Source organism: Topomyia yanbarensis, chromosome 3 (assembly GCF_030247195.1).
Source record: "Topomyia yanbarensis strain Yona2022 chromosome 3, ASM3024719v1, whole genome shotgun sequence".
NCBI classification, from domain to species: domain Eukaryota; kingdom Metazoa; phylum Arthropoda; class Insecta; order Diptera; family Culicidae; genus Topomyia; species Topomyia yanbarensis.
This window is the reverse complement of record NC_080672.1, coordinates 8637068-8781246: the sequence shown is the minus strand read 5'-3', so window position 1 is coordinate 8781246 and position 144179 is coordinate 8637068. Positions and strand designations below refer to the sequence as shown.

General features: G+C 37.8%; 7 protein-coding genes across 11 annotated transcripts; 2 read left to right on the top strand and 5 right to left on the bottom strand.

Annotated features, from left to right (window-relative positions):
- Window positions 1-2064: 2064 nt before the first annotated feature.
- LOC131690690 (peroxiredoxin 1) lies at window positions 2065-4457 on the bottom strand. Its single transcript, XM_058976619.1, has 2 exons — window positions 4246-4457; window positions 2065-2980 (listed from the first exon to the last, which is right to left on the bottom strand). Exon 2 carries the CDS (start codon window positions 2961-2963, stop codon window positions 2373-2375), a length of 591 nt encoding a protein of 196 aa, XP_058832602.1. The 5' UTR covers window positions 2964-2980; window positions 4246-4457; the 3' UTR covers window positions 2065-2372.
- An 8135-nt stretch (window positions 4458-12592) lies between these two features.
- LOC131691987 (1,5-anhydro-D-fructose reductase) lies at window positions 12593-14025 on the top strand. The gene is made up of 3 exons (XM_058978806.1): window positions 12593-12816; window positions 13018-13185; window positions 13248-14025. The coding sequence occupies exons 1-3, from the start codon at window positions 12700-12702 to the stop codon at window positions 13974-13976; spliced, it is 1014 nt and encodes a 337-aa protein (XP_058834789.1). The 5' UTR covers window positions 12593-12699; the 3' UTR covers window positions 13977-14025.
- Window positions 14026-33953: 19928 nt separating this feature from the next.
- On the bottom strand, window positions 33954-35148 carry LOC131690149 (1,5-anhydro-D-fructose reductase-like). The gene is made up of 3 exons (XM_058975698.1): window positions 35034-35148; window positions 34795-34962; window positions 33954-34740 (listed from the first exon to the last, which is right to left on the bottom strand). Exons 1-3 carry the CDS (start codon window positions 35106-35108, stop codon window positions 34021-34023), a joined length of 963 nt encoding a protein of 320 aa, XP_058831681.1. The 5' UTR covers window positions 35109-35148; the 3' UTR covers window positions 33954-34020.
- A 16148-nt stretch (window positions 35149-51296) lies between these two features.
- LOC131690648 (aldo-keto reductase family 1 member B1-like) lies at window positions 51297-54598 on the bottom strand. Of its 2 annotated transcripts, XR_009305604.1 has the most exons (6): window positions 54343-54598; window positions 52743-52885; window positions 52192-52681; window positions 51915-52123; window positions 51754-51847; window positions 51297-51534 (listed from the first exon to the last, which is right to left on the bottom strand). XR_009305604.1 is itself a non-coding variant. In XM_058976579.1 (5 exons), exons 1-5 carry the CDS (start codon window positions 54415-54417, stop codon window positions 51489-51491), a joined length of 963 nt encoding a protein of 320 aa, XP_058832562.1. In that variant the 5' UTR covers window positions 54418-54585; the 3' UTR covers window positions 51297-51488. The 2 variants fall into 2 exon arrangements, 1 of the variants encoding a protein (XP_058832562.1); XM_058976579.1 differs by lacking the exon at window positions 51754-51847 and having other exon boundaries at window positions 54343-54585.
- Window positions 54599-62011: 7413 nt separating this feature from the next.
- LOC131691505 (aldo-keto reductase family 1 member B1-like) lies at window positions 62012-63515 on the top strand. Its single transcript, XM_058977983.1, has 3 exons — window positions 62012-62321; window positions 62387-62529; window positions 62591-63515. The coding sequence occupies exons 1-3, from the start codon at window positions 62247-62249 to the stop codon at window positions 63327-63329; spliced, it is 957 nt and encodes a 318-aa protein (XP_058833966.1). The 5' UTR covers window positions 62012-62246; the 3' UTR covers window positions 63330-63515.
- A 678-nt stretch (window positions 63516-64193) lies between these two features.
- LOC131692601 (1,5-anhydro-D-fructose reductase-like) lies at window positions 64194-65470 on the bottom strand. The gene is made up of 4 exons (XM_058979752.1): window positions 65328-65470; window positions 65093-65260; window positions 64509-65033; window positions 64194-64449 (listed from the first exon to the last, which is right to left on the bottom strand). The coding sequence occupies exons 1-4, from the start codon at window positions 65406-65408 to the stop codon at window positions 64261-64263; spliced, it is 963 nt and encodes a 320-aa protein (XP_058835735.1). The 5' UTR covers window positions 65409-65470; the 3' UTR covers window positions 64194-64260.
- Window positions 65471-74954: 9484 nt separating this feature from the next.
- Window positions 74955-124791, bottom strand: LOC131694003 (putative leucine-rich repeat-containing protein DDB_G0290503). 4 transcript variants are annotated; one of them, XM_058982332.1, is made up of 11 exons: window positions 124674-124788; window positions 112165-114414; window positions 95719-95870; window positions 92754-93301; window positions 92516-92700; window positions 92220-92457; window positions 91997-92162; window positions 91799-91942; window positions 91610-91709; window positions 76438-76581; window positions 74955-76244 (listed from the first exon to the last, which is right to left on the bottom strand). In XM_058982332.1, the coding sequence occupies exons 2-11, from the start codon at window positions 114234-114236 to the stop codon at window positions 75305-75307; spliced, it is 4689 nt and encodes a 1562-aa protein (XP_058838315.1). In that variant the 5' UTR covers window positions 114237-114414; window positions 124674-124788; the 3' UTR covers window positions 74955-75304. The 4 variants fall into 4 exon arrangements, with proteins under 4 accessions (XP_058838315.1, XP_058838316.1, XP_058838317.1 ...); XM_058982333.1 differs by having other exon boundaries at window positions 124631-124748; XM_058982334.1 differs by lacking the exon at window positions 76438-76581 and having other exon boundaries at window positions 124674-124789.
- Window positions 124792-144179: the final 19388 nt, after the last annotated feature.

Sequence of the window (144179 nt, the reverse complement as noted above, 5' to 3'; positions counted from 1 at the left end):
TCTGAACTAACTCTATTCTGGCACACTATTTCGCCTTTTCCAACACTAAGTGTGCTTTAATGATCTGTATAGAACTATGAAACCGTAAAGAATATGTTTTGTATGCGAATATAGAACATATCCAAAGCCATTAAATAATGGTTCGTGGTCTCTTGGGTATATTCCTTGCCCCTAACCTAACCACTTCCCCAATCCTTCCCATCAGGGAAATCATGAAAGACGATTCATTGCAAGGCGCAAATCTCCGATCAACATGGGGAACGTATTATTTGAGCTAGACGCTACTGATTCCTGAGTATCCGCAAATTGAAAAACTCGTAACTATGGCAGTTTTACCCGATTTGGATACCGTGGAATAAGAAGCTGTCTGGCACGCTATCTGTGGATGTGTCAATATGAGTCAACCGCAGACTAATAGAAACCACGGACTCACGAATTTTTCCATGGCTGAAGAGGTACTAACTCATACCGAACTAGACGGCTTAGGTTTAAAAGGGCCCAGCAGTAATACAAGCCTTGGGGCCCGACACAGCTCTCGACGGCTCTGCAGATGGCTATAAAAATCCGTTAACATACAAAAGCTCGTGCCCCGCGCGTTGGTACAAACCTGATCACATACGTGAATATGCGACCTTTCATGCACACATACGTCCGCGATCTTGCAAACATAAAAACACTCTGGTATTTAACTCAGGTCTCTAGCGTGAAGATAGAAAGACTTGTTTCCACGGGATCGTGAAGTCTTCACACGTTCAAATCTGAACCTTACATTTAATGTCACAATCAAACCCAATCGGCCATCAGCAGTGTTTTAGTGAACCGAGAACCAACTTCTACAGCTCCAGTTGGACCACCATAAAAAATCGAGCATTTTCGAAAAAAAAATTGCAATGAACTTCCGGGTTTAATATGCTAAAAAAAGATATTTCGGACTTATTTCGTCCATAAAGCCTCGAATCAGTCTTATCATGCCGAACGAAATTTAACATACAGTGTCGGATTCGGATGAAATGAAGTCGAAACGCATTGGTCTGAATAGAACGGCTTTTCTTGCAGAATATCGCGCTCGACTAGGTGTTAATCCGGCGCTTGCTTAATCCTGTCACTAAGTTAGTGTCAGATTCTGACGAGACTAAGCTGAAACGAAAATTCCATAACTAATAAATTTATTGTTTATTCTACTTTAGTTGAAAAATGTTATTTCTAGGCAGTAATTTCGTGCTATTTATGAACTTTTGGCATTGTTTTTCTGGAGAGTTATTTTCTGAATATTGCTTGCTAGGGAAAAATTCGAGGATAAAATCGGCATTTTAGTTTCTGGTGAAAATTGTACAACCCTAGTCTTTATAGAAAGCATTGTCATTGCCAAGTCTATCTGGAAAAGAGCAGATCAAACTAATAGAAATCAGTTGAAAAGAATTGATGAACCAACAATGGGAACGAGCTATATGATGCAACTCAATGTAAGAGCTCCAACACTTATGCAAGAAAACTGAATATTTAGCCACCCCAATGAACACCTCAACGTGAATCAGATCATGAATAAAAAGTGCATCGTCATTGCGGAACATTCCTTTGACGCTTATCAGTTTTATGATCCACGCAACCAGACGTGACCGTTCAGCTGTTGTACCGCGATAAGATAATTGTCATCATTTTGGGGCCAGTAACTCAAATGTCTAACTGCTTGCGTCAGCTGATTCAGGGAAGTTCACGATCTTACCACAATCATGTACGAAACACGTGCCTTTGGTTGCCAATCTCGAAACGTGCGGAATCGCAGCTACATTTCTTATCGGACTCTCTCATAGACTCATAATCATTTGTGGTGGTTCGTCGGTTGTGAATTTACTGTGACGTCTCAGACGATAACATCACTGACGCGACTGAAGGATTTTCCGTTCCGTTTCACCTACTGAACTTTGAGGGCACGAACTGCAGAAATAACAGAATAGAAGGAATAGACGAAAATGACTACCTGCCTGAGGTATTTGCAGAGACACCAATTAGAGTGGTAGATAATTGTTTATGACAAGGATGAATAAAAGTCGATTAACTTAGTAATTAGGGTGTGGTAAAACAATACTTCTTTTTATTGCTCACTTTCTTCTCTTCGGTAGGGTTGCTAGAGGACAAACAAAACAACAATGTGTCACAAATAAGATAATGCTAGCTCCTGGCTATTCGGGAATCTCTTTTAGAGAGCATCCTTTCTTCTACTGGATGGGTATAAATAATGCTTATTCACGCATACTATTATATACGGAGGAACATGGTACGAAGTTATTAGTGTCGGGTCTTGTTCATTTAGTGATTAGTATTATCTCTAGCTTCTTAAAGATACGATAATTATGTTGAATACCCCGGCCCCTCTAGTTAGCGGCGTTGAAGTATTCCTTAGATTTCTTTGGATCAGCAACCATCGTCTTGGAACCGGGCTTCCAGTTGGCCGGGCAGACCTCACCGTGCTCGTCAGTATACTGAAATGCCTGAACCAGACGAATGGTTTCGTCTACGCTGCGTCCCACGGGCAAATCGTTGACAGTTACCTGACGAAGGTTCTGCTTGCCATCGATAATGAACAGTCCACGGAATGGGATACCGCTTTCCTCCTGCAGTACTCCATAGTCGCGCGAGATTTTCATCGATTTGTCCGCCAGCAGCGGAATTCCAAGTTCACCCAGACCGCCCTGCTTGCGAGGGGTGTTAATCCAGGCCAGATGGGTGAAGTGACTGTCGGTAGAGACACCGATAACCTCGCAACCCAGCTTGTGAAATTCATCCACCCGATCGGAGAAGGCAATAATCTCGGTCGGGCACACGAAGGTGAAGTCCAGTGGATAGAAGAAGATGACCAGGTACTTGCCGGCGTAGTCTTCCAGCTTGATCTCCTTGAAAGCACCGTTGACAACGGCGGTACCGGCGAATTTGGGCGCTGGTTTCTGGAGCTCCGGAACTGGCATGTTGAGATTCGTTTAAACTGTTTGAAATGAAATGGATAAAACTTTGCGTTAAAACTTACAGATCTTTGTGTAGATTAGATAATATATTGATCAGTTTAAATTGTCGGACCAATGCCATCCATTTGAAAGGTCACAACCGGAAAACCGAACCCTACTTAGAAGGTAAATATTCGAATGAATTGCATAACTTAAGCTTGCCTCACGTGATTCATGTGAAAGGCAGCAACATCTAAAACGACCCCATCCCAACTCAGTCCAATCCTAAGAAACGTGAGTACAGGTAGAAAAAGACACAATTCGAAGACTAAAACCGGTTTCTATCCAAGTAACCGCTGATCATATTCTGCCCTCAGCGAAACGCGTGCGTACCGTGTTAGTTCAAAACTCGACCATCAGTGGATTTTTCTAGAAGTAATTGTGGCCTGTCCGAGTTCTGAATCATAACGGTAACAGCTGCTACCCACTGTGACTTACGAATTGCATGACTGGACTTTGATTACGAATACCGGTACAATGATAATGAAAACCAATTAATTGGTCGTTTTGCCTCCTTGTTCTTTCTTCTTCGCTTAGCTCCAGTACCTCGTGTATGTACCGCGCACCTCGTGGTTGGTGTTTAATATTCTCGCGATTAACCATTCTACTGTTCCGACCTGTTCACAAGCTGAGGAAAGGAGGTTGTGTTTTCCTTTTCACTTTTAGCCGGTTTTCATCTGTTTTCGCCGGTAGGTGAACCATATTAAGTAGCCTTGAACCGTGTGAATTATGCTAGTTGCATTTCTCATGTGATATATCGTGAATCATCATTCTACTAACGAAAAATAAGTAATTTTTCTAGAAAAATCGACGCGTTGCTTATAGCTAAGTAGCGTGCAGAGGAATCTAAGCTGACGTACGTATTATATCTGTAGCACAAACAAAATGGCAACGATCGCTAGCAAGCGATGCCACTCAGTGTAAAGTTGAAATAATTACCACTTCCCCCTATTTATGCACGTCAAATAACTACATAACGACGAGCATAAGAGGACAAAATAAATAAAAGTAGAAACGTCTCGACAAAGAGGAAACATCTTCGAAGAATAAAAATTGCCTTCTTCTGTTCTCAGCAACCATTGATTGGCATATTGAAGTGTATACTCCATAGCAACTATTGTCCGGCACTATCAAAGAAACAAAGCAAGCACCAAACTAAAAATCAATTGAAGTAGCCTCTGTACATGATATAACATAATTCGGTGACTATCGTTAGGAAAAATTGCCGTTAAAATTGACAAATTACCTGCTTCCTGTTGTCCTAAAATTGAAGAATGCACTGGGCGTGAATTGATTCGCAATGAACGTTTTGGGAGGATGCCGGCTTGTTACAGCACAGATTTTTAGCACGAATCACAAAACTTCAAATAGAACTGTAACGAAAAAAAGACACTTGCGAACCCTAGCAGATGACGAAAGGTACTGACTGGTTGGATTGGAGCACGAAAGCTGCCCGAACAGTCTCGCGCAAGCGATTGAAATCCAAAATAGGCTAGTGTGTTGGCGCGCGGCACGTGAAGCACGAGCGGATAGCGTGTTTGGACGAGCGCGGGAAAAGGGTTCGCATTCACGTACACAAAGCAATCGCGTTTGATGATTCGGGAACAGCTAGCACCAGTTATAGCATCGTACACGCTAACTGGAGGTTCTGATTGAATTGGGTTTAATTTCTTAAACATTGACGAGAATTTAACCATGAGCCGAACCGGATAGAATATAACAATAGTAGGCATTTGCTCCATAATCAGTCATAAGGGCACCGCACACGAGGCGTTAGTAATGTCATTACTGAGCAGTAATGTCACTTTTAATGAACGTGTAAGGCGAGTAATGATGGAATTCCCATACAATTCCAGTAATGACACTACTTAGTAATAACACTTTTATTGCACGTGTAAGGGCCCCTATAGAACAACACACTGTTTGACGCAGAGTTTTTTTCAGTAGATTTACAATAATATATGTAACAACTTAATTTATTATCCCTCAAAAATGATACAGAAAATCTATCTATCTATCTATCTAATTTCTAAACTACAAATCCGATCTTGATGGAATTTGGCATACGTTTTCCTTCCCCCAAGGAGATGTTCATGGCATGATTTTGGGAGGGTGCGGGGGTTAACCTGTGCCTTTAGGGGAGGGGGGGGGGGGGGTAGCGATATAAAGAATTGAATATATCTCCATATAGTGAAGTCGAGACGTGGGAATGCACTGCTGGTTGGTTTTGATTTCGACCATGCTTTTGATAGGGTAGAGTACAACTTCCTGGTAAGCACCATGGCAAAAATGAATTTTAATCCTGATCTGGTTAACCTTCTAATGTACTGTACAAACAACAGTTTTTCAAGGGCGCTTATTAATGGCAAACTGGGAAATGAAATAAAAATAGAGAGATCGGTACGACAAGGGGATCCACTATCAATGCTTTTGTTTGTAATCTATTTGCAACCATTGCTTGATAAACTGCACAGAGAATTTCCACAGTAAATTCATATAAATTTCAATGTATACAAAGTCCCATTCTCAGCAGAAAAAATATATTTTCAGATTCCTCCGGGTCTTGGGCGAAAATGACACATTATGAACAAGGAGGTGTGGAAAGATGAAGTCCAAATTTATTCGATAATCTTATACCTTTTCAAGATGTTCATTAATGTCGCCTTTTATCATGCCTTTTTCATTTCTTTTCTCGCTCTAGGAGATAGCTAATGTAAACTAGAATGACCCTTCTTTCTGATCCTATCCTGGCTGGCAAAATACAATTAGCTTGAGTTCAAAGCTTTATATTTGAATGAACTAATGTAAACAGTTCGAGTCATTGTAATATACGACGGATTTTATTGCAATTTTGGGTTGAGAATCCTGTTTGTCCTTATCAACATAAAAAGAAAGATGATTGAAAGAGAAATAAGCCCTTCGAGTTTTGGATCCATGTTTGTTATCTTTTGGGGTAGATTCATTTCATCAGAATTTATAGATGCAGAGTTTTGCTTGTCCTCAAATTTTATTTCCAAATCGAACACACTTCACACAATCTTAGAAAAAAGAACAAAACCAAATTTCATAATTTCCTTTAAGAAGAAATTCCGGAGTCGTTACTCATTGAACATTGATCAATAAAGAAAACGAACAAACAAATATCAGGCTGGACCATACATTCAGTAAATTCTCAAAGTAATACAAGTCTGTTTATTGAAGATTTCCCTCATAATATGGGATAAGAGCAACGACAACATATCAACAAGACAGAGTTGTCAGTTCAGTTCAGAATCTGGAGACATTAACAGCAACACGTCTCTCGTGTAAAGGTCATACTTTCTATATCTACTTTTATATTGAGATCGCTATCTTCCTACAATAAACAAAACCTTTATTTCTCATTTACTATTGCCATTTTTGTTCAATGTACAGCGATTCCCAAAAGTTAACAAACTTGAACATAAATCTCATCGAATTATTTTTCTATCATTCATGAAACTGTCAATCAGGATTCTCAATCGAAATAAAGTCAAATGACTGAATATCTAATCGAGTTGATGAAATATAAAGTTAAAATTTAGGCCAAATATATCCCACAAGATGCTAACGAGCAAAAAGCTTGATTCAAGATTATTTTAAGCATACTCGAGAATAAGTGAAGAAATAAAAAAGAAGAAACAAATACATCTGTGACAGAAAACTAGGAGTGGGTAATGTCCGGGACATAACCGCGGTGTTGACGTAGGACTAAACTTGGGCATATCATATGACATTCATGGATAATTTGAGCCAATGCACTTTTTGAATGAATGTTTACTGGAAATTTCATGTCGAATGAGATTGCCACATTCACTGATTTTCTAGGACTTGCAAAAACCTTCGGGTTTGTAGATTAATTTGATAAACATTTGCTTATATGAATCACTGGTACATGTACAGAAGAATTGAACATGCCATAATAACTCAATCCAAGTTATTAGGGCATGTTCAGGAGCGTTTTATTTTATATAGGAGTTTCAAAGTAGACCTGGAACTGAAACATTCACATCCCCAGCAGAGCGTTTTGTTTTATTATTTCGAACAGTTTTGTTTCAAAATTTAAAACTATTATACGACGCCGTTCTATTTGTTGCTGATTATAAAACACGTTTAGAACTGTGCTTTAAATACATGCAAAGTTTTCAGCACAGACACTTAGGCCCGATAGACTGGGGGAAAATAAATTTGAATGCAGTAACGCTGAAGGCATGGCGAGACATGAATTTTAAACTGAATAGAACACCCGCTAAAACTGCTGCTGGGGACAGAAAGTTCCAGTTTTAGAATTTTCAGTTTTATATTATAGAACTGTCAAAATTTTAAATCTAAAACTGAAACACTCCTGAACATGCTCTTAAATGGAACTTTTTAATTCAATTCTTTCTCTATTATGTTTTCATCCTAAAAAGAACGGTTTGCAAATAACTATTGTTGGTGATACCAGACGAGAATCCTTTCTAACGATTCGAACCTTGCCCGAATTCGCTTCTGCTGCGTACATACACGAACATTCCCCTTTCGCAGCTCACATCGAATGAGCATTGTATATCGCAATGCGATCTCTTTTATAAACTTCTTAGTGCAGATGGAAGTCCATCCTTTTGTGCGACAAATGGAAATATTTTCATCATTCTTTTTGGTGTGGCTTTCGCTTAGTAGCAGGGTTGCCACATTCACTAATGTTCTTGAAAGATTTGCAAAAACCACCAATCAAAGCAGGCTAATTAATGCTTCTACAAAATCAATCAAAATTTACGGTAAAATCTACGGAATCTACAACACAATTGTTTTAATTATTTCCCAACGAATCGCGCAAAAATCTGTTTGTTCCGTACAGCACAGCGCAAATAATTGACGTTGGAAAACAAATCGGCAACTTCAGCTGCCAAACACTTAGAAACGATCGAAGCATTTTTCCGTCAATGTCACTTTTCTGACTCAAATTTTTGTAGGTATTTTCTTGCTTCCGTCCAATTGGTCAGTTTATTAGTTTTATCGTACATTTTTCGGATATTATTATACAAATAACTAGCCCGATAAGAGGGAAGTTATTTTCCAAAGCACGAAATGGAAATTTCAATTGTAATTCTTCTGAGAACGATTTTGTGGTCCTAATAAGAACCGTTTGTTGTGAATATTATTTCGCCGTTTCCCGCTCGGCATGATGATTATTCGCTTGGTATGGATAGCGCACAGATTGGTATCTTCCAACAAACTAACCAGGCAGGCCTCGCTAGCTTCTTAGAGGGCCATTACGGCTGAGCTCCGGAAGAGTAGATCGGTTTTGAAATGCTGTGCAATCTCACAGACCAGGCACTGGAAGAGCAGCTTGCGAATTAGTAACTCTGTCCACTTCTGAGAGCGATGAATTTCACGCAGGGCGACGACAGTTCTTGGTTGGCAACGATAAGGCAGTAGCTATGATTTGGTTGGTGGTTAAAATGCAGCTTCTCGTTGAACAGCACACGTACGTGTTTTCTGCTCTGTGGCTTAGACACGTCTGGCTTTAAGAAAAACTGTGACACCCATATTTATAGGTTCTAGCATTAATGTTGATTCGCATTAAAAGTAGTTTTTGGACTTTTTAAACAAGTTTTACATAGCAAAAAAGGTATCAATAGCAAGCGTTGAACGTTTTCCTTTCGATTTATGAAACAATATTAGTAATTCCTTTAGTAGGAGAAAAGTTATTAAGGTTCAAAGTGTACGTAACGCATCCGTTTTGAAAATTTTGAAATAACACCCCGTATAGTAAAGAAAGACGTAAGTCCTACGTCAAAAAAACAATTTCATTTTGCTGCATCACCCAGCATCTTTCAAAACAGTCTTAATTTTGTTCAAATTTTATCTACTCTTCTCTCTCCTTGCTCCTAAAATATCATTGGTGCGCATAAAACGGTGGAATCTGGAATTATATTTTTTCCGCTTAAAGGTGGGACTTTGCTAGCATTCAGGTTCTTCTGAGCACACTGTTAAAATAAGGCAATCCATTTTTTTACAAATGAAAATGTTTTTGGAATAAAGCTTCTTTACCAATAGGCCCCGTGCGAATCTAGAAACTTTGATAAAAAATTAATTGCTTTCTCTGGCGATTTTAGATCGCGATGTAGTTTTCTACAAAGTTGTACACAATGAAATTGTCCATCAGATTCTCACTTTTGGTAATATTTGAATGTCTAAAATACTACCTAGGGGCAAAAATGCGAAACAGTTTCATTGAAAAACCTAAGTTTTCAAGCAAAAAAAAACTTTAAAATAAAAAGTTGTTCTGGAGCCCCCGACAGAATATTTTAATTTTACTTTCAAATGAAAGAGAAAATTGTTCTACCAAACACACCGTGTCGGATTTGTTTCTGGGGCAAGAATAAACACCCAGAAAACTAAAGACATAAGGATCGGTTTGATAAACTTGACACCACAAAATGAGTGGTTGCAGATACATAATACGGTTTTACGAGGGTTACAAACGTGTATGTGGATGAACAACGTCCGAAATCTGAATATCGTACAAAAAGTCGTTTTGATAAATACCTACATAACATCGAAGCTATTACACAGCATCTGTAATTCCACTTCCAAACAAGCATAGTGGAAAGTTTATCTCGAGAATTGGATAATTTCTATGGTATGGGAAAAGATGGACCAGGATAGCTTTCGAAACGCTGATACTTCCTAAAGACAGAGGAGGGTTAAATTTACATTCACCACCGATCAAAGCCAAATCTTTGCTGACAAATCGAATGATACAAATCGCTTCAGATCTCCCTTTTCTTTGGAGTTTCTTAGAACACAAAATGTACTGGCTATACCCCGGAAATACGAACACATTCGAACAGTGGTGAAAATCTCCTTTTCTAACTGATGAAATCGTAAAAACGCCTACACTGAAAAAAATCCAAACGTTAATTCTATTTGCTTCAAACCGCTTAAAATTCATATGAAGAAGAAATGCTATTGTTATCACGCGCACACATACCTTCAATGTGTCAACTGTATAAACTATGTATGCACACACATAAGGGGCCATGCACAAATGACGTAGCTTTTTTCGGTGATTTTCGACCCCTCCCTCCCCTCTTGTAGCATTTTGTCACAAAATTCTTACGTCCCCCTTCTAAATAACGTAGCATTTTCTAAGACCGCAACTCTGCCGACTGATGAAAAAATTAAATTTTTTTCGCATAATTCTTTCCAATATATGCCTTTACAAAATTTTTGACGGCTTTTATCAAAATTTTTGCCATAACATAAAATTGCATACAAAATGAATCCATTTCATGATAAAAATTGTGTTGATAGGTTTGTTTTGAATTTTATGTCATGGAACATGAAGAGAAGTTCTCTCAGTTCACAATCCTGCAGTTGCTACATTTTTGACTCTAAAAAGCGAACGTTCATCTATGTTACTAAACTTTGTTAGGTGGAATCAGAAAAGAAAATTTAATTCAGCAACTAAGCTAAGTCTACTAGTTATGAAGATAAACCTTTCTTGGTTGTCTCCTGTAAAGTTTCTTTTTGGCGGTGAATACGTATCTCATAAATTTGCAACAGCATACAAATAAAATTTAGGTTTTTTGGAGAGCTTGCAACACCGCGAATCGAAAAACTTACTACATGAAAAATCGCATAATTGTGTGAATTTACATTTATTACTCTTAAGAATAGAGAAATATTGAATTATTTAGTCAATAGGTATTGATGCCCTTCAAAAAAAATAAACTTAATGATACGTCGCACAACTACTAACCCTATCCTCCCCTTCGTCACACTTCGTCACAAAATCGGTATATCCCCCCTACCCCCTTAAATGCTACGTCATTTATGCATGGCCCCTAAGTTATATGTGCATATTGTTATAGAGGGGGGTTTTATGTGTCTAATAGTTATGAAATGTGAATGTAAGATTAATATTTCTTGTAAATACACACATTAGGTTTATGTGCCAGCAAATAGTGTCTATATGCCTACGTTAATTGCAAAAATCTATGTGTAAAATCAATAGGCATAACGTTTACTTTTTTTGAGTGTAGCTCCTGTATAATATACTGCGGCTTCCTAAAACAACTGAAGGAACCGAAAATAGTGAGGGAGAATTCACTACGCGACTGGTAGAAAGTATTTAAACACATCCACTCCAAGCTGCTATAATCGGATCAACGATCTGCGTGGTATTCAGTTGTTCATCGCAAAATAATTACCAACGAGCTACTCTACAAAATGAATAGACGAGCCGACGCCGACTGCAGTATTTGTCCTGATCAAACGGATAGCATCAAGCATCACCTTCTTCAATGTAGCTATCTGGGTATACCAACGGAACGTCTTCGTAGCGATTGATCGACGGCTAATGCAACTACAACCTGAGGATTGGATCTACCCAGTTCTCCAACACCAATCCAGACGGACACGCCAGCTGATACTGAAGCAATTCTCCCAGATGTTATGCTACATGACCAGTATACCAACGAACCAAAAAACAGTAGAAGGATATAAATTTTATTTACAATGTAACTAAATAAGTAATAATACTGTATCGATTTTGTTGGCTATTTTCGGCAAATTTGAGACTAAGAGAAACGAAAGCAATGAAATTGAAAGACGGATAGGTATTCTAGAGCGAATCAGTTATAAACTTAGAACGGAAAACTAGAACTAGGCAGGCTCATATGGGCATGATCGAAAGGAAATGTGAAGAATTCTTTGCCTTCTGCAGAGTAGGAGTTGGGCGTTTCACCCAAGTCTACCGCATGGTCTATGGTAGAACATAACTCATCATCATGTTTTACCGCCGACGCCGGCAAAAAATTCTTCACAAATCCTCGCCTAGAACGACCATGCGATCATTCTTCTCCCTTTCTGCTAACATCAAGCCGTGACGTATGCATTCAATCGACACCAAGCTATCGGTGTCGCACCGATTCTATTGTGATTGAACTACTTATTTATTTTTTCGTTCCATATGAGCCTGCCTAGTTCTAGTTTTCCGTTCTAAGTTTATAACTGATTCGCTCTAGAATACCTACCCGTCTTTCAATTTCATTGCTTTCGTTTCTCTTAGTCTCAAATTTGCCGAAAATAGCCAACAAAATCGATACAGTAGAACCTTGCGGCAATTAAAACATAGTAACATATAAACTAGTTGGTAAAAAATAGATAAAAATTCGATTTCTGCTAGCTGAGCTGTGTCATTAATTGCTATCAGCCATCCGTGTGTGCAATAAGTAATAACTAATAACTAACTATAATAACTAAAACTGTTATTGAAAGCAAGAAAATATTGTTGCTGTAATAAAACAATGTTTTCAGACCAATAAGTTTGTTGTTTGAAGTAATCCACAATAAATGATTGGATTCAATAACACATATTTTTATTTAAATATGCCTACTTTTTTTACGCGTAAAATTATATAAGAGAAAATTAGTGTCCGTACACAGTAGAGACGCATCGAAAAAATGTGAATATTGCTTTAATCGAAGAAAATGAAGAGAATTGTAGCTGGTGCTAACAGTCCGTAGACCAACCGAATGAAGCGTTCTCATCTCACCACTACAATCAACACATTTCCATTTTATTCGCGCTTCGAGCAGATAGGTAGTTGCAATTAGAATTAAAACAATTTGCTTTGACTCACGGTGTACATCGTTTCGAGGTCCTGTTAGAACTTTTCATTTCCATTGTATGATATTTCGAAGCATCTTTTCGAAAGTAGTATCAAGAACCATGTCATCGAAAGTGCCGACGGTAAAACTCAACAACGGACAAGAAATCCCGGTTCTGGGTCTTGGAACATGGCTTGTAAGTATCATTGTTTTTTTGGGAAACAAACACAAATCAAGCTTTCCGGCGTTGGGGCTGAGACATACAAGCGTGTGAAATGGCACACTGCAAGAGTCCCACTCTGCTCATACGAGCAACAATAGCATAGTGTACTGGGTACATGATGTGATAGCTATAATTACCGCGTTCTTTATGTTGCCCTTTTTTATCTATTTCTAGTCCAAAGAAGGAGAAGGTATTGAAGCGATCAAAGCAGCCATCGATGCGGGCTATCGTCATATCGACACTGCCTATTTTTATCAGAATGAGAAAGAAGTTGGGGAGGCGATTCGCATCAAGATCGAAGAAGGCGTCGTTAAACGCGAGGATATGTTCGTGACGACCAAGGTAGCAGCTACTTATTCGGTTATTATTCAAATTCAGGTTTTTAGACGAGTTTTTGTTTTCAGCTTTGGAGCACTTATCATCACCCTGACCACGTGGAGCAGGCTTTCCAGAAGTCGTTGGAAAATTTGAATGTCGAATATATTGATCTTTACTTGATGCATTTGCCCATCGGGTATAAATTTGTCGATTGGGACCCGAAAAACTTGATGCCGTATGACGCCGACGAAAAATTGCAGTTCTCCGACGTGGACTACATTGATACTTGGAAGGCTATGGAGAAATTGATGAAGAGTGGAAAAGTCAAGAGTCTTGGCGTTTCCAACTTTAACAGCGAGCAAATCACACGTTTACTGGCCGAATGTGAGATTAAACCGGTTACTAACCAGGTTGAGTGCAATCCAAGCCTAAACCAGAAAAAGCTGACCGAGTTCTGTAAGGATTTGGACATTACAATCACGGCATACAGTCCTCTTGGACGCCCGAATTATTACGAGAAAGACCCGGATAATATGCCCAAACCTGCGCTGGACGATCCGAAGGTGGTGGAGATTGGCAAAAAGTATGGTAAAACATCCGGACAGGTCATTTTGAGATACCTGGTTGACATTGGTGTTATTCCAATTCCGAAGTCTTCTAATCCCGAGCGTATCAAGCAGAATATTGATATTTTTGATTTTAAACTGACGGACGAGGAGATCCAGGTGATGGATGGATTCAATACTGGGCAGCGCACGGTACCGTTCAACCTCTGTACCGATCACAAGTATTTCCCGTTCAAGATTGAATTCTAAACTGTAATTTATACTGATTTTATAAACTAATAAAGATCTTTGTTTAAAATTATAGCGTTGTGATTGATGTAACTCATTGATGATGAAAAATGAACATTCAATGTCTTGGTTATAATCGCAAGTCAGTCCCATGTGGATAGGAAATCCCGTACAACATGAGACTGACGCGATAATGGTCAGTGTACTGATCCCGTTGGTGTTTTGTTTGTACATAAACGACCCCTGATTGTTTTTTGCTGGATCTTAACGATAATACATATTTTTTAGTATTACAACTGTAAAGCAATTCATCGTTCATACTTCGAAATTTGATCGCTATAAGGCGGAGTCAGCAATTTCGTGACCTTATCTGATTGTATGCGCAAGCTTTGGAACGAATTGGTAGTACTAGCATACGTACAGTACATTATCCACTAAACTCGTTTTACCACCAAGCGACAGTGACGAGTTGGGATTATGGGCACTAATTGATGCAAAACTTATGTAAATGGGTACAACGTTACTCGGATTTACCGGTCTAGAAGTTATGGAGTATCATGGTTTCCTCGCCCAAATTGGTCATTTTTGATGGTTTAGGAAGCTCCGAGAGAAGTGGCTAAGTTCCTGAGGTAATATTACATAACTACTTCAGAATTTTTTATATCAAGTTCATCTTAAGTAAATGGTACAGTATGGCTGCTTCTGAAAGTCATTCCGATCCGATTTTCGGTTTCGGAGTTACGAGTTTGTGGGTGAAGCTACCCGCGAAATTTCTAAATAATTCGAAACACCGAAACGAATATTAAATTATTTGGAATTACAGGTCTAGAACGATGATGGCTAATTGAAGTTTCGGAGAAAATGGTTGTATGAAATTGGACACGTCTTATATAAAGACCTTTTAAAACGGTTTCTTTCACCATCGCTTGATTTCATTAGTATATTTTGGCTAAACATTGGCTATCTGACGACGATTGCTTTTACTGTCTTGTATAACATGTATCGTAATAGATGAGATGATACCTAATTCAATATTTCTTAGAATAACTTGCAACTATTATAAAATCACGATAATAATGTATGTAAATTACATATTAATTTGTTCTCCTTTGAATGTATGAATAATACAACAATATGCACACATGATTCAAGGAGCGAGCTTATCTCTCTAGACTGAAATTAAATTTTATTTGGTTCGAAGTGCCTATTCCGGAGATTCGGGTCACCATGATAATGTATTAATTCAAAACCCATTGAAACATGCTTAATGATGCATTTGAGATCTAGATTATTGTTGACAAAAAATCCTTTGGGATGCATCTACCCAAAAAAAATTGACGAAAGGTTTATAAAAGGGTTATCCACTATTACAATATTCATCTTGCTCCCCAACGAAATGAAAGTCGACACGTTTGTGTTGGATACATACGACCTTCAGACACTCAATAAAATATTCCAAAGAAAGTGGCTGTGTAACTTACCACCTCACCTTATCATTTCTTCAGAGACATTTCTTTGTTCAACGATGAGGGTGCACCCCATTAGACATAATTACGTTAGGCATACGGACGTTAGGCATACGTACGTTAGGCATAATGGACGTTAGGCATAAAGGCGTTTGGCATAATATACGTTAGGCATAATGGACGTTAGGCATAATGGACGATTGGCATAATGGACGTTAGGCATAAATTATCATATTGAAGTATCCTTTAAGAAAATAACTTTTTGGTGGTGACAGCCTCGGGTGGTAAGAGCGCAAATGTTTAAAAATTTTTGAATTACTTTGAAAGCTGACAAAACTAGATCAACATTTTATTCTATTGTATATACCTCAAGAAAGCTTCACTCAAATAAAAGATGCAGAACGAATGAACATCGATTGAACGAATAAACAAATTGCACATCTCTAAAATAGGCTAAATACTCTTGTTTAAAATCAGTCTATTTTGTATGAATGAAACACATCAACCCCCCATGTTGTTTGTAAACAAAAACGTTTTTAAGCTTCTAAAACTTTTGATTTAGGCAGAATTTACTCACAAAAACAAGGAAGACCAGTAACTGGGACTATTGGAACTTAGAACTGAAGTTATTGCTATTAGTCTGATATAACTCTGCTGCAGCAGTACCACCAGAGATATTGACAGTTAACGTTGATAAATGAAATTTTGGATATATCTACATTATTTTCCATTATTATTGAAAACTGCTAAAGCGTATCTTCGACAATCTTTTCTCAGCATATAGAATATAGAAAATTTTCTAGGAGAATTGTTCTTAGCACCGGAAGGTAAATATTGAGCAGCTTCCAGCACTGCGAAAGAAGCATCTTTCAAAGCGATCTTTTCGTGTTTCTTGAACCCTGTGAACGCTAGAAAAAAGTTGGACATGTAAGGCTTAACTTAGATTAGTTGTTCATGCATGCATGGTGTAATTGTCCAAGAAGAAAATATATAACCTAGAAGAACAGCTCATGAAAGAAAGAATGATGCAATTTACTAATTCATTCAACGAATATACGAATATTGCTGGTTCTAAATTGATTATCTCCCATATTCTTAAGCACAGTGGCTGTATTCTCGAGGCCATCACAAATAGAAGTACGGAAACTCTTTGATGTGAGAGAGAGTTTATTCCTGGACTGTGAAGAGTTACCGAAACGAAAAAGGTATCGTCACAAACGTAGAATCCGCAGCCTAATGTGGATCCTGTACATAACACTGCCAGTTTCCATTAGATCCAAACTTTATTGTCTATTCATTATTTTTTCCCATTTTTTTTGTTAACAACTTATTGGGTCAACTTGTTAAATGTTTTAACGGCATTTAATTAGCAAGGGACTGGAAGGTGAAGTATATTTTTTCAATATTAAGAGCCTTAGTACTCAAGATAGATCAAGGAGTTGAAGGAAGAAAGTTTAAAAAAGCGTGGAAAAGGTCATATGAGCAAGCTTAGAGTTTCCCGGCGACTTAACTCTTTTTCTGCTACCGCAGGAGTCAGGATCTTTTGGCATTAGAAATGCGAATCACCTGAGTCTGCGGTATGCCCGGACGAGCGTAAAGTAACTTTGTATTTCATGCTGTCGGAACCGATCTTCAATTCCTTGCTCTCCCTTGAGTACTATGGCTCTTAATATTGAAAAATATACTTCACCTTCCAGTCCCTTGCCAATTAAATGCCGTTACAACAGTCTGTTCATTATTTTGCTTTTTTTTTAAATATTTGGATGCGGTTATATTGGTAATACATCTAAAAGGCTAAGAATTTGCTTGTATCAAAACTGAAGGGATGTTTTCTTCATCTCGTCTACAGAAAAATAGAAAAAAAGCTCTACACTTGTAAGGGTTAAATATCTCGCATGGTATTTTTCATTTTGGAGTCTCTCGTTAGAGTTATGCGAAGGTATGGTATAGCAATGCGTCATTTTTTCCTAACCTAAAAAAACAAACGAAATCTCTAAAGAAAGCCTTGCGATTATTTTTATATTTTTGTGAATTATGCCTATCGTCCATTGTACCTAACGTACATTATACCAATCGTCCATTATGCCTAACGTCCATTATGCCTAACGTATGTATGCCTAACGTTCTTATGCCTAACGTATTTATGCCAAACGTCGCGCATCCCAACGATGATGACATTGATAGGCATGAGAGAAGTAAATGATCTCCAAGATGCAGTAAGCGAGGAGACAAATGTTGCTCCACCGTGAACGAAAGGTCTCCGCGCGCATTAGAATGTTGCGTGCCTGATATCCCTTTCAGTTTTGGATTCAGCGATTTGATGTCTTAGAAACTTTTATTTTGTGTGACAAAATGATTTTATTAGCTGAAATGGTTTTAGAATAGTTCTGAAATGTTTTTCTAATATTTTCACGATAGCGACCTTCTAGATTATGCAGGCCCGTGCGCAAGGGGAGGGTTTTGGGGGTTCAAACCCCTCCCATGAGGGTTTCGATTTACTTTAAAAAACTGATGAACTTCCAGTTCATAAAATAAATATACTGCAATCCGTTTTACACATAAAATGTCATTGAGCTCAGTCACTCTAGAAACAAATCGGTGAAAAAACAAGGAAGAAACCCTGCGAGGGTGGCTGGAAAGGGATGTATGTCAAGTTGGTCGGCTTCTCTGATGGATCGATACACGTTTCGAGAGGTTTCGATATTAGCAACAGTTGTGAGTAGACCAGTTCCACAGCAGATGTCGGTCAGCGGGCTACAACTAAGGAAGAAAAACACGAGGTTGGAGAAAATCGTGATATCGTTATCTGAAGAAATCTCACCGCCGATGATCACTCCACTGGAGTGGCTGACGGCTAAGTGGATCGTGCAAACGGGCATCGGTATTAGGTGAAATACCGCCGCCGAGGAACTCTCAGATAGCAGATAAATAGGAACGAGTAGCGTCAAGAAGGATAAGAAACCCTGCGAAGGTACTTGTGAAGAGATATAAATCATGGTCGACATCTCCGGATCGGTTTGTGTCTCGCCAGGTCGCAGCAGACCAGAGCAGGTCAGATAAATCTAGAATGTTGGACAGCGAGTAAAGAAAAGCAGCTATAGACAAAAACATGAACGATTAACACAAAACAAAAAAAGTAAGAGCACAATCCCTACTGAAGTAGTACATAACGCGATTGCCCCAGACGGATGAGGATTGCGAGATACAAGAGATTTAGGTTTAGTCAGCAGGCTTAACTACTACAAACCAATCCGAATCTGCTACGAGCCAGCAGGCAGCGGTGCCTGTTGATGATTCTTCTCCATAACAAACATTTACTCAATCTGTTGGGCTAAGACTCGGCTCTCCAGGCCTAGGGAAAAATCTTCAATGTTTGAGGATTTCTATATCTTCCTTTTAAAAGAAACGTAAAAAAATTGAATTGAGAATTTTCTGCGCACGGGCCTGAGCTTATGTGAATTGCTGAACTGTTCGATTCGCACTGTTCGCACTGACTGATTTATCGTATCGTATCGGAGTACTTCTTGGTACAGTGATTGCAGCTGTGTTTACCCCCATCTCGATCATACAACACAATGTCATGGCTGGTCCAATTTTTACGCAGTTTTTAATTGGCATTTGTGCAGGCCCACACGAATGAGAAAAATCGCACTACGAGCCGTTCGTTTGCCATTCACATAAAAAGCTTTCTTCATCTGTGAAGCATTGTGTTTGCTTTGAGAATGAAGCATAGCAACCTGGTACCGCGATGACATGTGAGTCAAAGCTGTAACAGCAATTGAATTTGACTCATTTGCCTTTTTGTTCTATCCCTTGCCAAGCGCTCCTCCGCCGAATCTTGGTTTGCATTGGGCATTTGGTCATTTTATAACCGATAATCGTTGAATTTTTGCATTTGCTGCTAGCAGAATTATTAAAACATCTCTGAAATAAAACTGTTGCAAAGATAGTACAATGTTTAAAAAATCTTTGCCAAGCTAAATCATAAGGAGAAATTCATGGGGCAACTGCCTTGGGGCCCGTGTCAATTTTGGGGGCCCACATTTTTAATTGAAAATAAAAGATGTGGGTAGAGATTAAACACAATGAAGATAATCATACGAAAAAAAACAATGCTTAATTGTAATATTATATTTATTTGCCTCATCGAAAAAGCGAAGCGAATTGAAAAAAAACCTTGAAGCTTGAACTAATTTTGTGAATACTGCTAACTTTTTGATATGTTTCTTTAGTTAAAATAAAGGGTATAGTCATATTCTCTAAAAAGATGTTTTTGATGAGCACAATATTACTAGATTGAATGCTCAAAAATATATGGCTACAAAATATATTTTGTTACAATGTAGTACATCAAGAGAAATAGGGCCCATTAGCATAAAACTAATTGAGTGTTTGATTTAAATTAAAGGATTTGATTTAATCAATAAATAAATTTCTTTTTTTTTCAAATAACATATGCTTTTTTACACAAAAAAATTATCAATGTTTTAATTCATTTTCAATCGAGGAAATTATCTAGTCTAGTCTAGTCTAGTCTACACATATACAGCCAATACATGTAGGGATCCTGGAAAATTGCAGAAGTTCGTCCACAATTTTTCTTGTCATTATTAATGTTTGTGGCATATATTGAATATGACACAAGCATTAAAGCGGCCAGGCCAACTGTGCAGCGTACAAAATAAAGATGATTCAAAATTATACTGCAATCAAATTATTCATTCAATGAATAATAAAATCAACGGATTATTTTGAACCTTGAATAAGGAAGAAACGTGGACAACCGTACACAACCGTTTCAATTTGATGGGGGTTTGATAAATCGTTGGGAGTGGCTTTGCTAAGAAAGTTAATGTCACTCCTTTGGTCCTAGGTTCCTGAGATGGGACAGAAGCATTAAGCCCTGTCCTGGCTAATGAGCCAGGGTTATAGCGCCCTTACTCGCTCTCTGAAACAATAGAGAAAATTTGCGAAATCGGTTAATTAGTAGTAATATAAACAAAAAACGCATAAAAATACAAACCAACAGACAACTCACCGTCGACAAAAATCCATAAGGACTTCTATGTCCTGATAGGCAGTGCAGGATCATGAAAACAGAAACCTTCCACATTCGTTGAACATTGACGGAAAACTCAAATAACTTTACGTATATTTCACAATAGGCCAAACCTATACTAAAAATCGACTAAGAAGTCATTGCTATTTCTAGTTGGCTCAAAATAACAATAGTGATTCCTCAAACAAACACACAAACACGAAGGATAAAAACGATAAGAAACCATAACCAGTAACGTTAGGAAAATCCTCCGGAACTTCCCAAAACCGCGGCGAACGACTTGGGACTGTGTACCACATTAAATATATTGAATACAGTCATAGTAGTACTTACTGGTTATTTCGGTGGCACGGCATCCTGCCCATAAACAACTTACAGTATGTTGCGGAATCATCCTTACACCAACTCTAGCTCATAACAAATCATCTGGAGCACCGCGTGTAGGTCTTCTTTCGCCGGCCAGTCCTCAGAAAAACCACGATATTCCTCGGTGTAGATGAAAGGTTATCCTCGAACAACCAATTCATCTCTTTTCACGATTCCAGTAATCAACTCCTAGCCAACCGCAATGGACCCAGCAGCTGGTACTGAATTTGGCATACATCCTTCCACAGGAATATGGTTAACAGGTGGATTTCTCTGATTCATAGTTTTTCATAAATCTTTCCGGAGGAGGTACGCAGGATGTATTGAGTGCCTCTTGCTTCTTTGCTTGCTTTGACGTAAAGGTTAGGTTCCGCTGCGATGGCAATATTGATTGAAAGGTGGATCGTGAAGGGATTGTGGGAAAAGGGTTGTTCGTTTCCTTGTGAATCCTTGATGGCACGTAATAGCAGGGTTTGCTGGTCAATGATGTCTCCCGTATTAAGGTAATGGGGAAGGGTTTGGCTGAGCGCGGGACTCCAGAGCTTGGGGGAGTGTCTAGGTCCATGTTAAAATGTTGTCTTGATTTCCACTCGGGAATGTGGCCTCCGAGTGGAAAAGGGATGTTCTGGTCTGCGAACGGGTAAAAAGTTCGAAATCCTTTCAAGTGTTTCTGGAGATGATTCCGTTGCGGAAAGACGTAGTCCGGATCTTGTAAGATGATTCTTCTTGAGAAATCGTCGAGGAAATTCTCTTGCGGAAGAATAGTTTGAGAATTTTCACTAGTGTTGCTACGTACTAAACTGGATACAGTTTGTTTGTAACCAAGGAGGTTACGGCGACGAGCCATGTCGTTAGGAAAATTTTCTTCAACAAACCTTCGCTTCTCGTATTTTCGGTGGGAACGTTGGAATACACGAAAAGCACTCTTTATCACCAACATGTCCCAATTCTTCATGAAAAAATGTGTTTTTGGGAATTATACAGCAATCTTCACCAATATAATGAATATTTCTGTTAGTCGAAAAAAAAACTCCTATAACCTCAGTTCCCAATTGCGAAACTAAATTTTACAGTTCTCTTTGATAATTCCCGGAATACAATTTCATGTTCCACATTCACATATCTGTGATCACTTCCCAATTTTTGAGTTCTAATTTATGTTGACGATCCTAAGTTCCCAATTACAATTGATTAATTCGCAGGTTCCAGTTCTATGTTCCCAATTACGAGTTCTTGAACCTCAATATCAGGTTATCAGGTTACAAAAATTCAGTTTTCAGTTCCCTGTTTCCAACTTTTAATTCCCAATTTTCAGGTTCTAATTCCCATTTTTCAATTTCCGGGTCCAGATTTGATACTCCCATTCCTCAATTTTTATTTTCCGATTCGTAGTTCCCAAACCCAGTTCCCAATTCTTAATTTAAAATTTCCAGTTTCTATTCCACATTCCCAATTTACAGTTCTCTATTCACTGATCCCAGATCCCTCCCCAATTCCTTGATCTCATTTTCCTATTCTTAATTCCCAATTTCTGGTTATAAATTCCCAAATCTCGACTTATAATTCCTCGTTTTCATTTCACAGCTCCCAACCATCATTCCCCAAAGGTAATTCCTAATTCCCAGCACCAAAATTTTCATTTCCTATTCCCAAACAACGATAAGAAATACCCGATTCACTGCTCCTATCTCCCAATTGTTTATCCCCAATTCCCAATTTAGTTCTCAAAAACCTGTCGCAATTTCAAATTCTAACTCCTTAATCTAGTGCTCCCCTTCCAGTTCCCAAATCCTACTTCATTCTCAGTCTCCAGTGCCCGGTTCCCAATTTCCAGAACCAGTTCCTAATTTTCAAATCATTGAATAAAATATCATGCACCCTACTCCCAATTCTGACTACTAAAATTCCACTTTTTAATTTCCGCTCCCCCATTTCTTGTACCCAAAGCACAACTCCTATTCCCAGTTTCCAATTCCCTGTTCTCAGTTTACATTTCCAAACTCTCATGTTCTGATTCCAAATTCCCATAGCTCAATTTTCAATGTCAGTTTCTAATTTCCTGTATTCAATTTCTAGTTCCCAGTTTTCAATTTACTGTTACTAACTATAATTTCCAAAAGTAACCTGCCATTTTTCTAATTCCCATTACCTAAACATCAATTTCCGATTCTCAGCTCCCAATTCTCAATTCCAATTTAGTTCTCAATAATCGGGTCACAATTCATAATTCCAAAATCCCAGCTCTAAATCCTCAATGCAGTTTCCAGTGCCCAGTTCCCAATTGGTGTCCAAATCACAATTTTCAAATCCAATGTTTCAGTTCTCAATCGTTATTAAAAATTCCCACTAACCTAATCCCAGTTCCCAATTCTGGCTTTCCTATTTCCAGTACCCAATTCACAGATTCCAGTTACAAGCTTCCAGATCCAAAGATACAATTTACAATTCCCATTTCACATTATCGATTTCCGAACTCTCGTTCCCATGCCTAATTTCGAATTCCTAATTCACGTTTCACCAATTCCAATTCCATATTCCCAATTCTTTATTTCTTATTTTTTTATTTCTTCATTTCTCATTTCATAATTTCTTAATTTCCTTATTTCGCGGTTTTCTTATTTCTTTATTCCTTTATTTCTTCACTTCTTTATTTCTTCTTTTTTTATTTTATTACTTGTGCGAAAGGCGGACGTACGACCATTTTGTTTTCAGTAATGAGAGATGGCGTCCGGCCACGGGCCTCTTACAATCTATTACTGCGTCTATCACCTACGTTTCGAAGATCTATGCCATCGTCTTCAAGGCCAAAAAACACTAACAATATTATCTGTGTCAAGTTGGTATGAACATTTCAATGGCACACGCAACGCACTAATCTACAACTGAAGGTCCTCGTGCACAACACTGGCAGACTAAGCAAGCATTCAAATATCAAATGGTTAGTGTTTTTGCCCTGAATATGAAGTCATAGACCTTCGAAACGTAGGTAGACTCAATAAAATATTACTGTAAGAATCCCGTGACCAAACGCCATCTCTCATTATTTTCTTTATTTCTTCGTATATTTCTTTACTTCTTCATTTACCTATTTCCTTATATCTTGATTTTTTTATTTCATTTTTTTTTTCTTATTTTCATAATTTTTTATTTCTTTGTTTATTTCTCTATTTCCTTTTTTCTTTCTTGATTCCTTTATTCCTCCATTTATTCATTTTTTTGCTTCTTCACTTCAATACTTCTTTAAATTTATTTCTTAGTTCCTTTTTTGTTTCAATAGTTCTTTATTTCTTTATTTTATCTTTAATTATTTAGCCTGATGCTTTCATTTCATTATTATTTTCATATTTATTTCGTTAATACTTAATTTTCCTATTACTTAATTTCCTTATCTTCTTATTTCTGTATATTCTTTTTTATTATTTCCTTACTTTCTCATTTCTTTATTTTTATTTCTTTATTTCTTCATTTTTTATTTCACCATTTCTTCATCTTCCTATTTTCTCATTTTTACATTTCTTTATGGCTTTGTGTCTTTATTTTTAATATCGTAAATTTGGCATCTCTTCATTTTTTCATTTTCTTATTTCATTGCTTTTTTTACCTCTTTACTTCCTTATTTCTTCATTTCTCTATTTCTTTATGTCATTATTTCTTTATTTTTTTGTTTCTTCATTTCATAAATTTTTCGTTTCTTCATTTCATTTTATTTTCTTATTTTTTTAAATTTTAATTTTATTGATTTTATTATTTCTTTGTCTCCATATTTTAACCTCTTTAATTATTTTTTCTTTATTATATAATTTCTTTATGGCTTTATTTCTTTGTTTTCATATGCCGATATTTCTTTATATTTTATTTCTTTTTTTCTTGCTTCTTATTTTTTTATTTCATACTTCGTATTTCTTATTTCATGCCATACTTTTATGCTCAATAGATTATTGTCCTTCGACGTTTTCATAGTGTACCCAGAATATATACCATCTGTATTTTCAGAAATGTGAGATATCAATGATATTAATATTCACTTTTCACGGCAAGGTTAACCTCCAAGTGTTATTCTATTCGCATTTTACATTAAACCTCACGGTACGTCGTCGCAGCGAGAATTGAAAATGTAACAAACAATAAATTACGAAACCTATTGTATCAAGATCAGCTCAGGAACTCAGCACCGTACAAATATTCAAACGATTATCCAACAAGCATCTTGTCAAAGCGAACAAATTGTTCACGATTATCGACATGCCAGCTAGCCCAACCCAACCATTACACGAAGCGCCTGTTCAAACCCGCCGAACGACAGTCGGCATTTTCGGTGCGTGACCAGGAACAATCTCATCAGTACTCTAATGTCCAAATCGTGTAACATTTCCTGCTACACATCGGTACGTACTCGGTAGCAAAAACCACCCATAACTTGGGGCATGTTGAGTCAGAAAATTCTTGGTAGTGACTCATTGTGAACGAATCCACGCAATCGTGCAGTGACCCGACATAGAAGGAGGGTCGTTGGACATTGAACTTCGCGAGCATATGGATCCTTATATATACGCCTTTCTATCAGGGTGGCCAGATAGAATTCCTTAATATCGGTAGGGTTACTAAAAGTTTATCGGTAGTTATCGGCCAGGTTGTTGTCCCAAAAACGTAGTATTGACATAGAATTGTAAAATACTGACAACACAGATCTCAGACCAAATCCAACCCAAAAAATGAATGTTCAGTAGGATGTGTCCAAAATCAATAAAAATCGGTAGTTTTCGGTAGGAATAACAAAATATCGGTAGTTTTGCCTTGGTCGTCTGTAAATCGGTAGGGAAGACCAAAATCGGTAGGAATACCGATAAATCGGTAGATCTGGCCACCCTGCTTTCTATTCCCGTTAAAAAAGAAACGGTGCCGAATTATTTGATGAGGAAAACAAAACATTTTGCTCTGCAAAAACCAGTTGAAGTTAGGTATTTCGTGAGGCAATCAAACCAAAATCCATTGGCGATACATTGCATCTGTGGTTGTAAATCCGCTGCCAGAAGTCTTAATTACTCTTTGAAATCAAATAAAATCCTGAATCAATTCCTTTCACTTTTGAAATGCGATTTTTATCCAATCAAATCAAAGTAAGCGGTGCAAAACTCAATCGAAACAAACCGAGCAACGTTTATGAAAAAAACTGATTGAATCGGTTCCATCCACAAGTACTCGCACACTACACAACTAAAATCTTACCACAAAACTCCATTTAATTAACTAATAGCTCGATGCGGTCGGTCGAGGCTGCTGAACTTTACCCTCTGTGACGTTCGATCTTCGCTTCCTGCTTGTGTCAGATGATGTTTTGAAACTTCGAGACGAAGCTAGCAGCAGCAGCTACAACAGCCTATATACTGTTTCTCATTTTCAATCGAGGAAATTATTTAATTAAATTGGAATTTTTGGATGCATCAACCAAAATATCCTTAAATATCAAATTCGCAAGGTTTGCTGTCAAAATCTTTCGAAAATCAACATAATTATTGTTTATTTTAAACAAATCTGTGAGTGAAGCAAAAACATGCTATAATTGCTTAAAAATGACTGAAATTGTTAACCCTTCCATGCCCATGTTGTTTATAAACAACAACGTTTTCAAACAGCCACAACTTTCGATTTGAGGAAGATTTGCTAACAGAAACACGGAAAGTTAATAACAATTGCCGTGCCGTGGGTATTGCACTAATAGTCATAATTATTAACTGCAGTACAGAAGTTATTTTAATTAGTCTGATTTTATTTCACTGGAGCAAAGCTGTCAGGGACAGTTTTAGTTAACGGTGAAAGTTGAAATTTTGATATAACTGCGTTATCTTGAAACAATACTGAAAACTGTTGAAATTCATCAATTCAGACTGTCTTGAACGTCTTTTCCATACTGTCAATTGTATGTATTTCAGGAGGATAGTAATGAGCTTAGACCTGTGCGCCGCCGCGCCACGCCGCCGCCGGTAAATTTTAACAAACGCCGACGCCGAAAGGTAGACCGGCGGCGCACCGCCGACGCTTTTTTCCCACGCCGACAAGACAATTCGCGAACTCGACAATCGTTGGCTCATAATTTTAACCACAAATCTAGAAACATTGTCTATGGTCCGAATATACGACGTTAACTGATTCATGATTAATCACATATTGATGTTTATTTGGTATTAGTGGTTGTGAATAAGATCACAAAATTAACAAAGTCTTGATATTTTCTCGCAAATCATTACACGACACTCGGAATACAATTCATGGATCCATTCTTGCTTCGTCAACTGGTTATGATTGCGAGCATATAAGTTACAATTCACCATTCGTGCGCGTGGAAATGTCCACAAATTAAAAAAAAAACACTTCCACTTTCAAGATATAAGTAATGAAATTTACGATAATGTGCCTGATCTTAATCTTTGCACGTAATCAATTTCACTGGAATACAGTGTATTATTCATCGATTTTTTAACCGATTCATGATTCCTAGTATGCTAGACACGATTACCCGTCGAGCTCGTGAAACTGTTCATGATATAGTACATGAAGTAATTAATTTTCCACATAATCTTAATATACTTACGAAAACAATTTCAAGAAACTCAGACTATTATTCATGGATTAATCGCTCTGCTCTTTGGTTTTGAAATTTCTATGTGAGATATTGTGTACAAATGCTAGCAACCAGTCTCATAGGCGCGAGCATTAGATACAAGGAAACTACCAGGACCTGTAACCCTGTTATTCTTTTGTTAAGATTCAGTGTAATGTTCGGAATTAAATGAAACTGCGCTAAGCATCAAAAATACATTACTTAGCCACAATTCAAGTCCGTGAAATAATTAAGAAAACTATAAGACACGTGACTCTGTGTACAAAATCCGACGATAAACTCAAGACTAAAATATCACGTTAACACGAAGAGAATTTACGAAAATCGTTGCACATCATTCAATTCTTGACTTTTTTAGTCAATAAAGTTTAATACAAATCAATGTATCATCAAGTTATGAACTAAAATCATAAAAATATTAAGCATATTCAGACACAACCATCTACTAAACATTTGAGTATAATGCCATCTTTTTTGCGTGAACTAGTTTTTTGAAAACACAAAAATTATTTTCAATGCGAGGTTTACTTATCATTGATTGAATCGTGACTTATTTTAAAAAAAATTTCTCGAAGAATAGTTGGACAGAATGATCTTGACTTTTCGCGACGCTGGTGCACTGATGTGGCGATGCAGAGGGTAAGATTTCTGGTCTCAAAAATAATTCATCGTGTGATTTAGCCCCACTCAGGAAAGATTTTCAGTGTCAGTTGCATCTACCCGGTATCACAGACAAAAAAAAACGTAACACAAGATGAATTTTCATCACTCGTAGAAAAAACGGTCGTTTAAAATTACAAAAAATTACTGGCTGTGGTCCACTAGGAGGTTGATAACTCTATTATCTTTCTCCGGACAAAACCAGCCTAGAGGCCGCGTGGCATCCGGCGGGTTTGAAGTATGTCAGTTATGGAAATAACTGTCAAATTCATTCGCAAAGGTGGCCGCGTCACTTATGAGGAGGCAAAGAGCTTTAGACCGATCAGTCTGACCTCCTTCCTTCTCAAATCAGTGGAACGTTTAATCGACCACTACATTCGGGATGGTAGCTTGGGCGAGCACCCGCTGCATGCAATGCAACATGCATATCAGCGGGGGAAGTCTACTATCACCCTGTTACACAATTGTGTCTACAACGTCGAAAAAGCTTTTTCACATAGTTTAGGAGTTTTTCTCGATATTGAAGGTGCTTTTGACAACGTGTCTTTCGAATTCATTTTGGAAGCAGCACGAGATCATGGAGTACCTTCATATATCACGAACTGGATACACGCAATGCTTAGCAACCGACATCTGTGCTCATCGTTAAGACAAGTAGAGATGAGGAAACTGAGTGTCTGCGGATGTCCTCAAGGTGGTGTGCTTTCACCACTTCTATGGAACCTTGTCGCCGATAGCTTGTTGAGAAAACTAAATGAGCTTGGGTTTCCGACGTATGGTTTCGCCGATGGTTATCATATAATGATCACCGGTATTTGCATTAACATACTTTTTGATTTGATGCAACAAGCCTTATGTGTTGTTGAGCGGTGGTGTCTTCATGTTGGACTATCAGTTAATCCAAATAAAACCTCAATGGTGCTTTTCACGCAACGAAGGATTACAACCGGACCTCGTCCATTGCAGTTTTTTGACTCTGAAATTATTGTCGAAGATCAAGTTAAGTACGTTGGGGTAATTCTCGACTCAAAACTTAATTGGACAGCTCACATCGATTTCAGGATCAAGAAAGCTTGCATGGCCTTTGGCCAATGTAGACGGGCTTTCGGCAAATCTTTGGGACTCAAACCCAAGTACATTCAGTGGATCTACACAACAATTGTTAGACCCATATTGGCATACGGGTGCCTTGTTTGGTAGCAGAAGGGAGAAGTCATGACAATCCAATCAAAGTTAAACCATCTTCAGAGGATGGTCTTGATGGCGATGACTGGTGCGTTCTCGACAACACCTACTGCTGCTCTCGATGCACTCTTGAACATAAAACCACTACATGTGTTTCTGAAACAAGAAGCACTTTCTTGTGCATACCGTCTTAAGGTTACTGGGCTCTGGAACAGTAACCCAATAGATCGTGTAACTAGCCACACAAGACTGTGGCCCCAAATGGTTACTTGGGATGAATATACACTTGTTCCCAGTGACCTTACACTCACATGTAGTTTTCCTTCTAAAACTTTCAATGTGAGAATTCCTCTTCGTGAGGAATGGCTGTTTGGCTGGATGGAGCGACAACTTGAAGAATACGTAGTTTGTTACACGGACGGTTCTTTGTTGGAGGGCCGAGCCGGTGCTGGTGTCTATTGTCATGAGATGAGATTAAACCAATCTCATTCGCTTGATAGATACTGTACCGTATTCCAAGCAGAAATCTTTGCGATTCTGTGTGGCGTACAATCCGCACTTCAACAGGGAATTTGCGGTAAAAGAATCTATTTTTGCTCTGACAGTCAGGCTGCCCTGAAAGCACTTAGTTCGGCAGATTCGAGATCGAAATTAGTAATCGCATGTCGAACTCAAATCGAAGAACTTAGCATTTCAAATGCTATCTACCTTCTATGGGTACCCGGTCATTCCGGTATTACTGGAAATGAATGGGCGGGCGAATTGGCTAGAGCTGGCGCTGCGACTGATTTCGTTGGTCCAGAACCAGTTCTACCACTGTCAATAAGTTGGATAAAGCACAAGATTCGCTCTTGGGCTGCATTCGAACATGCCAACCATTGGCGTAGCTTGCAAACTTGCGTTCAGACAAAGGCTTTTCTGCCGGATGTGAGTCCGCAAATGTCCAGAAATTTGTTGCATTTTTCCAAGCACAACTGCAGTATTCTGGTCAGGGCCCTGACTGGACATTGCAAACTCAATTATCACATGGCTACTATTCAGCGCGTTGAGTATTATTCATGTGATCTTTGTGAATCCGATTACGGAACATCATATCATTTGATATGCAATTGCCCTGTATTAATGCAATTGCGCATCCGGATTTTTGGTTCTCCATACATAGATGAACCTATGTACAGAGAGCTGAAATTTAAGGATATGCTTTTGTTCCTAACCCAGTGTGGTAAAGAGCTATAGTTTTTTAGCCGCATTTGAATGACAATATCTCTTCGGGGTTGTTGTCGTTTTGTTATCTCAATATCCCCTCGGGGGTGTTGATATATCCGCTCACTGTTTGAGTAGAGGTTCTGAATCCCTCCGGGGGATGGAAGTTTTATTCCTGCTGTTGTAGCACCTGCAGATCGTTCAGCATCACTCCGGGGGTGCAGAATGCTCTGTTTTAATTGTTCTGTGTCGTTGTTTTTCTTACCCCTAACCTTACCACTTCCCCAATCCTTCCCATCAGGAAAATGATGAAAAGACGATTCTTGGCAAGGCACAAATCTCCGATCAACATGGGGAACGTGCCATTTGAGCCAGACGCTACTGATTCCTGATTCCTGATCTACCCGGTATCACAGACAAAAAAGACGTAACACAAGATGAATTTTCATCACTCGTAGAAAAAACGGTCGTTTAAAAAAATGGTGTTAGTGAGGAGATTTTGACACAGAGCTAAATGCGTTACTTAGTTTCCGCACCCACCCAAAAACGTCTTTTTAATCTCATGCATCAAGTCGTGGAATTATTATGAATGATAGTAACTGTATATTTAGGTTTCGTTATGGTGTAGATCTGGATGACTCCAGCACATCGAGCATACTTTGCACTCTAGATAGAAGCAAATCTTAAGTTGAAAGAAAATGTGGTGCCACGGAATCGTATGCGTTATTTTGTACTAACAAGAAGCAAAAGTAAATGCCAACCAGGAAAATGAAGTAAAAGGTCCTTACATGACCATTAAAAGTGACATTTCTGCGCAGTAATGCCATTAGTAACCCGATATCTGTGGGATTCTTAAAGAGCGACGGTAAAGAAGACTAAAATGAAACAAAAAACAATGAAACGACAACAAGAATTAATTTCCTCAAACAAAACAAAAACTATTTTACCGTTTTAATTTCCCAAACATAGAACAATAAATAATTATTATGGGTTATTGAAATACAGTCGTTACTCTGCATTCTGTAAATTTGTCCATTGTAATCATTATTTCATGCGAAGTCGTAGTATGCGACATCGACAATTATTCTATTTCGTTCTTAAAATTTTGCAACTGTAAAAATAGTCCCGCCATTCATTTATTCTTGCATTTGGCAAGCAGGGTGGGCCCTTGTGACGCATCAGCGAAATTAAATGCATTTCTTTCCATCAAAATAGAAATTCATAATGCATTTTGCGTTGCGAGTAAGACGTCAAAACCCTACAAAAAACCAGCCCTACATTCAACAAAACATCTAACAAAGTGGATCAGCGTAGGACGATTGTTAAACAATCTTTTCTGCGAAGGAGTACAAAGTTGTTGCAAAAATGGAAATTAAATGCATTTTTTCTAATTTGAAGCAAATTTGTAATACATTCTGAAAGTGATCTGCCCCTAGGTGGGCACTATTGGAGCTTCAGTTGAAAAAAAATTACTTGATATGATTGCGAGAATTCCATTTTGTGCAATGTGTTCAACAGATGTCGCTAGTACATCGTGAGCGATGATTTTTTTTAGAATTTTCTTCAAGATGGTAACGTCTGTTTGTATGTGCTGCGAAGTCTGTTACCAATTTGGGAAAGGAATTTTACTGCGGCGTCAATATTCGTCACGCCGAAACACGCCGGCGCGCCGCCGCCGATAGGGTCCAACGGCGTGACGCCGCCAACGCCGCCGCCGGCCAAATATGTCGCTTACGCCGCCGCCGATTAAAAATGCATCGGCGCACACCTCTAAATGAGCATCGGAAGGCAAAACTTGAGCAACTTCTAGCACTGCGAGAAAAGTTACAATCCTGACCATAACAGGTTTTTTTTGTGTTACCTCAAGAGAAATGTTGAAGGTAAATTTGCCCCTTCTGTATTAAAATCATAACAGCATTCATAAGAGAAAAATCCTTGGCTGTTACTGTTTTCTATCGCGTCAGCGTAAAGCGAACGACAAAAACAGTTACTTTTATTTTTTGTGCATTGTTTGAAGAAACAAAGAATCGTTTATTCTCCTCATGGGAATCGATCAACATAAATGATCAGCAGCAGCAAAATATGGCGCTCCGTGTAAATACTGTGCTCGTTGACATTAGGTCTAGTCATATTAGCTCGAGTATTCATGGTGTGGAGCAATTTGCGACGATGAAAATGTAAGGTAATAGCGCTCGAATCGAAATCCCCCTGGAAAAATCGAGGCACGGCTTCATTCTCTAGCATCGCATAGGTGCAATGTTGCCTTTGAGAAGTTAATGTCGCAGTTCTGAGAAGTTAGATACATCAACAAACTACTATTCAGACATCCTTAATGATGTTTTTGTTGTAAGAATGCAGTTGGACCCATTCCTTCCTACGTGACCCTGGAAAAATGAAACACAATGCGGTACAAGCGGTTCTGATGGACAACCACACTTTTATTTATTTTTGTTTTTTTCATCTATCAATTTAGTCCTGGGGACCCGGCGTGGTTCTCGACGGCCCTGCATCTAACACGAGTAAAGGAGGATGTTTTTGTTTCGAACTCGTCAGTAGTTATCGTCGTATCAGAATCCAACACTAACTTAATGATATGAGAGAAATATTTTAACTAACGAGAAATGATTGAAAACAATCCTATGCTACATTAAAAAATTTCGATTTTTCACTTTATTTTGCTGATATATCAAGTTATTTCAAATAAACTAAAAAATTAATTATATCGATGATTTTAGTTTTTTATCAATAGTTTTTAGGATCGAAAAATAACAATCATAATCGATAATCAGCCATGACGAGCCTCGTTTGCTTATGCAAGCTAAATACGCACATGTAAGGTGTGATTAGTCACGTTTGAAAGCATAAAGAACAAAAAGGTGTTCTCCGTCAGCCGAGTGCTAAATCGAAGCGGAACAAATTTCTTGTTGGATTTTTTCGGTATATTATTCTACGAATTTGAAGGCGAAAGCGAAGCAACCACTGAAAGGATCTTCGATCCTCTTGTATTTTGTCATATTCCTGGTTTCCTTACTTGCGTCCGAGACACATGGCGTTACGCCAATCAAGCGATTTTTCACGGCCTGCTTTGTGTCTCCGATTGCTTTTCCCTTTGACGAGGGTTCGACCGATCGAGCTAGAAAGGACACGCTGAGTTCGGGATGCTTCGGAACCACATTCAGCAGCAGCTGGACAGTCGGTACTGAATCAATAGTCATTTGGGAAGGTACAATAGGTGAAAATTTGTGAGAATCAACTTCGCTACGGTGCAGTGTATTTTCGGAAAACTGAACAAGATCAATTTCTGTACGCTTAATTTTTCGGATGTTCGCTACGCGATTTCGATAAGGCCACTTATAAGGTCATGTTTTGGTTGTTAGATGGATGAAATCGATTTTTCTGGTTGATCAAATCGAAAAATAAACAACATAATTGGGATCATATTTAAAGTTAATTCCACATATATTTTATTTTTGATAATGATGACATGAGGTTGAAAATTTATTCATTTTAGTATTCAATTTTGAACGGATAATATTTATGACTTTCAGCGAGGGTGAACGGAACGGTGCGTTTCTCATTGTTGAACTCATCCATCACTTTGATCTCTGCTTCGGTCAATTTGAAATCGAAAATGTTGATATTTTGACGAAGACGCTCCAGATTGGCCGACTTCGGAACTGGAATCGTTCCCAAATCTACCAAGTATCTCAAAATAACTTGACCAGGAGTTTTACAGTATTTTTTGGCAATCTCAGCAACCCGTGCATCGTCCAACGCTGGCTTTGGGACATTTTTGGGATCTTTTTCGTAGTAATACGGACGTCCCAAAGGGCTATAGGCAGTTATCGTAACGTCTAACTTTTTACAAAATTCTGTTAATTTTCGCTGATTTAAACCTGGGTTGCATTCCACTTGATTCGTGACCGGTTTCACTTTGCACTCTTTAACGATCCGTTCCACTTGCTCACTGTTAAAATTAGAAACACCAATGCTTCGGACCTTGCCCCCACTCAATAGCTTTTCCATCGCACGCCAGGTGTCTACATAGTCTACTTCCGTGAATTCTGGAACAGATGCAGCATCCGGATTCTCCGGTTCCCAAGAGACAAACTTGTAACTCATGGGAGAATGCATCAAATACAGATCAATATAACCGATGTCCAAATTAGCGAGAGAACGGTTGAACGCCTCCGCAATCTTTTCCGGATCATGATAACCATTCCAGAGCTAAACAAAAATTATCCATTTAATGTTTCGCTGAAAAACACTAACAGAACGTACCTTGGTAGTGACGAACATATCCTCTCGTTTGATTACACCTTCCGCAATCTTTTCGCGGATAGCCTGACCGACCTCTTTTTCGTTGCGGTACAAGTAGGCGGTGTCAATGTGTCGATAACCGGCGTCGATGGCTGCTTTGACAGCTGCGATTCCCTCGCCCTCGAGAGACTTGAAATAAATACAATTTGTAGTTCCAGGAGTTGTTTTCAGTGTTTATGCAGATAAAAAGAAAGACTCACCAACCATGTACCAAGACCCAAGATTGGCATTTTGTTGCCATCATTCAGCGTGACTGTCGGTGCAAGAGAGGCCATTTCCAGCAGATTGTCGCAGTAGGACTGATAGAACTGGACTAATGCTTGACTGTTGAATAGCAATTGTTATATATTTATTTATACACTAATTGTGTGATAAGCGCACACCGGTAATATACTATCTATACCTAGTGATAATGAATCGCATATTCGTTTTAAGGAGTTATGCGGATTTAGAATTTTCGGAGGAAGTCAAGGTATTTTTTAAATTTCATTTGCGTGACGTTCATTTATTTAGGCATAAGAAAACAATTGTTATGATGGAGTTAGTACACATTAGGGTGGGACAAAAAATAGATTCCAGCTCCGAGCAACTTTTTAGGTACCATTTGGGTCCTAGAACAACTGTGCAAATTCTTAGCTCGATCGGTGAAACTATATTTTTGCGCCCACTGTTTAAAGTTTACATGGGATTTTGTATGGGAAAATTAACTTTTACAAAATAATTCCTCCAGGAGTCGCTTATTACTTCCTAAAAATAAATCGTTATGTGGCTTGTATAGGAAATTTAACAAAGAAAAAAAGTCTCGAAAACCACGAAACGATCTGATGCTTGAGAAAAAAGTTATTAAGCAGAAACCGATTGATAGTCTGAGGATTGCTAAAATATTCATTTTTTCTAACACCACTGCTGTTGGTTGTCCAATTATACTCAATTTTGTTTTAATCCTCTCTTAACGTATCTAAATCGTTTATCTATATTATTTGGCCACTTCGCAAGGTTTGGATGGATAAATTGAGGCTTATTTTGTACATAATAAGAGAAAGTTGAACATTTTGTATATAATAAAACCGTCAGAAGCAGTGATGCTATGAAAAGTGAAATTTTCATCAATCTTCAGGGCATCAATCGGTTTTTGCTTAATAACTTTTTTCACAAGCATCAGATCGTTTTGCAGTCTTCTAGACTTTGTTTCCTTGACAAATTTCCTATAAAAATCAGACATCTGTTTATTTTTAGGAGATAACGGGTGACTCTTGGAAGAATTAATTTTCAAAAGACAATTTTCCAATACGAAATCCCATGTAAACTTTAAACCGTGGGCGCAAAAATATAGTTTCACCGATCGAGCTAAAAATTTGCAGAGTTGTTCTGGGAGATAAATGGGACCCTAAAAGTTACTCGGAGCCAAATTTTATTTTTTTCATATAACCATGTCCCACTCTAGTACACATACTTCGAGCGCCTTTTACGCAAAACTGTGCTTTGGAAGTCATCGTGTACGATTCATCGGAAATGGTTGAGCCGATCGGTCTAACATTTTTACACTAGTTTTAGAACTAGCTTTTTAGTGATTGATCGAAAATTTTCCTTGCCGATAAATTAACATGTTAAGACCAACATTTTATTGCAAATCGAAATGTATGCGTCTTTTTTAATAAAAAAAATTAAAGGGTTGTGTACAGGACACGACCACGGTGACATTAAAAATGTAGCTTTTTTCAAGAGCGTGCAAATGTATTTTATCTATCACACATATCGACTCAAGTTCTTGCTCACTCGCCTGTTTTTTATGTTACAATTTGCTATATACCCTCCCCATTAAAACATAATTTATTGAAGGTCTTTTAACGGTGATCTATTAATTAATCAAGTATCTCACTAGGTGATTGGCATTATATGGCTAATCCATCTAGTAAAAATAGGCTGGTCTGTCCAGAAAATATATTTAAAAGAAAAGATCCATATTTAGAACCGTGACGAGGAAGCCCACGCCCAGCAACGGAAATATACAGATTCTTCATGAAATATGAAATTTCATTTTCCATTTAAATTTTCAATAATGTATTAATGAACTTAAGTAAACAATCTTAAGGTTAAGTATTTCTTGATCGATTAGTGGTGAAAAAAAAGAAATTATTTGATAAATTACATTGTTATGCAACGTTCGCACTACCAGTTAAAACGGGTTTTATGCTATCTTGGTGACATTTTCTCTTGTTGCTAATTATTAAAACGTGTTATAACTCTGTAGTGTAAACATTGTATTATTAAACCAATTCTGCAGCGTTTTATGTTATATAGGTGTTTTATGTGGTAATAGGACTGACATAATTATATCTTCAGTACAGCGGTTTGTTGCATAATTTCAAACAGATATATTTTAAAATTTAAATTAGTATACCTAACCGTTCAATTTGTTGTATACTTTAAAACGCAATTAGAACTGTGTTTTAACTATATAGGGCAGGACAGATACTCTGACTGGATAAACTGGGAAAACAATTTTAAGTCCAGTAACGATTAAGACATGGCTTGAATTTGAATTGAAAAAGAACACCCGCCTAAACTGCTGCTGGGACGGTAAGTTCTGTTTTGAAATTTTCCGTTGTGTACAGTACGAAACAAAAGTGTTTGAAATTAGAAAACAAAAAGTTCTGCTGGGAATGTGATTGTTTCTGATGCAATTACACTCAGGTTTTTTTTACGCAGGGGATACAGGCCGTGCAAATGAAAACCGCCTAAATTTAAAAAAAAACGCGTAAATGAAAATCGCGGAAATTTCAAAATTCGCGTAAAAAATACCGCGTAATAAAACCTGAGTGTACTCCCCTATATAAAATACTACGCTGCTGAACAGTGCAATAACTACAGAAGCACGTTGTCAGATGCCTTACTGATAAAAAACTAGGAGTGGGTAATGTCCGGGACGTAAGCGCGGTGTTGACGTAGGACTAAACTTGGGCATATCATATGACATTCATGGATAATTTGAGCCAATGCACTTTTTGAATGAATGTTTACTGGAAATTTCATGTCGAATGAGATTGCCACATTCACTGATTTTCTAGGACTTGCAAAAACCTTCGGGTTTGTAGATTAATTTGATAAACGTTTGCTTGTATGAATCACTGGTAAATGTACACAAGAATTGACAGGCGCAAACTTATTAAATGGAACTTTCTAATTCAATTCTTTCTCCATTATGTTTTCATCCTAAAAAGAACGGTTTGTAGATAACTATGTTTGGTGATACCAGACGAGAATCCTTGCTAACGATTCGAACCTTGCCCGAATTTGCTTCTGCTGCGTACATACACGAACATTCCCCTTTCGCAGCTCACATCGAATGAGCATTGTATGTCGGAATGCGATCTCTTTTATAAACTTCTTAGTGCAGATGGTAGTCCATCCCTTTGTGCGACAAATGAAAATATTTTCATCATTCGTTTTGGCGTGGCATTCGCTTAGTAGCAGGGTTGCCATGTGTCATTGATAAAGTACAGCAGACTTGACAGGCGCAAACTCAATCCAAGTTATTAAAAGGAGCTTTCTAAATAAATTCTTTCTCCATTATATTTTCATCCTAATAAGAACGGTTTGCAGATAACTATTTTTGGTGATACCAGACGAGTACATACACCAGATGCGTACATACACGAACATTCCCCTTTCGTAGCTCACATCGAATGAGCATTGTATGTCGGAATGCGATCTCTTTTATAAACTTCTTAGTGCAGATGGTAGTCCATCCCTTTGTGCGACAAATGAAAATATTTTCATCATTCGTTTTGGCGTGGCATTCGCTTAGTAGCAGGGTTGCCACATTCACTAATGTTCTAGAAAGATTTGCATTGTAGATTAATTCGATAAACATTGGTTTATATGTGTCATTGATAAAGTACAGCAGACTTGACAGGCGCAAACTCAATCCAAGTTATTAAAAGGAGCTTTCTAAATAAATTCTTTCTCCATTATATTTTCATCCTAATAAGAACGGTTTGCAGATAACTATTTTTGGTGATACCAGACGATTACATACACCAGATGCGTACATACACGAACATTCCCCTTTCGTAGCTCACATCGAATGAGCATTGTATGTCGGAATGCGATCTCTTTTATAAACTTCTTAGTGCAGATGGTAGTCCATCCCTTTGTGCGACAAATGAAAATATTTTCATCATTCTTTTTGGCGTGGCATTCGCTTAGTAGCAGGGTTTCCACATTCACTAATGTTCTAGAAAGATTTGCAAAAACCTACGGGTTTGTAGATTAATTCGATAAACATTGGTTTATGTGTCACTGCTAAAGTACAGCAGACTTGACAGGCGCACACTCAATGCAAGTTATTAAATGGAACTTTCTAATTCAATTCTTTCTCCATTATGTTTTCATCCTAAAAAACTGTGACACCCATATTTATAGGTTTTAGCATTAATGTTGATTCGCATTAAAAGTAGTTTTTGAACTTTTTAAACAAGTTTTACATAGCAAACAAGGTATCAATAGCAAGCGTTGAACGTTTTCCTTTCGATTTATGAAACAAAATTAGTAATTCCTTGAGTAGGAGAAAAGTTATTAGAGTTCAAAGTGTACGTAACGCATCCGTTTTGAAAATTTTGAAATGACACCCAGTATAGTAAAGAAAGACGTAAGTCCTACGTCAAAATATGAAACATATGAAAACCAATAGGCTCTTTACCCTAGGTAGCTACAATGCGCCGTAAACATGGATTAACAAGTTACAACGCACACGCATGCATAAAAATAAATATATTTTATTCAAACGCAACACTCTTAAGCAGCACACACCGTATTGAATTAAATCCAAACCACCCCGCCCACCCACTTTGCAAATCATTCTGTGACACCGTGCTGGTACCCGAAAAATCCGCACACGGCCACCGCTGCCGAAAATGCATAGCGTCTACCGCTTAGTGTAGTGCCTAGACACTGCAGCCATGATCTTACCCGTTCGACATAAGAACAAAAACTGATTCAAACGGGTACGCGTCACCTCTATTTATAAACTAACCGTATATGGTTTAGTCACATAGGTGCGAGTGTGTGCAAATGCCAACGTTGCCGAAAATCGATAGCGCTTATTGCATCGCCCGGAGACGATGTTGTTCGTATGAGACAAGAGCAACAACTGATTTAAACGGACATGCGTCGCTTCTATTTATGACTTTTCGTCTTTCATTGAGTCACTAAGCTGCCCTCTTTTGACGGCTGTGTCTGAGAAATCTGCCTCACGAATGGTAATTTTCCCGTTTTTCGTGAACTTTTTAATTTTACCAATTTCCAAAAGTCTACTTTTATTGGGGAGATATTAAATTATTACCAATATTTAAGTTAGGTGTTTCTGAATCGGTTGGTGTATGAATGATTAAAATCCATCTAGTAATATCGGAGTTATAAGCGTGCAAACCTTACATAGTTTCGTTACATGGGAGATAGTTTAGATTTTAGAATGACACCTAGCCCCAGATAGTGGAGTAAGACATTTTTAATGTCAAAAATATTTTGCTTATTCCATTGCACAATTGCGAGATCACATTGCATTATCAAAATCTTTTTTTGTTTTTATGTTATGGATGATCTAATCTAGATGTTCGAATTTTCGGAGGTGTGATGTATATAAAACTTGTTTAAAAAAACGTTGCTGTTGAATTCTTGAAAATACTCTTTTTTCGTCCTCACGACTACGTATAACCCCTTAATATGTATGATACGATATACACTATCAGGTATTGTGTCATTTTTACGAAGGTGCATATATACAGTGAAAATTGAGAAGCACTAACGAGTTTGCATTTTATTGACTTTCTTCAAGCAAATATTTTTATTGGAATTGGGTTAGGTCCATGAAAGAACATTGTTTGTCATATTTTTCAAACTCATCGCGGTTCTTAGGTCAATATTATATTACCTATGTGTGGAACTGACTTCCAACTAACGATTTGGCAACGTTTATGTTTGGAATTATATCAGCAAAGCTGACACATGCTGAACTAAAAGTCAAATTTCGCACCGGAAATTAGTTCCAGTAGATTTTATTTTTAGCAATTACAGTGAGCACACTGAATAATGTATGAATGAATATGTATCGAGCTCGTGGATTAGAGAGAGAATGTATGAATAGAGTCTAGATAGCCTTAGTAGTATATAACATTACGTGATACACAATATCCCTTCAACGTCCTCGAATCATGGCTGCTTTATTTTATTTCGGATTAGAAAAATCTCTACCCTATGTGCGGGGTTAGGAATCGAATCCAAGTGAGCTGCGTGCAGGGCAATCGATTTACCCACAACGCTATGCTCGCGGGGCTGTTTCTCTTTATTTCTGTGGGCACTCCCTTGTAGAGATGAGCAAACTGATTCAGTTTGGAGAGCGAATTGGTATTGTCAGGGTTTTGCACGAATATAATTGGGATTCTGCAAAGAATTTATTCAGTTTCTGTTAAAGTTATGCCGGAAAGTGCAAGTGAAATCGATATCGCCCTAGTTTAGTTTGATTGGCCTGACCGGATGCACGCAGAAATCTGGTTAAGCTGCTAAATCAAGGACTGAGAGTGCAAACTTATGTCGTTTTCGATTGAGAACCTAGACACTAACCCAGGTTAGTTGATTCCAACAAACGTTTTTAATTGAACTGAGTTGGGTTATCGCAAAAAAGCGGTGGTGTGAGCGAACCCGAAATATATTTCAGGTTGGAACCCAACTCGATTTTCAGTTCAGTGGCGCATAATCTAGGTTCGAAACTGGCTTCAAACAAACGGTTTGACAGCAGTCACAGGTCCGAAATTGAGTTAGTTTCTGCCTCAAGCAAAAACAACATTAGTATCGGGCAGGGATGTTAATACGATACATTTTTCACGATAATTTATCGGCGTTACTCGTTAACGATAATGTATCGTCGCTTTCATCGTCATCGTCAGTTCATCGGTTATCGCGATACATTTTGCGTTACTTTCCCGTTCATTGGAGTTGAAGTTGATGCGGTTAACTTTCAATTGTTTAGAAATAAATACCTATTAAAGGACATGTTGTTGGCAGTTGAAAATCAATAGTTTGGACATTTTCTATGCACAGCGGGGTCCGACGATGCGTCAAAATGAAATTTTTTTCAACTTTTCGGGATAGTGTATTATATTGAAGGGAAAGTTGAAAATCAATAATTTTCGACAATACGCAGAAGAGTCCGACGATGTGTCAAAATGGAATTTTTTTAACTTTTCGAGTAAGTTGCACAGAAGAGTCACAGGTGCACAGCGTTTCCAAGCGGCAAAAAGGTGATCAAAATTGTTTTGACCATGAAGAAAGCCAAATTTTTGAGCCATTATGTAATTAGTAATTTTTAGCACACAAAAACATACATTGAAATAGCTACTAAATTACTATTATTAGGCCATTCACAAATTACACTACACATTTAAGTGGTGTTGTGATAAACAGATTTTATTATAATTTTAATTTAAACTAGAAGATTTTGGATCTTAAAAAGGACAATGAATACATATTTCCAATGTTTGATTTCCTTTTCTAGTTGGGAAGCTTTTAGCCCCCTGCTCCGTTTCTTCTTTTCATTATGTAACAAGATGCTTCATGTTTCCTTCTTTTACCCTTAAACAACGTTAAAAATAATAGAATTTTAATCGTTTTTTGAATACTGTGAAGACCCGTTTTATCAGCCCCTTGGCAAATTTTAGGCTGATAAAACGATGACATTGACAAAATCGGCACATATTTTTTTCTGGTTCTGAAGAGACGAAGTCGAAACGCAAACACCTGGACTAACATATTTTTATTTCTTTTTAATAAACCGCAGCGGTTGAAATATTCTTCTTTAGTCCCTCGACAAAGCCTCATAATCCGTTCTGATCATTTAGTAAAAATTCCCCTTAAAGAGGTCTTACAGTACAGTATTATTATTTTTGTATATGTTGCATCTCTAAGATAAGAAAAATATGATAAAGAAGGAATTTACTCGAATTTGACTTGAACGTAGGCTAGAGCCCACCAAACGATGTTGATAGTGTTTTTTACAGATTTGTATTGGTATTCATCTGCGGAAATGTGCGGCTTCCATACCAAAATATTGCTTTTTGGACACTAAAACATTCGATAACTTCTAAGTTGTAAGAGATACAAATCAACTTAAATTACAAAAATTCTGCATTTTCTTATGCTGAACAAAATCTTGGAACATTTGAAATTCTACAAAATTACCAGGAAAAGTATTTTAAAAACAGCAATTTTCAGGAGTATATCAAAGAAATCTCCACATATGTAAATCAAAATCGACAGATAGACACATGGTCTCTTCAGCTAAGTTAATGCTTAAAATATTCTCAACAACTTTGCCAAGTAAAGTTTTTTTTTATTTTCATAAATGAGCGACCGAAAATAAAAGTCGCAAGGATAGTACACACGGAAACGCTCCCGATCGCATAGCAACTAATATATAAGTCGAATTTCTGAAATCGATTGGTTAAAATTTGGTACAGCTAAACGATTGTTGATTTTTCTAAACTTTCATTTTTTTTTGAATGAACAAAACAGTTGCTGAAACAACTAAATCATCTAGTTGAAAATGTGATGCTGTCAGTTAGCAAAGACACACACCATCCGAATCAGCTCATCAAATAGCTGTAACAACTAATATAATTGTCGATTTCAAGATTGGTGCGAGTTCAAACTGAAAACCGAGATGGTTGTTTCAGTCAATTGTAATATTGGAATAATTCCCAAACAGTTATAACAACTAACGATTTTGTTAATTATAAGGAGGATTTGTTACCCAGTAATAAAAAGCCAAATTATCTTCGAAGAAGTTTATTGCTATCATATCAATGGCTTGATTTATCCAAACGCGTTGTATCACTAGAAAATATAAATATTAACACTGTTCAGCGCCAATACGTTTACAATTATTCTATTTTATAAAAAAAATATATAGCATTGACTTTCTATACGAATTATGGTTCCATGTTCCACTAGATTCTCTATTTGCATGGAACAATTATTTATGCAATGATAGAATATACAGATCAATTTTCTGATGGAGACTAATGTCCTATTCTAATGTCCAACATTTGTTAACATGTGAGAAAATTGGATGGCTGATTTGTAAAAACACATGAAACATACACACCTTCGAACATCAGTCGAATCATGCAATTTGTTGTATACCTGATGTATTATATAAAAATACTTCCATAAATTCACATATATATCACTAAATTAGGTAGGCACTTCTAAGTATTATAACTGGTTTATTAATCTAAACTTCAAAATCAAGCTCTTTTATGTTAGCCTCAAAAATTTTACAAAATGAACATAGCGAGAAAACTGACGTATCCTTTTCAACTAAAGAAATGGTTAAATAAAATTTGCAAATTTTTGTTTCCTTTTTGCTGTCTTTATTTTCTGAAAACTGACAGCTTTCAAAAACAACTAATTTATTCAGCCAATTGATGATGCGAAATCAACAGGACAGTTAGTTGAATCAACAATTTTTAGTTGAAACAGTCAAGACAAAAATCAAAAATTGCAATATTCATTTTTTGTGATTGCGGGGTTTTCCGTATGCTTCGCAAAACCCGTTTCAAAGATATTAGAATATAAAAATCGGAAATAAACTTCAATTATTAAAATCGGACAGAAATTCTTCAATATAAAAATCGTTTAAAAAGTTCTCGCCCGTAAAACTCGGCAAGGATGAACCTCCAGTATAAAAACCGGTTAAAAATAAATAATTCGCTCGTAGGAGCATCCGTATATCTTGATGTTCAAGATTAAAATTCGGCTAACAAAAACTACTTTGTAAGAATCGGATATATTATTTTCCGGTTTTTTCACTGAAGGTTTTTTTATCCGACTCTTACAAACGAAAGTCCCAGTCCGATTTTTATGCTCGAAGTTTACATCCGGGTTTTATATTCTAATATATTTGAAACGGGTTTTACGAAGCATGTTCTATCCTTGCGACTTTTATTTTCGGTCGCTCAAATGACCAAACAAAAACTTGCTTCTACGCAGAAAAAAATATAAATAAACTACGCTGAAAACACTATAGCTAAAAACTGTTTTTCGTGGTTCAAAGAATTTCTTTCACCTTTTTGCCACTTTGGAAACACTGTGCACTGGTGGATCCTCCTGTGAATCGCAAATGTCCAAAACTATCGATTTTCAACTGCCAACAACCTGCCCTTCAATGTAAACAGTTCGCAAAAAGTTGAAAAAAATCTATTTTGACGCGCCGACGGTACATTGAAAATGCCCAAAACTATTGATTTTCACTTACCAATAACTTCTTCAATATAATAAACTTTCCCCAAAAGTTGTAAAAATCAATTTTGACACGTCTTCGAACCCCCTATGTATTGAAAATGTCCAAAACTATTGATTTTCAACTGCCAACAACATGTCCTTCAATAGTTATTTATTTCTAAACAATTGAAAGTTAACCGCATCAACTTCAACTCCAATAAACGGGAAAGTAACGCAAAATGTATCGCGATAATCACCGATGAATTATCGACGATGACGATGAATCCGACGATACATTATCGTTAACGGAGTTTCCGATGACGTTGACGGGTGGTTAACGTTATCGACGATGACGATTAATTATCGATTAACAACCCTGAATTCGGGCCAATTTGATGTGTCGTTATTCCCATCAGTTAGGCACACCACTTCGTATGATTTTTATTACCTGCTTGGGATTTGCAGTCCAATAATATTAAAATCTAATATCAAAAGGTTCCAATGCTTCTTTACTCTTAGTCTGCGTTGTATCAATGCACAGCATTCGCAGAGCAGATGCTCCGGTGTTTCACTTTCAGATCCGCAGACGCGGTTTATAAGCTTACCAATTTTCTCAAGATGATATTTACTCGGACAGTATCCGGTATGTAGTCCTGTCATGATACATAGCTTTTTTTGTTTAGTCTAAGCTAATCAACTCCAGGCTTTTTTCTCGTTGGGTGAGATAAATTTCTTTGATTGTCGTAGTCTAGGTGTGGTACCGTAAACTGTGGTGACTTTGATCACTCAAAACTTTTCTCGTAGATTGCTTATTTAACCAGAATAGTCTACCCAATAATTTAAATTTGAAATGAGTTGTACCCTAAACTTAAAAAATACTAATTAGATATACTTTTTGAGTATATTGTTCAATTTTTGGGCATAGAAACTACAAAAAACCGAAATTTTATTATTTTTGCGTTGCTTCGTAAAGTGTCTATTTTTTATACAACACATAAATCTTAGATTTTTGCAAGAGTAATAAATTCCAAGCGAGTTTTTATTTTTATTTAAAGTCGGATGTGCCAAACTGATTTTTATAAGCTTGCTTATTTTAAAAACATTTTTTGTGAAACTAGTTCGCAATTATTTTAAACTATTTCAAGCTTAAATTAGCAATATTTCTTTTATATTCAATACTCCAAATGTAACAAATTTAACAGTTAAAATGTTTTCAGATTTTATAATAGTCGGACTCGAATTATATGAATTTTGATTACTCAAATTTTACAGTATATGGAAATACTTTGTACAATACCGATTAACAGCTATTCAACAATGGATATCTTTTCAGAATTAGTTTAAAATTTAAAATATTTGAATGGAAAACATTGACATCAAGAACTTAATGTGTGTGAACATGAAGGCTATCAATGTCACCCCGAAATTCAAAAACGGACTTCGAATTGAAATATTTTTTGTAAAAATAGTAGTAGGCGAATAAATTCAGATAAAACCATCCAATCTTGTTCCTCATACATCAGTACATGGTTTAAAAATACTAAACTTGAAAAAAATGTTTTGCGTCTAAAAATATGTGCTGATTACTTCAAAAATTGATCAATGTCACCCCGTTTTACGGTACTCCAATTCAGTGTTGCCACAATTAAATCTGTACCGGGAGTTGAAAAATCTTTTCTGTCTGTACTGTTCTATAGAAAAATCTGTACCGGATTCTGTACCCAAATAATGGCAAGGTTGCTTAATTTTTTTTTCTTAAAGATATTTTTCATTCAGGGAAATCAGTGGCAGCGAGAAATTGAGATGGGGCAGGTAATATCAATAGAATGCGAGAAACTTGCTTGCAGGAATTCAATTGGAGCATCTCAGAGTAAATGTATGCACTCCGAGAAGATTCGCTCGGCTTTCACTTAGACATCATCCCTTTGATTTGCTGGAACCAGGTTTCTCGACTCTCGCATTCTAATGTCATGTAAAAAAAATCTGTACCATTCTGTACTTTTTTACAAAAATCTGTAATCTGTACTGTACAGAATCTGTACCAAAAATGCTTCAAAAATCTGTACCTTTCTAGATAAATCTGTACTTGTGGCATCACTGCTCCAATTGCTATCTATAGCTGTGATCTCCCACTTTTTCAGTTCCATTTTGAGGGCACTCGATGGGACTCTACGGAATCACTATTGTAGAGTATAACCAGTGAACCATATTTGGTCTGAGACCCCATTTTTACCAATTGTTCTACTGTGTTTGTACCCAAAGAGCACTAATTGCAATGCTTATAGCCTGCTTAATGTGCGCATTCCAGTTTTTTTTATAAATTCGATTATTGGTGTGTAGTTAACATGAAACGTTACACACGTGAATGAGTTTGTCTATGCCAACACTGCTGTAAATTCACGATGTGTCCCACTTTGTCCAGGTGTTGCTCGTTCGAAAAGCGAGCATCGACTGTCTCAAACAGACACGCGGCACCTCTATTAACAAAACTCGTGGTATTTGATTCGGTTGCTAACTTCTCCCTATTGGCGGCTGTCTCCTGAATGGGCTGACTCATGTATGGAAGTTTTCATGTTTTCCGAGATTTATTCATTTTAACTTGTTTGTTCTTGTTCATTATTGAAATAAACAAACAATATAGTATTAAACATAATTTCAGTTAATTCCAAATGGATTGGTAGTAAAAAGACGAAAATTTATCCATAAGTAACAGAGTTATTAGCGTTCAAAGAGGTTGTAACCTATTTAAGCGCAATCCAGTGACAACCGAGTTATCAACGAAATAGTATGACATCCTGAGTAATGAGATGGATAAGGGCTCGTCTATCCTATTGAATATTCTACCAATATTTAGAGAAAGTTCTCTCAAAAACTACAACCAGAATTACAAATGGCTAATTGTAGACCGCTTCTGTGACTGTGTCTTATCGACACAAACAGAACTTCTGCTCGGACGGGACATCACGTTTGACCAGTCGTTCGATTGAAATACAAAGTGTGTTTTAGTTTTAGGGATTTGCGTCAAACCGGCGCTAATCTATTCCGACAAAAAGTTAGTGTCGGTTTCTGATGAGACGATGTCGAAATGCACCCAAGTAATTGTAGACCGCTTCTGGTTGATCTCCCTTCAACGGCACACAACGGTCAATGTACGGGACTGTTACCTCACTGCATAGACCATTTATAAAACTCGATTACCTCGATGAAGATTTCTATTTTATCAGGCCATCAAACTCAATAGTCTGAGAAAGAAGTGGGGAAGTAAGGAATTAATATGAAGGAAAATTTCAAAACGTTATAGAAACATTAACTTTGAACTACTTTTCTTCTAAAAGTCACTTAATTCTTTTATCTGAAAGATGTTCACCTACATATTCAACTCACAAACTAATATCAACACTAAATAAGCAAAGCAGAAATATAGTTTGTTTAGTTGCTTATCAGTTTTACCTCAGAGGGAATTCAGTCTTCTGTTGCTCTCGCCGATGTAATGTGATATTTGTTAGGGAACATTGTTTATAAACTCGATAGATCAACAATATGATGGAAGTGGTTTATCAAGCCATTACTGTAATTTATGCACCAGATGTGGCAATTGTTGATATGCATATTAGTTTCTATTTAAAATATTATATGATGGCCGGTACGACGGTTTCTTTTGGGTCTTAAATAAACTCTTACTAAATAGATAAACATTAGATTGTTGAAATTTTGTGATGGGAAAACGCGAATAAGTTTTAAAAACGGCGTAATTACACGAGTTAATTGTTTTTGTTGGAGTTATCCCGACAACTATCGCATTTTGGACCATTTTTGTTAAATGTATTTTGATTTAAAATAATACTTAGAATCGTATTCTGTAATAAAATTACAGTTTTTTATGTCAATTAGTATGAAATTTAAAATCATGTATTAAGTTATGGCATTCAAAATATTTCTTTTCTATTTAGGTTTTGTTGACAAAATATAAAAAATTAAAAAAAATGTTTTTTTTTTGCAATTTAACTTTTTAACATAGATTTCTGTTTTTCTGAAAAATGTAACCTTTTTTTCCAGTGTATATTGTTTTCGTACAGAAGTATTCATTCCCTGTAACTCGTTCTCAGATAGTTTTGTAGTATAAAATACGGTAATCGAACATTTTTTTTTTCGAAAATGCTACAAGTAGAAACTTCCAGGCCCTTTTAAAAATTGCTCTTGAGTCAAAATAATCTTTTTTACTGTGAAAAATGTTTAGTCTCCCACGCCGGTGAAACGTTTAAATTTTCATAGGAATCTAAGATGGTCGGTCACGATTTTAAAGACTTAGAGCATTAAAAATATTTTTGCCAGAAATCCAAAATTATTTTGCTTCGAAATTAAGACGTTAGATCCTGAATTAAAATTCTTCCAATTTGTAGGCCAACTGGAAATTGGCATTTGAAAATGAAATTTCACATCACTAACCTGCCTGTTCTTCCGATTGTAGGGGAACCCGGGGCTAGTTGGCGGTTGGGGTAAGTTGGCGGAGTCCCTCGGTGTATGGAGACTGAAATATGATGGCAAAGGCTAGATAATAAAAAGTTATCGGAAAGACATTCATCACGTTCCATAAGGACCGTTGAAGTAATTGAATTTCTATTTTATAGCTTTTTTCTTGAGTACCGCTAACACCCCATACATACCGGGTTGGGGTAAGTTGGTGAATTTTCCGCCTTACTTTATTTTATCTATAAAACAGAGACAATTGATTGAGAATTACAAAATTTAGAAATGTTGCCAACAGTTATTCCTTTTATGCAACGTGTTTTATTTTGCACGATCTGCCCAAGCCAAAGCCAAAGCCTCGGTCTCCCCTACTATTATTTTTCAGTGAGCTTCATTTTAATGACGATTTATATTGGAGACTCGAAGTGAGACTTGGATCGTCTGCATATTCTACCGACGTTTGTATGTAAAGTACTAGGGTGTGTGAGCCAGTCGTGGCATTAGCACCAATTGTTCGCACTAGTGGAACCAACTCGCCATTAACAAAAATAGGAGTCAAACCAGAGTGTTTCCTAAACTATTATTAACATATAAACTTGTTTCACATTGAATTCTAAAGTTTCACATTGAAACATGTTGATTGATACATAATTCATTTCAAATACAAACCTTCACAAATCATCAGTGTTCCTAACGGCAGACTAATCACTTAATTTTAACGGAAATATGCAACCACTCAATATATTAAACAAATATATTATGCATAAATATTACTGTGAAATATTTTTTATGTGTTTCACTGTATTTTACTGTAGTTTTTCATAGGGCGGAAAACTGGTGCACCAATTTCGTATGTGCTTCATTTGGCCTTAGCTAGCGCGAATTAATTTTTCCGACGCTCTCAAACTTTTAATCTAGTGACCGCTGAAATGTTCACTCTATAGTGCGGTGTCAAACTGGTAAACATATATTGTGTGCCAAAGTTGTAAAATTCTTTTCACACATTTGTTTGTTGCGGAAACTGTTTAGCATCAAATTCCGTTATAAAGCGTCGAGGTAAGTACTTGAACCACTATGTATCATTCCGTGGAAGGATCCTTATTTTACTTTTAAAGCAAAATAAGGAAGTGCACGTGAGATTAAAGCTGCGCGGTACCCGTAAGATGCGTTACAATTGTGCATAAAACGAATACGAAATGGAATGACGAGGTATACAGCATGCAAGAAATACGGCATTCCCGTTTCTACGGTCCGGCACCGTCTCAGTGGCCACTGGTAGAATAAAAAAGACCAAGATCTGTGCTAACGATGGAGGAGGAGGGAAAAATAGTTAAATGGTTTTCCGGCTTCTCGAACGACCTTCCTCCTTAAAGTCAACGAATTTGTCGCATCAGTTTAACGGCCAACCCTTTTTAAAAACGATCGTCCATGTCAGTACATATTGCAAAAAATTGAAGGCAAAATATTGGTTATTGGTGTTTAGGAAGGAAATGGTTTGAATCATATATGCGCAGGGATCCAGGATGCTTCCTGCGTACTCTGGAAGCTATAACAGCTGGTGGTCTCAAGTATTGTAGTAGTAGAAGAATATTGACGAATATAAGTATCGGATAAATAATTTTTTTTCACATTAACATAGTACTATCCGCAATAAATTTAGGTTTTTACTTACGGGAGGTATACGATGATACAAATGAAAAAAATTCGAACGAAAGTGCTTCCATGTTTGAAGATTTATTTAGAGCATCTGTACATAACACTTTGAAAGCAATTTTCAATGCAAACTGAGTGTAAGCACGTTTTCAAAACGTGTTTGTACTTATTTTTCTCATGAATATAAACGTTTACTCATACTAATGGTGCAGTTTTATTCCACAAGGATAAAGATTTCACAATTGTCTCGGGTGAAGTTAAAATTCATCATTTTCAAACGGATGATAAGGATGACCCGCAGCGCTGAAAATAAATACCAGAATTATTGAACCATAACTGGAGATAAGCAATACAGGCAATTAAGTTGAATAGAAAAGAACACAAACTGCAAAAACAAGGAAACTAGAGCAATCATGTGAAAGTTTAAGGTGTCGAAACAATCGTTTAAATTAATAATTATTTTTTAGAGATAAGCGATGACATGGCAATTATCTACAGAAAAAAGCAAACGATAATATTCACATGTAAGACAGCAACACGTTTCTTTCCTCCAAAATCGGATTTCTTTCCCCTTTAAAACTCCTCATTAAAAGGATAGTGCGGGCTTGTATCAGCGCTGTGACGTGACGCTCATTAGATTAAAATTGAATTGGATTAAAAAAATGAGAGTGCAAAACACTTACCTCGTAATAGGCACTAGACGTCCGTTACGGTCGAATGAAGTAATGTGTTTCATTTCGTCCTCGGTTAGCTCAAAATCAAACACATCAATGTTCGACTGAATGCGAAATATGCAGACAGACTTGGGAATGACAACGTGGCCACGCTGTATTTGGTAGCGAATCAAAATCTGGGCAGCCGTCTTATCATACTTTCTACCGATGGCAACAATCTGCGGGATAGACAATAAATAGGTCAATATAGAGGTCGGGATTTGCAAGAATTAATTCAAGTCAATACTTCAGGATCCTCCATTAGTTGTGGATCATCAGGTTTGGCCCACGGGCGATTCGGAGATCCCAGTGGGCTGTATGCCGTGATGACAATATCGCGGCTGGCACAAAATTCCGACAGCTTCGTCTGTGAGAGATATGGATGGCATTCAATCTGATTGACCACCGGCTTTATCGTGGCCACGGCCAAAACTCGCTCTATTTGCTTTGAGTTGAAGTTCGAAATTCCAATACTTTTAGTCAGTCCGAGTTCGACTAGTTGCTCCATCGCCTTCCACGTGTCCACGTAATCTACATCGGAATAGGCAGTTTTTTCGTTGTCATCGTCATCTTTGGGGAACAGTTCAGGGCCTTCTCTGTATCCCATCGGCCAGTGAATCAGATACAGATCGATATAATCCAGGTTGAGTCTTTTCAGCGTAGCTCTGCAGGCATCTTCAACGAGTTCCGGTCGGTGGCAGGTATTCCACAGTTTGCTCGTAATAAATATATCCTCACTGGATGAAAGGAAGATAACATAATAATTTAATAATAATTGATATTTTCGAATGGTCATACCGTTTGATAACGCCTTCGTTGATCTTGGCATTGACACCATCGCCAACTTGACGCTCGTTTTGGTATACGTGAGCACAATCAATGTGACGATAGCCAGCATCAATTGCATCCTTTACGGCCTTCGTTACCTCTAGCGTTGAGGACTGTACATGAAATGAAACGATGCTTATCAGTTGCGGTAAGAGATGGTTCCAGTGGCACATTAATTACAATTTTACTGTCGTGTCATTTTTATAATACTATCTGTTATGTGCTGGATATAGATCTAAACGAATGGGTGTGAAATTATATTCTATCCTATTTTTGAGAGGTGCATTTAATCAGCATTACTACGCTTGTCGTTAAGGTCCTTCTAACTGTTGGTATGTATGTTCAACGTTTCTTGTCCCATGTAGTTGTTCACGATAGAAAAACTTAGTGTAGGACATTGGATTAATTTACCCATTTTCCATAAAAATATAATAAGATATGCTAGCTGTACTAATAAGTACTGACAATACCCATTACATTTCAAGAGCAGTTAGAGATATTCAGGCTTCGAATAGCCTACTGCACTTCGTCTAATCTGAGTGAATCCCTACAGCTTGTCCATCATCCTTAATTCATATTCTATTTAAGCCTCCTCTATTCGTTTGTCCGTTCAATACTCCGGCTCGATCTGATTCCGGACGTTTTTCCTCTTCTTGTTGATCATTTTGCGAACCTCCGTTGTTTGCGGCAAAATAAACTTGATTATGTATTGAAAATTATTGTAATTAGTAATTTTGTAAATAAGTGCTGAAAAATTCGCTATAGAAATGAAAGCAACAAAAAAACCTTCAATAGTTTACCGCGATATTAAACATTTAAAGGTAGAATGCAATCAATTATTAAATCTAGTAAATACAAGTACATCAATACAATCTCAACTGCCCAATCACTCGCCATCGATTGGATTCAGCATATGGACGAACCACTGATAGCCTCGTCTTTATCAATAATGCAATCTGTAAATACACATTGCTACATATCTGCTATCAAAACTGCACCGTCACAGTACGCTTTCCAGAACGATGCTTGATGCACAGCCGAAACTAACGTTATACAATAATAAAACGAGGTAGGATAATTCACCTCAGTACTATTTTTTTAAATCCCAACCCTTCGAACATATTAGTTAGAGTAGTGGTTGCTATCTCAATTCAACACGTTGACACAAATGGTGAATTGGAAAGATTTGAATTTTGTAGTTTCGCAATCATGCCACTTTGAAGTACAGATATTGATATTGCTTTAGCCTCAATCCATTGATTCTAGCGAAGAGCTACCTTGGCAAATGAGACACAGATCGATATATCTAGACAAACATGTGAAACAAGCAATAACCGGCCGCTTTTGCATTTGCTCTTTAACTCTTAGCATAATATGTTAAACGACATCAAAGTCTTATGATATTTATTGAAACAATGTTGAAAAATTTTGTAATCGCACCATAATAATCGAAAGAGAAAGTAAACACAGCGACTCTTATCTGCTCTTACCCCCTTTTCACATGTTTATCTAGAATGTCCCAGTCTTTGCTATCTCACTTCTAAAACAAATTACTAAACTGTCTACTTACGCCCCACGTTCCGAGTCCAATAATGGGAATCGATCGTCCATTGTTCAGCTTAACCAGTGGTGCTTTAGATGCCATTTTCTTATCGTCTGTGCGAGATTGATTAGATGCTTGAAACACCGGGACAGGTGTGGGTGTTGAACTGCGAAAGGGTACGATAGCTGGAAACGATCTGAGCACCAACGCAACACGGTCGGACACGACTGAATTATTCCACTACTGGTTAATTCTATTTATAATCGGTATTCTGCGCATGTATAAAATACAACTACTATTGAAAATTGATATTACAAACCACTACATCAGTAGAAAACAGTATTTGTGACGTCCGGAGCTGATTCAATTTCTGCAAACAAATGATATCAAATCATTAACAATTAACAGTAGCGGTATTAACGTGGAACGACACACGCGATATAAAGGTACGAACAATTCAATTCAAACCCTTGTTTGCACCATTTCCCACACTTGCAGCAGCTTCCAATGTTGCTATGGTTACAAACAACTGGCCGGTGCGGTGTAGAAAAAAAAAGCTCGCTAGATGATGGGTGGCTAATGTTTATACACCCCTTATGTAGACACACAACAACGCCACTATGCTATAAGGTTGGTTCAGTGCCAACTACGATGTGATGTTTCGACAATATGCACTCGTCTACAGTCGAACACACGTACAACCTTCCCACTTTACTGTACGCTATCAAATGTGGGCTTCGGTGGGAATAATTTTAATTTTTTCGTTGTTTCTTTAGTTCGTCTCTATTTGATAATTTCTATTAATTTCTACTAATTCAAAACTGATCATTACTTTCATCTTCGCTCTATGATAGTGTTTAAAAAAAATTCATTGGTAAGTCCAAACCTGCTTGAAGTAACTAGACTTCTAGGATTAGACGAGCCAGATCGGTTCTGATAGAATTGTCCTGTATGCGCAGACTCTCTCATATTCAAATAAACTGATTCTTGCCTTTCTCATATCGAAAGGTAATACAATTTTTGATTTCTCAAAGTGTTAGGGCACGGTTTGCTGACTAAATGTCAAAAAATCTTATGTATTTGAATTATACCGATAACAAATTTATTTTTATTTTGATTCTGATAGATTTTCACGTTTAACAAATGTTATGCAAATTGATTGAAGAATAATAAAGATATATGCACGAGAAAATGATAATATTAAATATGAATGACAAAACGCTCTATAACCCCAACTTCTCGTATTTGGACAAAGGTCGCAACCCTAGTAACAACTGAGACTATATGATAGCTTTAAAGCCACTCATAAAACTTAGATTGCACTCTTAGCGTGCTATAAAACCTCAATTGTTATTTGGGAAAGGTTCCATTCGACTTTTTCACATTAGAAAAACTATATGATTTGCAGCACGGAGTAGAAAAATTAATAAAAATAGGGGATTTTGGAGATAAAATGAGTCAGTACCCTACTTTTCCGTATTTTTCGAGAAACTAGGATATCTCCATTCAAATACTAACGTTATTTTCAGTGATGTACCGCTGGGAAAATTCCATCTTCCGGGGTTTTTATTTTTAGGTTTTAACCAGGTTTTTCCCAAATCATCTTAACCCGACCGAAACATGGTTTTATTCGTTTTATCGATTTTTTTAGGTTAATTTAACGTTTTAAAAAAAAAAAAATGTCGCAAGGATGCTTTGCAATACCCATTAAAAATATTTTGAAATGTAAAAATCGAATATAAAAATCAAGCGTAAAAATCAGCAAAAGAATCGCTTAGAAACTTCTCACCCTAAAAAAGTAGGCAAGGATAAACCTGCAGTATAATTCTCTCGCAGAAAAATCCGCGTAACGTTACTTTCAAGATTAAACGTCGAATAAAGAAAAGCCCTTTGTGTGAATCGGATATATTTTTTAGGGTTTTTACACTGAAGGTTTTTTATCGACTTTTATATCGCAGAGCTCGTGTCCGATTTTTACGCTTGAAGTTTATATCCTATTTTTACATTCTACATACATTTAAAACGGGTTTTACGAAGCATGTTCTGTTTTTGTGATTCTTAATTTCGGTGTCTCATTGAGTCCGCAGCCGAATATTCTAGCTAGTTTTATATAATATAGATAAATTTTATATAGCAAACAATAGTCATTAGGTTACTCTGACTGGTGAAATTCAGAATAATAGTGCACAATCCACTTTTATCATACTTGTTTCTCATTTTAAGGGCTTTTCCCTTTTTAACAAAATTAGGTAGGTTTTCACTCAAAATACATACCTTCACAGTAAGAATCGCAATCGACTTAACTTGGAACCTGGTGAACAGCTAACATTACTTATTTAACTACAAAATTTGTGAATAAATGTGGGATCCGCGATTAGGCAATGTTTAAATTGACCAAAACTTATCAGAATTTTCAGGTGTAAGAAAAACTTAATGACAGTGACAATACATTAATGTTCAGTTATTATAATATCAAAAAATAGCAAAGAAAAGCAATTTAACCATAAAAAAACCGCTTTAACCGACAAAAAACCTTGGATTTTTTTCCTCAAAATTATAAAAACCTGATTTGGTACATCGCTGGTTATTTCCTTTAAAAAGACCTATGAATTGTAATTTTACGAGTACTACTTCAAAAGTTATACAATTTAATATATTTTTCCTCCATATTTTTCCATAGTACCAATGTCAAAAAATTCAAGTGAAGTGGGCGGGGGTCTAAAATTGTCCAAATGATGTGAAAATCAGCATCTGAGCTTACTATGACATTTGTCACAATATGAAAAGGGGCGGGGAACTTTGAGAATTCTTTTAAAATTTTTTTGGAATGCCCTATTATGCAATCGTTCCAAACTTCGACATTTTAACCAATATCCAGAGGCATAGGCGTGTGCAGCCTTTTCCATCAGGGGGAGGGGTGGCTTACAGCTTTAATACTTTTAGTATTATTAGGCCATGCTTATCAGTTTGAATTTTTGTCAAGGTTTCAATACTAAAACAGTTATTTTACTTAGTTGTGGAAATTAGCGTTATCAATTTATTTCCTAAATATAGAAACTGGATTCTCAAGAAAAGATCAGTGCATTTTCCGCAGATTTTTTTTATTCCGTTTCAATAAAGCTTAAAGATTAACTTAATGTCGGGTTAATTCATGCCAGATTTACAACTCATTTTGGTTCAAAACAATCAACACGTTTTTTGCAAGTTATAATAGCTCGTAAATTATTTGATGCATGGAATCTTTTTACGAATAATAAAAGCTGCGGTTTTGTATAAGCTGACCAAAAAATTCTTTAAAATATGTTTTGCTGTTTAGGAGGGGTGTCTGGTGTAAAGTGCTCAAACCGAAGGTTATTTTGGTTTACGATTTTGAAGGCAAGGTACCAATGGATAATTTTGTAAGGTTAAGATTTATTCATACATTCATTTTGTACGAAAAAAATATTTTCAGTTGCGCGGACACACACATACGATACAATCTCGTATTTTACTGTAAAATTCTCTCACCTTTCTTCAAAATAATAGGGAAAATTTGTGGTTTATCAACAGGCTACACTATTGTGCATTCTCATAAAAAATCAAGTCAATTCGTTGATTAGTTTTTGAGTTATCGTTTTCGCCAATTTGAAAAACGCGGTTTCGAGAGAAACGCTATTAAAGGGTGTCCTACATCAAATTGCATCACGGAAAAAAATGCAGAAAATGACCCATTGGGTATTTTATCTTGAAAATTTGGGTAGAAGTAGATATGCGCGAGGAATGCATGGTTATTTAAAACAAAAGAAGTTCAGCGTGGCCACAGAGATTGTGGAAAACTATTCTAGAGGATCAATACTACAAATTAGGCGGATAAAAAAGAAGTCAATTTTTTGCGCACTGCACCAGACGCCTCCTTAACTTATGTACCCTGCAATACACAAATTATAGCCCTGCCAGAAAATAGAATAAAATGTTGCCTATTTATTGTAGTTTGAAGATACATTTTGTGGTTTTTATCCTCTAGAATGAAAATTCGAACTATGGGTTTGATACGTGTATTCAACTTCTTTACAAGCTGCTGGTCAATATCACCGGCTGCTTTTTACCAGACCATTTAAATAGCATCCTTGACCCTCTCTATATATTTACAGAATGATGTATATTTTACGATTAAGTGGAATTCCGGGCAGTTTGAGAAGTTTATTATCTATATATAACTCGGTTTATAATGGTGGTTTTGATGAAAATCGGAGTCTTACGGCCATAACTGCAGATTTCCTGCCGGAGCTTACCGGCAAAGTTTTCTGCAAAAACAAATTCACATTTTTGGGAACATCCTCGTGACATTTAGCAATATAAAATATCTGTCCCTGCTATTTAAAGTCAAATTTGACATACCTTCCATTGTTCCTTTGAGTGCATCTGTTGAATTTTTTGTGATTCTGATCAAACAGCTTTCAGGCCCGCGGCCTCAATGTATTGCTTTATGGCTCAGTTCGTTTACTAAATAGATCAATATTCGAAGGAACTTTCCCGTGTATCACGAACTGTAATGCGAACAGCTTTGTGTCCTTTAGCACATCCATACTCGGAAGTTTTGTATTGGCGTTGAATGTCTTCATGACATTCTGACGCAGTGTTCACTGTACCACTTCGACGACTTGATGGCCCCTTCCGGAAAGCATCCTCATACCCGACCATAAAGGGTTATCATTTCTTTTGTGTAAATTTAATTTTTGCATGGAACGTTAAGAGAAACCATAACCGAATTGCAAATTGGATCACTAGGAACACTGTACCGCACAAGGACCGTAACCTTTCTACTTTGGCAAAGCTTTATTAGCGCATTCACCCGAACGGCCTTTCCCTATCGAAAGGAAGGGCTGAATAAGAGCACAAGTTGTTCCAAAAATTAGCCCTGCCTTATGCAACGTTTTGTGCAGCTTGAGTATACCAGATGCAAGTGGTACAAAGTTCACTACGTTCAGGAAAATTTAAAAATTCTTTTTAGATTACAGAACTGATAAAATTAGTTTAATGAGCTATACTTTTCAATTAAATTCCGTTTTAAAAATTATCCTTGAGTTAAAACCAAAATGGGTGGCTTATTACTACCGCAAATAGGATATACAAGTACTAGTTACACCAAAAACTTGCTGGCAACCTTAAAGCGGCCTTTAGTAAGCAGGTGGTGCGGCGTGTACGTTTTGGTGAATGTATCAATAAATGATTTTATCTTTGATTTTTTTTGTTAGTAAATATTTAGAACTATGATGGGAACTATTTTGTAAAAAAATGGAATGGATCTCGAAATACGAGATATTTAAATTTTAACACGCCGTCTAGTATAAAACTGCCTTAGTTATTATTAGGCCTATCAAGTTTTTGTTGAAAATTCAAAACTCAAGAATGTCAAGTAAAAAGTACTATGAACTGAGCTCGAAATGTAGAGAATAATCCATAAGAAAATCATTTTTGGAGATTAGTTTTTTTCTCCAAATTTACGCTATCGAATTAAACTACATACATAATACATTTTTTCAATTTCTATCTCATCGAGATTTTGCAATGTATTATAGCTTTCCTGTAACGCAAGTTATAGTTCAAAAATTCCATTGGAAAATCTGAATGGTCCTTGATTAAAAAAATCATCTTTGCCAGCGGTCGTTAGATTATTATTATTTGTGACTTGATTTTTCACCGTGGCTTTAGGTTTATTTTTTATTTTTTCATCATTTACGAGCAATTCATTTGAATGCACGACTGGCGAAATCGATCAACATAAACTGCTAAACAACTCTAAACTCGAGAATCAAGAAAAACATGAAAATCGTGTTTCTGCAGGAATGGGCGTTGTTTGCTAAATAGAACACGGAAGAGTGGCGTATAAGCGATGTTAAGTGGCGTTATGTCGTAGTCCAGGATAAGTCACAAGAGATCAGCAAACCATGCATTTTTTCATCTATCATCACGCTTTTCACGAATTTTATTATACTGTTGGTTCCGAAGTTATATGTTGGTTAGTAAGATCACACAGGAATTCTCCATATAAACCGATACAATCGTAATACCTCAGAGGTTGACCTATACCTATTTAAATGAAATTTAAATGAATATCTAGTTACTTCGATTTGCAGATCTAGATCACTGATGGTCAATCAAAGATTCTTTGGGTTTTTTGTGTATTATCGACAATTACGGAAGTCCCGAGTTTCGGGCATATTCCAGAATTAAAGTTCCATCAGATATTCGGTGATGGCTAAACTGGTTTCTTCAAACCAAGTATCAAACTGCAGATATAAAATGAGGTTCGTTGAACCTCCATCAATTCTCCTCACCGCCCCTCCCCCCGTTTCCGAAGTCTCGTTGGCCACATTGACCACCATAAAAGAATCGGGTAGTCCCGGGAAAATCTTTCAAAATTTACAAACTTACATCAGTTTCACGGAGATGCACAGTCGCTTTTTTGCCAAAATCGTTCGATCTATTTAATTACGCCTAATTCGTTAAATTTAGGTCAATGACGTCTGCGAAGCAATTTGTGGACATTACAAGCCCTTGCATATGGTGTTGTGGTTTTAATGATTAGTATCCCTAAAAGTGAGATATATTTGAATGTTCGGCGTCTAAACGGGTTAACCCGCATTTCTAGAGTAACATTATTTTTATTTTTTTTTTGAAATACACTATTGTATTAGTAGTTCTTTAACTCATGTTGTCTAGAAAAACTAAGATCATCACATGAACCACCTTTCAGTTCACGAGCATTTTCGTAGTTCGAGGGGGTAACCCCGGGGGTACCTAGCGTCCAAAAGAGGCTAACCCACAATTCAAACGTCTTTTCCATATCTTTCGTTTTGGAGTTAAAAAACTAGTACGCTTCAGCAAAGCAAAGTGCTAGGTGCCATACAGTAACTTTTCTGAAGATTCTATAACTCAATAACGAAAGATAATAATTTATTCCGAGTTTTTTTAATTTCCCAACCACAATGTACCGTTTTCTCTTGATCCCTTATTGCTCGGTCAACATTCAATGTAAAGACATGACACTTTCACTGGAATTTTTGAAAAATTACACTCAACAATATACATTCGTACAGGAAATATACAAGTATGTGAGCGGCACTCACCTTCAGGAACGACTGTTTGGGCCGAAACGTCAATGTATAATGCAATCTAACTAAAAACAGTATTATATCAAGTACTATAACTTTCAAAATATCATCCTGAAAAGTTGGGAGTGTTTCGTAAAAAGATTCGAATTATCAAAATGGATAACTTTCTATATTAGCCCAAATATTAACAATAAATTATTTAGGAACCGATGCAATGTTATACCGGTTACACCTGCACGGGAACCACATCCTTTTATAGAGCAAGTTCTCATTTCGAAACGTTTTTGACACATATATAAGACATCGAAAATATAACCAGCACACTTTGATCACAAAGCGTTGCCAGTTTCATTTTTTTCTACGAACAACTCTAACCTGTCTACAATAATAAACGGTAATAAACCGCTCATCGTCACTAGCATTCTAGTGCGCGCTCTGAAATTATCTGGTAATTTTAATAGCAGTCATCAGCAGAAAGAATAAAAGAAGCCGTTTTACATTAAATTTGAAAAAACCACACACAACTACAACAATGCCAACAACTGCCGGAGCTGACCGACAGCCTCATTAGCGATCATCTACTAACAGAAAACAATCATTGCCGGTGGGTCAAAACTGCCACACACGTACTAATCTCGTCGCCTGCTATGCGGCATTAGCTCACAACAAAAACGTACTTGTTTCAGTCCCAACGTTTCAGTTTTGTTTCGAACCACCGCCGGAGTACAAGCATCATCGGTGAGATAACGACCAAACGCGAAGAGTGAAATTTGAGTTGCATTATTTTTTTTAAAGAGATTGGCAATTTCATATCCCGTTAAGCACGAAAAAGTTATAATGGTATCAGTGGTTCCGAACGCGTTTTTCGATAATGGCAACAGCATTCCAATGATCGGGCTCGGAACTTGGGGAGTAAGTACTTAAAAACTGAGTAAATATATTTGGGACGACTGAAAATTCATCGCTATTTGACATAGTCCCCGCCAGGTGAGGTTTCGCAAGCTGTTAAGGATGCGATTGACATTGGCTATCGACATGTTGATTGTGCTCATGTTTACCAAAACGAACATGAGGTAGGTGATGGGATCGAAGCGAAAATTCAGGAAGGAGTTATCAAGAGGTAATTGATTTATTTTCACCAGGCGCACATTTTTCTTCTACAGCACTTTTTTATTATTCAGAGAGGACGTCTTTATCACCAGTAAATTGTGGAATACCTTCCACCGACCGGATCTTGTCGAAGGTGCTCTGCGAACCACACTGAAGAATCTTAAACTGGATTACTTGGATCTGTATCTGATTCACTGGCCGGTCGGTTACAAGGAAGGAGATGAGTTGTTTCCGTTTGGCCCTGATGGGAAAACTTTCATCTTTTCCGATGCGGATTACGTAGATACTTGGAAAGCAATGGAAAAACTGGTGGATGCTGGATTGGTGAAAAACATTGGCCTATCGAATTTCAATGCAAAACAAATCCAGCGAGTTCTAGACGTAGCTCGCATTAAACCGGCAACCAACCAAATTGAGAATCATCCCTATCTCCACCAGTCAAAGATAACCGCTTTCTGTGCTGATAACAATATCATCGTTACCGCATACAGTCCTCTCGGGTCGCCGGCTAGACCGTGGGTGAAGAAAGACGATGTAGTTCTGCTAAATGACGAAACAGTGAATGCGATCGCTAGGAAATATGGTAAGGAGCCGGCCCAGATTTTGATCCGTTATCAGATTCAGTTGGGACATGTAGTGATCCCAAAATCGGTAACCAAATCCAGAATTGCTTCCAACTTTGATGTATTCAATTTTGAGCTAGCCGCGGAAGATATGAAGCAATTGGGGGCGCTTGAACGGAATGGGCGCATTTGTCCCGAGTTTACAGCCTTTGGCCATCCGCATCACCCGTTCGAGAATGAAGATTAGTCACGGAAGGTTGCGAATTGTATCATTCGTCTGATTGTTTTTTTTTCTCGCTGGTTGTGCCGATTGCAAATTAGTAAGATTACACATGCGTGTAAGAAAATTTACCGAGGTGTAATTTTCTGTAAGTAAGTGCTGATCCTCCAAGGGCATGCTGCCGGTGGAAATATATTGTATTGCATTACATCACCGCTGTTGAGTTTTATTTTTCGAATTGATGCTGTGTTCAAAGCCGAGGTGTGCTACATAACAAGTATAACTAAACATCATAATTTGTGTGCTTAGTTATTAGTTATTATAGATCGCAGCGATTTTTCTAGTATTTAACAATATGTCAAGTCTGAAATGTTGATTTAATCATTGATTAGTTTCAAATTTTTAATAATGACGAAAAGAACACGACTAACGGAGAAAGAAAGGCGTATAATATTAGCGCATCGGTCAAAATAACGCGGACTTTTCCCGATTCAAAGGAACGTCCGCGCTTCATGAAACACTGCATAGGAAATTTGTCTTCATATTGTGCATCTGCATGAGTACAACAAATCAGCCCTACGTTATGCAACGTTGTGTACAGATTGATTATACCAAGTGCAAGTAATGCCTTCAAGGTAAATAAGTAAATAAGTAAACACACTTTTGCGTGTTAAGGGCACAAAACTTGTAACTAAATTAGTTATGGAATATGCGTTTCGACATCGTCTCATCAGAAACTGGCACTTACTTAGTGCTTGGACTAAGCTAGCGCGGGATTGACGCAAGCTCCAACACAATGGTTTTCAATGCTAATTTTTGTTTACAGTTTATGTCATTCAGTTTCTTCTACTCATACCTTACGCACCATTCGAGAACAAAAACGAGGCGAAGTAAAAAACTATATTCCTATTTATTCTAGCACCATTCAATAACCAACCAGAGCCGACGGGTGCGTTGCTCAGAACTCAATATCAAACGGGTAATATTTGTGCCTTTTCAAAGGAGGAAATGGAAGTGTTCGCTCGGACTGAAAACCATCCATAATCAGCATATCTTCGTCGCTTAAGGTAAAATCAAACACATCGATATTCTGCCGTATACGTTCCTCTTTGGTTGAGTAAGGAATTGGAATTGTACCTAATTGAATCTGAAAAATTCAATCTTTTACTAATCACATCCTTTCCAAAACAATTCCAAACAACTTACCAGATATCTAAGAATCACCTGACCATCGGTTTTTTCATACTTGCGGGCAATCTCTAGCACCCTCGAATCGCCTAGAGCCGACTTGTTCCCATAAGTTGACCGATGCGGACGCCCCATCGGCCCAAACGCTGTAACAGTTATGCCGTGACTTTTGCAGAACTCGATCAATTTTTTCTGATTCCAACCCGGATTAACCTCAATTTGATTGTTGACTGGTTTGATCTCAGCAATCTGTAAAATTCGCTTGATTTGCTCACTGTTGAAGTTCGACAGGCCGATACTGCGAACCTTGCCGCTCTTAACCAGTTTTTCCATGGCCTTCCATGTTTCGATGTAATCGTCATCAGAGTAGAGTGCATTTCCCTCAGTATCCTTCGGATGCATATCACCGTACTCGTAGCCTTGAAACTGCAGTCCCATCGGCGAGTGCATCAGGTACAGATCGATGTAGCCGATGTTGAGCATGTCGAATGAGCGCTGAAATACCTTCGCCACGTGATCGGGATGATGGAAAGTATTCCATAGCTGATTAACAAGAAATCATTGAATAATCTGATTGGTTATTTAATAAATCTATCTATGACCTTTGTAGTAACGAATAAATCCTCTCGTTTTACTACGCCTTCAGCTATTTTTGCCCGAATCGCTTCGCCTACTTCGACTTCATTCTCGTACAGGAAAGCGGTATCAATGTGCCTATAACCAGCGTCGATTGATTTCTTCACGAGGTCAATTCCTTGGTCGCGAGTTGCCTTCAATATCAAATCGATGACTTTAGTTTGAATTGAACCGGCATCAGTAAGTAGAGGACTAACTCACCAAATATGTTCCGTATCCTATTCCAGGTATTTCGTATCCATTCCCCAAACTAACACTGGGAACGTTTTTCGTCATGTTCATCGCTATCACCAAAAACAACAACACTCTAACCAACTGTTTTGCCAAAGATTACTGCCTTCTGTTTGACAGAATAAACATAACATATCACTGAATAAAAAACGCGAAACGTGAAATTGCACTACCACAGTCGCGCGAACCGTTGAATGTACAAGTGATTACCGTACGGGCCGAGAAGAAGTGCCTACAGACTGTACCTACTGGGGTGATAACAGTCAACCAAATCGCCAACCAACGCGCAGTTTGTAAGCGAATATATTAATCTTAGTAGGAAAAAATTTAAAAAATGACACATGGCTTCACCCCAATAAACGTAACACCTAATATTAGAGCAAATGCAGTCAATTGAATGCCATCTTCTTGTAGGGAACTCTTAAATCTTTTTGAAATTGTATAGATTGATATACTTATTAGTAATATTAGTAATAGCCGTCTTTAGTGTTAAACAATTTTATGCTGCACCGCAGTTGTGATTCACTGGTTGGATATTTTTTAACCGGACCGCTTTAACTAAAGATAAGAAATTCATCATCTTCGATATATCGCGTGATCTAACTTAACAGCACTCAGGCATGTACGAAGAAGTAATTTGTCTACGTACCCGCCCGAGAAGTAGAGATTGATGGTGTAGTCTCAGAGAGGGGCCTTTATTGCGAAATATGGGATTGTCTCCTTTCAGAACCCTTCGCTTCAGTCAGTGAAAATTCTTTTATCCAAGCAAAAGGATTCAGCAAAAATCGAGAAGTATGAGAAACAATTTATTTTCCTTCAACCTCATTTTGAGCCTTTCGCCGGATCTGTTCTTCTAAACTATGTCTTTTGACCCGGCCTCGTCCACCTTTTCGCCTTTCTGGATCGCGGGCATGAGCTGCCGTTTCTTGCAAACAATGGGGCCAAAGAGTTACCCATTTTAGAAACAAGGCACGGTGTGGAAAATGCGGAGAAAATCATGAAAAGTCTTCCTTCTTTGGAGAGAATCCGCATGAACTGTCGACATATCCCGTATATAAATTATACGGGGAAAAACATTCTTTTGAGGAACACTCAAAGAAGAAATACTAAACAAGGCTAATTTCCCTTGTTCACTAAAGAGCGGGGTTCTGACAATCCTATTGAGGAAACATGTGCCTATACATTTTGTAAAGAGGAGAATCATTTCTTCTGCTAAGCTTCCTCGTAAAGGTCTGAGAGTATCCCTTGATGGGTGCTGTTACAAAACCGACGTAGGTGCGCCAATGTTATTATTTTCCTAGGTTTTGCACAATGCATTTGCATTATGTAAAACCTGGTTAACTTCCGACGTAGATCTTCCACAATTTTAAAATTATTCGCTAGGACCGAATGTAGGAGCGTTTTGGGGATCAAAACGGGCTATTGACCATCTATAAAACATCTATTGACAGCTTTCTTTCAACATAAATAATTTCGGAGCAGACTCGTGCATGTATTGCATTAAAAAACATAGACAAGCAAATATTATTGACGTTAACATAATTTTACTTCCTCTAGAGGTTCAAATTTGGATGGTTACCCTATTATGGCAGTAGCGGTGAAGGCGATCATAAATGAAGCACTGCTGCAAACCTTCACCCCACAACACTTATGATTTTATATTTACCCTATCAATGACCATGCCCACATCGTTACAGTTCCAATGAGGCTCTCCGTTCGATGGAGCATGGAAAGCACTCCTTGCTTTTCCTGGGGGAAAAATGGAAGTTCCTGAGTTTTTTATCTGAAAAATCGTACCAGTTTACCAGATGCAAATATTAATTCAAGTTCTTTCGCTTTGGTCCATTCCGGGTAATGAGAAAGGCAACAAATATATTAGAATGATAATGAAAAGGCAGCCATGCTCAAGAATTGGCATATTTCGTAGGATAATGGATGTTGAGGAATCCCAAAGGTATCAACAAACCTTGGTTTAAAGGGGATGGATGACCGTCATGTCCAATCATTGTACGTTGAATGCGCATCTCCGGTGTATTGAGGTCGTGAAAATCGGTATCTTCACTTCTAGTAACGGTTACCGTAACATTAAACATGTTGTCTGGTCGTGCGCCTAGCGTTCTAGTACCAGTTCTCCGTTAAACGAATCCCTTCGGCCTCGTTCCAGTCCGAGATGTGCTAACTTTCCTCGATCTCCTCTATATGTCTCTCATATATATTTTTAAACACGATAGATATCGAATTTTATTTATCTCATCTCTTTTGGCTGACTTGTTAACATTAACCAAGATATCTGATCCCAAGAGTTCCCAGCGAATCCAAGGAGGCCTGTTGACGATCCAATCCATGATGTCCTGACAGTGATCTTCTGGTTGCCAAAAAGCTGCAAGTTTAATTTTTCCCTATCTTTGTTGTTCGCTCTATTTCCACTTTTCCTTTGAATGAATGACCTAAGAATGGGAAAATAGCTTCAAACTTTGTCGTAATAGTGCGATCTCAAACATTGAGATCGAATTTTTTGGCCCTATTTGCCACTTTGAGACTTCACTAAAAATAGTGAATACAAAGAATTTGTAGATTTTATAGGTCATTATTCCAATAAAAATGGTTTTCTTTCGAGAAGTCAAACGATGAAGTCTTTAACCCATTCATGCCCATGTTGTTTGTGGACAACAACGTTTTTAAACAGCTATAACTTTTAATTGAGGCGAGATTTGCTCACAAATACAAGTAAGACTCATTAATGTGATTATTGCCTTTAATTTGAGTATTAACAGTTACAAGGATCAGCTCTAGAACTGAAGTTATTGCAATTAGTCTGATTGGATTCCGATGGAGCAGTGCTGCCAGGGACAGTTTAAGTTGACGACGGAAAATGATTTTTTCATATATCTTCGTTATGGTGCAATATTATTGAAAAATGATAAAACTTATCAATTTAGACTGTCTTTGGCTACGTTTTCCACGTAATTGGTCTATTGTAATTATTCTAGGAGAATTGTATTGAGCATTAGAAGGTAAAAATTGACCAGCTTCTAGCACTGCCATAGAAGCACCCAAGGTGCTTAGAGTTATAAGGTGATTCGTCTTTGCCAGTAACTAGGTGAGGAGTGAGGTAAGCGTGCAGCAGACTGCGGGGAAGAAAAATGACAGCGAACAACTTTGTTTACCCACTGAAATCCAAGCAAACATATGAAGAGAACTAGTAAACAATGTTATTAGCTGTCGTTTTTAAAACCAACATGGCTGATCGGCGTTTTTGAGGATCGTATCACCTGAGAATAAAAACTCCTTGGAAGCACCTATCTTTATGAAAATAGACTTTTCGCGTTTCTTGACCCCACCGTTTTCAAGGAAAAATAGTTTTGAAACTCTACATGCACTAGAAAAAAGTTGGACATGAAAGGGTTAAATTGAACCGTTTTCAACTGAGGTTGTACGCAGGTTTGAATAATCAAGTTTTAAGATAAACGCGTTTACGTTTCCCCTACCCCACCCTTTGATCATTTTTCAATTCCTGCTTATATGAAATCAAGAACCGTCATAGGTGGTCAATGTGGTCAAAGCGACTTTGATTAGTCATGATTGATCCAGTCTGGCAGATCAAAGTAATTTTGTGCCCATTTTAATAAGTTTTGCATCATTTTGATATCATGGTGGTACCAGTTTATATGCGAATTTGCTGTGGGGCCGCACTCTTCAATCCGTAACTCCGAAACCGGAAGTCCAATCAATAAAAAACTCTATGACAGCCCATGGGAAGGTTGTACGTTTCATTTGAGAATATGTTTGTGCTAATCGGTTCAGTCATCTCTGAACTGAACTGAGTCGAATGTTATATGACACACGCCCCTCCGGGCCGGGATTAGGTTGGCAGTTTTCAGCGTGATTGCATAAACTTTCTATATGAGAAAGGCAAAAAGAGTCGACTCTTGATCGATTCAGCGATTCATTTATCAAGATTAAAGGAATATCTGGTTGATTGTGACTTGGAGTAGATTTCTTTATTCCATATATACAAATAAGTGCCTGTGTGCTCATGTTCTTATTTATTTTTATGTGATTCATGTCCACAGTAATTTGCCCTGCATACTAGCATCTTGCTAGGATCATTGGTGCGGTGCAGTGCATTCATTCAGTTATTTTCGTTTCAAACTGACTTTCAGTTTCCAACTGATTTTTGTTTCTGTGCTTTAACTGAGTGGGACTTTTTGAGCAAAAAAGCACCAGACGCAGATTACGCAGCTCACTTTTTTTAATGTAAAAGTTGCCACCTTTTGCCTTCTATTTGTTATTGTTCACATATTCACATATAACGAATGAATGATTTGTTGGTGATTGGACTTGTATTTCCCCTGAACTGGCGGTATTCGATCCTACGTGAAACTAGTTAGCCTGGAAGTGAATGAATGTTGGATGCGTTGAAATTGAATACAAAAAGCATTCCGTTCGAAATGTTGTCATTAGGGGTGACCGGGGCTGGTTGGCCGACGGGGCAGGTTGGCCGAGTACCTTTTATGAAAAGGCTATTATGCGCAGTAGCGACATCCATAGTGATTTTGTTGGGGTATTAGGTCACCAATGTACTGACGTAATTTCAGGTGTTTTGGTGGTGTCGTTTGTACAGGAGCACGTTTGTTCTTTTTTCGACACTGGTGAGTAAATTTCTGTTTCTGAAAAATAATATGTGTAACGCGAATCAATTTACATCCGATTTCCAATAACTTGGTACTGCTGGAAAGGGTATATTCAAAACCCAACAAAATGATATAACGGTTACCAGTATAACCTTACATTTGTTTGTGCAAATCGTGTTTGTTCTTGAAAATATACATTGGGGTAGGTTGGCCGAGTTTTGTGCGGGGCTGGTTGGCCGAGATGTAAATTTAAAAGGTAGAATAATGTGCACTTTGATATTTGTGAAATGCCAACCTTTTTCAAAGCAAAATTTGATATTATGCTAATATTGATAATTATAAGGAAACCCAACCCAAATTCAGGCCGAAATCTGCACCAATTTTGGCAGAAATTGGCGGAATTACGGATTTTCATAGGGTAACTTGGATAGTGAAAGAAAAATTTTAGGCAGTTATTGTATCCGGCCTAGTTTCCGGATCCAACACAGCTCCCGATCTGGACCAGTTCTTAAATTTGGACCTCCCGGATCTGAATCAGTTTCCGGATCTGGAGTAGTTCCCGATTCGGACCAGTTTCCGGATCCGGACAAGTTCCCGAATCTGGACCAATACCCGGTAATGGACCAGTCCCTGGATCTAGCCCATCCCCTTTTCCCCTTATCAGGTCAGGACTTGAACCAGGCCTAGATTTGGTGCTTAGATCCAGACAAGAGTCTGGATCCGGACTCTCGGATCGGATACGTGGATCCAAACTATATGTCTTGCTTTCCGTACAAGACCGGAAGGACTGTTAATGTTTTGTGCAGTCGCTACCTTGCTGTTGACGTTCCCCAATCAGAAACACATAACATTGTTATAAATTTCTGTTATTGTAACTACTAACGAGACCAAATTTATAACAAAATATGTTACAGAAATTGTCTTCTGTTATAATCTTGTTACTTTATTCTGATCGGGTCGTGATAGAAAAAAAAATTCAATTCAACTACGACCGAAATACCACACCACTATCCCAAGTCGGCTTTTTCTGACTGTGCTTTGAAGCTAGCTGAGTGTGAGCCGATGGGTATCTCCGGCGACCGACATCCTTTCAGGCTTAGTGGAGGTCGATTTGAATATTTCTCCGATAGCAAAAATAATACCAATGAGTCTCATTTTCGATACAAATTATATCTAATACAAACGGCTCCCGGATGGTCTACTTCCGGACCAAAGACAAGCCATTTAACGTCATCGATAAACCGCGTGATATAACTAAACAACACTCGACCGTGTACGAAAAAGTAGTGTGTCTGCGTACCCGCCCGGGAAGTAGAGATTGATGGTGTAGTCTCCGAGAAGGGCCTTGATTGTGAAATAGGGGGTGGCTCCTTCCAGATCCCTGTGCTTCAGTCAGTGTAAATTCTGGCGTGCAAGCAATTGTGTTCAGTAAAAATCGAGGAGTATTAGAAAACTTATTTTCCATCAGCCTCATTTACGGCGAAAGGGGATTTGTTCTTCCTAAATTTGATCTTTTGAACGGGGCCCGTCCACTTGTTCGCCTTTTTGTAACCCGGGGCATGAACTGAAGAACCCATTGTAGAAATAAGGCACGGTGTGGAAAATGCGGAGAGGATCAAGACATTGGCTTCTGGTCTCGGAAAGTCCACCTGGGACATCCAAAACTTCAAGTGTCTCTATATTTCAGTCATATTATTTTTCTAGGTTTATTTCCGACGTAGATCTTTCTCAATTTTAGTATTATTCGCTATGGCCGAAAACAATATTGAGGAGCGTTTTGGGGATCAAAACGTGCTATTATTTCAATCGGATTAGCCTTTGCTCGGTACCAGGTATTGAAATTGTCGCTTGTTAAATCCGAATCATAGGCAAAGATTTATAGATACTCTTTCCATATACATCGCACCTCAACTGGTTCGAGAAGATTTGAACTCCCACGGTTGTCTTCATGCTGATAACCAATCTATCTTACTGCATGATATTCGCGACAATTTCAGTATGACCATCTTGAATACAGTGGAAATGACACGAATGCCTACCAGCGCGGCAAGTGCGTCAGATTTATCGTTGTACTCTACCTCATTAGTGTGCCCGTTGTTTGAAGGAGCTACGCGTCCACTATATCCAAAACAATCGAATCAAAATGAGAAATACCTCCGGTGGCAGTGTGCAACGTTTTGACTAGCTTGTTTTTCTACACTGAGAATAAAGGTCAGGCGAAACGAATACCTAGCGCGAACAATTGGGGACGGTTTCCCACTCCGTTGTGGGTAGAGAGTGCTCAGAATTGTATGCGAAAAGGTCCTATGAGGACTTTTTGATCGCCCAAATTTTTCCGAATGTACGCGACGTTAGAAACGAAAATAAAAAAAACTTGATGCAAACTAAAAAACGCGGTTATTGGCACCGGTTCGTCAACGGATTAACGAGAGAGACAATATTTCGACTAGCAGCTGGGCCCTACATCGTGTACTCGATTCGACCTTTGAACCGAATACACGGAACTAAGAATTCTTTATCGGCAACAACAGCATTCCACGTAAATTCACATTCAAATGATAGACGTTTCGCAATGAAATTATAATAATGTATATAAACGTAATAATTGTTCTTTAAACACACAAATTTATCTGACACAAAAGATACTCGCGCTAAGCATTTTCCCCACAAAACTTATAGTTTTGTATTTACCTATGACCAGGTCTACATAGTTACAGTTCCAAGTAGGCGCTTCGATCGATGGAGCATGGAAAGCACTCCTAATTTTCCCGGAGAGAATATGGCAGCATAGATTCTTTATATTGAAATCGTTCTGGATTGCCTGATACAAATATTAGTTTGAGTTCATTCGCATTGATCTATTCCGGGTAACAAGAAAAGTGACACTTAGATTAGAATGGTAATAAGAAAGCGGACACTTAGACATTAGAAGGTGATATTTGTGAAACATCGCGCAGCTTTAACGAATTTTTCAGTTAGATTTAGAGTTAGAGAACGCTCGAAAATTGGCAAATTTTGTGGGATAATGGAAGTTTAGGAATCCCAAAGCCATCAACCAACCTTGGTTAAAATGGATGGATGAACGTCGTGACTGCCTTCGGATGGCATCTCGGGTCATGGCCAATCATTATACATTGAATGCGCATCTCCGGCGTATTGGGGTCGTAAAGAGCGTTTTCTGCGCTTGCGGTGACGGCCATCGCGACATTAAACATGTAGTCGGGTCGTGCGTCTAGTGTTCTACATACAAAAAAAAATCCCTTGAGGTATTTCGAAACACTAACACAATCTAACAAATCGTAATTGACGAAATATAACCGTGTTCTGTTTAATTTTACATGAAAGATGTACTTTCCAAGCGCAGTGCCATAAAATTACACATTTTAAACAAACTGTTAAATGTTAAATTAAAATCAAATGTAAAACTATTTCATGTTTGATGCTCGTATAGATATGTATGGTCAAAAGACGTAAATTTACACGATTTTTTCAAGTTTTGTAGTGCCAAATCTTAAATTGTAAAGCAAAAAAAAATTGCATCAAAATAAAAATATGCAATTGTTTTACATCGAGGATTTCCAACGCAAGAATTTTGCGCGAAAAAAAAACGCATACGTGGTTTATCTCAGGTTTTGATTTGTTCCAAACTTTCGAGTGGGTAATTCCCCCCTCGGTAATTTTCGAGTGGGTAGTACTATCCATACTACCCACGCTTTCCGCCGGCCCTGGACGAGTCCATTTTCGCCATGTTTCTATTGTCACCCTACTCAATTTGAAGCCGTCGGTTAGAGCAGTGTCTGCCATGTTTGTTCAACGCATTGAGTCAACTGGTAGCGAACAATAGGGGCACACGATTCGAGTTTTCGGTGCGCTCAAACACGAGAATTTCACTGTTTTCAGCGCATTTGTGTTATTATATTGGTTCTTAACAACGAAGCAAAGCTGTTGATGTCAATTTTTAGGCATTCCATTGATTGTAGGCCGAGAAATCAATGAAATATAGAGGCACCCTGATTAATATGGTGAAAATAGGCATTTTACCCTGCCACATCGACTCCCTCCATTAAATTTTTTAAACTTTTGTACATATCTCATTTTTAAACAAAATCAGTTCAAAAAAAGGTTTTTTTTAAATTTGTGTATCTAAAAGACATTTGTAGTCATCATAATAACGCTAAATGGAAGTAAAATCTGAATTCTTGAATTTGGTTACGTATACTGATGCAAACACTGATGAAGGCTGCAAGTCGTATCTGAAAAGCGAAAATAAATGGTAGAAAACGTGTGTAAAGTGTTTCGTACACTCCACTAAGACCTCCGTTCGCGTATATATTGTGAACGAAAGCTATTTTCTCCTCATCTGGTTTATGTGATCCGGATGGAGAGAACAAAATTCACAGAATAGCGTTGAAGGAAGTCGTCGTTTATATCCCACCTTAATGGAGAGAATAAACAAGCCGTGCTGCATATTACATATAAACCAAATTATCATATCTGACGATTCTGAAAACTCTTTCCGGCAGCCCCTTAGAGCCTCTTGGTTCTACGTTAAACGTTTATATCATTTTTATCCAATCACGAACTTTTTCGAGATTAGTTCAACAGCAGGGACAAGGCCGGCAGATATTACCGTTGAATATTTATGATAGCTTCTGTATCGTCGACACCGCTCCCGAGAAGCGAATCCTTATTGACCTTTCGGCTGCATGTGGCCATAAATACCAAAAGTAGCAACTCTTCAGATTTCATGCGTAGTAGCCTTACACTATAATTTAAGGGCAACGAAAAGAGGGATGAGTTTTATACATTTAATCAAAAATATTATTATTTTTTTGAATCGCGAAAATTTTACTTTAACGCTGAAATTATATTACACTACAAGTCAACATACGATACCCACAGGGGCGGAAACCAGCATTAATTTGAACGAGGATTTTCGGATGAATGTCATACCCGCAAGCTGTCATTTTTTCCTCAATTATGTATTCTATATTATTTAGTACATCTTCGTAAGGCCTAATATAAGTAGATCACGCTAGATTTTCCGTCACGTGATTTTCACTAAATTCATCGTTTCACTCTGACTTGAAAAGAGTAACTGCGACAAGCAGTGTCCATTCACAACAAAGGAGCAAATTTCGTTTAATAATCCAGCTGAAGTCGATGTTTATTGCAAATACTAAATAAAAATATCAACAATACTATTACTAGCAATAGATGATAATAATCATCAACTCAATCAGAATAAAATACTCCTAAATGTTGTTTTCCATCTAATAACTAGCTACTACAGCTGGTACTGTGTGTTCGTTACTACGTCGATGAGGATCGTGGTCCCGGAGCACACACAACAGCATCGATGGCTTCAGTCAAAACGTCATCGACAGCGTGGGAGGCAGCTTCCGCTACGACATCCGGTACAATCTTCTCAGGCATGTTCTGCTTTAGTTTCTGCTGCAGTTCACACATATCGAGGCATACTGGTTCCGCAGGTGGTAGCTCATCTACTGGCTGTGATGGAAGTTCGACCACGGTACACATTGACAAGTCTTCTTCTTCTTCAGATTCCATCGTAGGGTCCGCGGTAATAACGATGATCGGAGTTGGTATGAGAATTGGTTTCTCCGGTTGAGATTCGGGAAGTTGATCACTTTCTATTACTAGGATTTCAGACTGATCTAGCATTGCAGTAGAATCTTGGTCAGTTATGGATTCTGAACTAATTTCGTCAGGTGAGCGTTGCACTGTTTCAGGTGATAGAATCTCAATAATCATTGGTTCAGTTGATTGAATCAAAGTTGTTTCGGTTTGAATAGCCGATTCGGGGACGTCTACCACAAGAACTTGCTGCGCTGCCTGTTGATCTTCCTCTTCCTCTTTGATCAAGTCAGCCTCATTCTCCTCGTATATAACGTCACAAACGATGGGAACGGAAGTTACAACTGGTTGAATATGTATTTGGGATTCTAGCTGCTCCTGCTGATATTGCTGTTGTTCTTCAAGCAACGGTAGATCGTTTGGTGAGTTTAGCTGCTTCCCTCGATTTTTAGCCCTTCGTGGAGGCTGTGGAGGGTTCAGTAATTGTTGCTGATGAAGTAACTTTTCCTCTTGCAGCTGCATCTCACGAAGCCGTTCCGTCAGCAATCGTAAATCGTGATCCTGGGACTCGATCACGCTCTTCAGTTCCTCGATTTGCTGCAGGTCTTCCCGCCGGGGCTCGCGTCGTTCATATCGCATTCGCATTTCCTCGAAGCTGGGTGAAAAATAACATTTTAGTAATACTATTGGAAATCAACTTTGTGTTAAATTTAGTAAACATTTTGAAAAAAAAGGATGATCACTATCTATGTTATATTTACAAGTGATTTGACGAATGTTAGTTATGAAAAGTTGATGAAAATGGTTGATGGTCACGCCGCAAAGATAACCGTAGCATGTATACTCACAGATTCGTTAGGCATCGACACTTTTTGTGCAGGGTCGTAATTTCTTGTGCGTTCTTCATGTCACGCGTTTCCAGCCTGCTAACCTCGAACTGGTGATCCTCTTGAAGGTCCTTGAGCTGCCGCTGATGGCCGACCGTTAGCTCTCTGGATCGATGTTCAGACGAGATAAAAGGTGGTGCGATGGAAGACACACAGATTGCGACGATGAGCGATGATGGTGAAAAAAACAAAACGGGGGTGGTACATTTTTCGGAGCAATTGATAGAAAGTTTTTTCGAATAATATAAGAGGTTTAATGCGTTACACTACTGCAGCGATCGAGTAAAAACAATTGGGTCGATAAGTTATCAAAAAATGAATATGTTTAAAGATTTATTACAATTAGTTCTTGCTAAATCCTATTACCAGTTGACTAAAATTATGTAGGATGAAGGAAAACGCAATAACAAATTTCGAAATGCATAATATTTAGGATAGTATGGGGTATACCTCGAGACAAGAAAATGTTATCTCAATAGTTGCCATTTTATGCGTTTGGTTCAATTTATCACAACGCTTAAAACAGGTTGGTGATTGATTCGACCTGAAAAGTTGTCGAATATTTTAAAATCAAGTTCGCGGCTTGCCTCTTCATGGTGAACCGTTTGATCGTAGCAATCGTGGGTGAAAAACGTTTGTTTGGAAACGAGTTCATTCCAGTGTGCCTGCACTTACTGTCTAAGTATTCTAACGAAAGTAGAAAGTATTTTTGAAGCAAGTGAGAGTGAAGGTTTGGTGCAACTCGGTTAAATAGTGGCAAATGCTGCGAAAATATCGCATGTGACGGATACTAAAAACAGGAACAGTGATCTTGAGAAAATCAAGCGTTAACATCGACTCGCAAATTCCTAGTATTAGTAAGTGATACTGCACCAAAGTGAGCTGTATAATGACTAATCCACCTCGCAGGGCATGTTAACCCTTCTTCAAAACTTTTCTGAAAAAAACATCGGCGATCATAAGAATGGCTGGCCTCACGATACGATGCGAGTTGAAGCAAACACACCAATAGGGGAAGCCACTAGGCAGGATCACATAGCTTCCAGGTGATTAATTATCTCTTCGAGAAGGGATAACTAAAAATCGAAATGGCGCAGGCGAATCCTCCAAGCCGATTGGACTCTTGGCAACCAAACAACGGAGGCCCGAGATTAACTAGCAACCTCAGAAACTCCATACTCCGGTGAAAGGAGATTCAACCACCAAAATAGCTCCCAACAAACAATTCGGAACAACTATCTGCTTAGTCAGGGATAAAGCGCTTCCCTTTGTACCTGCCCTGCCCAGGATAGTACCGACCACAGTCGACGATCCTCCGACGTCTACCGGTATAGGGGACCCGTCTTCCCCCGGGTAACTCGCAAGATAGCCGCTCCATCCAACGAACGCCTGTAGGGGTGGAAGGGCAGTCCACTAGTTCATACGAGCACCACCCTCTACCCAGGTACGTCCTTTATAACCTCAGTAGCAGCAAACCAAATCGAAGGCCGAACGGGGACTTAGCCTCCAATTTATTTTTTGACAAATTACGGACTATATAATCATACTGCTGCAGAAAATTTAAAAGGTGGTTCCCATTTATAAGCCTGTTCGTAGAAACAACGTGAAAAGGACGAGCGCGTCATAAATGTGAAAACAGCTGTGAATGCGGCTGCAAGCCTGTACTTCAAGCATCGTTACACGATCCGGACTTTTTTAATGACAGGGGAACACGGCAGTGTCTGTCGAAGAAAGTGAAAATTCTCGATGTTCATTCCCGCCCGGGCTCTACAAGTCAGCTACTTTTTCAGAGCAACTTGTCGCTTCTATGATATCTTCCCCGGAACTCCGACGAATGGTACGGCATGCTCAGATAAAGCTGGACTAAAAGGTGTGCCTTCTTTTAGTCGACAGAGATGAGTTACCTATGACGAATTTCGCGCCAACTCGAACAAATGATGGCAACACCCTCTCAGATTTTAATGAAACTTTGTGTACATGAGAACTTTGTCGCAAAAAGCAGCGGTGGTCAGCTATTTTCGTCCGCGTCCCTTATCACCAATTTTTATACAGTGATTAATCTTAGAAAATGAACCACCTTGGTTATGCAACTAATTTTTTCCGATCTTTTTTAAAAGCAAATAAATAAGCAATTTTCATTTCGTTATATTCTGAATTGCACATATTTTGTCGTATGTAATTTTAAATGTACTTTCATTTGATGGTACTGTAAGGGAACACGTATCCGCCGGTTGATGCCAATCGAGCTGACATTTCTTTCGACTAAACAAACTAATTTATTTGTTTGTTTAGTGTTTATTTGACCAACTAGGAAACGAATGCACTGGGTCCTTGATGCGGGTGGGAAATACGCATGGTCTTGTCTGAGTGAATGACTTTTGAATTATGTATGAGGGTGGAGAATTGACAATTCGCAAGATCAATTCAAATCCAATTACCAATTTGCGGCAATCATTTCAGCATGAGGAACAAATGTTTTATGGTCATATTTAATGCTTTACTTTTAGTCCATTAACTCATCAGTCAATTATACTGAGCTAAGAATAGGTACGTACTATTTGGAAACGGGGGGTGTTTGATTCGTGCATGATGGTAATATCGTTTAGGAACGCAGTATTTGTATTTTTTCTGTTTCGCGTTTTCATTCTAATATCGAAACGTTTAACTCGAACGAGGTGGAAAATTTCAAGTTACAGGATCTCAATATGCTTGTGATTATACCAATAAGGACCTTTTATAAATTCTGCCACGCTATTAGGAGGAAGAGTTATGAATAATTGTAACATAAATGGAAGGGGAGCACGTCATGTGCTTTGACGCAATCGGCCGTTTTACGCACGATTGCGCCATGTATATAGTAAATTCCATAGAACATGAACACTTTTGCTAGTAGCGGCATAAAAGTGCTACTACAAAATGAAGGAAAAACTAAAATAATTTGATTCGTATTAGACCAAGGGGAAAAATAACGTGGTAATATGACAGAGAGTTAGTATTGGGTAATCTTCGCGTGACACAATTTTTGAATGTTCCACCATGCCACTTTTAAACTCATTGTTTACGGTCCATTTTACATTGTCGACAACACTCCCGACAGCCGGCTGTCCGGAGTTCAAGTTGTTTTCGATGAAACAATCTCAATAAACGATTAGCCAGAGTTTAAACGCCTAGAAGATTTACGTATCCTACAGTCAATAAACTATTCAAACATGCACGAAAATATAGTCTCAGTCTCATCGCTTGCTTGAAGCGAATCCTGACTAACAACCCACCCACTACCCAATCCGTGGTACTTATGGGAGCGTCACTGAGTCGGGGCCTTCCGTTAAGTAAGTACCACATCAACACTTCCTTTCGCATCCCAAGTTACGATAAAGATGGTCGGGGTCTGCAACGGCGGCTCTCAGGCGACACTCTCGCTTGGACTGGATCAATTGTTATTCCCAAACAATGCTCCTCAAGTAGTCTGGCTGGAAATGAGAGTCATCAGTCTGCAATCTACGAAGTATACCGTGCTTTCGCAACGCAACGCATGAGAACTTTGTCACAAAAAGCCACTTTGCATACTTTGTCTTTTGAAAAGGGTCAAACTTTTTTTACCATTTTTTTTCAAATGGCTGTAGTCTAAAAATGACAAATCCTACAAAAAAAATGTTGTAGCAGTGATTTTCACAAAATCAGTCAAATATTTGAATAAAAATATTATTTATAGACTCCTACACTGAAAAAATCGATTTTAAAAATTTAAAGCTATTTACAAAAAAAAACAATTTTGATTTGGATGAAATTTAGGTAATTATGTTCCTTACCTACCGTCAAAAATTCAAGTTCGGCACTTTTAAGGAAAAAAAGTTATTTGAAAAAAACTTTTCCTTATCCAAACTCAATTTTTTTCAGTGTATTTTTTATCGAAAACTGAACCAATGAAAGTCATAATAATCTCAGCATCTAATTTCCCCACTGCTAGTTGCCTGATACATGCAAAAAGTATCAGTAGAGAATGTGATATAGCATCTCGGACTGGACTGGAACGAGGCCGAAGGGATTCGTTCAACGGTGATCTGGTACTAGAATATTTAGCGCTCGACCAGACAACTTGTATAATATCGCGATAACCGCCACCACAAGCGCAGAGACCGCTCTCCACGACCTCAATCCGCCGGAGATGGGCCTTCTACGTATAATGACTGTACATGACCCGAGATATCACCCGAATAAAATCATGACTCTCATCCATTCTTTTGGACCAAGGTTTGTTGATACCTTTAGGATTCCTAAACTTCCATCGTTCCACGAAATTTGCCAATTTTCGAGCGTCCTCTGAAAGATATATTTAAAAACTCGTTGAAGCAACGCGATCTTTCACAAATATCATTTTCTAATGGCCAAATGTCCACATTCTCATTATCATTCTAATCCAAGTGTCTACCTTCTCATTACCCGGAATGGAACACTGCGAATGAACTTAAACTAAGGTAATCCGCTATGATTTTTCAGATAAAGTACTCAAAAACTCCCTCTCCAGGAAATACAAAGAGTGATTTCCATGCTCCATCAAACGGAGAGCCTCCTGTAGCTGTAATGATGTGGGGATGGTCGTTGATAGGTAAATATAAAACCATCAATTTTGTGGGGAGAATGTTGGCAGCACAGCCTCTTTTATGATTGAACTCACCACTACTGTCATACTAATTAGCATAGAAGCGATGCATAGCTGATATCATATGACGAATGTTCCGTGTATTCCAATCGCAGAATGAATCGAATGCACAACGTAGGCCAAGCCACCAGACGAAACATTTTTTCTCTGATGATCTGTCCGTTAATCCGTCGACGGACCGGTGCCAATAGTCGCGTTTCTTAGCTTTCATCAAGTTTTTCATTTGCATTTGTAGCGTCGCGTATATTGAGAAAAATTCGGACGATCCGGCGTTCAAAAGTCCCTTTTGCGTATAATTCTAAGCAATCTATGCCCACCACGAAGTAGGAGACTGTACACGGTTGTTCGCGTCGGGAACTCGTTTCGTCTGACCTTTAACCGTACTGCAAATGCATTGTGTAAAACCTGGGGGAAATGTAGGGACTGAAATATAGGGACACTTGGGGTTTTTGATGCCCCATGTGGAAATTCCTACTAGTTTCTTACCGAGACCAGGAACCATTTACTTCGATTTTGTAACAGCACCCTTCAAGGGACACTCTCAGGCCTTTACGAGGAAGCTTAGAAGAGAAGACTGATTTTCCTCTTTCGGAAATTAATAGGTACATTAGAAAATGTTCCCACAATGGGATGGTCAAACTCTCGCTCTTTAGTGTACAAGGAAACGTAGAAATTAGTCGTTGTCGGTTGCGTAGCGATCTTTTGCATTATCGAAGCGTTTCTTAAAAGAATGTTTCATTTTGTCCCCACTTAATTTATATGCGGGATATGTCAAGAGATTATGCGGGGTCTCTCCACAGTAGGAAAACTTTTCATGATTCTCTCCGCATTTTTCACAGCGTGCCTTGTTTCTACAATAAGTCACTATAGGCCCAATTGTTTGCAACAATGGCAGTTCATGCCTCGCGGCACAAAAAGGCGAACATGTAGACTAGCCCCTTTCAAAGATCAATGTGGAAAGAGCAGATTTGGCGAAAGGTTCGAAATGAGGCTGATGGAAAATAATTTTGATTTTTCCTGAACGCAATTGCTTACGAACCAGAATTTTCACTGGCCAAAGCAAAGGGTTCTTGAAGGAGCGAACCCTGTACTTCGCACTTAAGGCCCCTGTTGGAGAGTGCACCATCAATCTCTACTTCCCATGCGGGTACATAGACAAGACACACTGTTAAATGGCTTATCTTTGCCCTCATTCAAGTTTGTAATGAATATATACCAAATTCGTTACTGATACTTTTTGCATGTAACAGGCAACTAGTAGTTGGGAAATTGGATTCTGAGATGATTATAACTTTCATTGGTTTAGTTTTCGATAAAAATACACTCAAAAAATAAATTCAGTTTGGATAATGAACTTTTTTTCAAATAACTTTTTTTTCCTTAAAAGTGCCGAACTTGAATTTTTGACGGTAGGTAGCGAACATAATCACCTATCTTGGAACAAAATTTCATCCAAATCAAAATGGGATTTTTTGTAAACCGACTTTAAATTTTCAAAAATCTATTTTGTTCATTGTAGGAGTCGATGAAGAATTTTTTAATATTTTTATTCAAAAATTTAACTAATTTTGTGAAAATCACTCCTACAACTTTTTTGTAGGATTTGTCGTTTTTAGACTAAAGCCAGTTGAAAAAAAATAGGTTAAAAGTGTTTAACCCCTTTTCAAAAGATAGTCTAGATCATTTTTGGAAAAACAAAGTATGCAAAATAGTTTTTTTTGTGACAAGGTTCTCATGTACAGAAAGTTTCATTAAAATCTGAGAAGGTACTGCCAACTCTAAATGCGATTTAGCGCGAAATTCGTCCTATGAATATTGCGTGGGTTCTCCATATCTTCTAAGGTAGGTATTCAACAAACATTCCCTTCTCTTTAGCGAAGTAAGGATATGGCCAGGTGTACAGTGCACTATACCATATTTAGAATAAGTCACTGTATAAGACATCCATGCTATGCTGTGGATGCTATGCTATGCTACTAGCAGAACGAGGCAAACTATCGAAGGATAACATCACTATGCGCTGGATCAAAGTTATTCGAGACATATCAACATGTCAAGGAAGTAACCTAGGAGCATTGCTGTTTTCGCTGTTTTTCAATGACTTTTCCTATGTGATCCAGCCAGGATGTATACTTATACACTGGAACCTCCTTTTCCGAACCAAACCGGGGGTTTGTCAGAAAAGTGCATCAAAGTATGCTTATATTTATTCATTCAGGTAAGTATGCTTATTCCAAGAATTTCCTAGAATGAAAGTCTAAAGATCTACAAGCGCATCCAGCTTTCTTTCTGTCGTATATGAATGCGGTTGATACTCATGGAGTTATTGTGTCCAATTGACATTTATAGTCATCCTCTACTTTTTGAAATATAAGATCTGTAAGCGCAATAAGTAATATGTTGATGATTTGTTTTCTGTGTATGTTCTTAGAGGTTCATAACAGAATGCTCTATATAGTGTGAAGTTCAACGAATGTCACAGGTCAATTAAGGTCGTAGTTGAGCACATGGCTAAAGATCTACATGCATAATCTACACTGTAAAGAATAGCAGATAAAATGAATGGAGCAAAATGTAAGTGAAGTGAATCAAGATATTCTCGCAACTGGCTTGATGAGTACATTACGTATATAGGATATTGATGAAATTGATTAGTAACGTCGTTTTGAAATCTACGATTCCGGATAAGCAAAACTTTTCAACATCTTGACAATTAGGGTATTTTTAGAACAGACATTGCAAGTAGATGACGGAAATCGATGAGTGACGTCATTTTGAAATCTAAGATAGCGATTTCCAGTTTAGCAAAACTTTTTAAAATCCTAACAATACGGGTAGTTTTGGAACGGACGTTACAAGTAGATGACGGAAATCGACGAGTGACCTCATTTTGGAATCTAAGAAGGCGACTTCCGGTCGTGCAAAATTTGCGAGAAGTCTTAAAATACGGATTATCCTGGAACGGGTTTGTCAAGTAGATAGAAATTGAAATGAACAAGTTGTATCATACATTGATTTGCGAGTACCGGAATCTACCCAAGCCGCCTCCATGTTGTTAGGGCCGTAGAAAGTTTAGCTTTACCAGATGGCACTATTTAAAATTGCAAGATGGCATCGACAATCGCTTTTTGGTATGAATTCTTGCACCCCATTCCGAAAACTGTTAATGTTAATGTTAGGCACATCAATAATTGTGCTCAACCGGAAGTCGCTATCTCATAAATCAAAATGTATTTAATGCATTGATTTCTGTCATTTACTCGTTAATTTTTATTTCCGAAAATCTCCATTTTGTTTGTTTTGTAGAGAATTATTGGGATACAGTAAAGAACCGATTTATCAGCCCCTGATTTTATCTGCTCCCGAGGTGCTCCCGAAGAGACCAAGCAAAATTCGAGAACATAAATATGTTCTTAAGCATATTTTTCTTAGCCTAAAGATTCAAAAATAAAAATATCAATTTTTCCAATTTTTGCGCTGGAAATTTTTAATTAATAATCAAATAGGATTATGAGGCCACGTCTATGGACTACCGGAACGGGAAGTCGTCATCTTAGATTTCAATATAGCTCAAGCAATGGATTTTCGTCATCTCGTCAATTCCATACCGAAAATGCTTATATTGTTGAGTTTATAGAAAGTTTTCTAAACCGGATGCAACCATTTTGGATTGCAAATTGGTATGAAATATTGATTTCCGTCATCTACTCGTCAATCCCATTTCGAAAATACTCAACATTTCTTAGTGATGGAATATTTTAAATTGTGTACAACTTCACGCGCTGCGTTCGTACTTAAACTTTTTTTACGAACTTGGTACTTAAAAAATGAGTTCGTTATTTCGAATTTAGTTCGTAAAAAACTACAAGGGGCAACCCTATGGGGTTGCACGAGCTGTAGACGTAGGACTATACTACTTAATGTAAAATATTTATTTTCTTAGTACATTTATAGTAATAATAAATCAAATATATTTCTTACGTATGGTTTAAACACAACCAATCAACATCGAATATTACATATTGAACCAAACCTTCTTGATTTTCAGGTCATTTCATTTGTAGTAGGTGATCGAATCCGATTAAACTTATTTTAGAAGATCGAAAGAAAGAAGACAGAAAACTGTGACCGAACTAATATCTGGAACTAAATCTTTATAGCATAAGATTAGCTTGTAAAAACTGTTCGATTGTGTGTGGTAAAAAACCCGGACCAGTGAAGAAAAATCACATTTTAGACAATATAATATAAAATATAATTTCATGTATAGACCAAGCATTCTAGTTATATTTTGCCATTATTGTAACTTTCCTAAAGTACGCATACAAGTATAGCGAATGCAGTGGTCTTAATCATATATCGAAACTATAAATATACAAGAATCGAAAACAATTTTATATATGGACAAGATCCGTTTTTGCAACGGCTTTTCAATTGGCAGTGTATTCATTCATAAATAGGCGTTGTAGTATGTACCTATTAGTAGAATTATCGAATGTAAATAATAAACTTTCGTTGTGCTATTTAGTAACAAATTAGATCTACCTACCTACACATTCGCCTCAAATATTAAACCCAAGCGCACAGAGAAAAATGAATCAACGCTCATGATGATGGGTAGAGCGAAAGAAACAACTAATACCACGACACTATATTAATCGTGTTTGCAAATGGAGCTCGCATGTACAAACTATTTTGTGTACTAATATTGCGAATTTTACCCCCAGATAGACTCACAGCAAAATAATGTTGTCACAAGAATATATGCTCACACCGCATTTACCATAGTTTGGTTGTTGCGGCGGCTAACAAAAACAACATTCAACGCCCTCTCTAGGATTGTGCATAAGATGTTCGGTTTGTTTATTTGCTGTCCCCCGTGCAGTTTAACGTGAGGACATTTATTTTGCTGCTTTTAAAATGTGCACGAAAGTCTATCGACAGACGAAACGGGCAATAATTATACATAAAAGTGTGCTGGAAACGAGCACAACACCAAAGATAGCATAGTGATTGAAGGGTACAAGCTCAGTCGCATTCACTGGGTAGCGTACCTCCACAGCCAGTGTAACGGACTTCTAACTCAGCTACACTGGCTGTGAAAACACACAGCGCAGTGATCTGCTTCGTCTGCCGTTCAACAGGCAACTGGAGCTGGTCTGGCGAAATCCGTCCGTTTGAATAGTCGATGATGAGGTCATTCACAGAAGCGTAGCGCGCTAGGTACACAAATCAGTCGTGCTGGACTAGGGAAGCGCTATCTTCTCTGTGTAAATGCGTGGTATTTTGACTAGGTTGTTCATTATTTAAATTTTTAATGCCATGATATCAAAAATCTTTGGGTTTATCTATTGGAATCTATTCTTAGAAGTATTTCGGGGCGATATGCGCAAAAAAAATTAAAATTTATCGTGAGATGACTGAATTATATGCGTTTAAAATTGGACCACTTTTCGTTACATACCATTTTTGTAGAATTTGCAACGTGCACCCCTATATCGAAAACAAAGACGTAGTCCTACGTCAAAAAGTTACATAAATCGAAAATTATACTATGATCACACTACGAGCTAAAACTTGTTTTAACGCTATCTTGGCGACATTTTTCTTGTTTCTAATTATTATAACGTATTTGAACTTTGTAGTGTGAACATAGTATTACGTAAAATAGAGTTCGTAAATGGAGGTTTCGGTGTATATGCTGAAGATCTTCAATCGTTTCTCATGGTACGGTCCATAGCAGCTTTCTGTGATTAGTGTTACCTAAATTTGTTGACACTTACTGTATCTAAATGCGATTTCTATTACGCGCAAAAAAAAATCCAACAGTCTGAAACTATACTGTTTCTGGGGACGTGCTCGAGAGAGTGTCAGTCGATCGAGATCTTGGTGTTCTTCTAGACTACCACTGCTCTCATGTAATATCAAAGGCGAATAGAAACCTTGGCTTCATTATAAGGCTAGTTAAAGAGTTCACTGATCCATATTGTTTGAGAGCTCTGTATTCTTCACTTGTTCGCATAGGCGGCTCCAGCCGGCTGGCAAAGGGATGGCACACCTTTCTGACAAAAAAGGTGTCGAATTTCGGAAACTTATTTCTGAACACGGTTCGTATTTAGAGATATGTGAATAGTTAGACAAATCACAACACCCTTGAATCATTTTCCTCTACTTATCGTCAAGGAATCCTTTTCGCCATTGATTTTGTTAACATAAACAACACATGGTGAATGTTTTTGTTTTACAGATAGTCAAGCCCAATTTTAAGCAGTCGATCAGGATACAATGAGTGATATGAAAGGCTTCACTATAGCAGGTCTGTTAGCGATACAAACTCAGAAAGCATTGACGAAATCATATTTTAATAATAAGCTTTAAATTTAATTTCAGGTTATCATCAGGTGACATACAAGATATCAAAGTTTGTTCTCATTTTGTTGCGTTTTTTTGTTTATTCATTTTTCCTCGGCAAAACATCAAATTGAATACTTGTTTTGTTATCGATAAGAAATTTTAACATCTCAATGAATTTTCAATTTACTTTCGCAAATAGAATCTCTGTTTGGGATCATAGCGCAATTTTTCTAACCCAACGCCACAGCATTCATATTAGAGCTAGTATTTTCAGAAAAACCAGAGAAAACGAAATCAGAGACCAACAAGTCCAAGCACAAGTCGTGATTCAACCGCATTCAATAAAGGTCAATCTGTTGAGAAGCGTCGTTTCTCACTCGTTGACCATAACTGATTGAAATCCAATATCTTAATGCAGCCTTTGAAAGGTTAGAGTAGCTCACTTAGAACTATTGGTTTTTGGTATATTTGTTAAAAATCTATCCCATTATGGCGAAAAACTGAACACAGAACTGTGCGGCTAATCCGTCTTCGATGAGGCTACAAATGTCACCGAGAAAATAAACAACCAAATAGTAGCTCCCAACAGAAATCGGTCAGAATTCGGGCCCGTACGACCAGGTGCTGACGAAATTTGATGGTTATGCGAAAGCCAATTTCAAATAAATCCAGGAGCTCGAATTTTACAAAGCTGCTGCTCACGGTTTCTAGCAAATTAAAATTTCTTTTCGAAACGTTTGGTTTGGCAAGGAAACTGTTCCTGTGACGAGAAAATCAGCATCAGCAGTTCCATGATAACGTTATGGCAAAATCTAGCCAGCTGTTATAACAGCAAGGACTTGCTTCAATGGTCAAAAATGGGGTCCTGTTGTGTATGTGTGTGTTTTTTTTACTTGGTGATAAAGCTCTTACGCCAATCCAGCACATGTTAAATAGTTAGAGCTTACTACCGATTTCATTCATTATGTGCCAGAGTGAGGGATTCTGAACAGAAAAGATAACTTTGAACCCTACTCATCAAACCTCCACCAAGGCAATAACGTAATAACGAGCCCGTCGAGATTCTCGGATTTTCATTACCGGTATTACCGGTAACACAACCTTTGTAGAAACTATATTTTGCTTGTTACTAGCAAAAATTCGAAATTAATTTTGTTACCAAATTTAATTATTTGTCTTTTACTTGGTTAAAAAAGTATTACAAAGAACAAAACTGATTCCCTTTTTGATCACATCTAGAGTGTGTTGAAGTAGGAAAATGCAAATATCTTTTTACCAAAACAGTTTCTGGTCGGCACGTTCCTCTCGTGCCCCTACCTGGAGCCGCCAGTGCTTGTTCGGTCTATCCTTTAAACTTTAGCATTTATCTTGTGTCAGTCAGTCCGGTTTCTCATCTTGCTCAGAAGCTAGAAATCGCTTTGCTGCTATAGTAAGATAAGCATTCAAATTTACCCGTACGCCGCTTGTCCACTTAGTGTGTGAAACGTGAACAAACAATGAGTGACAATGCAAATCAAGTTTATGCCCCGTTGTATTGCTCTTGACTTTTCGAAATGTCTGGTAAGTCTATTGATTCGTGAAGTTGAACATGAAGCTCAATGTAGCAGAAGCTGACGCTGTACAATTCTACCATCTACGTCATGCGGTGCTGATTATGTATGAAAACATTAGTCAAGCAGGATCATTTGCTTCGTAGAACAACTTGAAACACGTCGTCGAATGTAATGACATTTTATATAACATCCCAACATACATAGACAACGACACTATTGAAGTAAAGCTACATGACCTGGCATCGTGTACTAATCCCGCCAATATCAAACAACTCATTTCAAAATACAGCGAAGTGGAAACCGTTAAGGAAGATATTTGGAAGAATTTCTTCCCAGGTCTCCGCAACGGAGTTCGTATGGTAAGAATGCGTCTGACAAAACCTATCCTCTCATAACTGAAAATCCAACGCGAATCACAAAGTGTAACATTTAAGCAGCGAACATTGGTCACGCACCCATGGCAGATTCCTGCGTGCCAATTCTGTGATCAGACGCTACACAGCGGGTAACCTTGCGCAGAGGCTGCTAAGGAAATCCCATCTGTTATGACCAAGACCGGTCACATTCGTCGTATTCTAAACCATAACCGGTTGTTAAACCAACGACTGCAGACCGGGCAGTAACAAATACCAGCTAAACAACGATCGGGCCCAGTACCACAAAACCAACTGCCTTTACCAACAGCGAAGTATCAAGGATTACACCAAATACCTCCAAACCAACAACCATCACAACCAACAAAGTACCTAATGCCGATTAAGAAGGATTTACTACAGCGACCTGTAGGTACAAGAAACAAATAAGAACATCCGACCGTGAGCATCATGCATGCAGTACCGATGACGACATGGACGTGAACGAAAACGCGAGGGAATAACCATCAAGCTGCGGCAGACAACTTTCCTAATGTTTCACCACCAAGGAAGAGGGTCTCAACACGCTGCGTCAACAGGACCCGATGGACAGTTATGCTAAATTGCTAACGCCTTGAGCCGTGTCAAATAAACAAGAACGAAAAAAATCTATCTAGTGTTCTTATATGTACATTTGGAATAACAGAATTGAAGCAGTGCAAGCAAGATTCCTTCATTTTGCAACCCGATCGAGCTACCACCATACATTGATCATGGCTGTCTGCTGGATATGGACACTTTGGCCAAAAGACGGAATATATCCAGAACCGTTTTCGTAGGAAAACTACTAACTGGCCAAATAGATGCCTCGCGTGTCACCGCCAGCCCAAATTATTAAAAACATTAAACAAATATAATTAACATTAATGTAGTCGTTATTCTATAAATGTTTTAAGGATTGAATTAGGTAAATGTATCGATTGAAATGCTCCGTTAAAATGAAGGAAAGTACTTCGTGTAAACCCTAAATATGGTAAAATTGTTATCAGTGAGTGCAAAATTTCTATTCAAAATCTGCGCCGGCTCGGATCTATATGTCATTCATCGATTCACAAAGTATTGATGAATCCCAAATTTTCACGGGTTCAGAAGTTTATCCATTCTCTAAATTCATGAGTATGATCGAAATATTTGAGGTTAAAAACAAGTTAATTTGTGCTTAAAATCGAAAAAAGAAAACGTGATTTATCCGGGGCAAACCCAAGCACACAATTAGACTCTATTTATCCGGCGCAGTTTAATGTAGACGATCAGTGCCACTGTCAACAGGAACGTGATCACAGCCAGCAAACCGGAATGTGTCTGGTAAAAGATCACCAGGGCCGGAAACATGGGATAAGCCCGCTTTACAAAATCTACAAGGAGGTGCGCTAAATTCGCAAACGGCTCGTGCGAGGTCAGTGCGTCGCAAGTGTTGTCGTTACTGTCGGTATTATTGTTGATGTCGTGACTTGCCGTAGACGGTGAAGGTGAAGCTATTCCTCTGTTTTGTATGTTGCTTTGTTGTTGAATTTGATTTGATTTGGTTGTCGTTCGTTCGTTAGAAAAAAATGGCACAGACATCATTCACGTAAAAAAAATAAAATAAAATAAAAAGTGAAGGTTGATGTTCAATCGGATGTGACAACAGCGGAATACACAAGTGAAATTATGAGCAGCAATGAAAAGAGAGAAAAAAGAAAAAAATGCAATTAACTTAAAAATGAAGTGCTCTGCTCTGCAGACGCATCAATGCTTTTGGTTAGCACACAATGACCAGAGACAACAACGAAATTTCGCGTTATTCTATACGAATGAACTTAAATCAGTCAAGGTTAAGTCACGTCTTCCGTTCCGCTCGGTACTAATCCATTTCGTTGGATGATTTCCGTTTGCAAATCAAATCAAATCAAATCAAGCAGACAATTTAGAAAATTTGATTATTTTGTTCTACGAAAGATAATAGAATGTGACTTTGCATACATACAAAACTTATGGTGTGCGAACTATTACTTTGGAAGTAAATGAACTCTAAAGTGATACCAATGAGAATTAGAGATAGTGCGACAGCTAGACAAGTTAGGCTCTTTTTTGGATCTGTTTACCGAACATGCTTAGATACAGGGAAAAACTACATACGGAAAAACAATCCATCGGATTCATTCGACACATACCTGATTTTATTTTCAGCTTCCTCCATACGTGTTCGCTGTCGGGATTCCATCAGCTGTAGCGCTTCTTCCTTCTCATGCACCAGTTGTTTCCATTGTTTTTCTGAAATGCGTGAATATATACGTGTATTGAAGTAGATTGTGATATACTGTCCTCTCAATTAAAATTTGAAATATGACGATTTCGCTCACCTAGTTCCCTTTTGTGGTTCACCTTAAGCAGCTCAGTGGTATCGGATAACTCGCGAGCGAATTCCTCCTGTACCTGCTGAATCCGTAAACTGAAGTGCTGCTCCATATCCTCTTTCTCCTTCTCGTGCTGCACCTTCAGGTCCTCTGGAAAAGGAAATCATGCAACAATCTATTATTGTTGAATGGACTGATACTAACCGATAATCTGATCCCTTTTGGACATCTCCTTCTCCAGAATCGCCTCATGTTCCCGCTCCGCACGTTCCACAAACATTCGTGATTGCACAAGCTTGGCATCCGCCTCCGTTTGTGCATCCTCCATCGCTTGTTTCTGTTTTTTCAGCTTCGCTTTTAATGAGTCGATCTGAAATAATTTTTATAAACTTTCAGTAATGAAGCCATCGAACAAACCATATCATACCTCATTTTTGAGCTGTTTCTCGCGCACATTAAACTTGTGGGTAAGTGCTTCTGTTTCCTCCAGGGCCTCCTTCTTAAGTTTAGCGATCGCGGACAACCGTTCCTCCATGTGCATCTGCTCTAGCTCGTACTTTAGCCGGCTCATCTCGTGCAGCAGCCGATCCTCCCACTGCATGGCAATTTCACCGCGGGCGATCTCAATTCGATTGAGAGCTTCTCGTTCCTTCTCGCACAGTTGACTGATGATAGTTGGAAAGACATTATTAGGTATTCAATTGAAAAATAGTAAAAGCTTACTATTCACAGCGACTCTTAATTTGCTGAACTTTTACGATTTCAGCTTCTAGTTTACTGTTCGCAACCTCCAGTTCCGCCTTCAGTTTGTCTACCTGGCGACTCATGGCAGTCAGTGCTTCCTTCTGATCATATGTTAGTCCTCGCAGTTGTGCAACTTCCGCTTCGTACGTTCGCAGGTGTTTGGCCTACAATGAAACCGGAAATCAGTTCTTGTCTACTAAAAAAAAACCCTTTTTACCTCTTCTGAATGTTTTCTCGTCTCCTGCTCCAACCGGACGGCTTTATCCATTGCCATCTTTCGCTCCCGTTCTGCGCCCTCCAGTTTCTCCTTGCAGTGCTTCTGCATCGACCGGATCTTCCACTCGCAATCCTCCATCAGATGTTCCTCCCGGTCGGAATGTACCGTTCGTAATCGCTCAAAGTCATTCTTCCATTTCACCTCGACCTGAGTGCGTTCCTTCAACGCTATTTCGAGTGCCTCCTTGATTATTTTCTGTTCCTCGGCTCGTTCCTCCAGCAGCTTATCGCGCTCCTCCTTCAGCTTTTGCGCCTCCGATTTGGCCTCGAGCAGCTGACTGTTCAGCTCGTTTGCCAGCTGACGTACGTCCTTGAGTTTTTCATTCACCTCCAGTAGCTCTACCTCTAAATTTTGGTACCTAAGATTTAGCTCATCCTCCCGTTCGGAGTATTTCAGTCTTAGTGCGTCCATTTGGGCATTCTGCGTCCGCAGGCGCATCTGGATGCCGTCGCATTCCTTGCACGCCGCTTCCAGTTCCGCTTTGAGACCTGGCGAGAGAAAGGGGGACCTTCATTACGGACAATTTCTCACCAAATATAGATGATTATCGTGGCCCTACCAGATCCAGTGGAGGCTTGATTTCCCATCTTGGCAGAAGAGCGAATAAATTTTTTGAACGTCACCGCAAATGGATGACGGAACAGTGCAGTCTAGGCCCACTATGATTACGTGTGTTTTCGAATTTTCGTTTGAAGCATCACATAAATTCGAACATGCATCGTGTTGTACAAATTTGGCACTGAAATGGGCGTTGTAGTTTCATCGTACTGAAAGTGAAACTGTTTCCTTTCCGTTGCCCTCTCCGTACCCAACCTTCCGCTGACTTCCACTAGCATTGTTGTTGATTAATGACGTGTTTTATTTCTAGAAAACATTCAATCTAATAGCGCAATAATTGGGCAGAGCGTGATTAATGTGACGCTCTAGGACGGTGAACGAAACATTGTGAATATTTTTAGTTGAAACCTTCTGTATTTTGAGCAATTATACTAGTGAGTTGCCTTTTCGTTTGTGAAATCTTAAGAATTTTTAGAAGCGCCGAGGATATTTTGCAAAATCCTTTCTAGCTATACAAGTTCAAGATTTTTTATAGAAATTTCGGAATGCCCTGGAAACAAAAAGGATTTTTGACGAACTGCATTTGGGTATATTTATAGAATTATAAAATTTAATGAAATGCTGCGACCTTCACTTTTACAAAATACAGATAGCCTAAGGAATATCTGGAAAGTCCTACGAGTTATAGGGACAGTTAAACTTTTAGAAAGTCCTGCAAACTTCCAGAAAATCTACAAACTTTGGAGCAGTTCTTTCGGTACACAGCATATATCAAAAAAGTTCAGCAAGCTTCAGACTAATCGTACATGTACACGGGATACCCTACAAATGCCTAGGAATTTCTACGAATATTAGTAAAGTTCCATAGCTCAAGAAAGTCCTAAAAATCTGAGAAATTTCAACTAATTTTGAAAACATTAAATTAAATGTAGGATCCCAAGACCTACTCCATAAAACTAAATTGAGAGACTGAATGAATAATGAACTATGAAACTGGAGAAAATATTAGAAAATCCGATGTTACTGGACTTACTGGGAATTTTTGCAAACTTCATGGTAAGCTTGAAAAATCATGTAAACTCCAAGAACACATTTGACATTTCTACTATACTCGATGGTGGGAGTTACCTTTTCCAAAATGAGCCATTGTTTTATAAAACAATATTAGGATAAAAAATAACTGATTGAATTTCAGTTAGGATAAAAAATAACAATATATACTATGGAGGTATGCCAGTACAAATTTTGAATTAAGCAAACAATTTCATGCATTGCCCCTATCATCAATTGATCAGTCAATTCCGATCGTCAAAGCATTTTTTCGCATATAATGGTGCAAATTGAAAATAATACAGCGCACGGCTCTGTGGCGCGTCTGACAGAATATTTAAGATGTCAGTGTTATAAAAGATTCGTATCCTCAACAACCTTCATCACACCGATTAGCAATATAATTACAAACAAGTAACCTATTTCACTGGCTACCGCGTAATTGAATCAGTAAACAAGCTCGCATCCGACGCGCCATTTCTAAATATCTTTCATTCGCCGTCATCCACGCCAAATCAGGATAGTTCCATATCTCATACATTATAGATTACTCCAAAGTGAATGATCTATTTATCCTCGTAATCTAAGCAACCCAAGATTTAATAACCAACAGAATTGGCACTTTACCGACACCCCCAGTACACCTAAAAATACCACCAAGTCGTAGAAATTATCTAAAGCAAGCAGAATAGTAGGCGAGACTGGCAGTACAGTAAACAGACGAAACGCCGAACGGTTGGTGACGAAAACCGCAGCCAGGATGTGCATTGTAGTGCCACGCTTTCCCGCGAAGTAGATTCAAATGACTCAACTGTCAAGTGTTGATATTATTTCCTAGCGTTAATCTAATTATAAAAGAAACAACTGCATGGTGCGCTGGCGAAACGCGTTCAACGGTCAGGTAAATTCTTGTTTCTATTTTACTCTTCGCAATTTCCATTGCGACGTTTTGCTTCAGAACCGTCCACTACGAATTCAACCATCCCCGCTTTCTGCGATGGAATTAAAAATTGATTCGCGATTCGAGACAGGGAAAGCAACAAATTTTACACCACATTTCTCATCTACACCCACCAGGATAAATAACCGAGTGTCATTTACCCCGTAAAACTCGTGCTGATGATTTTCCGTAGTAAAGGAAATTACGACTCCCACATTAGTACGACTAGCAAGAGGTATAATTTACATCAAGCTTACAAATGTGCCGCCTTTGACGTCTTTGCTTTTATTACAGTGCAATTAGGTACCCGAAATGTCAACTAAAACTTGGTCCCTTGCAGAGTCGTGTTGTACTTACGTTCTACATTGCATTCCTTCAATGAAACGTCTCGTTTCACATCGTCCAACCGCGACTGCAACTCGTACACCTTGGTTTGTGCGTCGCTTGCCCGCTTCTCGGCATCCTCGAGTTTTGCACTGTAGCGTGACTCCTGGTTCACTAGCTCCTTCCTGGAACGAATGAATGGAAAAGGAGCATCGATGAAATTTTTTTATATTATTGTATTTGATTATGTTGTTTAGTTTACAGTACATTTCTAATTCAATATATTGAGTGTTCAGCCACAAGTGGTGACCTTTTATTTCAATTGTTTACATGATTCAGTTAATTATCATTAAGATATAATATGCTTCCGAAGTTACGTGATTTTTGCAGTAGTTTCTAAGGCTACTTTTTACTTGAATAAGAAGATAAACTATCTATCTATCTTTGTATGTATATGATTTATAGATTCCCAAACGGCTTAACCGATTGCCGTAAAAATTTGTACATTTGTTATGAAGCATGTTTGTGTGCCTTTGGTTAGAGATTATCTGCGCGCCAGATGACGCTTCGGAACAAATTATGTTTTCCTCCTATTTCGTTGAAAGTCGCAGCAACGCGCGATGGGGTCCCACATTTTGGCAATTAATTCTTTGTGCCAAACACTGTCGAAAGCCTTTTCAATGGCTAGAAGAGCAAAACAAGTAGAGCGGCGCTCTGAGATATTTGTCTTTATCATGTTAATTACTCTAACAAGTTGATGAGTAGTTGTTCAATACGATATCCAAATAGAATTCTCATTGATATGTGACATCATTCTAGTCAGGATGACTTTCAAATAATATACTAATAGACGAGGTCGATAACTGGATGCTTCTGCTGGATTTTTATCTGGCTTTCACGATAAGAATAATTTACATTTTTCTATTTTTCAGGAAAGTAATTGAAAACATTTATTAAATAATGCGTTCAACTATTTCAAGATGATTTCAGGTTTTTAAGAAGAATGTTGAAAGTTTCATCATAACCTGGAGCTTTCATATTTTTTTCCTTTTCTATGATAGATTGATCTCATCACAATTTGTTTCAACAATTTCGTCTAAAGACAATTCTTGATTGGAAACCTTTTTATATTATTAAAAGACTTTTTTTTTCAATAGGACTCACAACGTTGATGGGCGCTCTCAAACTGCTAAGCAAGTTTTCGAGCTTCTTCCTCGTTTGTAAGAAGTATGTAAAAATTGGTTCCTCAGGTTTCTTTCAAAGCTGGAATTGGTTTCTGATATTTCTTAAGAACCTTAGAAAGTTTCCAGAAAGGTTTAGAATTTGGCTTGATTTGTTCAACCTCTTTCGTGAAATTTTCATTTCTTAAGAGTGTGAATCTATGATTATCTTTTTGTAGATCCTGATAGATACAATTCAAAGTGGGATCAGAATAACGTTAATATGTTTTCATGTTTTAAACTTTGGTCACCGTTCGATTTTGCTTACAGGTTTCGGTTGATGTTGTTCGGTGAAAAAATATAATGAAACTATTTCCGTACTTTTTATTTGGACAGTCCCGCGAGCGAGAAGCGGATGGCCGAAGAATGAGTAGGCTGAAACGTTAACAACGGAAATAGTTTCATTATATTTTTTCACCGAACAATATCAATCGAAACCTGTAAGCAGAACGTTAATATTGACGACTTCGAACATTATTGAAGCGAATCAGAAGTTGAAGATCGTCGTCAATAATTAGAGTATCGAATTTTATCTATGTTGTCGGTACTGATAAATTTCTAGCATCAACTATAGAATCACTTAAATTTTGTAATGTCGTATCAATGCCAGCTTTATTTTGTAAATTATGATCATGATGAAAAATAAAACTCAATGTAAGTTTTGTACCTTTCCCAATTTGCTTCTTGAGAAAGTGAAAAAGTTACAGAAAGGTGACTAGAATCAAAGTCAACATGTTCAATAAATTCGCTACAAATGTGACTTTGATCTGTCAAAACCAAATCAATTGTTGATGGATTCCTTACAGACGAATAGCACGTAGGTCCAGTCGGGAACCAAATTGAATAATAACCAGCAGAGCAATAATTAAAAAGTGGTTTTTTACCGTTGGAATTGCTTTAAGCAATCACCGATTATAAAGAATTTCGACCTATTTCTTGTAAGTTTTTGTAAGTATCCTTTGCTTGCCAGTGGCAAATACGCTGCGACAATAAAAATTATACCAAGCTAGGTTTCAACTTCAATACTCAAAGTATCGATCACCTTGGTGTCAATAGAAGGTAAATCGTGATGATTGGATTCTGCGATTGGTCGCTATTGCGATTCCTCCGTCGAATCGAGCAATTCCATCAAATCGATGAATATCAAAATTAGAGTACTCTTCAATTTAATATTAAGTTAAAAAAAATGGTCACAACGGCAATATATACATCATATACCCACAAGAAGTTGAAAAATTCATCTTTGCACGTTTTTAGTGAGCGATTATTTCAGCTCAATAATTAGATATTCAAACATGTAGGTAGATTTTAGCATTGCAGTCATCAATTGAAACATTGATTGCTGCAAAAACACGTTTTCTCCTGTAATGCTAGATCCATTGGAATAAAGGAAGCGTTGTATCGAGTGTAGTCACCGCTCCTTAATTCAGTCGCGTTACCTGTCATTTCGAGAAACCGTGTAAAAAAAATCCGTTCTATTTCGAGAAACCGTGTAAAGAAAATCCGTGTTATTTTGAGAAACCGTGCAAAAAAATCCGTGTTATTTCGAGAAACCGTGCCAAAAAAATCCGTGCTATTCCGAGAAACCGTGTAAAGAAAATCCGTGCTATTTTGAGAAACCGTGCAAAAAATCCGTGTTATTTTGAGAAACCGTGTAAAAAAAATCTGAATTTTTTTATTAACAGCTATTTGGTTATCGTATTTACCAATGAATACTGTTGGACATTTTAAATGCACAAGGGGGCTGTCAATGTGCCCAGTAGAAGTTTTTTAATTTTTCGAGGTGGTTTTTTTAGAAAAATGTAAGTTTTTTTATTCGTTAAAAGAAATTATTGTCCGTTAAAAAGCAATAGTTAAAATGGTAAAATGTTTCAATTATTTAGAGTTTGTTAACTTTTTGTAAATTACACTGTGCTACAGCGATTTTAAATTTTTAAAATGAACTAGTATAGCAAATGCGATACATAGTAATGTACACACGAAATTTTGAAGCAAAAAAGCATTTTTTGGGACCTTTGCCACAACAAAATTAGCTACGTTGTCATTTTCAGCCGATTTTCGGTTTTGTAACATTTTTTGAACGAAGAAAACTAGACCTTTCGAACAGTATGCGGTCATATACAGTTTGGTAAGAAACATTGTTCGATTCTGGGACAACAATATCAAAATTGTCATTTTTTGCGATTTTTTCATGTAAATGGTTATCTTCTCATTAAAAGAATTTTCATAAAAAGTAAAAAAATCATTTTGATACAAAGACTCTCTTGCGCAATTGAAATGTCAGAAATTACACTTAGCGAATCTAGTTATTTTAACGACTGCAACCTGTGCCTGGATGGATATCGATCCGTCCCGCGAGGCAAACTTTGCAAAATCGTACGAAATGGCGACTATCTGCCAATTAAACACCGATCTTTAGGAGGACGATAATGTTTTGTGCATGTGTGTCTCAAAAAGTGTGATGTCCTCTAATTTGTCTAATTCTGAAAAATTTTCTCCTGTCAGTGCGTTTGAGTCGTCTATAACTATACTAAACCAATTTAGAATTAGAACCGCCTTTTGTCTTGTTCCTATTCTTTTCTTTCGTCTCCTAGGTCTGAAGCGGATCAATCGACTATTAATAAATATGATAAAAGATGCCAGCAGTATTGGCCCTTATTCGCAAATACGTTATTCACTACAACTGTGCTATATTTCTTCTCGATCTTATAACAGAATTTGGAAATCTCTGTTCTAAATAGTCGATATTGGTAGTTGTTATGATGTATGATGTAATAAGCTAGAGTAGTGACAATATTTTTCAGTTCCACAGATACAATCTCCCTTTATTGGATACTTCAGAGTTATTCGCATCTGCTCTCGGAGACCACCAATCCTCCAAACGACTCAATCTGCTCGAACCGAATGCACATTTCAACCACTGAGCATTCAACTCGAACATATCACACCGAGGAAGCGATTTGTTATTTCCAAGAACCAAAGCTCGAGTGAAACAATCAACATTCTCGTAGGTTCCAGTCCTGCACATCTTCTTGGAACCAGCTAACATATCCAAGCTCGACAGCTAGAGAAGTCACATATATCTCCACCCAAGCGAAGTGATCAATTCACTTGTAAGTAGGACCACTCATTCACAAAGCAGTCATGAACACATCCGTACCAAAGAGAACAGATCATACCAGACGAAGGCCACAGGTCCAGCACCAACTTGTCCCATCTCAGTAAAAAAAATTGACTTGTGCCTGTCCCTAACTCTTTGAAAGCTTTATTTAATCAGAGATCACTAATTGGTTGGTAAAAAGAAACATCAGTCGTTATCTACTCAGACCAAACAATACGTATTGCGTATCCCTGCATGTTAAAATCTCCGCTATCACGTATACTTTGTGTAGTGGCACTACCCGGGGGAACTTGGCCATATACCAATTGCTCCATTGCCAATGCGATGTGATATATGAACCGGAATATTATTTGATGATATCTAAAAAGCATACAATCCTATAAAAACAATTGCCCAACATTATTGATTTTCATCTACCATAACTTGAATTTTGAATAACAACTCATTTCCTAAAATTGAAAAATACGCGATTTTTACACATTGGCAGATAATCCCCATTTGCATTGCAAATATCCAATGCCATTTATTTTCAGCTGCTGTTACTAAATGCCTATTAATATTTTTTGCCCGGTTTCTCGAAATAGCACGGATTTTTTTTTGCACGGTTTTTTTCACGGGATGATCAAATCATTAAACTTGTATATCGAAATAGGTATTTTATACATAAATAAAAATCGTATTATTTTGCAAAACCGTGCAAAAAAGTCGTGCAAAAAAGTGCGTGCAAAAACAGAATGCGGTGTATTTCTATTTTAAGACGGATCAACACGTTTAAACATTTTCTACTGAACGGTACACGCAGAAGTAGATAAATTTTTAATTCGTTGCTTTGTACGAGAATTTATAATACAATAGAATATGCCCAGAAGTTCGATTTATGGTTTCTACGACAATTGAGTAGTTTATGTCGTTTCTGCTTACCTTATATGAAAGTTTGCGCTTTTTCCATATTATAGACATCTTGCGGCAATATACGTGAAACAAGAGCTTCTTTATTATAACACATTGATGTTCGCATTATAAAATAATCTCTTCCCAGTACAACACATCCAGAATTCGTAATGTGGACTGATTTATGTTGGAATACCAGCCCGAATGCTACAACCAATACTGGATGAATCGGGTGTTACAATTGCACTGAAATTCAAAGAGAAAACTTTCCGACTGCGATGAATGGGATCCAATAGCGAAGTCTACTGTCAAAACGACTGGAACGAGGAGTTGTGCGAGAAAGAATTTAAACTTTTCTCTTGGTGGAAACTAATGGATAGAATGTATGGGCGCAAACTGTTCCTATATTTTTTCTGCATTTAATGTGTGTTTTACAACTACAATATTATAGTTTCTTCAAAACCTTTTAATAGCATTCCCATACAAGTTAATTTATGTTAGCCACCACCGAAGCAGTGCCATCTCGTTAATATTAACATAAAACATGCCTTTTCCAATACTTGCAAATTATTAACTACATTGCGGTTAAAGTTAATTAAATACTCCTGAATAATTTCAAAGTGTGGCTCAGTGGGAAAAATGTACTAAGTACACGACTTTTTGATAAAGTTTACCAAAAAGGTGCTTTTTGTTTGAGTTTATACTCAAGACTGATTATATAACTCGGAAGAAAGTTGAATGCGGCCAAAGTTATTAGTTCTTATGTAGAATGTCCGGAGAATCAATTGAAGATAGCTATATTAATCTCACGCAACAACGTTTTACCCCAATCCTTCGCACAACTTAAGTTAATCCTGACTCTATCTTTCGATAAGAGACGAAATACGGCTGATCAAAAGTGATAATTCTTATGTAAAAAGTCCCGATTATCGGTTGAATATAGTTAGAATGACCGCACGGAACTGGTGTACCCGTTTCACCTCAATTTATCCTGTTGCTTAAGTATAAAGTTAAATGTGGCTCTATATTTCAGAAAGAAGCTGAATGCCGTTGATCAAAAGCAGTATTTTTATGCAAAAAGTACAGAGAATCGATCGAAGTTACAATAACCGCTCGAAATGTGTATACCCGTTTTACCCCAATTTTTTCCATAATAAATTCATGAAGTTTTACAAACTCAACGTTTCAAGAGAAAGCGGCTTATTAAAAGCAGTTTTGAAGTAGAATACTTCTAACGTTTCAATATAGGGGCGCCGTTTCAAAATTTTCTGCCAGAATTTTACCCGATTTTTTAAACGTGAATATCTGCATTTGTACTGAATGAAAAAATAATATTATTACGCTATCTGATTGGAAATATGTACAACAATTTTGTATCCAATTCGGTAGTATGTACAATTACTAAAAATAGCGGAAATAATGGATTTTATGAAAGTAGTAATTATCTGATCCATGATTGGTTGGTACAATTGATTCACCGGACTTTTTGACACAAGAGTTATTACTTTGGTTCTGCCGTTTTTTGCCTCTTCTCGAAATATAAAACCTGGTTAAACTTCAAACTTCAATAATGGGCAGAATAAGGGTAAACGGGTTCATTTCGTGTGGGCTATTTGCAATCGACTCTCTAGACTTTTTAACACAATACAACTAGTGATCAACCGCATTCAGCCTCTTTCCGAAATATATTGCCATGTTTGATTTCCCTTTTGAGGCCTGAGAGGAATTGGGGTAAAACGGGTTCAACGTTACGTGCGGTCGCTCTATCTGTCTACACTGCTTTTGATCATCGGCATTAAGCCTGCTTCCGAGATGTTGAGTAGAGTTAAACTAAAAACCCAACATTTGGGGAGAATTGGGATAAAACAGATTAAAACATTTTATGCAGACAATCCCACTATGTTCTATAGAATCTTTGAACTTTTTTGCATAAGGAACACTAACTATGGTAGCCCGTATTCAGTTTTCTTTCAAGTTGTATAGCCAGTAATAAACATAAACACAAACAAAAAGGTGAATTGGGGAAAAGCGAGCATGATAACGTAGGGGAACTGGGGGTAAGACGGACATGTTAAGGTTATACTCAAATAAAACATAGTAAAAGCACGTTTTTGTCAACATGAAATACTCTATGTTGTAGCTCCATATGTTGGCTTTCGAGTGCCCAGAGGGATTATGTTACAAAAATCAACAAGTATCTTTTTTTAAAGAAATAGAAAACAATGAAATATCCGAACTTTTTCCAGACTGCGGGTGAAACGGACATATGGTGGGGGTAAGACGGACATGTCGCCGAAAGGATGATCACAATACAAAATATTAAAATTTACTGTTTCTAACGGATGTTTTGCATAGTTTGTGGTTCTTCTTAATATATATGTTCAATTCGAGGTGAAATATAACGTTTTGGGGTTCAATTTAAAGTTGAAGCAAATGATGTATTTTCTAATATCGCTTTTTTCCGTTGTCAAAAAGAGAGCTATACAATCACTTCCAATGATCAGACAAATCATTTATACAAAACTGAAAAGTTACATATTAAATACGCAATTGGTAACATCAGTTCCTCGATTACACATAGCCAGAATAAAGTCTTCTACCTTTTCCAGGTCCTAGGAACTCCGTATTCAGCCTCGGTCACATTAACGTACATCTTGCGGTCTCCTACATGTGAGACTTCAGCTAACTGGATGGTTCTCCACGTTTGACTGCTAGAATTTCGTTTCTACACGCGAGACATTCATATAAGGATGAATCAATAGAATTAATCAAGACTGGCCGTCTTGCCCCACCAGTACACATATTTTTTAAACGCTTGCACTTATTTAATCGTATAAGAACTTACCTGTTATTTTTCACGAAGATGTCATTTAAGAGTTACATTATCGAAATAAAAGAAAAAATCCGCGAAAAAATAGATTTTTTTCTCGATAAACCTTAAAATCAGAGCCGTAAAAATTACATCCTTACGAAGATGCTCTACTGATTATCAATGTTTACTTAAATTTTTCGCTTTTAACAATATTCAAGGCCTACTGAGTGCTTCATAATTCAATGAAATCCATGAAGAGAGAGTACTCATATAATTCAATTTAACTTTATATGTTATATGCCTAAAATAACCATGTGTCCGTCTTACCCAACCTGTCCGTCTTACCCACAGTTCCCCTACTTTGCGGTCAGTTGAAGTATCTGCAATTCGATAACCACACTTAGCATTCTGTCAAGCTATTAAGTAAATTCGCGTTTTTTGATACTTTTTTCCCGCTGTGCACTGTGGCGCGTTGGAGCCGTTTCGATTTCATTAGTTCTCATCAGCTTGAGCTCCTTTTCTTGCGGGACTAGGTACTTGCTCAGGAGAAAAAATTGTATCTCCGTTTTGTTTTTTGAGCTAGCGTCAATTCTGCGCCAGCTTAGTACTGTCACTAAGTTCGTATCGGATTCTGATGAGACGAAGTCGAAACACAAATTCCCCTGAGAAGCTCTGAAAGAGCAGTGCGAACGTGGAGAAGTGCAGATGACGATCCGAATGAGGAAGCGACCTTTCGGCACGTAACCGGCTTCGGTTAGACTTCCAGCCGAAACAGCAAACAAGGCACTAAAAACAGGCAAGGTGGCTGGTCGGTATGTCCACTGAGTGTCTCTCAGCGACCGGAAGTGTGCTTTAAGTGTCAAGAGTTCGGCCACTTGGCTAGAAACTGCAATTTACCTGATAGGAGCAAGTTATGCAGAAGGTGTGGGGAAGAAGACCATAAGGCAAAATACTGCCGACAGGCTGTCTGATCTGTGCAAACGAAGAAAGTAACAACCACCTTACAGGAGGCCCACGATGTCCATCCTTCAAACAGTGTATCATCGCAAATCAACCTAAATAACTGTGACAAAGCGCAAAACTTGCTGCGGAAATCTGGACCGATGTTGCTATCATCTCGGAGCCATACCATATCCCGGCCTGCGATAAAAACTGGATATCAGATAATGAAAAATCAGCGGCAACTTGGACGACGAGAAGATCTTTATTTCAGGAAATGGTTTATCGCGCAGATGACGGCTTTGTATTCGTCAAAATCAATGGAATCTTCTGCAGCCACTGCCGGGAACTCTTCGTCGGGGAGTAGGAAAGTTCCAACGTCGGGAACTATTACGAGTAGGCCGTAGCGAATTGAATCGTTGGGCACCGGTGAACCGGGCACCATCCTCCAACCAAAATCCCTGGACAGACCTCGGAACTCTACCGGACAGCATCGAAGCAAGCTAGGATAACGCACCCTTCAACGGTTTCGAGGGACACTCTTTCGTCGGCGAACACTCCGCCGAGGTAGGCTAGCTCCATCACCGGGGACTACACCGGGTAGCACTGAATGCGAAAAAACTCCAGAATATGGTCGCCGGGCACCACTTAACCACCCTCCAACCGGAACCGCTGGATGGACCACGACATCCAACTGGTCAACGCATTGAGGAGCGCATGTACAATATCATGCCTAAGCATTGGCAGCAGGACTAAATGGCGGTGATAGAAACATCGAATTAGCACTACCAGATAGATCTGGAATCAAGCGAAGTGCATGAGCAACCATGCTTTTATGACCATGCATTATCTTGTTACCGGCAAAACAGATTGTGCTTGAGGTGAAAAGTTTAGATGTGGCTAAATATTTGGACGTATCCAATAAACAATATCTAAGGAGTCAAAATGGGCTAATTGTCTGTGAAAAATGCTTTTTTACCCATTCAAGGCCAACGCCTTTTCCGGGAGTAGTACCTATGCAGGAAACGCTGGCCAATATCGTGCAGCAACTATGTGCCATTATTATTACAGTTATTATTATTATTATTGATTCGAAACTTTGTGATATATAAAGTTTATCTTTCAAATTTTTCAAGTATAGAATAACATTTGCCGCTTTAATTATAAATCAATTGCTTTTTGTTCTTCAATTCAGTGTTTCGATGAACGGCAAGCCCTAAGAAAGTCGAAGCGTGTATGTGAGGCGTGACTTATGTGCTATGGTCGGGGTGGTTTCTCCCTACTCCATTGCTTCATTACTCGAAGAAGGCTTCTGGTAGCTGGTGCCAGAAAGTTGAAGTTCAACTTTTCCTGTCTAAACTGTACTACAGGCAAGCAACCATGCATGGTGCAAAATATCCTTATATTAGTTTCATTCTACTATTATTATTGTAGAAATGGAAAAACATTTGCTCTTATTTATAGGCGCACCGAGAAAGCCAGTCCGAAACGTATCCTTATGGACACCCTACCCCCGATTCTCCCATACGGTTTTGTGGTGGTGGTTCTCCTCCACTGATAGGAATAAAAAGGTATACTCCTCCAACCAGATGATACTAATAATGCAAGTTCTATGTTTCGAGCTTGTTTGTACATTTCCTGGCGTAAAAGGCAGCTAGGCATCCTCGTACGTCAGAAGATGGGAAACTTAATTTAAATATGAATTTTGTATTATGTTTGAATTATAAATTTTGACCATTACATATTAAGACGTCGGATTCTGCGGGACGAGCGAAGGAGAATATTATAAACTTTGGTCCGGGCCGGTCCAGTACGGATCGGTACAGTCCAGGCCTACTACTGTATAGCAACTGTTTGCTCGGCATCCAATGGCAAGGCAAAACCCACTGCACGGCTCAGTCTATTCGAAGGAAAGTGTGGTTTCCTGCTTCATGGAATTCGTTTTGCGCAATGGGTTGCTTTGTCAGTCGACTGTTGTTCCAGTAGATGTTTTTGTACAGTTATGTCATTAAAAAATCTAATCGTTTATAGAATATTTTGCTGCTCTGCGTTTTTAAGCTATTTTGACATTAAAAATGTCTTACTCCACTATCTGGGGCTAGGAGTCATTCTAAAATCTAAACTATCTCCCATGTAACGAAACTATGTAAAATCAATCAGCGTATGTAGAATGTTGTTACAGTACTGCAGTGGTTAGAGCAGTGTCTGCCATCTTTGTTCAACGCATTGAGTCAAATGGTAGCGCAACAATAGGGGCACTCGATTCGAGTTTTCATTATGCTCAAACACGAGAATTTTACTGTTTTCAACGCATTTGTGTTATTATATTGGTTCTTAACAACGAAGCAAAGCGGTTGATGTCAATTTTTACGCATTCTATTGATTGTAAGGCAAGAAATTATCGAATTAGTGAGGCACCTTGCTAAGTATGGTGAAAATAGGCTCATCACCCTATATTTATTTTTATGCATGCGTGTGCGTTGTAACTTGTTAATCCATGTTTACGGCGCTTTGTAGCTGCGTAGGGTAAAGAGCCAATTGGTTTTCATGTTTCATATTTCGGTTATATGTTTTTTATCAGTAAGGCATCTGACAACGTGCTTCTGTAGTTATTGCACTGTTCAGCAGCGTAGTATTTTATATAGGAGAGTACACTCAGGTTTTTTTACGCGGATTTTGAAATTTACGCGGTTTTCATTTACGCGGCCTGTATCCCCTACGTGAAAAATCTGAGTGTAATTGCATCGGAAACAATCACATTCCCAGCAGAACTTTTTGTTTTCTAATTTCAAACACTTTTGTTTCGTACTGCACACAACGGAAAATTTTAAAACAGAACTTAAGCAGCAGTTGAAGCGGGTGTTCTTTTTCGATTCAAATTCAAGCCATGTCTTAAGCGTTACTGGACTTAAAATGGTTTGCCCAGTTTATCCAGTCAGAATATCTGTCCTACCCTATGTATTTAAAACACAGTTCTAATTGCGTTTTAAAGTATACAACAAGTAGAACGTTTGGGTATACTAATTTAAATTTTAAAATAAATCTGTTTTAAATTATGAAACAAACTGTTGTACTGAAGATATAATTATGTCAGTCCTATTACCACATGAAACACCTATATAACATAAAACGCTGCAGAATTGGTTTAATAATACAATGTTTACACTACAGAGTTATAACACGTTTTAATAATTAGCAACAAGAAAAATGTCACCAAGATAGCATAAAAACCCGTTTTAACTGGTAGTGCGAACGTTGCATAACAATGTAATTTATCAAATAATTTCATTTTTTCCACCACTAATCGATCAAGAAATACTTAAACTTAAGATTGTTTACTTAAATTCATTAGTACATTATTGAAAATTTAAATGGAAAATAAAACTTCATATTTCATGGAGAATCTGTATATTTCCGTTGGCGGGCGTAGGCTTCCTCATCACAGCTCTCAATATGGAACTTTTCTTTTGAATATATTTTCTGGACAGACCAGCCTATTTTTACTAGATGGATCAGCCAAATAATGCCAATCACCTAGTGAGATACTTGATTAATAGATACCGTTAAAAGACCTTCAATAAATTATGTTTTGATGGGGAGGGTATATAGCAAATTGTAACATATGAAAACAGGCAAGTGAACAAGAACGTGAGTCGATATGTGTGATAGATAAAATTCATTTGCACGCTCTTGAAAAAAGCTACATTTTTAATGTCACCGTGGTCGTGTCCTGTACACAACCCTTTAATTTTTTCACCTTGTTCAGTGAAGTTTGACACGTTGATCATCATCTTCCAATAATGTGAATATTGTTTGTCTTTATTTTTATTAAAGGTATTTGAGTGCAATATAAACGTATATAAATGTTTTGTTTTGAAGAATTTGGGTAAAAGTGTTCTGCTTCCAAATAGCTAACTGCTAGATAATTCATGAAATTGTTGGACAATTTTTAAGGGGTCTTGAAATCGCCTGTGACTATACGGGTAAAACTAGAGAAGAGGGAAGTCCAAATGCGCAAACGTATCAATATTTCCGCTCATTTTTCGTTATCAAACAACATTGTCGCGAGGAACATAATATTGTAAACAGTAGTAACATTTTAATGGCTTCACATGATTTTTTATGACGTGGTGGGTTATGAAACGGTAGAGAGACATCAAAAGGCAATCAGTCCGTTTTCAATAAACAAAAGCCAGTGAGGCACATATTCAGAATACGTGCCCATTTGGTGATCAAACTGCACATTTTGAGAAAACTTACACAGGAACCGTTAAGTGCAACCTATCTATAGCCATCCAATGCGACACACAGTCAGCAATACCATCATCTGAACCAAAAACGGTTGATAAATTCGTGGTTGCGGATCAAGAAATAATGACAACAGCAAAAGCTGCGCCCTCCAATAACAACGACGGCGGGCCTATAGTTGTGACCCATAAGTTAAAGCAACAAGGAAGAAAATATCACGAACACTATGTCAGCATTAACGATGACGGCAACGAGAGCAAAGTGGATTACTCCCAAGATGCAGTAGCCTTCCTCACCACCAGTAGACGACATATGTTGCGTGTGCGTGATCTGCATAACTTGTATTTTACATTTAATTGTAAATATATCAAAGACTCACGGCTTCGCCAAGTTTATACGCATTAAACCGTACAAAATAAACGAATTTAAAAATCAAAAGGTAACGATGGAGCCCGGGGAAAATGTTACGAAAAGCTCATAGGTTTACAGAGCGACAATAATTTCTGATGATGGAACACATCATTATCTAGGGCAATGTGTCACTAAAATTCGAGAAATCTCCTATGTAACGATACTGTGAATGGTTTGGTTAGATTTGTAGAATTTATCGATATATTCTTTTAATATACCAATCGATTTCGAAACATCTAACTTGATTATTGTTAACAATTTAGTTTAGTGTATGTACTATAACAGGATACACACAGCTGTTTAGAAATTCTCCGTTTATGTTCAATTACTATAGCAAATTGTTCATTTAGTGATGAAACTTACCAGGATTCATAAATACAAGAGTTATCAAAGATGGATCGCGCGAGATTCGAAACAATCTACACAAACATTTAAAATGTAACGTGGTTGGTAGTTCTTAAATTTCCAATATCGGCTGTAAATGACGTGCCTCAACGATAACCCTGTTAGATCAAATGTAGAAGTGAAGTCTATGACAGAAAACTACGAGATCGTTGGGATGGCCTAGGCATACGGTCGTGCCATGCCATCAAACATCCTAGCAGGGGGCTAAAAAAATCTGGCTGCCGAAAATCGTGCAAGGAAATAATAAATGCGAGCAAATTCTGATCAAGTACAACTAATATATTTCGATGGTCGATGAAAGTGGACTTGGCAAATACCGGGTCAAAAATTTTACCTTACTAAACGGTGCAGATAAATTTGCGTACAAGTTGATGATTTGGGAAGCCATCTGCAGTTACGGAAGAAAAACTGACATTTCCATCATTGAAGCGACTATGAATGTATAACTATTCATAGAGCAGTGCTTCCAGGCGTAAATTTTATGATTCATTCAATCACTCAAAGATTCAATGTTTCCATTCATAGACAATTTTTTTCGAACCGTATAAGCAGACTAATATTGAATTTATTGTTAAACGTACTGATAAATCAATTTGTCCAGATATCTGACTCATGGAACAGTTTTGGAGCAATGTGGCAATACTATCACGGAATGCCCGATTCGATGCAGTTAAATTCTCCATTGCCATTATGTTGAGCCATTATATTGAAAAATCCGTTAGCGAAAAAAGTGAAATTTCCCCCACATGAGTTAACATTTCTCGAATGGAGTCGCCAATTTAAAACACCTAAGAGATTCAACCAAAATGTTGTGTGTGCTATAAACATTAGCTAGCAACTCCAGCGCGCTTTCAATAATGTTGGCATGCTTACCAAATGCTATCTCCATAACAAAATTCATCTTTTCGGTATAAAATTCAAATTTTCAACCTCGTACCAATCTAACATAACAAATGTGTCATCCGGTTCGAGAATGGGTGATCATGATTGTAGTGTAATTAGACGAATCCAATGGCATTTTTGTGTTTGACTGCACACTACACCGGTGTAATCGGTGCTACATTCATTCAAACTTGGGTCTAATCAGTATATCTCTTTTTTTGCACTACACCGGTGTAGCACCAAGAAAAAACGAAAATGCTATTAGTGGAATTGCCTCCATGAGATCACTGCCCAAGGAACGCTTGCAACATGTAATGGCCGCGGTTTGTTGCATAGCCATAAACTTTTGCTGGCGCGCTTTTTCAGTTGCTAAATCAGTTGAATAATGGTTTATGTACGCTTCTTTCCAACAAGTTTTGTTGTAGAAACTGCTAATCAACAAGCGGTGCTGCTCGGATGTTCTACTAGGTTTTACCCTCATAACCGCCAGACCAGCCTTTATTGTCTTGTAACACAAACAATTGTAAAACTGATATTTCATCCCACTTGGATACGGTAACGACACTTTATATGGAGAGAGCAATGTCCTGACGCACACATATTCTGCTCATGACAATTCAGGTTCAATGTCTTCCGAACTGTCACATTTACTGTAAAATCTTGCCAAATACGATAGACTATATAGCATGCCAAGAATATATTAAAAGATCAAAGACGCCTACTGTATACCTATCACTGTCATGCCAGTTAGGTATTGGATGTTTTCGTTCGCTTCCCGTATTGATTTCTTAGATGACGAATTTCAAAGAAATAATTTGGTTGAAACTTGAATTAATACCAAAACACGAAGCTCTGAATATATTGGAATTCAAAAAACTAGTTGAATTTCATTTCGAAAAGATTGTCGAAGTAGACAGTATGTCTCGCGGCATGAACAACAGCACTCAAACGGCGAAAGTGTGCGGAAAGCGCAGAGAATATCCCAGTCTCGGACCAAAGTGTTTTCACAGCAATCAATTACGGTCGCCAACTCAATAAAAGGCAGAAGCGTGAGAAAAAAAACTCACCACGTGTAACAAATTATAACGTCAATAAAATGTTTGTCGGTGGATGGCAGTTTACAATATTCGTCCAATAAATTGGAAAAATGTTGCTTGAGAAGGTGTGAGCATAATTTGGATGTAAAAAAGACCACACACCTAAAATCTAAAAAAAAAACAACGATAACTTTTGCAGTTACTAAAATTCGAAATCTGTAATTTAAGGAATAAGAAACCCAATTGCGTCTCCACCATGAGAATGTTTTGCTTTCCGATGAACTATTTCCGTTCCCAAGCGGGACAAGCACCTTGTCACAACTTGACAGTTGAATAACGATTGACATGATAGATGAGTCTTTCTTCGGAAAACGACAGAGGAAAAGTACACTCGTGGTGACGACAATCGGTCGTAAAAACATATTCGTTCTTTGTTTCAACGTGTGCACCTTAACGACTATAACACAATTAAAAAAATGCAATGTAGTTCAAATAAAACACAATAATATTTACATTTCACTGTTGATTTTATCAACCGTGTTGAAGGGTTGTTTGGCAGCTTTCTCGATGCTGGTCGGTTGAACCACGTCCGGTAGGCTAATGACATCTTCCACGACCAAGCTGGTTTCATTATCCGGAACTGGCAAACTGTCACCATCGATCACAACGATCTTTGACTGAGAGGTCGTTTCGTCGAACTTTTCTTTCGTGTCTTTGGGATCACTGTCGTCATATTTAAAATCGATTAGCTTGCGCTTGGTACTGAGCACAGGAACACTACCTAAAATGCCACTATTATCACTGTTAAATGCATGTTGTTCGTTACTAACACTAAGCACAACGTTAACACCGTTTGTATTATTCACAGGCGAACCGGGCAAAAATGCCGCATGCATTTGTTCATCATTATTTTTCGCAGTGGATTCATAAATCTCCCGTTCTAAATTTAAAGAGTCCGAGAGCGATTCAGTACTTGCGGTACTATCACTGAAACCATTGCTCGAATCATTTTCCTGCAATGGATTTCCCTCGATAATAAGTTGATCACTAAACACTACTCGTTTTTTCGGAGTAATTCGAAGTTCACTTGGATTGGATTGTTTTTGACTTAAACCAGGGTCATAATTTTGACTAGGTAAAAATGGTGAAAGTGTCTTATTAACCCCACCATCCAAGGAGGCCGATGATGGTGGGGATGTGGGCGAAACTGATTCCGTCGCTTCATAGAAGACGTCTCTATCATCGCTAGTATCGTCCCTAAAAGCATCCGGCTTCACATGCACTGACAGCTGTTGCTGGATCGACGGCACTATCAAAGTAGGCTGGTGAGTTGGTGTAGCTGATCGTCTGCTGCGGTTCGTCAAATCACTTGTCTTGCTTGGCTGCTGTCCCATTTCCTTGTTCGATGTTACGTCTTCGGTAGTTACGATTCCACTGGCGAGCGGGTTGCGCTGGTCATCGCTGATGTTGGTAGTAGCGGATGAATGGAGCTCTGCTTGAGGATACTGCTGCGACACTGAGCTGCTATTGATACTGCTTAATAGCTCATTACATTCGGTACCGGTAGGGAAACCATTAACTGTTGTCTGAGTTAACGAAAACGGTGACGTCGAAGACTGCGCCGTCGCAGTGCTACCTTCTGACACTATACTCACACCATCGCATTGATCGGGTCGTTCTGCGAACGAAGACTTGTTAATAACCGAGAGAACCACGACTCTATTTTTATCCTCACGATCTTCAACGTTTTTACCTTTGACGTCATCGACCATGGGAACCGATCGTTGCTGAAAATCAGCATCGCTGCTAACGTTCGTTACCTTCTGTTCTTCTTTGGAATCGTTCTGGTAAACTTTATCATCAGATTGTTGTACTTGAATCTCGTTCTCAGTAGGCGTAGTTGTGCCCACTTTTCCTATGCCTGCTTTTTCAAATTTGTCTAAACTATTTTCAGTTTGCTTCTGAAGCAGGTGGCTATCTTTATTCACAGATTGACCTTGTTGATGGTTGAAATTCTTGCTACCTTGATGTTGCTGCTGCTGATAGCGTCGTTTATTTCTTCCCTTTGCCATATCACTTTCGAACAGGACCGCGTTTTGATTGTAACTAGATGATCGTTCAAATGTCGAATCGTTCGGTTCCCCCCGTACTTGAATTGGCAGTGAATTCTCGCGTTGCACGCACTCATTGATCGCGTTTCCGTCGCCGTCGCTTTCCTCGTCGGCGAATTCGATCGCGATACCGTTCTCGTAGCCGAACGAACGACCGTTCTCGTGGATTATATCACTCGGACTGAAGCTGGCCACACTTGGCGGTGAATGTTGCTTATTTTTAATACTTCCACCCTCTCTGCCATTTCCGCCGAACTCGCCGGTAAGATACACCTTAGCATCATTACGATCGTAGCTGCCTTCTCGAACGTGTTGCTGCACCACCGTCGGCAGCTGCGTCTCCAAGGTGCTCGCTACGCACGCGCTCGGCGCAGCATACTGTGATGCATTCCCATCCCGTTTCGGCTGTTGCAGTTTTTGCTCATGTTTTTGTTTTGATTTTTGCGACTTTGAACGTTTAAAAAAGTTGAACATTTTACGAATGTTTTCTTTTTCTACTCGGTAGTCGGTATGTTATTGACTAAAAAATTCATCAAATCACTGTTCGGTTTCGCGTTTCACTCAGTTCACCGGTTTACCGCCGTTCATTTTTTCTCCTAACTCTTACTAAATGCGAATCGGACGACTTCTCTCGGCAGACTGTTGGATGAAGCTGGTAGTAAATGAAGCTGTCACATTGGGTCAAACTGTTTTCCGTTCGCTCACTCTCTTTGCATGGTCAGACTTTTGTCATCCAAAATAACCCGGCTTCCCTTTGCAAACATCCGTAAATCTATCACGTAGGATGTTGCAATTATTTTTTTCTGTGGTCAGGAAAGTCTCTTCAACTAAGAATCTTTCCGGCTTACGTGGTCATCCTACACAACTAGACCAACGCACGCAGAGGAACCAAATTCATATTTCGACATCCACTCCGTGTCCACTTGGACGAAATTAGTACACTAATGGACTCATACATTCATGAATGATCATGCGTCTCCACCTTGCGTTCGTTGTTAAGCTTGCAAGCGGTCAGTCAATTTAAGTGAAACATGTAACTTAGGCTGTTAGCATCAGATGGTAAAATAAACACCGATGAGTGGATTCTCAAAAAAATATTTTCACGGAGTTACGTAACAAAGGAGTACTTAGCCGTTCTGACGCAGTCGGCTAGCTGATTGAGATTGTTTGTAAATCAGTTGACAAAGCTAACGTTTCTGAGAGCATCTGTACGGAACAGATAACAAACTGCTTGGCCAAAAAAAAAAAAGAAACGATACAGAAACAAACAAAACAAAACTGGAAATAAATAAAAATCATGAACTCATTTCTTGCGGAAATTTAAACTGTGATAAATTCGTCGATTTGTTGGTGAGTATTTTTCATCCCAAACTAGCGCACATGGGCGTGTGTTATGTTGCGCGAAGAGCAGCCGAAAATGAATGAAACGAGTTGTAAATGAGACCGTGGTTTCGAGTGATGAAATAACAAAATAAATAATGGCGCGTCTCCTCCAAAGAGGGCAGAGCAGAGCGAACCCAGTGAACCGTGTAGATCGCAGCAAGCGCAGGGATTTCTAATTCGGTCGACCTTGTACCAGTTGTTCGAACTGACAGTAGCAAAACCCTCTCTCCGATCCCCGTCCCGTAACCTTGTGAAGTTGTACCAGAATGAGATATTTTTACGTAAACTGCTAAAGGACGGACAGAATTTCTGCATAGATTCGGGGGACCTTGGCCATGTCACTGGCAGTGGGTTGTGTCTTCTGATGGCTGTGGGTGCCGTTCTCTTTCAGCTCTAGTTACAGCGGAAATTGCCGTATAGACACCTTGTTCTGTTTTGGCGCGTCCAAGTGCTCAATTAAACTAAAGGTGTATACTCTCTAAACAGAATGTTGAGAAAACTAATTGTTTATTATAAATATTCCGAAAAACGGCAAAATCCGTCGACGCAACACGTAAAATTCAGAAGCTAAATTAATCTAAGGAGACATTGAAATGTAGCAGTTAATCCATCAATGTGCAAAACAGCAGTCCAGATCAGCGATATTAGCAAATTAACAGATCAACCATTGACGTCTTCGGTTTTTGATGCCACTTACCAATCAAATCCATCCCAAGCTGATGTTGGTTTTCCGGTCAAACTCAATAAACAACAGCAGAAACGATTCTGCTTTAAATCTTCCGATCGAGCAGGAATTCGTTTTCTAAACACAGTCCCAAATAATTATACTTCACTCGGTGATGTACATTAAACAGACGAACGTTCTCTCGAAGAAAGCCGCGATTGCCCAAGTTCACGGCCTGCTACGACTGTGTCGGCCAGCTGGCTTTTTGCTCAAGTATCAAAGATCGGGGAATCGTTAAAAGCAGACAGTTATGGCAGTGAAAAAAACTCTTGTGTGGTTGGTCCATGGAAACGAAATGGACCGAGTGTAATTGGATAATTTATTGCGTGACGAAAATGTTTGCACAGCAAATCTAACACTGGGTCAAGAAGGTTTTTTTCGCGCAACTTTTATTTTGCGTGAAGGTTAATAGTTTAGTTTTAGAACGAGTTGAATAACTGACTTTGACAGAATACTAACATACTATTAATTAGCTGTCAATTTAATTTTAGATGGTATGGGAAAATTAAATTTGGCTCGATACTTCTCGATTTTTGTTTGATAGTCAAATATTTCTTTAAATGCAAACCGTCAAACAGACAAAGAACATATCGGGTTTAATCGAATAGTTCCTGAATTGATTATCAATATAAGTCCTTAAAGGTTTCTAAATAAATTACATGAAAATGTAACATATGGGAACTAAGACGGACAGGGGGAAGGCGGACATATGATTATTTAGGGAATAAAACTTTTAAAATTCAAACGAATCGCATGTGTTCAATCATTATGGAAAGTAACTTATTTAATCTACTAGTTTCGTTGAGACTTGAGACATTTGAGCAGAGGCTTTTCCAACCACTTCGCTCAGAGGATCGTATGCATTACGAGCCAACCGACCCGTCCCTGCGTCTGCAATTCCAAGCTACATAACTTTTTGAGTCGAACAAGTCCGGTATTCCACCAAGGTGTTTCTCTGTAAGCACCCGTAACTCGAAGCGGACAGGCTTCTTGATATGCTGCTACTGTGAATGCTTTTGTTTTATTCACGACTTTGGAAAGTAGAAAACGACCGGATGGATTTTTAGTGGATTTTCGGCTTCCACGGTCTAGAAAATAAGAACGGCTGTTGTATACTGCTCGACGTTTCGGCCACTGGTTTTGGCCTTTTTCAAGGGAAATATCTTATCGTTCTTCGTCTAAACATCGTATGCCAACTATGTGCGGATCTAAAAATGTTTACATTTTCACGACCTCATCCAAGTCACTTGGAGATTCAATCGTCGGAAGATACCCATGAAACCTAGTCGCCGAGGTCCCAGTTTTTTAGTTTTGGAATTTTATGACGATATCTAACGAGACGTTTAAATGATCAAATACGATGTATTTATGATCAGATAACGACGGTTCGAGTTCGTTGAGTACGAGCCAGTTTGCCAACTCATGCGTAATACCGTCAGAGCAGAGAGTTACATTTGACTCCTCTTATCTGCCAACTCATGCAAGTGTTGGGCGATTCTTTATATTAAGTGTGTGCAGATTTGTACTACTTAAGCATTCCATCAATTCGGTGCCTCTCAAATTGATATCCGAGTTCCCCCAAATTATGTGGTAAGCATTTGCATCATTGCCGATTATCAAGGGAAACCCATTTCTACTTAGGTATGTCATGGTTCATAATACGGCAAATATGCCGAACATTAGACGTATTTATTGTTTATGTAGTAACATAAATTCATGCCCGAGTCATTTCACGATGATTTGTCATGGTATTTTGTTGAAAGAAAACGGGATTAACTAACTTTCTCTTCATGGAAATACGGTTTTTGAACCAAAGTTATGGAAGCTGTAAAAGGCGGGATGAACTCATAGTTTATGTACATTTATGCTTAAATTCAGTCATCATCGAAGAACTGATGTGATTTTAACTGTGGAATCTGCCCAAAAACAGGGACTTTCTGAATTATCGGTAGTGGGAAATGTATTCAAATAATGTTTGATTGGCAATCAGTGATCTAGACCTGCGAATCGGTGTAATTTAATAAACAATTCAATAGATTTTTAGCCTCTGAGGTATTACGATTGTAACAGTTTATATGGGAAAGTCCAGTGAGATTTTACTAATCAACCTGTAACTCAGAACCGAATATAATTCAATAGCAGTCATTGGGATTACTGCATTTTTCATTTGAAATCTAATTTGCAAAAATCGGTCAAGAATTCGCTGGGAAACTAGTGTGAGTTTAAATGACAGACACATACACATACATACATACATACATTTTCCGATTTCGACGAACTGAATCGAATGGAAACAAATCTGTTGAAAATTAACAGCGCTGGTTCGGCCAGCAAGTGATTTCTGATCAACAGGAGGCCAACGTTAAAAGTAGGTCTACTTTCGTTCAATCGGGAGCAAGTTCAAGAGTTACAACAACACTCGTTGAGATCCCTAGAAATAAGGAGGAAACAGTCAGTGACGTAGTAGCGGGGAGAGGTTTGGGGCAAACGCCCCCCACCGAAATATTTTATTGGAAAATGTGCCTAATATTTTAAATTGAATTCTCTAAGCTTCTTTTGCAAAAGTTATCTTCTGAGAAGGAGGAGTCTCAAAGGTTTCGGGTTCGAATCCTACCTCCGGGGGAATTTTTTCACATAATTGCTTTCGCTTCATTCACCATTTCGATCAGTTTTCCCCGTTGGATACCACCAGAAAAGACCCAGACCGAGTATTTCGCGAACAAGTCGAGAGCTCATTGAGGAAGTGGTACTACATGGCACAAGAAGGAAGCCAAAATGGCATAAACGAGTAGCAGTGCTAGATGTCACCGGATAGAGAGCCAAAGGGCTCAAGAAGTTGCGATGCTGAATGGCGTAAGAGAGCCGAGTCGTAATGTTGAAAGGCACAAGGAAGTCGAGTCGTAGTGTTGAATAACATAAGGGGACCGAAGGGCTTAGGAAATTAGACAATCTGGAGATTGTCCACGTAGGGGACTAATTTTCTACCACCAGCTAGCTTTCCTACTGCCATACAGAAATCTCCACGTTGTGTGGATATCGAAAACTGGTAGTGCGTCGAGGAGGGGTGCTGTAACTCTACTGAAAGAAAAAAAAATTCCAAGCAGCAGGATTAGCGTGTAGATGATGTACATAGTAAAAAAAACTCGCCCCGTAGTAAATTAGTGCCAGGGAGGAATTAGGTTCCGTGTGTACTCTGGAATCGGGTTTTAGTTGGAAAGATCGGAATCAACCTAACATAACTCGAAGAATTTCTTTTCGAGAAAACTTCTGAGGTGATATTCCGCATCTCGGAACGAAAGAGGTTTTGTATACAAGCTTCTATGAAACAGTCGGAAAATATCGTAAGATCGTAGCAATCGACGACAATGCACGCACAAAGAAAAGTTCTCGCTCATGTTAAGTGCCACTCGTATGAGATGTCGATCAGGTTGCTTGGGTGTGTGTAGTGTGAATATATCGAAACTTCACGCAAACGAAAAACTACCAACAATTGAGTACTTTTGGCCTTATCTCGTGGTATCGTGCAGGAAGGACGATTAGAACGAAAATTAGGTAAACCGTGTTGAAGGTAGTTTCCATTTAACTACGGCAAAAATCATAACTCAACCTTGAGTTTAATTTACTTAAATTTAAGTTGAATTTACCTAATTTTGAGTATACCCCAAGCAACTCAAAAGTACCTTACTCCACGGAAGACCTCGACTAAGTCGAATCTCTCGTTTTGTTTTTGACAACACTAGAAAGTGCGAAAACGATGCACAACTCAAATGTAAGCTAAAAGAACTTATTCTTTGGGTTGTTTTATTTTTCCGTGTTTTGAGTCGTTTGCTGATAAAGACGTGGCCGGTAGGGTTTGATTTTCAACGTTGGAAAAAGAAACATATCAGGGGGCCGGATTTGCAAATATAGTAAGTTGTGCTGTGCGTCGATACAGTAGAAATAGGATCCCAAAATTGCCGATAGAATTCGTTTGGATTTTACCGTAAAGTTGTTTGGTTCCCTACAAACATTACAATAAGGCGGGGCTAGTTGATGGAACGATGACCTCGGAACATGTCTGGCACTGTACACGAAATGGGTCATCGGAAAGTCAATTGAGCTAACACCTTCCTAAATCCGTGAACCAAGTTATTTGCATGAATGTTTAAATACATGCAAACATCTTTTTTCTGTAAATCACTACCAGCTAGTGGGAGATAGGATGGTTAACACACACACACACACACAAGTTGTTTGGTTCCCTGCGTAACTAAAATGTGCTGGAAAAGTAAAGAAATACTAAATATTGGTGAGATCATTTTAAATTATTTTTGTTATACACTCAGGTTTTTTTTACGCGGGGGATACGAGCCGCGTAAATGAAAACCGCGTAAAGTTCAAAATCCGCGTAAATGAAAACCGCGTAAATTTCAAAATCCGCGTAAATGAAAACCGCGTAAATTTCAAAAACCGCGTAAATGAAAACCGCGTAAATTTCAAAATCCGCGTAAATGAAAACCGCGTAAATTTCAAAATCCGCGTAAAAAAACCGCGTAAAAAAAACTTGAGTGTAATTTTATTTTAGTTATTGCCAGAAATAATGGATTTTTTAGCAGTGTGAATAAATCCCATGTATCTAAATGATGCGTAGATTTATTCGAGCGTGGCTTATTGCAATGTAGTGAATGAACAGGTATTCTTGAAATGGGTCGTTGAATGTGCAATAGGACTGTCACCTATCTACAGGACTGAACATTGTTCAGTGAACAAGTTTGCAGCTAGTCTTTGTACGTGAAAGGCACAAATCTTAACTTAATAAAGTCATGGATGCGTTTCGACTTCGACTCATTATTATATTAGGATTTGTGCCCTTCGCGTACAAAGACTGGTTTCACAAAAAATTTTCGCCTCGGTGAGAAATTTAAGTGTTTACCCAATTTTTTCCTTATGGGGAAATATAGAATAGTATCCCCGACGCGATTATTGAACCATGTGGAAACATTTTTCTAGTGTTCTCTCCAACATCCTCTCGAGGTCTTTAGTTTCATTTTCTTGTGCCTTTTTCCTTATTTCGGAAAGCGAGTAAAGGCACTATAACCTAGGCTTGTTAGCCAAGGCAGTTCTAAATAAATACCTCTGTCTCATCCCTGGAAGTTTGGACCAAAGGAGCGACATTAATCTTTTTAGCCAAGTCTCTTCCAATGATTTATCAAATTACCTTTGAACTGAAACGGTCGGTACGGTTGGCCCCGTTTCTTCCTTATTCAAGGTACAAAAGGTTCGTTGATTAAATTCTACGTTAAATGAATAATTTGATTGTCGTATAATGGTGAACTATCGTTGTGTCATATATCATAATATTGACAAGAAAAATTGTAAAGGGACGTATAGGGGAACATGGGGAGATTTGACCAAGCGCATTATATTTTTGGCTATGGTGTCTTCTATTCGATTCTCGAATTTTTTTCAAAAATATTTTTATACTCGTTTCGATCCCTTAAGGTAATTTTAAAAGTTTGGAATGAAAAATCCTTTCCTTACAGAAAATATTACTTGATTAATAAATTTGCTTTTAATGATGTAATTTTTATTAAACTTTGTATGGACCATCTTAATCTTTGTGAAGCAGTGAAATGATTTTACATAAATTGGAACATTGGAATAGTTATTACTAGAATTTGAATGACATTGAACGCAATATCTAATGTTGGGGAGACTTGACCAAGTTTTTATGGGGAGACATGACCAAGTGGCAATTAGCTGAAAGATACAAAATTCCTGATATTTATTATGCTTTGGTATCTACTGTTAATGTTAATCACGCCATAAAAAAATCCCACCTCAAGCATAAGTCTTTATATTTTAGTATTATTAAACAAAGTTAGCAATAGTAGGACTGATTTCGTGATGTGTGAACATGTAATGCAAGCAGTACAGTTAATCCTTAAAAAGAAATGCATTAAAAACATCGAAATTTATCAAATGCAACCCTTTTATATTTTTTACTGCTACCCAAAGATCTCGACAATATGAGAAAAAAAATAATTATAGTATGTTTTATGACATAATTTTTTGTTATGATTTTCCAAAATTCTCTTGGTCAAGTGTCCCCATGCCTTGGTCAAGTCTCCCCGCAGTGGGAAAAAAAACGATCTCAGAAAAACTTTTGTAACTTTTCAAAAATTAAATTAAAAATTCTGCGAAAAATCTTGAAGACGCACAATAACTTTGCACATAATATTTCAATTACTTTTGAAGGATTGACGGCCTTTTTAGAGATTTATGCAGTTTTAGCTGAAAACCTGGTCAAGTCTCCCCATGTTCCCCTACATGTATTGGCTGTGTATGTGTAGACTAGACTAAATTAGACTATAAGCTTGTGTGATACAGTCGTAACGACTTGATTGCACAATGTAACCCCTGTTTTACCGTGTCTGTAAGTTATGAAACTTGACGCTATAACAGCGTATGTAAAATGTTTTAAAATTAATATCGTAATAGTTTATTTGAATTGGTAATAATATATTTCAGAAATTGAATGCAACTGTGTGGGATTCGAGGATAGATGGCAGAATCTGATAATATTCACCGTAATTGTTTCAGCAGAGAGCAGTCTTGGGGCGCTCTGATTTTTCCAGAATTTTAGAACATTTATCTTCTACTTTCATTTAAATGCCGAGTGGTTTGCACGTTTTCGAGTTGTAGGATTTAGAAAATGAGCTATTTTCAATAGAAAAACGGGAATATCAAAATCTGTAAATACAGGTGATACCAGGTTAGTTTCCTGTACAACGTTGTCGTTTAAGTAACCTTCTAAAAATCGTTTAAAGCTGCATAAAAGAACTTATGGTACAAAAGCTGTATCACTGCATCTCGAAAAACATAACAGTTACAATCTTGATGTCTTAAAAAAAATCTTCATGGTAAATTTCTCTACTAATTTGACAACGCGAGACTTTTTTAAGTAGAATTATTAAAGAAAACAAATTTCGTAACTCACTATAAGGTGGATTAATCATCGATCCGATGAGATAGAAAGAAGGCGTGTAGAAGCTCTCTTTTTGCACTTTGGGACCACTGTGCCGTGGTTTAATCAGAGGGATACCCATCGGTTGTTCCTTCTGGTCGGTTTTTAGAAGAATAGTGCTGTTCAAAACAGTACCACGGCAACCAACCCCCCCCCCCCCCCCCTTCCTAACATTGGTTCAACTTCGAATAGACTGCTGTTCACGTACAATGGAATATTCAACAACTTCTACCTCTGACTACCATCTTGAACTCTTCTTTAGTTAACATTAGGTTTGTTCCAATACACTGAAGTTGCTCCAGAGCAAACAGGAGCCAAAAATACTTTCTACTTTTCACTCCGGATTGCTACTAGAAGAAGAAAAAAGGGATGAAGAGAATAAAGGAACGGTTTTCTCACTTTTTGCTCCGGAGTGCTTTCAAGTTTATCCTGGTATTGGAACAAACCTATTAATCACATCTACGATCGTATCGCTTCTCTAGAAACAGCAAACTTCTCTATGTAGTTCGTTTGTTCTAGGCTTGATATTGATATTTGACATTTCAATTGAAACCATGCCAACAAGAAATAAGTGTCTGAGTTTTAATGAAAGATGTAAAACGTCATTGTAGAGTTTGACATGGGTCCGTGAGTGATTTATTGGCCAATACCTCATGAACCACAAAAAGCTTCAGCAAGCCAGACATGCAACTGAATAAATCAATCGTATGTCCATCTGACATCACTAGTATACATAATTTTGAAACCTTCGCACTTAATCATTCACAAACAAATTTACCGTATTTTTCCAACCGTAGATGAGATAGATCATTGAAATCGGAAAAGAATTCCGTGAAAATATTTACAATAAATATTTACATCGGAAAAATGGAAATTAGATGCAGACGAACAGTATTTTAAACGATTACTTAAATTTGGCACATTTGACAGATTCCATGGTCTACTGAATATTTCATAATCAAAATTAAGAATGATAACGCGTGTCATTAACTAATAGCGTTTTCGTTTTTACCATGTTCTACACTGACGTAGTGCAAAAAAGCGATAGACTGATTACACCTAAGTTTGAATGAGTGTACATCGCTGTAGTGTACTGTCAAAAACGAAAATGCCATAAGGCCTGGGTAGTCCTGAGAGTTTCTAGAGTCTAGAATTTTGATTTTCTTGACAGAAGTTCCACATTCCATGGTCACAAGTACAAAAGTCAAACCAATTAGGGAACCTCCAACCTTTTTTAAGCTGTGGTCAATAAATTTAAAATATTAAATTAATAATTAGAACATTTGAACAAGCAAAGTGATTATTTTCCCTCTAGACATAAAAACTCCATACATAAACGCACTATTAAACCGGCAAATTAGTCATTCTCGCCCACTCATCTTCGGTGGTTTCCTACATTCGATGAAAACGGTCACAAAAATAATACCAGTAGACTGTCGCAAGTCATTTGACAGCTACCCGTTCGGTTTTCCTAGAGCGAACACACCTCTGGTTGACTGTTTTATAGGTTAATACTGCACAGGCAATTTCAGACAACAAAAAACACTAATGGAGACGAATGGTGTGTAGTAAAAATAACTTTTTCCCCTAATTTTGCACTAGTTGGATTTGCGCCAGGTAGGTGCAGAAATTAAAAATTAACAACGTCACTCGGATGCAGCTTTACTGCATCAGCAAAGAGAGAAAGAGAACGGAAAAAACGGTAGTGAAAATCGTCGTCATTGTATTACAACTTAATCATTTGTCACAATCTACATTTTTGCACTGAAATCCTTTCAATCTTTGGATTACTACTGACAGGATTCACCTCCACCGATTGACAAACTAAATGTATTCGCCTTGAGACTGAAAATCCGACTTAAGCTCCTCTCGTTGACGCAAATTGTCGCGAACTGGTGGTCGGAGAGTTGGATTAGAACTGAGCCGGCTCCGGCGGTATTTCAATCTGCAATGCGTCTGCATAGTCCACCCAGTGAGGTAACCCGCTGGAACGTAACAGTGCGCGAAATTCCCATCCGTATGGTGCACGCACAGAATACGGCGCGGCGGCAGTGTGCCATCCTGTTTCAACACAGGCCTTATCGCCGCAAGCCGAGACTGGGTTCGCGCTTGGAACGATGCGGATCATTACTCCTCGGGCCTATACATTTATATTTACCGCTGAAGATGCGATGTTTGGATAGGTCGGATTGTTTTTATTTTATTCAAGCTGTCTAGCGGTTCGTTGTGCGGAGGAAGATACTTGGCATAGAGCTAAATCTGTTTTTTGTTGCCTAATTACGCTAGTCGGCAGTTGCCTAAAACTCTTACGTTCGCCAATCTGCTGATGATTTTTGCTCTGGATTCAATTTTGCACTTGAGATACGCAAAGGGTTGAACTCTGTGCAAGGGAAAAAATTACATTACTGAACTTTAATATTCTCAAGGCAAAATATTTATTACTGATTCACACATCTTTACATTTAGAACTAATTGAATATAAATATTGTGACAATTGGTGACATCACAGTTGAAAATAGTGGAAGCTCTTTTTGATGGCTTAGAAGGAACCTGATGCGACTCATGATGTATAGAAAACATATTCACTAAAAAATACTTGTTATTCATTCAATGGTATATCGCACAATAATATTCATTTCATTAAACATCTAGATTGCAAAGCATATAAAATAATAATTATCATCGCTTACATTGTGCCATTGCGCAATAATCGGAGACGAATGAAAACCTGCATTGAATAAATGCGCCGTTGCACACTGATCATCTTTCATACAAAAGTCGGACAAAACCTCAAAAAATGGTCCACATTTGATGAAAATTTCACATGTGTGTAATTTTGTGGTACTGATTTCATATTTGGAGTTATTTTTTTAAATGTTTTTTACCTCAAAATTTTGCCACTTAGAGTGGTTCGAAAATTACATTTACGAATATTCACTGCACTGTATCTGAAAATTCATTTTCAAAAAATTTGGTTTTGTAACTTTTTTGCAGAATACATCTATTGTCAATTGTTGATAATGCAGAGAGAGATCTATAAATTATATTACCCTGGCTATTCAAACACTACCATTCGTCTCATTCAGACATATGCTCGTTTTTCATACCTCGGGGCAGAAGGGGGAAAAACAAAACATTCATTTTCGGAAAGTACACTAATTTTCAGGTGTCATTAACTACAAGCGATCTTTCCGAACTGTTTCAAAAGGCGTCTCATGAAAAGGCTAATACAGGCCGACTTCTGAATCAATTCCATTTTAAACGCAACAGTCGATAGAGCCAGAATCGGTTGTTACATTCGAAATTAATTTCGATAAGGAAACTATCCGAATTCAACTCAGACTCAGACATATAAACGAGTGAAGATGGAAAACAGCGATCTTTCACAAGGACGTGTTCGTCGAAGAACTTAAATTTGAGGGCATCCTCGTCAACCTAAATGCGAACGAGTAAACGGCAGTACTAACAAGGACGTGCAATGCGACCATACCGAGGAATGTGAAATCGAGAAACAATCGCCGGGTGCAATACTACGATTACCGATCTACGTATAAGTTGCCTCCAAACTTGGAAAAGAAATCAGAAGACTCGTAATGACACCGAAAGAGGGGATCAAGCTGCAAGACCCGCTTTCAACAAAGCAGTCAAGCTGAGCACAAAAGCCTGCATTGAAGAGCTTTGCCACAAAGTCAACGCGAATTCTCGAGGAGAGGCATACGAAGTTGCCATGACAAAGATAAAAGGCCCAGCTGCACCACCTGAAAGGTGTCCAGAGAAGATGGTGGTCATCATCGAAAAGTTTTTCCCGCAACATGAATCAATTTTCACCGTACAGTGAAGAGGATGATTATAAAGAAGCAGCTCAAATTACCGACAAACAGCTGATCGAGATGGCGAAAGCCATGAAAGTGAAGAAGGACCCAGGACTAGCCCCAAACTTGGTTCGGAAAACAGCGATACAGGAAAAACGGGATATGTCCAGGAAGATCCGATAATTGGAAGCGACAGAAGTTTCTACCAATGCCGGGAAAACATGGAGATCTTTCAGCGTATAGGTCAATATGTCCCTTGGTAGAGTCGAAAGCTGATAGAGAAAGTAATCCTGAACATGCTGACTAAGTACACGCAGCGTAAGAACGGCCTGTCACGCAAATTGGCTTCCTTATAGGCAAGTCTACAGTGAATACCATCCAAACGGTCGTGGGAGCTGCGGAGACAGCAGAGAAAAGGATATCGCTATTGCGTGAAGACCTTAGACGTGAAGAAAACTTCAACAGTGCTAGCTGGGAAGCAATCGCCCATTCGCAGTGCAGCATGACGGTTCCTGAGTAACTCTGCAGGATTTAAAAGAACTACTTTCGGCACTGAACACTGACCTACGAGACGGACAACCCAAGTAACAATTTAAGTTTTATAGCACACTACAAGTGCAATCTAAGTTTTAAGAGAGAGTTCAAGGGCACCATAAAAACTCAATTTTTACTAGGGAAGGGAGAATGACAATTACGGTGGGCGTTCCTCAGACCTTAGTTTTCGACCCGACGCTGTGGTACGCGGTGTACGATGCAGTATAGAAGCTGAACCTTCCCACAGGTGTAAAAATGGTCGAACTATCAGAATAGATTGCGACAAAATTGGGAGCTAAATGACTCTCACCACGGGCATCAGTATCGAAAGAAACTCCGCCGCCGAGAAAAAAATGGCTCATTGAGATGGATCGCGAAAACAGGAACTAAATATGACTTACAGAAACGGGAGCCAAATTGCTCAGGGAAGTTCACCGCTCTGATTATCCGATTAGGCGTTCGAAGCTAAACGGCTCTAATGTATGCAGAAGTTGATGGAGTACAAGAGAAAAGCTAAATAGCTGAAAGGACTAGAAAATTGATGGATCAAGCGATACCCCAAGAAAACTGCAAAAAAATCATGAGCAAGACAAAGGGCGAAACAAAATTAAGTTTGTGAAATTCATATACAAACATGTTTTTTACCCCATGAGCACTCGTGCTGTTGTGATCAACACTTTGAGAATTTCCGGTATCATTTTGTTGCAAAGACATTTATCAACGCCATGCCGCCTTGTATTCCTCAGATAACATGTTCTGGGCAAGATATAATCATTTTTTTCACAGACACACCTCAAATGCCGCCATTAAATCTGAAATAGATTATTAAATGTAACTGTAAATGGATCAAGCGAAATGAAAATTTTGACAAAAGAACTATTCGAAATATATCGTGATCTCGATCATATGCAGGGTAATTAGTTTCGGAAAACCTGTTCGGAAGATCAAGAGCTATCCTGTGGAGGACTAAACAGTTTTCAACTCTGCCACTAGGTAGCACCAGTGATATTTCTATTTTTTGTGTTCGCTGCATCTCATGATCGAATCAGCGTCCCCACGATGTAACGCCCTGATGCAGTCTCGTGGGGCAAAAGGAATGAAGAAAAGTAAGCACTGTTTTTAGTGGTTAGGTACTAAAGTGAGTCCCACCCAGTGCCAATTAGGGCATTGCAAAAAAACTTTTTTTTGAATTCTCAAAGGCTCCCCCCCTCCCATATCGTGACAAATGTCAAAGTAAGCTTAGATGCCAAATTTCAGATCATTTGGACAATTTTAGACCCCCGCCCAATTCGCTTGAAATTTTTGAAATTGGTGCTATGGGAAAATATAGAGGAAAAATATACTAAATGCTATAATTTTTGAAGTAGCTATCAGAAAATTACAATCTATACTTCTTTTTAAAGTAAATGACCTAAGTATTTGAAGGGAGATATCCTCTATCTAGAAAAATAGGGGAAAGTGGGGTACTGGGTCATTTTGGCCCCAAAATCCTCCATTTTTTCCTAATTTTTCTGCTTTGTGATGCAAATCATACATATTTTGGAATTTTTCTAATGTGAACAAATCTCATAAATCGAACGGAACCTTTTTGACCCTTGTTCGAATACGGGAAGTTGGGGTTATAGGACCTTTTGTCATTAATATTAAATGTTATAATTTTCTCGTGCATATATCTCTATTATTCTTCAATCAATTTTCATGAAATGTAGCTTGTTGAACGCGGAAAATTCTTATGAATACATCAAAAATGAATTCGTTAGCGGTAAAATTCAGACACATCAAATTTTTGGACACTAATTCTACAAATCACATTTTTTTCGTTAAATGTCCTAATACCTCAACTTCCCCTATTTTTCCAGGATGGAAACTTTTCTCATGCGATCCTCAAGCGTATTTTACACTAAAAGTAGTCAATTTAATAAGAATTTTGTTGTTAAATGGAGTTAATATGTGCAATTTTATGATAGAAATGTGAAATCGAGACTATATATCAGATAATTTGATGTTTCTGAATTTTACCGATAACGAATCTATTTTTATTGTGTTCCTAAGGATTTTTCACGTTTAACAAGGTACATTTTATGAGAATTGATTGAAGAGTAATAGAGATATATACACGAGAAAATGATAAAATTTAATATTGATGACAAAAGGCCCTATAACCCCAACTTCCCGTATTCGGACAAAGGTCAAAAAGGTTCCGTTCGATTTCTGAGATTTTTTCACATTAGAAAAACTCCAAAATATGTATGATTTGCATCACGGAGCAGAAAAATGATTAAAAATAGGAAATTTTGAGACCAAAATGACCCAGTACGTACCCCACTTTCTTCTATTTGTCTAGAAACAGGAATGTCTTCCTTCAAATACTAAGGTTATTTACTTTAAAAAGAGGTATAAATTGTATTTTCTGATTACTACTTCAAAAGTTATAGCATTTAATATATTTTTCCTCCATATTTTCCCATATTACCAACTTCAAAAATTTCAAGCGAAGTGGGCGGGGGTCTAAAATTGTCCAAATGATGTGAAATTTGGCATCTGAGATTAATTTGACATTTGTCACAATATGAGAGGGAGGACCTTTGAGATTTTTTTTGCAATACCCTAGTGCCAATACAGCTTTTTAACCTTTCTATAAACACACACAGACCATTTTCAGATCTTGACGAACTGAATCTAATGGCACTCTAGATTGAAAAGTCGAATTTCTGAGTGATTGCGTAGCCTTCCTTCTTTGAGAAATGCAAAAAAGTATTGAGGATTCCTTTACGTTTCATAAATTTGTACGTCCATCAAATGAAGTTTTTAGTTTTCTGATGTGACTACATACTGCGCAACAAGATGGGAAAAATGCAAGGATTTTGAAGAGATGCACGCAACAGAGCCGGGTTGCTAGATTAATAATAAAATCCACTTGTTTTAAAGTCATGCTGCTTCTTTAGTTCCATATCAACAATAGAATTGGGCTAATAAGATTTGTAAACAAACTTTTGTTTTGCTGACTTCTCTTAATTTGTTATATTTCAACCCAGAAGACATTTGAAATTGATTCTACCAAGGGTAAAGATGTTGATTCATGTGTATCTTTCATGAAATTCGACTCGACAGCGGAGTAATGAGCGAAATAAGTTTGTTTATAAAAATCTCATTAGCCCTTTTGAAGAATTGATATTGAGTTAATAACTTTTCTCAGCGAATTTTCACAAACCTACAATGTTCCACGAATGTGTTCAGTAGAATAATATCTTTGGAATTATATAGTGTTCTCATGAATTAATTGATGAGGTGATTTTTTAAGAATTTATTTTCTATGTTCATCGCTTTTCCATACTAATTTTCATAACAACTTTGGAAATTTTTGGAGGGTCCGTAGACGCAACCATCGGTACCTAAATTTGCACAATTACTAAGGGCCATGAAAGGAATCAGTAGAGCCTAGTGGAGCTAATAGTCAAAAATTGAACCACTAGACAATGATAAACCATACCCTTCTTTTAAGACTAAGATTGTGAGACTCGAGTCAACAATACAGGGTGTTTGGTTCATGTTTAAGAACCTCTGGGGGGTGATAGACTGACATATTTGGAGAAAAAAATTGTTCTACACATACCATCAAATCTCAACCTTTACAGAGTTATTGGACTTTATGTGTAAAAAGCTTATTTGTCTTAAAATACCTCTAACTCAAAAAGTATACTTTATATTTCAAATATTTTAGGTCCACTGGGAAGGTGAGAAAATTTCGCATTGAGTGATGTCCTCACATGTTTCAGCTAATGAGTTTAAGTAGCCTTTTCAAAGTAATTTAGTGAAAATTAAACAATTTTAATCGATTTTTCGTTCATTTCTTGAAAATCGTAATAGTTAACCTCATCATTTTAATAATCCAGATTGTTAGTCTTGAAGAGCTGCATAATTCGTTCTTTGACATGATACACTTACCTTTTCTTATTTTCATGAGTTTGGGTTATTCAACTTGGATATTTTTATCTTATTTTCACTAATACCAGCTCTAATTGAAAAAGTATGGCACTTATTGTACTTTTTTTTTCTTTTTATTCGAAAGCCAGACAAATTTTACAGAGAAAAATGTATTAATACATTTCAGTTAAGTGAATTTAGTATTCTTTTACAAGTAAATTAGTTTTAAGTTAGTGCTATTATTAGCATTTTCGTTAATTATCTTAAAATAGTAAATAATAAACATCACCATTATTAACATGGAAATAATGCATCTCAGCAAGTTCTACAGTTCTTTCTTTGACTCCATTCAATTATCTCTTTTGGTTTCGACGCAAAATCGTTTTTATCGCATCGCTTCATATGCAAAAATAACGATTTCGAACCCACTACATTTGTGGTGAGGTCATGCTGTGTTAACTATTAAATAGCAGCAAAACGAAAAGAGATATAGACAAAAGGCACGTTCTAAAATCCACCAGCAACTCATCGGTATTTTGATGACTTTTTGTTGCGGGAGAGTAAAGCGACGCGCTGTGACACCAGTGTGCAACATAAACAAAGCTTGATTATGTTGCGCGAGAGAGAGATCATCACATCAGACAGCTCAACAATCCATCGTACGGTGAGGGCCGATGATTTGGTCAACAAACGGCATCGAGAGGAAAGAGACTTTTAAAGTACACATACCAATACACCAGTTATTTGGCATGCGCTAGTATTGAATTGCTGGTGAATAAGTTTCACTTCTGCGTGTCAGTCGAGTGAGCAGTTTAGAAACTGATTGGACTTGCGCCTGTCGTTTTTTTCCTATTTTCGGCCTGGGCAACTTATGCGCATCTTATGTACATTTTAGTTAATAAATTGCTTATCCTAAACACTAGTTGCGCACTCTGAAAATAAGACAATAAACAAAGACCAAGTTCACTATCTCGCTTTTCAATTGCAATCAGAATACTCTTCCTTTATGGACTATACTTTAAATGCATTTTTTTAGCTTCCTACAGCTAATTATATAGCTATTTGAGAGTTTTTCGTGTTGGGTCTACTAAAAAGGTCTATATGTACTCGTCTCAATGCTTCAGGCATTAATTGAGATGAAACCAAAACTGTTATTAGCATTTATAATTTAAGTTTGATTCGGTGGTAAGTAGTTTCTTCAAAATTGTTCGCGCTTTTGAAGATTCAAAATTTGGATATCTCATCTTCAGTTCTGTGTTTTCCGCACAGCTGAACGGTCAGTTAATTTTTTCAATTGATAGCCACGCTGGCTTCAATTTACTGATTTTCAGTAATATATTTCCCGAATTTCAGCAAAACAAACGTCACTTGTACTGAGATCTTGGTTAGCTTGGCTGTATAAAACTTGGTAAAAAGTTGCGGAAAAGTGAGAGTCGGTAGAACAAAATTAATGGTGTAGCTTCCAATCTGCTTATTTCGTTGACGTTGCAAAATGCCTGTATATTTTTATGAAAATATAAGGTAATGAGCAGATTTTCTCCTTGTTTCTATTATCACCCTACCTGTTAGATCAGAAAAGCACCTAAGCCTAAACAAACAGCATATTTACTGTTGGAAAATAATTCAAACAATAATACGTTCAATATTGCTGATGTATACCAATCACTTCCCGATCAGAATGAAATAACAAGATTATAACAGAACACAATTTTTGTAACATATTGTGTTATAAATTAGGTCTCGTTAGTAGTTAAAATAACAGAAATTTATAACAAGTAACAATGCGAGAGATAGTTGTGAAATATTTCTGTTATGTGTTTCTGATCGGGTTAAGGGACCATAGATGTTTTTCTACGTTTTCTGACCCGTCTTAAAAAAATCATCGAACGCGAGAATGTAAAATATATTGAGATCTCTTACGTAGTTAAAAACACACTTTAGTGTTTAAATACAATATTTAGCGACATGCAAAAACTGCTTTACTGCCCCTCTTCGGTACCTTGAAGTTGTTTAGGCAAAACAGATAAAAAGCGCAATAGTTGCAATGCTATTTTGAAAATACTTTCGAGAGTCCACAGAGTTCCAGAACAAAGAATAAGCCAGCGGTCACTGCTTGATGAATGTAAAATTCACAAATTTTACATTAAATGCGGTGTTGTTTTTGTCGAAAGGAATTTTTTAACTTTAATTGGAACTAATTGGAATTTGAATTCGAGTTTGTGTAAAATTGGTCAATTCATATTCTAGAACTTATATGGACCTTAATCCAGTCACCAGTATATATTAATATCAGTAAATCTACTAAAAATGCTTCCGAAAAAAACTCTCTGAGTTTTAGTACTGGATTCATGAATTTATCAGTTATACGGATGCTCTGGATCTCCCGGGAGATTCGGATGTAGCTACGAAAGTGAACATTTGAGTGAACGTTTCAATTTTATTTTAGTTGTGATTTTCTACATGCCTTAAAAATTATTACGAAGGTTTTGAATCAGTTTTATCGATTGACCACATTATCTTTGTACAGTATTACTGAGGCCACACATGATCTACTTTGGCACCGATTCCTGTTGGCCAACCGCATCAAAGACAGTAATACACTCAGGTTTTTTTACGCGGGGGATACGAGCCGCGTAAATGAAAACCGCGTAAATGAAAGCCGCGTAAATTTCAAAATCCGCGTAAATGAAAACCGCGTAAATTTCAAAATCCGCGTAAATGAAAACCGCGTAAATTTCAAAATCCGCGTAAATGAAAACCGCGTAAATTTCAAAATTCGCGTAAATGAAAACCGCGTAAATTTCAAAATCCGCGTAAATGAAGACCACTTAAATTTAAGAATCCGCGATAAAGGGAACCTCATTGATGGATACCGCGTAAATTTCAAAATCCGCGTAAATGAAAACCGCGTAAATTTCAAAAACCGCGTAAATAAAAACCGCGTAAATTTCAAAAACCGCGTAAATGAAAACCGCGTAAATTTCAAAATCCGCGTAAATGAAAACCGCGTAAATATCAAAATCCGCGTAAAAAAAACCGCGTAAAAAAATACCGCGCAAAAAAACCGCGTAAAAAAAAACTTGAGTGTATTTACCAAACTCTGAATTTCTAACAAACAATTTGGTTTCAAAAACATTTAAATATGGCTTAAAATAATTTCGAAATTATTCGTTACAAAAATGTTACACCTAACGAAGGCTAACATTTTTCTCGTTGTTTCACTTCATATAGTTTCGTAGTAAGTAGGGGAAAGTGGTCGGTTGCCGTCACTGGTCGGTTGTCGACAATTGATTCGTAGGTTCTGTACTACAATCAAAATATTTGTTGAACAAGTGAAAACCTGCTTAAAAGTTTTTTTGATCAGTTGCTTAGTGTTATAGAAAGAAGCAGATCGATCGAAAAAGTATGCCCATAGAATATTTACGAGGTGAATTAATTTTATATTGCGGTTTAAAAATTGAATGCAACCGAAACGTTCGCCACAATTGTTTTATTCTGCTTTTAAAAAGGTTACTAAATCGGTTGTCGGTTCCCAAACATGGTCGGTTATGTGCACCCCATTTTTGTGGCAAGTGCTTAATTCTCTCTAACCTAATCAATATGGGTATTTTCGGAGCAGGCTTTACGAGTAGATAGCAGAGATCGATTTAGGGCGCAATTCTGAAAACCAAGATGCCAACTTCCGGTGAACCGTTTTTGATAATTTACATGGGAAAAGCCCATGGGTCGTGTTTTCACCGCTGGGTAGTACTGTATACACCAAATTGTCACGACCAGAGAGTCAACCATTCATAAACCACGTAGACCAAAATTTGAGAATTTGATTGCTTTGCTTGAAAATCTCCCATCACGGTATTACACTTAAATGGCAGCAATAGGAGCACGTCTTACCTGTGAGGCAATCGTAAGCAAAAAGATGGCCGGTCGAGGTTGCTGCGATCAATGAGCCCTTTGGCTCGTCGTTGCACGCTGGTGTGCATATACGAGCAATGCATTAATGGCTCAAAAAATCGTGTTGCTCAAGGCATTTAGCTGAATACAATGCGGTCGTCCCGATCTACCATGCCAAACTTTGTAGCGGTAATATTTTATGCTGGCGGCCATTTTGTTTTAGTCTTACGATTGATTATATGCAATTATGCGATGTCATTATGCTAGAACAAAAGGAAAAATATTTGTTTTGTGATTTGAATATAATGTGGTTGTCCCGAACCGTCATGCCTAGTTTTCATTGCGGCAAGGTATTTTTTGCTGATGCGAGAGCTTTTTTTATTCAATTGCGATGTGGCGTACTAAAAGGGGCCATTCATTTACCACGTGGACAAAAAAACCTTTTTTATGACACCCTCGTGGACAAGTGTGGACAATTCCTAAACCCCTACCCCTCCCTACGGTGTCCATGTGGACTTTAAAAAAAATGGGTAGTTTCATAAAAATGGGATTTAGAAAATTTTCCCATGTGGAAGACTAATATGTAGCAAACCTTATGAAAATCGTTCAAATCTTAACGACTTATAATATTTCAAAGATTCATCACAAAATAACCTTTGTATTCTTGAATTGTTTCGTAATTTCAACCTCTGGTTATGAAATCCAAAATTAATGTGATTAGATCATGTTACAGATGATTGTATCAAGTGATTTAAATAAAAAATTCTGATTCTTTTTCGTGCGATTTCTTATGATTTTTTCGATGATAGTTGTCATAGATGTTTTAAATTTTCACACGTGATGCAGACGCACATACTATGCTGTTATAAATAGAGGTGTGCGCCGCGCCGCCGATTTCAGGTAAAAATCGGCGGCGCGCCGGCTTCACACCGATGTGCTTACTATTTTTACATGCAATCGTCGGCGTGGCGCGCACCTCTAGTTATAAGCACTTGGACTATTTAAAAATATTTGAATAAAACCGCTCGCACCAATGACAATACAAATTTGTTTCATTTTTTTTATAAAAGACAAAAATATGACGCCGTGGACATTACCCATACCCCCACCCCCATCCCAATGGACAAGCATGGACTTTCTCGTGACCTCTACCCTTTCCTAAATTGTCCACGTGGTATATGGATGGCCCCTAAGCTGATTTTTGCGAAATATAATATATGCATGCGGCTGTTGAGTTTTTTCTTTGCAGACTACAAAGCAGCCATTTTCGTGACAGGCGATCAAGCAGGAATTTTGCTAGTATGAAAAGGCACGTGGTTTACAAGCTTTCACAATTCTTTTTTTTCGAGTCGCCATATTGTTTTTGGGAAACCTTTCAGTTTACACGCTTTCACTCTTTCCTTATTTTGGTTATTGCGTGGGGGATTCTAACTGGATTCTTTTTACAATAACCGGCAGGATCGCCAATGTAAGAATTTGATTCTGCCAATGCTCAATCTACTATTAAATTTATTCTACATCATTTTCACATCAATTTGAAAACACGCTTGTTTGGAATTATTATTATTTTTTATTTGTGATCATTTATCATTATTCCCGAAAATGTGGTGGGAGAGCGGAGTTACCCTTTAGACTCCCCCTCCTTCCCTCTGGCTACGTGCCAGCGTGGACTTCAGTCTGACTTGTCCTAATCTTTAGTTAACCCTCCGGAAGTCGCGCATATGGCTTACCGAACGAGCAGCCGCTGGTCCCCTAAGACGATTTCGCTAGATTTTCAGAGCAGCGTGCACTCAGTGCACTAGCACGACTTCCGGAAGGTTAAAATATAGGTTGCCTGAAACTCACTCAATTGCAATGAATGCGATCCGTCAGTGCAATAGTAGTGCGTAATATTCACACCAGTTTTTCACATAGGCACATATATTGTGCATCTAATGAAGAATAATGTTCAAAATGCCTTTGATGGTAGTTGAAATGAATAAATTTCCTTTTTTAATGCAAAAGACTTAGATGTTTTTTGAACAAAAAAATTCTAAGTCCTTTGAAATGCAAATAACTTAGAAGAATTTTGGCCGTTAATTTTTTGCGTGGATTTCGAAATTACCACGGTTTTTTCAAAAAATATTCTAAGTCCTTTTGAATGCAAAAGACTTAGAAGATTTTCGGAAAGCTGGAAGAGACGGGTCTGGAAGATTCCTCATGGCCCGCACCTCAACAATATGGACATTTTCGGAATGGTCTTGAAGTAGGTACCAGAAATTGATTTTTGACGCCATTTTTAAATCTAAGATGGCGACTTCCAGTTTAGTGAAATTCGCTATAACCCAATCAGTATGGGAAGTAAAAATAGCTTTAATTAATCAGTTGAATTTACTTGAATTTTAGCAATGTGTTTAATTTGAATCAATTAAAACCCCCAACTCACATTACATACATCTCACATAAAATCACATAAAAATATTTTACATTTCGCTAGTTTATGATTAGATCTTATATTCGAGGATGTTTTGGATGATCGCCCAGATTTTTCATTCGGGAATTTCGGTTAACCGCCATCTAGAATTTCAAAATGACGTCAAACATCGACATTTGTTGCAGAGAATCTCGCTAAGCCGGAAATCACCATCTTGGATTTCAAAATGGCTTCAAAAACCATTTTTTCATGGACAACCTTGCGTTGAAGATGCTGATTTATTTATTTATTTATTCCTGGCACCTACTCGTTAAGACCATTCCGAAAATACCTATATTTATTGGGTTACAGCGAATTTCGCTAAACCGGAAGTCGCCATCTTAGATTTCAACATGGCATCAAACATAAATTTCGCTAAACCGGAAGTCGCCATTTTGGATTTCAAAATGCCGTCAAACATACATTTCTGGCACCTACTCGTCAAGACTATTCCGACAATACCCATATTGCATGGGTTGTAGAGAATTTCACTAAACCGGAAGTCGCCATCTTGGATTTCAAAATGACACCAAAAATCAATTTCTGGCACCAACTCGTCAAGACCATTCAGAAAATACCCATATTGTTGAGGTGCGGGACATAAGGAGTCCAGACCCGTCTGTTCCATCTTTCCGAAAATCTTCTAAGTCTGTTGCATTCAAAAGGACTAGGCAAATTTTTTGCAAAAAACGAGATAATTGCGAAATCCGCGCAAAAAAACGGCCAAAATTCTTCTAAGTTCATTGGATTTAAAAGAACTCAGCATTTTTGTAGGAAAAAGTCTAAGTCTTTTGCATTCAAAAGGACTTATTTTTGCAAAAACCGTATTAATTGCGAAGTCCGTGGAAAAAAAAACTTTTAAAAATATTCTAAGTCTTGTGTTGAGAGTTTTTTTAGGCGAACTCTCGAATTAACGCGGTTTTTTTACGAGGATTTTCGAATCAACGCGGCTTTTTACGCGGATTTTCCAATTAACGCGGTACGTATCCCCCGCGTAAAAAAAACCTGAGTGTAATACATTTTCATTATACATGACATGACAACTATATACAAGAAATCAATATTCGAGTTCTAAAATTTTGTAAAAGAAAAGACCAAATCGTTAACTTGAACCAGTAATCAGCGGTTTGAGTTTGGTCGTCTTGATCAGCTGGTAGGAGAAACAGGATAATGTTCGCATAATGTATAGGAAGGATGCCCATATGATCTAAACACCAAAAATGGTTTGGTTAAAATCTCGATGTTTCATGCATTTTAAAGATATTCGTTATCCCAAATTCAAATTCGATTTCTTAGAATTTTTTAGTTCCTTCTTCTGTGGGAATTTCATGTGACCGGACGATTAACAGTTTATATTTCCGGAACCATACAACGGATCCGTACGAAATTTTGTAGCAGGAAAACATAGGGTAAGGTGGGGCAAATCCGACCGTTGGGTAAACCCGACCCCCCTCTGTTACCGAAAATCAGAAGCACTACGCGAACTAATATCAATGGTGTCGTGTAGAGCATCGAAAATAATCATAATGGTGGCTTGACAGCATTTTATTAATCTAAATTGAGATGCTCAAACGACAAAAAGTGTGTTTTTACAACTTTTGATTTGACTTTTGTGCATTATTGCCTACAGGATATTTCTGATTGTTAAAGTGATTGCATAAAAATGTAAGTGGATTTAAATTCTTTGAATAAAGTCCTACAAAGTGCGTAGATGAATTTGGTTCAACCTTTTTCATAACTTTTTTTAATTGCATCGTAATGCAAAATGACGCGGTGGGGCAAATCCGACCTCTAAATAGTGGGGTAAATCCGACCGCTTTTTTGCTAAGAAAATGTTTATTTATCAAATTGAAATATATTTTTATTGTTTTTTATATTATTTTAATGAAAAATGGTTCATAATTACAAACGAAAGACACAAAAACGTGATGATTATAGTATTCGTCAAGCAATTGCTCCGATGCAAATGGGAATATCATTACGTGCTACTGCTCGTGATTTCAGCATTCCAAGATTGATATTGAACTCCATTTTCTTCATGTTACAATTCAATAACACAACATTCATTGATTTATCATTGAAATACCATAAAATTTGGGTAATATCTGACCTAAATCAACCAAAAAAATAGGGGGTCGGGTTTACCCCACCATTTTTGAAAACAGCAAAAATGAACATTTTCGTTAAAAGCTTGTATTTCAAAATATTCCCAAGATCCGAATAAAATGCTATATATAGAAAGTTGCCCAGGAGTCTAACCTTTAATTTGGTATATAAAACGACTTGATCCGATGTAAAGTGAGCATTTTACAGCCAAAACCATTTACTAGGTCGGATTTACCCCACCTTACCCTACCTTTAATTTGAGGCATTTGTGATAATCGGCCAAACCATCACCGAGAAACTGATAATAGCAAAAATAGGGTGACCATATCAGACGAGTAAAAAACCAGGACAGTCGAAAGGGTACTGATTCCCCCCGTTACCTCTCAATCGACATTGACTTTTCCGCATGTGCCAGTTAAAAAGTTATGGGGTCTGGCAGGCAAAGCTTGCACAGTAAAAAAGTTATGGGAGTCTGGGAGGAAGAGCTCTGCCAGAAAATCTTTCATCGGAATTCCACAGTGGCAGTTCTTGCTACACCACCATAAACAAACGTTTAATGCTGAGATGGTCTGTGCAGTACCGGCGAGGAGTTTCCAGTACTAAAAACACGACATGGACGTAAATCAGAAACATCAGTGATCACAAGTCCCTGCGCTATGCCTGGCAATCTTCATTGACAACCATTATCTCTCGACTTGAGAGCTGCAAAACCTACCGTTGTTACCACAAATATCTCCGTTTAATCGATTGTATGAAAACTGGCGGTGTAAATAATATCAGTTTGAGCCCGAGCTTGAAAAAATTGACATCCCTGCGTGAATTTGAAAGAAAACAAAATTCAATTCATGCACGTCGCGATGAAAGAAATGTTTGGTTCGTTTCCCTCGTTTTCGTTCACGCTATTCTCGCTGTTAATGTTGTATGGGCTTTCACGATTACCTGGTTTGAGTTGCTTGTGGGGCCTACGGGCCACGATCGCGTATCTGTGTTCTTTGTTATTTACTTTAATATCGGTAAGCTGGCAGTTGTTTGGGAAGTAGTAGGCACATCACAATGATCGTTCATGCTGTGCGTACGTTCTGTTGTTCCAGTATTCGTTGGTCCCTGAGCTGCAACTCCGGTGGTTTGTGATTTAGTTGATGTTGATGAAGGGCTGTGTGATGGGTATGCTTGCAGTTTATATTGCTTCGTTAGAGGTTTGTGTACATGGTATCTCGTAGTGTGTCTTCTTGTATAACAACGTAGGACACGCAGGAGTCTGTCCTTCATACGTGCACAGCGGGATTTGAGATTTGGTCACGCGTTTTGCTTTGAATTGAAAGTTCAGATATGAAGGAATAGGTCACTCGCATTCTCACGAAACAAAAACCGTTGGAAATACCTAAATTTTCTCCGGGTTTCAAACTTAAAGGATTCCACCGTTACGTATTCCGACATGATGGTTGTAATAAATTTATTAATAGTACCCAGGTGTTCATCGTGCAGACGCATATCAATCTTATCATTGTCAATATAAATGGGTATCTTGGTCCTAACATTATCATGCTCAACGGCGTATTGCATGATGTCATCCATTGCGTAGCTTTCCGTTATAGCCAAAATTTTGAATGTTATCAGTAATGAGTGTAGTGAGCTTGTATAACGACGACTTCCGTTAGTCTAAACTGCATTTGCAAATTTGCTGTTGAATTTTGCTGTTGAGTTTCAAACAACTTGAAATGAATGATCGATATCGTATCGATGAAAGTAACGGTGCTTTATTGTTCACACTGGCTTTGGACGAAATTTATTATTCGATTGCTTTGCTTGTTTATAGTACTGGCACGGTACATATAGACAGCAGAGTTTAGGTAGAAACATTCGTTTGATTCACTGCACTGTTGACAAGCAGAGCGACTGATTAGGTGCTATTTTTCTTTTTATGGAATGGATTTCCAGTAAGACAAGCCACTAGCAAGAGAACTCAAGTAGAAGCAGAAGCACCAAAATGCCGATGTGTCTTTTCAGAGGTTCGAAAGGGAATTCTTCGAGTCCCGGATTGAATGACGATTTAAGCCAAGGAAAAGCGCTGTTGTTTCATCGATATTGACGAGGTACTCTTGGGAGATTTAAAAAACCATCGAAAGGTACAATTGGGAGATTCGACTATATTAAGTTTTGTTTGTCACATTCCGATTGAGGATGAGTATACGTTGCAGTTATGGTTGCGGTCAGTCGTTACTGCGACCTAGAGCATAGTGAAAATCGAAGACTGATTAGATAGAAATATATAAGGCTTACAGGAGCAAAACCAGGACAAATCAAGCATTTTGCTCGACTTCCCAGGACACCAGGACAGACAATGCAAAACCAGGACATGTCCTGAGAAACCAGGACGTATGGTCACCCTAGCAAAAATAACCCGAGAATAGTGAAAAACTTATTTGAGCGCAATGAAAACTTGAATGCCCTATTTATCATACAACTGCGCGCATCAATTAGCAACCATCCTACCAGATGCGAGCCCAAGGGCACACTGACGCCAAAACTTCGTTGACGGTGGTACACGCATTCTTGAAAGAAGCTTATACAACAGGTAAAAGAAGCGAAAGAGATAGCATGTCTGGGTGCCGACCACATGTTGTGAGAATGGGAATTTATTTCAGCCAAATGCATGCCCCCACCATCATTTCAAGAGCGAATGAGAAGCGCGATTGACAGATCTGTATGCGTACCGCGCAGTGCTACCAAAAGTACAGATGTTTCTATAAAGCTGCAGATTATTTGAATTGTATAGGTACAGATTAAAATGATGTGTAAGGAAACTACAGCATGGTACATATTTTTGGAGATAAAATGGTAAAACAATAGTTTTATTTGACATTTCTAATACCTAGTAATATTGAGAAAGTGTATATAGGATATATAAATTTACGGAAACTGTTTTTCTTTGGTGTGTAATACAAATATATTTTGTAATTTGACTACTCCAAACAAATGATTTGCTGGCGAATGAACTTATTATTGAAACCTTAACAATAGAACAAATCATTTTTGCGCTAAGAACTCAGTGTTTTTTATTTATTAATGACGGAAAAATAAAGCGAGATTGGAAAGGTTGATGTATAAAACACCCAAATTAACCAAATATTATTCAACTAGCAAAACGTTTGCATTAACTTATTGCTGTAAATTTCGGTACAAATTTTCTGAAAAAGTAGTGCGATTTTTTTATTCCCGGTAAATAATATAAAATGTGGCATCACTGGTACCAGCTTATTTTAGTTTCTCTTTGCCGCTCAGCAGCGAGAGGGGAATGGGTGTCGCAGCTCTCCAACGTGCAATGTTGCATCCGAAGTTTTGTATCACAACAGAGCAAAACTTTCTCTTTTGCTCACCGAAAAAAATCGCGGCGGCCATGTTTAACTCAACAATTTGGTCATCGATGACCAATTGTTGAGCAATGTTGAATTTCGAAACACGCCTAAAGTGTCAAATAAAAAGTTATAGAGAACATTAAGGGGCATCCGATGAACAATAGTAACGATAAATTTTGTTGATTAATAATTAGAATAATTAAATTTTGAGTTATTTCGTTAGTAAAAAATCATTTAGTACACTTAACTAAAAGATATTTGTACATACACTGATAGGACATTTTCTCAGCTTTCCCATAAAATCTTGTAAATAACGATATAAAGCATATTTTTCAGAGTAGAGCCTTTTAAGCACTTGCAAGTCGGTTACAGGAAAAGTATAGTAGTGAAATTACAAAGAAATGAGAAGAGATAGGAATATGTCGTCCAAAAACAAATTATGAATCGTCCTAAAACCCAACTTTTGGATAATGGATATTGCTATAATCATACTTCATTATTTCGAGAAAATTAGCAAAAACCTCTTCAAAAACACTAACTTTTAACTACTTTACAGCTAAAATGTAATTAAAACTAATTAACTAAAAGATATGAGAACACCATTGAATAGGAAATTTTCTCATCTTTCGAATGGAACTAAAAGATTTAAAATACAAAGTATACTTTTAAAGTTAGAGGTATTTTAAGACAAATAATTTTTTACACAAATAGTTCAATAACTCTGTATTGGTTGAGATTTGATGGTATGTGTAGACCAATTTTTTTCTCCAAATATGACAGTCTATCACCCCCCCATAGGTTCTTGGCCATTTCCTCGAATTTCTGCGATCCTAAAAGGTTCTCAATGTGGTCAAAGGGCCATTGATTTGCAATTGGTGATATGGACAGACAATTAAAAACTCATTTCAATTAGTTTTGCATCAATCAGATATAATGATTATACCGGTTTGTATGGGAATTTATCATGTGACGGCATACTTCAACCCGTAACACGGGAACCAGAACTCCGATTCTAACGAAATTTAATAACAGACAATAGGAATGCTGTAGCTTTCATTTGAGAAAATATCGTCAGATTTTTCTAAGAAGCAGATGTAAATTCACTTCAGGAACTTGGCCACTTTCCCGAAGCATCAGGTTCCGTCGAAGGTGCTAAAAGTAGTCAATGTGGGTTTGATTGGGAACCAGTGAGCTGAAACTATAAATCCAAGCAATTTAGAACACATTTT

Coding starts and splice junctions, on each gene's coding strand:
- LOC131690690 (XM_058976619.1), bottom strand. CDS start 2,963: ATGCCAGTTCCGGAGCTCCAGAAACCAGCGCCCAAATTCGCCGGTACC.
- LOC131691987 (XM_058978806.1), top strand. CDS start 12,700: ATGATATTTCGAAGCATCTTTTCGAAAGTAGTATCAAGAACCATGTCA. Junction 12,817..13,017: donor TGGGTCTTGGAACATGGCTT/GTAAGTATCATT, acceptor ATCTATTTCTAG/TCCAAAGAAGGAGAAGGTAT. Junction 13,186..13,247: donor ATATGTTCGTGACGACCAAG/GTAGCAGCTACT, acceptor TTTTGTTTTCAG/CTTTGGAGCACTTATCATCA.
- LOC131690149 (XM_058975698.1), bottom strand. CDS start 35,108: ATGGCCTCTCTTGCACCGACAGTCACGCTGAATGATGGCAACAAAATG. Junction 34,963..35,033: donor TGGGTCTTGGTACATGGTTG/GTGAGTCTTTCT, acceptor ATTTATTTCAAG/TCTCTCGAGGGCGAGGGAAT. Junction 34,741..34,794: donor ATATGTTCGTCACTACCAAG/GTACGTTCTGTT, acceptor ATTTTTGTTTAG/CTCTGGAATGGTTATCATGA.
- LOC131690648 (XM_058976579.1), bottom strand. CDS start 54,417: ATGGCATCTAAAGCACCACTGGTTAAGCTGAACAATGGACGATCGATT. Junction 52,886..54,342: donor TTGGACTCGGAACGTGGGGC/GTAAGTAGACAG, acceptor TTTCATGTACAG/TCCTCAACGCTAGAGGTAAC. Junction 52,682..52,742: donor AACGAAGGCGTTATCAAACG/GTATGACCATTC, acceptor CCTTTCATCCAG/TGAGGATATATTTATTACGA.
- LOC131691505 (XM_058977983.1), top strand. CDS start 62,247: ATGGTATCAGTGGTTCCGAACGCGTTTTTCGATAATGGCAACAGCATT. Junction 62,322..62,386: donor TCGGGCTCGGAACTTGGGGA/GTAAGTACTTAA, acceptor TATTTGACATAG/TCCCCGCCAGGTGAGGTTTC. Junction 62,530..62,590: donor CAGGAAGGAGTTATCAAGAG/GTAATTGATTTA, acceptor TTTATTATTCAG/AGAGGACGTCTTTATCACCA.
- LOC131692601 (XM_058979752.1), bottom strand. CDS start 65,408: ATGAACATGACGAAAAACGTTCCCAGTGTTAGTTTGGGGAATGGATAC. Junction 65,261..65,327: donor TAGGATACGGAACATATTTG/GTGAGTTAGTCC, acceptor TTGATATTGAAG/GCAACTCGCGACCAAGGAAT. Junction 64,450..64,508: donor AGGTGATTCTTAGATATCTG/GTAAGTTGTTTG, acceptor TGAATTTTTCAG/ATTCAATTAGGTACAATTCC.
- LOC131694003 (XM_058982332.1), bottom strand. CDS start 114,236: ATGTTCAACTTTTTTAAACGTTCAAAGTCGCAAAAATCAAAACAAAAA. Junction 95,871..112,164: donor GATAAAATCAACAGTGAAAT/GTAAATATTATT, acceptor CATTCGTTCCAG/GAAGGAGCTAGTGAACCAGG. Junction 92,701..92,753: donor CGAGAAAACATTCAGAAGAG/GTAAAAAGGGTT, acceptor GTTTCATTGTAG/GCCAAACACCTGCGAACGTA.